The sequence below is a fragment of the Lissotriton vulgaris genome, chromosome 10 (assembly GCF_964263255.1).
Source record: "Lissotriton vulgaris chromosome 10, aLisVul1.2, whole genome shotgun sequence".
NCBI classification, from domain to species: domain Eukaryota; kingdom Metazoa; phylum Chordata; class Amphibia; order Caudata; family Salamandridae; genus Lissotriton; species Lissotriton vulgaris.
In genome coordinates, this window is record NC_141698.1 from 894850416 (window position 1) to 894994594 (window position 144179).

General features: G+C 42.5%; 1 protein-coding gene across 1 annotated transcript; it reads right to left on the reverse strand.

Moving 5' to 3' along the window:
* Nucleotides 1-63534: 63534 nt before the first annotated feature.
* On the reverse strand, nt 63535-119424 carry LOC147688971 (uncharacterized). Its single transcript, XM_086939991.1, has 12 exons — nt 119317-119424; nt 117929-117979; nt 117189-117250; nt 116408-116473; nt 92730-92789; nt 92407-92460; nt 88477-88542; nt 80935-80985; nt 68113-68145; nt 67792-67821; nt 64215-64289; nt 63535-63707 (listed from the first exon to the last, which is right to left on the reverse strand). The coding sequence occupies exons 1-11, from the start codon at nt 119363-119365 to the stop codon at nt 64221-64223; spliced, it is 591 nt and encodes a 196-aa protein (XP_086796117.1). The 5' UTR covers nt 119366-119424; the 3' UTR covers nt 63535-63707; nt 64215-64220.
* Between the last annotated feature and the right edge of the window lie 24755 nt (nt 119425-144179).

A 144179-nucleotide genomic window follows, 5' to 3' on the forward strand; every position in this document is an offset into this window, starting at 1 on the left:
CCTGTTGAGCCGTTTCTAATGCCTGTTTTTCGTTGTTCCCCCTCAAAAAAAACAAAGAAAAATTAAAATTGTTCAAAAAAAAATGTTCAGAAAATACAAAAAATACAAAAATACAAAAAAAAAATGTTCAGAAAAATAATTAAAAAAAATATAAAACAACAAAAACAATAAAAAAAAGTTCTTTTCAGAACTACCTCCCATTTATAAAAAATTGCTAAAATGTTTAGCACTCTGGCAATCTCTTTTTTTTTGATTCGCTTCCTGCTTCGCACGCCGGTACGCGAACCGGAAGCGAACCAAAAAAGAAATGAAAAAGAAAAAATAAAGAGTGAATATAAGGGAAGGAGACAGAGAGAATAATGTTAAAAGAAAGACAGCTAGAGGGAGTAACACAGAGATACTGTATAATAGATAATTATTCAAAGAAAAGATGTAAGAGGGTAAAATTGAGAAAAAGAAAATAGAAAAGGAAGTGAAAGAAAAAAAGAGTGTAGAAGAATAATAAACAAGAGTTACTTGGAGAATGTGAATGAATCTTCAAATTAAAAAGAAAGACAGTAAAGGATGTGGAGTAAGAGGTAGGGATAGAACCGGAGTAAAACAACAACCCTGAGGGAAGGTGTTAAAAAAACAGTGAGTGAAAGTAAATAGGATTGAAACAAAGTGTATGATAGTGAATAAGGTTAAAACATGTGGAATGACAGAAAGAAAAAACAGAAAGAAGAAAAGAAGAAGTGATAGAAAAAGAATAATTGAAGCAGCAACAAAATGTAAATAAGATAGTGTGCTTGAACTACAGAGAGAAAGCATAATGAACAACTAGTAAAAGAGTGAAGAGACAGAGACAGTGAGAGTAAGAGAGACGGACTGAGTGAAAAGGAGTGAGGAACTGTGAGAACAGAGGGACTGACAAAAGGAGTGGAAGGAGTGGAGTAAGTAAGTAATTGAAAAGGAATGAGGGAAAAAGCAAAGGAAGGAAACTAAGGGTTAAGGAAATAAAGCAGTGGAAGTAATAGAAGTTGAATGTGATAGAGATGTAAGGGAAAAAGTACTAAATACTTACTTTATAGTTGTTGTTAACTCCATCACTCATAATTTTTTTACGTTCAATCTGTGAAAGAAAGAACAAAAATTTGAAAAATATTAAAACATGTATTTAAAAAATAGAAAAGACAAGGCATAAGGTTGAAAATCATACAATTTTACAAAGAGGTAAAGTTAGAGATAAACTTTCAGAAAGGAAAATAAAGTAACGGTGAAAGACAGACAGAGTCAAAAAGAAATAGAAATAGAGTAAATTACTAAGTGAATAAAAAGGAGGATAGATTCAGTGACAGAAAAGAAGGATAGAAGAGAAAAATAAACTGAAGATGTGTAAGATACTAAAAGAATGTGAGTAAGGTAAACTAAATAAGGAAAGGGTGAATAAGGAAAAGAGAGTGATGGAGCGAGGGGACAGAGAAAGTGAAGGAAAGAGTGTCAGATACAGACTGAGTGAAGCAACAAAGAAAGATAAATGAGTGAAGGTGAGTTATACTAACTGATTGCAACAAAAAAGGAGAACCCAAAATTATTTAATTTCGAAAATAAAAAGGGAGAAAAGATGGAAAAGAGAAGTGAAGCAGAGGGTCTAAAAGCTAGAAAATGGTGCATGAGAGAAAAGAAAAAAGCAGAGTTGGAATAAGGTTGAAAGATAAGTGGAGTTAGAGAACAAGGGTGAAAGAGAATAAAACTAAAGGCAATGTGAGTATGTAAAGAGAATTGATATAAGGTAGTAAAAGACAAGTGAGCATGAGACAAGATGAGTACAAATTAAAAATCACAATACAAAATATAGAATTAATTATACATGTTAAATGGTTTATTTTTGCTGTTCTCAGAATATATCAAATTTCACTAAAAACAGTGAGTTGAAGGTATTCATCATATAACAGCGGGGAAAAAAACACAATCAAAATGATTGTGTTTAAAAAACCCATATAATATAACAAATCAGAAATCAGAACTCATCAAAAGTACACTTACTTTCCATGACGTCGAATGATATGCTATGAACAGCTTATACTCTGTTGTGCTCTAAAAAATCCGTGCCCGCCACTTTCTGAAAGAAAAGCTCTTTCTTTTTGAGTAATATGTTAGAAACAATAAATGACTTTTTGCTCTCTCCCACACTTCTCCTCAAGGCCAAATCGTGTAAGAGCCATTTTAAACTCTTCGAATTCCTCAAAGCAAATCCCGTCATTTTCTTTTTCCCCGACTTTCAGAAAGAAAACGTCCAAAATCACTTTCACAATCTTGTACTACTAATATCTCCCCTTCTAGTTTACTCATGTTTCACATTTCCTATAACATTGATACCACTTACTATGAGGCACACTTACACTACCTCTATGACTTTTCCAATTTTTTCATTCTCTTGATCTCAGTTACTAACAAAACAATTTAAAACAACAGAGTAAATCATATCAACTCTTTGAATCATTATAGGCCAGTTAAGTATCTCTATGACTACTTTACATTTTTATTTATTATGATCACTCTAATTCACAAAGCAATTTAAAACAGCGGACTAAAATTTATCAACTGCTCCAATCTTCGTAGGCCACTTTCCTTCCCTAAAATGTTGGTTGTAAAAACACTAGGTAAGAATTTTTTTAATAAAACAGTAAACGTTTTTTGAAAGTTAAAACAGAATAATTGCAGAATGACCAGCCGTTTCCAGATTTTAAATAAGCTGTGTAATGTCCTGAAGTTGTTGAAGGACCGTCATGATATATAATTGCTGCAGTTACAAAAGTCCTTCCTGATATTGACAACTGCGAAGCCACAACATTTTTCATTAAAGTTGTCAATTTAGTTCCATCAGACCTACATCGTTGGAACATTAAAATGACATACTGGCCATAACTTCGTATAAATAATGTGGACAGCATTGCAGACTTACATTGGCTACACTCCATGTTTTGATCGGCTGCTTTTACTAGCTTATTAAAGGATACTGATTTACTGTCAGGCAAAGTTAAATATATAAATCTTTCTGAGTCTACACTAGTAGTACTTGATAGCCTACAGTTCTCGCAGTCATGTTGCCATTGATTAGAAAGGCCAAACAGATAATCTACATCTACACCTTCATCTTGCAAAACATCAAGCATATACATTAAAAACTCCTGACAATCCTGCTGAATATTTTGAGAGAATTGCGTTTGACCTGAACATTTGTCTAAGAGATTTCGAATTTCAGATACACTTTCTATTTTTCTTCTATCAGTGCTACATTTCTCTAACACAGAATTTAACAAACAGCAAAATCTTTGATCCGAATTGACCACAATCTGTTCTTTTAATGTTTCTAGAGAAAAGACAACATTAACCACTACATTAGCATAGCAGTTGACACCAGAACTATTTTCAAATTGAAAACCAACAACATCTTGAACAGCACCCATTTTGTTTCTGCTTACAATTTCGGGTTCATCGACTTTTCGTGTTTTTGCTACAACCTCCCTACTATTGGTCACATTTCTTCGTTTCCGGCCTACCACACGTTTTTCAAACAAAGGATATTGAGGCAAATGTGGCGCATACTCTCTTCTTAACCTATTGTATTCCTTAACACAAACTAGATCTGCACAAATATTTGTCTCATCACACTCAATCAAGTACAATCCAGATAAAGTTCTGACTCGTGATAATGCCACATAAGCCATACCCTCCTTGAACACAGAACTGCCAATATTCACCAAAGCACTGTCTACACTTAAACCTTGCGATTTATGGATTGTCACCGCATATGCCAAGCAAACAGGAAACTGCTTACGGCGAACATATAAGTCTTTAACAAGCAAAAACCTAGCAGAGCAACGACCAATTTGCTGTACATCCTCAATGCCATCAAATTTAATTTTTATAAATTCAATTCCATCTCTATTTCTGTATTTCTCAAAATCAACAACATTACCCATTGATCCATTTACCAGACCTCTTTCAACATTTAAATTCCTTCTCAAAATGATACGGCAATTTAAGCACACATTCAGAGTCTTTTCAAAACCCGCAGTTTTAGATATAGTCTTCTCTAATGAATCCAATTTAGATTTCAAATTTTCAGAGAAAATAATTGTTGCTCCCATATGCTCAATTCTGTCAATAGCTTCCAGTTTCACTATGTCTTGGTTTTCTAAATTCAACATTTTGTTGTTGAAGATGGAACATTCTTGCAGAGTTGGCATCAAACATATCCCAGATTTCTTCTCAGTAATTTTCTGAAAAATATTCTCTGGCAGAACGTCTTCATCTGGATACAAATTTGACAATAATCGTGCATGTAAAGCTTCCTTCCCATGCTCGGTCACTTTTCCAATTCTAACATCTTGTAGAATATTCTTATAATCTTCATCCTTCGCCTGACGCATATTTTCACGCAGTTCAGCATAATTGAAGTTTTACCATATATTAACTTTGCCAAACCTCCCTAGGCACTTCCTGGTATCTTCATGCGTAAGTAGTTTAAACACTGGTTGTCCTTTCTCTGGTGTCAGCTGCAGAAGATCACCGAAAACAATGATGTGTTTGCCACCAAATAACACATCATACTCTGTTTTCAGAACTTCTTGCATTCTCAAATGCACAAAGGCAAGCATGACATTGGAAACCATGCTTACTTCGTCAATGATAAGAACTTTCATCTTCTTTAGGACTCTTGAAACTTCACAACAAGCATCTCCAGATAACTTGTGGTATTGTAATTTGTTATCATGCTCCACTGGCAGCATCAGTAGACGATGCAAAGTAATACCTTTAATGCTATGTGCTGCCAGACCAGTTGGAGCAGTGACAACACAAGACAGCGATGACTCAGTCCTTTTCTGCAAATAACATGAAATTGCTTTAATGAGGAAACTTTTTCCAGTTCCTGCTTCTCCACTCACGTACAGTCGGACAGGCTTCAACGACGTACATGAGCACTCTTTCTTCTCATGACTTAATCCATGATCAATTTGGTTGGTAACTTCGTCATATATTTTCCTCTGCTCAACGTTAAGTTGTCTTTCCAAATCTTCTAAGTTAACCGCATCTTCCTGAGCATGTGCCATGGCTCTTTCCACTTCAATAATGGCAGTGGCAGCTTCATTTTCGATAACTGGTCCTCCTAGTGGATCCTGACTCAATGAAGTGGAACTCTGACTGTCCTGAGAACTGTCTCTAGCAATCTCGGCTGCAATTGTTGCTTCCTGCTCGATTTCTGTATTCAACATTTCTAGATATTTTGGAAAAACAGGACATTCTATGGACTCCTTGGCTGCATTGAAAGAATCTTCATAACAGAGGAAATCTCGAAGCAGTTCCTCTTCTGCACGCCAAGGCTTAAAAAGTTACAAGAGCTAAATAGAAAAACTCTTTTCTTTCAGGAGATTCGCACCTCAATTTTCGATGATTTACCAATTGGCATTTTCTTTGCTTGACCAGACATCCCTCACTTCCAATTACAGCATACACTCCTTTATCAATATCTTCTTTGATGTTCCTCTTGAATATGTAATTTTGTGGAACCTCATACAGACAAACATTCTCGAGGTGACTGCTTCTATTTGGATAATATGTATCCAACATGTTGGTCTTCAAAATATCTGTACTGTTTTGCTCCTTCTCCGCCAAATACTCAATTTCTCATACAGGTTTCAGAACTCGATTACGTGTTGCAGCAAGACCAAGACTCACCCAAATTATACTCCTAGATTTGGCATAGAGATTTGCTGAAGATAACCGATCAGAACATTCGTATGCTCCAATTTCTCGATGCGACAACATCTTTGGACTGAAACTGTACAACTTCTTACTGAGGCTCTTTTCATGTGAAATGTCATCCCACATATCCTTCAGTTTCTTTTTTGTGATATAAGACGTCACATACCGAGCCACAGCCATACAGTTGTCAGCCACAAACTGTATATCCATGTTAGCATTCCACATGGACAAAATCACAGGGTTGTAGTCGTTGATGTACTTGGACTCTTCGTTTCTTTTTAAATTGTATGTATTTTTGGGTGATTTCCTCGTCACATTATGTTGCAGCGAAGACATCAAATTGTTCACTCTTCCTTCAGATATCACTGATCGTGGAAACCCAAAACGACATTTAGTATAGAACTTGTTCTTGTTTCTGAATTTACGACGACAGTACTTTCCACAACGATGGTTTTGAAAGCGTAAAACTTGTTCTCTTAAACTTTTGTCTTCCTTTGTCTTTGGAACAGCACATGTAGAATACTGTTCTATGAAACTCATCACTAAGTCATCCGGATCTGTTCCAAATTTGGGTGCATCTTTGATCCATAGCAGCATATGTATATGAGGAGCACCTCTTGCTAGATACTCCTTTCTCCAGAAGAAATCCAAAACCTCTCCAAGAGGTGGATTTTTCTTGTTCATAATGAAAGACATCATAGCTTCAAATCTATGATTGAAGTACCTGCATACATTGACTGGATCCAAAGAGCACAGTTCTCCGGGAGTCTTGAATTCGATATTTTCAATGTTTCCATTTGCTTCTCGTAGAAATTCAAGTAAGTCTTCCCAGCCATACTCGGCACAGCTGAGAGTGAGGAACCATGTGGGAGTTCCTAAGTTCCTCAGCATACATTTTAAGTCACCATGACGACGGTACCAATACTCATTAGTACCACGCTGACATGCCATGAGATTAATCAGGTGAGAATCCAAAATACTGTCTTGCACATTGACTTTATCCATAAACTCCCTTGCCGAGATATTTTGCAGCTGTACACCACTTTTCAGGATGTGGTTCACTGCATAAGACAGTCCAGACAGATCACTTTCATACAGTAGATGAAACAAATAGGGAATGCATTGACGAAACCTAGGATCTTCTGCATACAATCGTAAAGTCCGGTATTCAGAAGCAGGAATTTGATCAGGTCGCTCATCATATCTTCCTCCTCGATAACTGTGAGAAACACCGAGCTTCCAAACTTTCCTCCCAAATACTAATGGGACTCTCTGTGGCTTGTTTCATTTGAAACAACTCAATAGCATTTCCCATGACTTGTTTAGAATGCAAAGGATGAACACTATAATTTTCATATATTTCTTCATTTTTAGTGGCATCTACTTTCTCTATTTGTCCAGCACACAAATCGCTGTCCTCTTCTTCACTTAGTTCGTCTTCTGCAACACATACATTCTTGTAGTACTCATTGTTTTTCATCAAATACAACGTTGCCTTTTTGACTTTCCTAACATCCACTAAGTCTTGCCAGATTTTCTTACACTTTGTTGGAACCCCATTTACTGGGATAACCCGAGGTTCTTCTTCCACTTTGTCTACACCAATTGTATCAATATTTTTCTTCAAATCCAGAGGCAAATAAACAACTCTTCCCTTTAATCCTCTCTGTAAATCTGAAGGAGGCAAATTCCCTGTCTTAGGCTCCATTCGAACAATAGCCTGAAAAGGATGGACACTTTGAATCAAAATAGATTCACAAGTATTTAAATCCTTCAGTTCAGAAGGAATGTCAATCAATTCCAGATTATTATGAACCGCTCTAACAGGCATCCGGTTTTGATTTAATTTGTTAAAACAATAACTACACATACGTTGATCTGATCCCAAATCAAAACGATTTTCTACTATCAAGTATGTTGCAAAATCCTTCCATTCACTATTGTTTACCATTTCACTTTTTGTATATAAATCCACTAACTTAGTCTGATTCTCATAATAAGTCACACACAAGTGAAATTAGGCCTCTCACTTGATTTCACCATAAACGTGGAAATTTCCTTGTGAAACTTATCTGTACTGGAAATCTGTACACTCTCTTCCACATTACCTTCTTCTACTGGGTCAATTTCAACATTGTTCTCTTTACTAGCAAAGTAACAAAACTCAATTTCTTCACAAATATTCTTCAGATCTACTTCAGAACCATGCAAAAGAGCAGTGCTTAATTGTTTAAGCATAATTGCTGGACTCTTAGCATAATACAACATTCTAACTAATTTCCTCACTTTATTATGATGCACTGCTAGCATCCTGAAATGATGAAAAACCCTCTGGCATACTCTCCTGGAAAGACAAGCCAGTGAATGACCATGCAAACCTGTCACTTTTCTCACTCTGCAAGGATCTAATTCTTGCAACAACGTAATTTTCTGTTTTAAACTTTTCTTATTAAATGTCCGTACAAAATCACAAAGCAAATTGATGGAATCCTGTCGCACACTGCAAATACTACTACACTTCCAGGTGTGCACTGGTCCCTTGGGACGTCTTCCTAAAACTTCATTACCTAACACCTCTTCTGCCTCTGTTGACACAAGTTTTTCTTTTTCAACCGGACAATCGTCTTTCACCTCATATGCTCGACCACTGGTGTCAACTGCATGCACCAAATCATTGTCCTGGAAATAACTCTCCTCATTAAAAAATGCCTCACAACTTGAACTATGCATCCATTCTCCTGAAAAAACTTCACAAAAATTACTACGATTAACTGTTCTCTTCCATCTACTATTTGATTTGAAATCATAAATTGCCTTGTTTAGTTTCCTAATTCTATTGATTATCAAAATAAATAACTTTCGCTTAATTTCGAAAGCCTGATCAATAATTTTCTCTACATTTTTCTTTCTCTCATAAAAAGCCACTTTCTGTTGACCTTTCTTAATATTTTTTAACAAATTGCGAATTATCCTGTTGCGGAACATTCGTCTACGAATGTCTCTAAACAGATTTTTCCTTCTACTACCATGCACAGAGTTATCTCCTGCTCTAGCAGTAACATTTTTGAGGGGCCTTTCCTTCCCGTTTAAATTGGCTCTCTTCTTCTGGACTAAAACATGTTCTGTAGTGATACTTTTTCGTCTGCAAATGTTTCTTAAAAAAGATTTTGTTATCTTACCCAGAGTTTTTTTGGTGACTTGACAACTTTTTATTGTAGAGGACTGCTGCAAACGTTTACCATGGTGGAGTGTAAGTCGCTTTGCTTTTTTTTTCATTTTCTTTGCCTTGAGGGCATGTTTGAATTTTTCAAAAGATCTTGAGTAGAATCTGTGGTAAATTTAAAAAAAAAATTTTACTAACCACTATTACCAAACAGTAAACCAATAACAGTAAGCAAACCATTAACACACTAGTTGTCAATTCTACCTACGGTAATTTAGCAGCATAGACAGAATATGTACTGCTAGAGTTTCATAGCCAGTATGGGGCATATTTACAAAGCCTTTGAGCCATTTTAAGTAAAAAAACACATTTTTAAAACACATCAAGTAAGTAAATTATTCTCCCAGATTCATGGGGGAAGTGACTTGAAATGGCCTAACACATGGGGGCGTATTTACAAGGCCCTTGCACCACTTTTGCGTCACTATTAACATGGGAAAAATGACGTGAAAATGACTCAAAGGCCTTGTAAATATGCCCCATGCTGGCTATGAAACTCTAGCAGTACATATCAAGAAACCTAAATGACTTCAAGAAACGTTTTTAAACACATCAAGTAAGCAAATTATTCTCCCAAATTCATGGAGAAGTGACTTAAAATGCCCTAACACACATGAGGGCGTATTTAGAAGCCCCTTGCACCACTTTTGCGTCACTTTTAACATGGGGAAAATAACGTGAAAGTGACTCAAAGGCCTTGTAAATATGCCCCATGCTGGCTAAGAAACTCTAGCAGTACAAATCAAGAAACCTAAATGACTTCAAGAAACGTTTTTAAACACATCAAGAAAGCAAATTATTCTCCCAGATTCATGGGGAAGTGACTTAAAGTGCCCTAACACACATGAGGGCTTATTTACAAGGCCCTTGCACCACTTTTGCGTCACTTTTAACATGGGGAAAATGACGTGAAAGTGGCTCAAAGTCCTTGTAAATATGCCCCATGCTGGCTATGAAACTCTAGCAGTACATATCAAGAAACCTAAATGACTTTAAGAAACGTTTTTAAACACATCAAGTAAGCAAATTATTCTCCCTGATTCATGGGGCAAGTGACTTAAAATGCCCTAACACACATGGGGACGTATTTACAAGGCCCTTGCACCACTTTTGCGTCACTTTTAACATGGGGAAAATAACGTGAAAGTGGCTCAAAGTCCTTGTAAATATGCCCCATGCTGGCTATGAAACTCTAGCAATACATATCAAGAAACCTAAATGACTTCAAGAAACGTTTTTAAACACATCAAGTAAGCAAATTATTGTCCCTGATTCATGGGGCAAGTGACTTAAAATGGCCTAACACAAATGGCGGCGTATTTACAAGGCCCTTGCACCACTTTTGCGTCACTTTTAACATGGGGAAAATAACGTGAAAGTGACTCAAAGGCCTTGTAAATATACCCTATGCTGGCTATGAAACTCTAGCAGTACATATCAAGAAACCTAAATGACTTCAAGAAACGTTTTTAAACACATCAAGTAAGCAAATTATTCTCCCAGATTCATGGGGAAGTGACTTAAAATGCCCTAACACACATGAGGGCGTATTTACAAGGCCCTTGCACCACTTTTGCGTCACTTTTAACATGGGGAAAATAACGTGAAAGTGGCTCAAAGTCCTTGAAAATATGGAAAGGGAAGACCACTGTGGGCGGGGGGCCCGTTTCTGCTGGTATGCCCAAAGCGGCGTAGCCTCAGCACGCCGTTCCCGCCCAGAAGAGGTTGTCCTAGACACCCGCCCGGAAGTCTGCGCACGGATGGGCGTACCTGAGGCAGGCCCCCGCCCTCCCGCAGATGGATAAATAGAGCGGGAATCCAACGAAGCTTCCTCTTGTTCCAGTGCTCTGAAGGCTGCACCACTCGTCGCTCGTGAACTCTCGAAGGAACAAGCGGCAATTTTGAGAACTTGTAATCTTTGTTGTTTCTCTTTCAGTGTCAGGCGTGTGGAAGATCTAGTACCTTGTGGATCAAGTTGGACGGAGTAACCAAGATATGTCTGGCAAGAAAGCGGGAAAGAGCTCCGAGATGGAGAAGATGCTACGCACCTTGGTGAACCGAGTAGCGGTGATGGACCGAAAAATGGGTAAAGTGGATGCGATTGGTCGGGGCTTAGTGGATGTCAAGAAGCAGATGGCAGCACAGAACAACCTCTCGGGCGGCCTAAAAAGGTAATAGGGCCGGCCTTGCCGGATGTCGCCCCAGAGGGTAAGGGTAAGAAGAATAAGAGGAGGGCGGGTTCCAGGAAGGTCCCAGCCCCAGAGGTGCCCCCAGCGAGCCCAGGCGCAATCAACCCAGTCGCGCCGGTGGATAGCCCGGTTCCAGGTCCGGACGTGGGTTTACCAATCCCCGTAGTGATAACGCCAGTTGAGGATGACCAAATGCCCCCAGAACTGGCCCTTCAGTTAGCTGCAGTATTACCTTGGCTAAAGAAGAAAGCTGGGGGATCAGTGGCTGCGGGTGATCTGGCCGAGGAAGCCAGACTAATCATTGAGCAGTTGCGGCAGTCAAGGGAGGCCGGGACAGCGAATGTACCTTGTATTCCCCCACAGGTAGCGACGGGGGTCACAACGGATGGTCGAGCGAAGACAACGGACACGGCGGCTGAACCCGGTAAGAGACCATTGCCATTGGTGGGGGGAGAGTTCAGTGCCTTCAAGGCGGGAACGTTTGTCTCAGCACATTCCGGCGGCCACGAAGGAAATTATATGGGGGGGGACAAATACATTAATATGTTTTCAATGTTGACTGACCATCGTGAGGTAGAATATGCGAAGACCCAGAAAGATTTGTGGCACCCCAGCGTATGGCGGGCCAAGATGGCGGAATTTAGGGTCGATGAGACCATGGTGAACTGGGTCAAGGCCTTTTCTATCTTTACGGCAGTAATGGGGGAGCGTAAACCTGAAGTGTTGCCCGACTTATCATGTTACCAGAACAGGATCATGAATTTCTATGCAATGTACGGGGGAAATGAATGGAAGGGTTATGACGTTAACTTTAGAAAAGTAAAAGAGTTTAACGAGGCTTTAACATGGGATTGTTTGGACACGGTGTCGTGGCATAATCAGCTTTTGCCGGGACCGGCGGGTACGTCGGTGCCAAGCACGAGCGGGTCTGGGACATTCCAGCAGAGACCGGCACAACCCTTTCGGGCGAGCGCCGGGGGTAATCACATCCCAAGTCCAGCGGGAATGGAGGCAAGCGTGGGGTTTGTTGGGGTTTCAACAAGGGAACCTGTAACAGGCCTCAAGGAACATGTAGGTTCCGGCATGCTTGTTCGGGCTGTGGGAATTCCTCACACCCAGAAATTAGCTGTAGATCCAAGTCCAATGGTGCGGGAGGAAAGGGGGGATCCAAGCAGGATTAAAGTGGTGCCTTGGAAGCAAACATCTTCGCCCATCGATATCCTGGCTTTGACCCCCTGGCTGAACCGATACCCAGATCATGTATCCGCCGGGATTTTGAGGAATGGCTTTCTGTATGGCTTCGAAATCCCGGCGGGAAATTTTCGGGGGAGCCCCTTCTGTAAGAACCAACTATTCAACAGAACCCGGCGGTGGCTGCCAAGAAAATAGCGAAAGAGGTCGGCTTGGGACGGGTAGCGGGGCCGTTTGCATGCCCGCCAGTTGCGGAATTTGTGTGTTTACCTCTAGGAGTGGTTCCGAAGAAGGACCTGGGGGAGTATAGACTCATTCACAATCTGTCGGCCCCGAAGGGGGCCTCAGTGAGTGAGGCTATTGACCCTGAGGTATGTTCAGTTTGATACGCATCGTTCGACGATGCCGTCGATCTACTGAATCGGCTGGGCCCCGGTGCACTGTTGGCAAAATCAGACATCGAATCGGCATTCAGGTTGCTCCCGGTACACCCTCGGGACCAGCGCTTGTGGGGATTCACGTTCCAAGGGAAGTATTACATGGATAAATGTATGCCCATGGGTTGTTCAATTTCATGTGCCTATTTTGAAATGTTCAGCTCCTTTTTGGAATGGGCGTTCACCGAGGCCACTGGGCATAGACAGGTGATGCACTATTTAGATGACTTCCTTTTTCTGGGTCCGGCAGACACTACGGAATGTGCACAAACACTGCAGGACTTCTGCACACTCATGCGGGAGTTTGGGGTCCCATTGGCGCCAGGTAAGATGGTGGGGCCATCTACCTCACTGGAGTTTCTGGGAATTGAGCTCGACTCAGTGGAGGGGTGTTTCTGTCTGCCAAATAAGAAGGTGGCCAAGTTCAGGGCTTCCTTAATACAATGTCTCAGTAGGGACAAGGTGACCTACACCAGTTACAACAGACAGTGGGCCAGCTTAATTTTGCCTTAAGGGTGATACCGATGGCTCGCCCCTTCTCACGTTCCATCGCACAAGCTATGGTAGGCCTCAAGGAAGGACACCACAGCACGAGACTGTCGGCAGAGATTCGCCAGGACATGCGCATTTGATTGGCATTCCTGGCGGACTTCAACGGTCGAGTGGCGTGGAACAAACCCCCAGCATCGTCTGATGAACTGGGTTGTTGGACCGACTCAGTTGGAAGTGTGGGATTTAGCGCAATCTTTGGTAACCGATGGTTGGCGCAAACATGGCCAACGTGGTGGCACTCCAGTGGCCTAACAGGTAACATTGGGTTCTTGGAGCTATTTCCCATTTGGGTGGCTCTGTTGGCATGGCTGGAAGACTTTAGGGACCGCTTAGTGGTGTTTTGGTCAGACAACATGACGGTGGTCGAGTGCATTAATCACCAGGCAGCACGCTGCAAGTGGATCTTGAGACTGTTGAAAGAAATTGTATTGCGATGCATGAGATTGAATGTACAATTCAGGGCAAAACATGTGCCAGGTGTACTGAATAATGCAGCTGATGCACTCTCTCGTTCACACATGCAGGCTTTCAGGGGTTACCTACCCACAGCGGAACTAGTGGCGGCACCGTTCCCCGAAGCACTATGGCAGATCGGTGCCCCGGATTACAAGACCTCATGGCAGCCAGCTTAGCGCCCAGGACGAGGAAAGCTTATGCGGGAGTGTTTCGTTCATACTGCGCCTTTTTAGGGCCGGTAGGGAGACATAGCTGGGGGCGGGAAGAATCCTTCCTAGGGTTCTTGGTGGCACTTCATAAGGAAGGCCGATCGGCGGCAACTGCCAACAGACATAGGGCAGCCATATCATTCATGGCACAGCTCCATGGAATACAGGACCCGACGGGTTCCTTCTTAGTTAGGAAGGCGCTCCGCGGTTGGCAGCGCCTGGAAGGTCGCAGACAAGATACAAGGCACCCGATTGGTTTAGAAAGATTGTCCTTGCTATTAGCAAAACTGGATGAGACATGCACCTCCCCTTCCGAGGTAATTCTGTTCCGAGCGGCTTTCGCATTGGCATTCCATGGGGCCATGCGGGTAAGTGAACTCGTAGCAAGAAACAAGAAGGATGTGGAGGGAGGTTTATGCAGGGATCATGTTCAAATACGGGGTGATTCTATGTTGATCTCGATAGCCAGGTCCAAGACAGACCAGGAAGCTTTGGGGAGTAGTGTTGTTTTGCAGCGCGCCCGAGGGAGCCCCAGTTGTCCCATAAGGTATTTGGAGGACTACCTGGCACAGAGGTCGGCGACATGGGGGGGGAGCCTGCTTAGACACGAGGACGGCACCCCGTTGACGAAATTTCAGTTTCGGAGGGTGCTGGCAATTACGATTGCTGCGGCGGGCTTGAACCCGTGCGATTTTGGGACCCACTCATTAAGAATAGGGGCCGCTACTGAGGCTACGGCTCGGGGTCTTGGTATGGAAGAAGTGAAACAGTTAGGCCGTTGGTCCTCGAACTGTTTCAAGAGGTATGTGCGACTGCACATGTTGTAAAAGACTGATGAAATGCACTCACGCTTGTTGTTTTTTGTCTGGATTACAGTTTCGCAAGCCTGTGACGCGGGGCGGAATTTGGGATCGACCCAACACCAGAGGACCAGCGGTCAAGGATCACCGACTGGAGATCGAGTGGTATGGGTCGTGGGCCACTCATACGTGAGGCGCGCTGGGGACGTATTCATGGCAGGTGACGCGACTCACGCATCTGGGGAATACGGGTTCAGAGTGACCTTCCATGGGAAGGGAGGCCTCTGTTTTGACCAATTTCAAACCTTTGTGGAGGGGCTCTTAGGGCGGCAAAGGTCACCGCCATCTGTAATCATAGTGCACCTGGGAGCCAATGACTTGGTAAGACTGGGAAGACGGGTGTTAGTTGAACACATATTGTCGGCAGTCAGCTGGTTGGCTAGGAGGCTCCCGGGGTGTACGATTGCCTGGTCCCACATGATCCCCAGGAGAATCTGGCGGGGGGTATATCTGTAACGGCGTTGAACCACTCAGTAAAGAGGGTCAACAACAAAATTGAGAAGTTGTTTTGCTCCGCGCATTTGCAAAGCATTCCCCATGGGTGTATTCGGGGCGATCACTGTTACTTGAATGATGAGTTTCACCTGTCCAGGGCTGGGAATGATTTACTCATAGGAGACTTCATAGCATGGCTAGTGGGATTAAGAAGACATGACCTTTAGGAGGTGTGGGGGGGGGCCGGATAGTCGGTCAACTATCCGGCCTGTGGCGGTAAGGTCGTGATCGGTGAGCAGTGATTTCAAGGTCCCTAGGGGGGCGCCACCCAGTACGGATGGGAGCGCCCGGGGGGAGGCGGCCATTGGCCCCTCCCACGGGGAGGCAGCACCCACTACGGATGGGTTGCCTAGGGGGAGACGGCCATAGGCCCCTCCCAGGGGGAGACGGCTATATGCCCCTCCTACGAATTTCCCGGGGGCCGGATATCCGCTCCGGCGGAAGAGAGTGTGGGGAAGGGGGGGAGTCCACGCTGTCCTTCTTACGGATACCTCGCACGAGAACTCGGACGACCTTTAAGATGGCGTTGAGTGAAAGGGGGCCCCCACGGCAAGGGAAGTTACAGTTGGCAACGAGGGTAAAGTCCTCTGCGCATGCGCCACTCACACCGTGAGGGCGGGAATTTGGTAGTAGGGATCTGACACCGGTTAAGACCTTGCCGTTGGCCCTTAATGCTAGGTTGTACAATTTTATTTTAGAATGTTAGGCATTTTCAGGATGCTAGACTCGGTTAGGAAACCTTTGTATTAGAGATCTGTTAAGGTTAGCCAAAGAACTTGTCTTCATCAAAATGTAATGGAAGTAAAATTGTACATAATTCATGAAACGTTTTAATTTAAAGTTTTACATTTTGTTTCATATTTTAATAAATACGGCCGGGGGGGTAACTCCCTACGCCTTCCAAAAGTTCAAACTTGTGTCTGTCTCCTCCCATGGGGAATTGGTGTTGGGAGGGGGTGGCGGGCATCCCGGCCCATATGGAAAGGGAAGACCACTCGGTCCCCCCGAACGTATGGATGGGTGCCCCGATCCCCCCGGGAAACCGTTGTGGGCGGGGGGCGTGTTTCGGCTGGTATGCCCAAAGCGGCGTAGCCGGAGCACGCCCTTCCCGCCCAGAAGGGGTTGTCCTAGACACCCGCCCGGAAGTCCGCGCACGGATGGGCGTACCTGAGGCGGGCCCCCGCCCTCCCGCAGATGGATAAATAGAGCGGGAATCCAACGAAGCTTCCTCTTGTTCCAGTGCTCTGAAGGCTGCACCACTCATCGCTCGTGAGCCCTCGAAGGAACAAGCGGCAATTTTGACCCACCCACCAGCCCCCTTTTTGCAATGTTTGTGTTGAATAAAGTAATTGTTGGTGAAGTTCGAATGTATTAAAAAGATACAATCACTTTCGCATCATGGATGTATGCCTTTTGGATAAATTGTTTGTAGGACTTTTTTCCTTTGTAGAAAAGTAGAGGAATGTATCAAATAGTAAAAATTGTCTTGTTTTTAGGACTTTTTTCCCTATGTAGTAATGTCTAAATTGGTGAGTTATCAAGCTGTTACAGATTAGGCGTACTTTTTCTTTCCTTAGTAGGTAAAACAATTGTCGTATTTATTTTGGTCGGGCGGTAAGGTCATGATCGGTGAGCAGTGATTTCAGGGTCCCTAGGGGGGGCGCCACCCAATACGGATGGGAGTGCCCGGGGGGAGGCGGCCATTGGCTCCCACGGGGAGGCGGCACCCACTACGGATGGGTCGCCTAGGGGGAGACGGCCATAGGCCCTTCCCAGGGGGAGACGGCTATATGTCCCTCCTACGAATTTCCCGGGGGCCGGATATCCACTCCGGCGGAAGAGAGTGTGGGGAAGGGGGGAGTCCACGCTGTCCTTCTTACGGATACCTCGCACGAGAACTCGGACGACCTTTAAGATGGCGTCGAGTGAAAGGGGGCCCCCACGGCAAGGGAAGTTACAGTTGGCAATGAGGGTAAAGTCCTCTGCGCATGCGCTACTCACACCGTGAGGGCGGAAATTTGGTAGTAGGGATCTGACAACGGTTAAAACCTTGCCGTTGGCCCTTAATGCTAGGATGTCCAATTTTATTTTAGAATGTTATGCATTTTCAGGATGCTAGACTCGGCTAGGAAACCTTTGTATTAGAGATCTGTTAAGGTTAGCCAAAGAACTTGTCTTCATCAAAATGTAATGGAAGTAAAATTGTACATAATTCATGAAACGTTTTAATTTAAAGTTTTACATTTTGTTTCATATTTTAATAAATACGGCCGGGGGGGTAACTTCCCCCGCCTTCCAAAAGTTCAAACTTGTGTCTGTCTCCTCCCATGGGGAATTGGTGTTGGGAGGGCGTGGCGGGCATCCCGGCCCATATGCCCCATGCTGGCTATGAAACTCTAGCAGTACATATCAAGAAACCTAAATGACTTCAAGAAACGTTTTTAAACACATCAAGTAAACAAATTATTCTACCTGAATCATGGGGCAAGTGAAATATTTGTTTAAAGAAGCAGACACCATTTTTTCCTTCTCATAAATTTAAAAAGCATTCCTTTTCCTTAAAAACGATTTTCAAGTCATAATTTGAAAACACAGCACAGCTCCTATGTACAAGCACACCCTGTCAGTACTAATACTTCACATTATCTCCAATTACAATTTCTCAAAGAAACAAAATCTTTTTGTAAAACACTTGACACAAAGCAACATTATAAATACACAACTTTCTTCCTAATTTTCTCCCTAAAGCATACTAGTCTCCATCTAAATTAAATTAATCTTTTCTCACCTTAGCAAATGCTTTTTGAATTTCAAAACAGTCTCAGACACACACCAATTTTTCTTTAGCAGAGCAAAGGGTATGCACTCCAGAGGCTGCAACCAGATTATTCTCCCAGATTCATGGAGAAGTGACTTAAAATGCCCTAACACACATGAGGGCGTATTTACAAGGCCCTTGCACCACTTTTGCGTCACTTTTAACATGGGGAAAATAACGTGAAAGTGGCTCAAAGTCCTTATAAATATGCCCCATGCTGGCTATGAAACTCTAGCAGTACATATCAAGAAACCTAAATCACTTCAAGAAACGTTTTTAAACACATCAAGTAAACAAATTATCTTCCCTGAATCATGGGGCAAGTGAAATATTTGTTTAAAGAAGCAGACACCATTTTTTCCTTCTCATAAATTTAAAAAGCTTTCTTTTTCCTTAAAAACGGTTTTCAAGTCATAATTTGAAAACACAGCACAGCTCCTATGTACAAGCACACCCTGTCAATACGGATACTTCACATTATCTCCAATATCAATTTCTCAAAGAAACAAAATCTTTTTGTAAAACACTTGACACAAAGCAACATTTTAAATACACAGCTTTCTTCCTAATTTTCTCCCTAAAGCATACTAGTCTCTATCTAAATTAAATGAATCTTTTCTCACCTTAGCAAATGCTTTTTGAATTTCAAAACAGTCTCAGACACACAACAATTTTTCTTTAGCAGAGCAAAGGGTATGCATTCCAGAGGCTGCAACCAACAATGGCACAGAAATGCTGTAATTCATCACACATATCTCTCATGTCACCCAATCAAAACTCTTCCCTCACTTTTTTCAAATCAACACCCTTCCCCCCTCTGCCCTTTCTGCCTTTTTTCCATAGCAACTACCTCCTGAAAGACCTCTCATGTTTACAAGTTCACACAACAATGTTTCAAATGAACTCTGAACTCTCAGTACACCTGCTTATCCAGTGCAATGTTTCTTAAAATGATTTTTTCTTAACCATTCGAATTACATCTTTCAAAGAACACATCCATGCACCCTAACTTTCTGTTTTCAGCAATCAAAATCCACCAATCACTGCTACTGAATCATTAGCACTGAAACTCCACAGTTATTTTCATTACAAACTCCTACTGTTTCAACTGCCATTTCATTCCCACACTTCATCTGACTGCAGCAGAACCTCCTCTTACCATGTTTTCTGTCTGGATTCTTGGACATAGCTACATCCACTGGGCTCAAAGGTATGCTGATAACAGAAATGTACACAACCTCAATTTACAAAATGTGGAAATCAAATGGATTGGCCAGAGAGGATTGAGATGTCACCAATTGATACCATTGGTGAAAACCTTTTTGCATTTGCCAAACACTGACCTGATAATAGTGCACTGTGGAGGAAATGATTTGGGCACTTTGACTGGGGTAGGTCTGGAAATGCTTTTAAAGGACACCTTTGAGCAATTGATGGCACTTTTTCCTCAAACTGCCTTGGTATATTCCAATATATGGCAAAGACAAAAATGGAGGTGGTCCAATCAATTTTGTCCACAAATTGGGAAAGCGAGGAAGCATGTAAATAAGTCTGTTTCAGCTTACATGAGAGACCATGGAATGGGCTCCATCTACAACAATAACTTGCGTTACAACATGCAAGATATCTACAGAGGAGATGGTGTGCACTTCTCAGATGATGGGAACAGAGTTTTCATCCAGAATTTAAGACTGTGTATTGGTACCTACTTATAAGTACCTAAATCTTCCACAGACCCAAAATCTCTTTTCAGAGCTACCCTAACTATGATCACTCTAATTTTCACGATTTACGCTTTCCGGAGCGCTACCCGGTTCGCGCACCGGGCGCTAACCGCGTGAAAATTTGAATGGTTTTTTTCTTTATTGGGCATATATGGGCCTCCTCATCCACCCTCACAAAACCTATGGGGTCAGGATATGTCTCCCTTGCCCACTTTTACACAATCCCAGCATTGTTTATCATCCATCTTGTGTCCAAATTAGACCTTAACGCAAGATGGCGGACTCCCGTTACGCTACCGGTAAGCTACCCGGTTCGCGTACCGGGGAGCGCTTCCACCGCGAAAAATCGAAAACATTTTTTTTTAATTCTTTTGCCTGCGGGGCCCTTTAATAGCCCCCACATCAATTGTAGGGGGTCAAGAGGGGTCTACCTTGCCCCCTTTCATTCATTTCCCCCTTCGTTTATTTACACCTCTTGTCTCACGATCCTACCGAGAGACAAGATGGCGACCGCTCCGAACTGTTTAGAATGTTCACAGTCACCGGGGAGCCAATCCGCTTCTCCTCGCGAAGTTCCATTACGCGTCTGGTACGCGAACCGGGGCGCTAACCGGGACGCTGTCACAGATATATATATTTTTTTTAACCTAAATTACTCAAAATCCACTGGAGCACATATCTTGAGACCTAGCAAAGGCACATCGGGCTACCAGTCCCTACCATTTTGGCAAGTTTCATAAAAATCCATTCAGCCGTTCGAGCTAAAAGTGAGTCCAACCGCCCTATGGAAAACTCAATGTTAAAAACACGTTTTGGGGCCCCCTTTTTTCTCGGCCCCCCCAATTGGATCTAGCTCCGATTAAAAGGTGGTCCCAGGTGGCTATTTTTATCAAGGGTGTCTGTTTGGATCATGGCCTGCGCGCCCTTAACAGTAGAACAACCTCAGATAGGTCAGGCAAGGTCACCTTCAGTAATGGTAGGCATAGTAGTAGAATAGACTATGTTTTATTGGATGTTAAATTGTGGCACTTGTTGGAAGATATGGAGGTAACATCTCGCCCTGAAAGCGATCACGATCCTTGTGGTAGCATTTAGGGACACAAGTTTCTCAGGACTAGAAAATCATGCCCCCAATGTCATTCAGGACAACGTTACACTCACTAGCGACACTAGAAGAGTACATTGGACAAAAATTAGTGCGGACCCTGAAGCCTGTAAAATTATCAGAGCTTTAGTTTCCGATTCCCTGGATAACATCTCAAAATGCCAATCTCAGGAGGTAATTAATACTATGATCACTGAAACACACACTCATATGTTTGGGTCTTTAAAGAAACTATTCATCAAATCCCTGACTAAGAGGGGGGGAAGGAGGTGTACAAAAAGGTTAAATTGGTTCGATGATGAGTGTAGTCGATCCCATGCTGATCTGTTTAAGGCCCTAAAACTTAAGGATTTGAGCCGCATAAAGGATTGTAGGAAGGCTTTTAAAGTAGCAAAGTATAGAGCCAGGGTGAAGTGGGATGAGGAGAGGTGGTCCGCATTGGCGGATGCATGTAGCTCCAAGAATTTCCAGCAGTTTTGGCATTTACTTACATGGGGCTTGTCTTAGGATGATCGGCCGAGCCCTTCTTCGGTGGGTGAACAACAGTGGGTTAGTTATTTTGGGAACCAATTTAAGGGTCCGGATTGTTGCCTAGGTAACATCTGTTGGCCTTTACCAGCTGACCCCCTGATGTTTACTTCAACCGAAGTGAAATCTGTCTTGAACTCTATCCCAAGAGGGAAGGCTCCTGGACCAGATTGCATACCAGCCGATTTATTCCTCCAGGACCAAGATCTATGGGTACCATATTTGGTACAGTTAGCTAATGCTCTGGCATCTGGTGCCAGAGTCCCTGATTCTTGGGCCGGGGTGGAAATATTGCCCATATACAAGAAAGGTGATAGGTTGATTCCCTCTAACTATCGGCCTATCAGCCTAATAGATGCAGTACAAAAAATTATAGCCCGTCTTGTCTTAGTTAGGATTCAAGATTGGATAGAATCTGAAAATATTCTGACTCCATTACAGGCTGGATTTAGGTCCCACGTTAGTACTTTAGACCAGGCCTATCGTTTTATGTTACTATTCTGGAAGACGGTCTTTTTAGGCAAAGGCAACCTTTTTGCTGCATTTGTAGATCTTAGGTCTGCTTTTGACCTTGTACCTAGGGCTGGTTTATGGAAGAGTCTCTTAGATATGGGCATGTCGACTCCTATTGTCAACTTGTTAATTAGTTTACATAGGAATACCTACGCCCAGGTGCGTTGGGGCAAACCTGGGGAAGTGACAGACAGGTTTTCCGTGGCAAAAGGCGTTAGGCAAGGCTGTGTTTTAGCCCCTACCCTTTTTCCCCTATATATTAATAGGGTTGTCAACTATTTTGCTAATCATCCCACAGATGCCCCTTCATTAGCAGGGATAAAAATACCTCTACTCATGTTCGCTGACGATACCCTTCTAATATCTAAAACCAGACAGGGTCTTCAGCGGGCCCTCTCTAGGTTTGAGTTATTCTGTCACGAACATGAGTTAGAGGTAAATGTCTCCAAGACCAAATTTATGGTCTTAAGATGCCAAAATCAGAACTCTGCGAGAGTCACAATGGGGGGTCTGCCCCTTGAACAATTGAAGTTGTTCACTTACTTAGGAGTTACATTCAGCGACACCCTAAGCTGGACCCCCAGATTGAGCTTATGGCTTTGAAACATCTCCAGGTTGGAGGTGCGCTGATTAAAGAGCACAAAAGATCCTATACTCGCCCCATCTCGCCACTTATTAAAATCTACGGATCCAAGGTTCTTCCCTCTGTTCTTTATGGGGCGGAACTTTGGGAGTATAGCAACCTGGACCCTCTGAGATTAGCCCAAAATAAATTTCTCAGGGTAGCCACAGGGCTGCCGCAGTCAACCCCAAGGATCCCACTTATGTATGATCTAGGGTGTCTTCCGGTTGAAGAGCAGACTAGATTCCGCCCACTGGCGTTCTGGAGGCGCCTTTGGACAACGCCGGAGCTTAGCATGTATGCAAAGGCCTGCCTCGATGTTAGAAACATCCCTGGTTCATCAAACATAGGTTGGTTTAGAGATCTCAAACTGTCACTCTATGCTCTAGGGTTAAGTAAACTTTGGGTGGCCCCTGATTCGGCGGATTTTCCTACAAAGAAAACATTAAAAGCACTGTATTGGGACTGGGTGACCTCAAACCGTCATCAGCGATTGCCTTCTAACAACCTTACTAGTAAGTTCATTGAACACAAAGATGCCTCTAAGTTTGAAAAATATTGGGACCTAATTACTAAACCAATGGACCGTAAGTTGTTCCATCAACTTAGATGTGGCACGTTGCCTTTAAGGGTATTTACCAACAAATGGTGTTCAAGGGGGTCAGAATGTTGTCCTCACTGTCAAGTTTTGAGCGAAAGTGTTGATCATTTTTTGTTTGTCTGCCCACTTTATGCAGCTCCCAGGTCCAAATGGCTCGGCCCAGTTTGTAGAACTCTGGGTACTCGCTCAGCTATTGAGGCTAGTAGACTCTTAAGAACTAATCTAACCCCTCTCATTGTCATTGGCCTGGCAAAATTTCTCGGATGGGCGTGGGTGATTAGAACAAATTATATAAAGAATAACCAGTGCTAGGCTTGCCTTTATATACTCAAATTGTAACTTTTAACGCTGATCTTGATCTTTCTGGTTTTATATTGTATTTTAATCTATCGTACTGTACCCATTATAAGAATGTCTATACCAACGGATTTAATACTTTTTTAATGTAATAATTAATTATTGCTTTGTTCCCATTATATGTATGTCGGTTACTTCTGTTTTATATGAACATGCTATTTTATTGTGTATGTATGTCTTTTAAGATGAAATAATCGAATAAAGACTTCTTAAATGGCTATGGGGTCAGGATATGTCTCCCTTGCCCCCTTTTACACAATCCCAGCATTGTTTATCATCCATCTTGTGTCCGAATTAGACCTTAACGCAAGATGGTGGACTCCTGTTACGCTACCGGTAAGCTACCCGGTTCGCGTACCGGGTAGCGCTTCCACCGCGAAAAATCGAAAACATTTTTTTTTAATTTTTTTGCCCGCGGGGCCCTTTAATAGCCCCCACATCAATCGTAGGGGGGTCAAGAGGGGTCTACCTTGCCCCCTTTCATTCATTTCCCCCTTCGTTTATTTACACCTCTTGTCTCTCGATCCTACCGAGAGACAAGATGGCGGCCGCTCCGAACTGTTTAGAATGTTCACAGTCACCGGGGAGCCAATCCGCTTCTCCTCGTGAAGTTCCGTTACGCGTCTGGTACGCGAACCGGGGCGCTAACCGGGACGCTGTCACAGATACATATATTTTTTTGAACCTAAATTACTCAAAATCCACTGGAGCACATATCTTGAGACCTAGCAAAGGCACATCGGGCTACCAGTCCCTACCATTTTGGCAAGTTTCATAAAAATCCATTCAGCCGTTCGAGCTAAAAGTGAGTCCAACCGCCCTATGGAAAACTCAATGTTAAAAACACGTTTTGGGACCCCCTTTTTTCTCGGCCCCCACTTCACGAAACCCCCCCCCAAACTTTCAGGGGACGCTCAGAAACAAAATGTGCCATTTTCCTGAAAATTTCAGCCAATTCCGTCCTTCAACGCCAAAGTTATTCAACATAGAATTTTCAGAAATCCCTATTCAAAAAAATCCTAACTATATATACCTACTGGCGACCGCCAGTAGGTAATAATATATATATATATATATATATATATATATATATATATATATATATATATTCACTGAAAAAACCATAGGTTATAGACCATATATAGTTAGGAATTCGCATTTACAAAACCTTATTTTACTCACACAAAACCATTGAAATTCCATATATAGTTAGTTGCACTAACTATATATCGCGCACCCGCAATCCACTGCTGATGATGTCACATATTACATCATTCATGACATGGTCAGTGACATCACTGATGACATCACTGATGACATCTCAAATGACATCACTGATGACATCTCAAATGACATCACTGATGACATCACTGATGACATCTCATTTGACATTACTGATCACATCACTGATGATATCATTCATGTGATAATACGATGAACCTCTTCAGACTCTAATATAACCTTAGATACAATCAGTGTAAACAGACACTCACAGACTGTCACTCATCCATGGAGTTACTCACACACCTAGTTAGTCATGCAAAGAATCAATCACACCTCCATTTCCTCAACTATACAGTTATACAAACTTTACTTATTCAAACATATACTAACACATATTTACTCTCTTATACAATCCCTGATACAAGTTCACAATGATCCATACAGCCACTCACACATTCACTGGCTCTTATGCATAGTTATTTATATATGTCAACTCTCACATGTACTGTGTTTTACATATGTACTTACTTTGACATGTAGCACTGAGATATCCATTCACTCACCAATACACTCATGCACACAGTCAACCGCCCATACAGCTGTTTCCACATGCACTTTTGAAACCATACATCTAGTGAATCAACTGCTCACACATCTATGCACAGAGTCATACACCTCCCAGCCACCCACACACACACTCAGTCTCCCATACAAATACTTGGGCAACCAATCAATAACCCATATAGTTACTCATATAGCTACTTATCAACACATGCAACAGTTTACAGAACAACAGACATAATGATGCACAAATTAAGACAGTTTAGTCACTAACCCATGCACTCAGTGAGACACATTTAATCACTCACTCATACAGTCAGTCATGCACCTACTAAATCCTTCATCCAGACACTTATACATCCACTCATTCTTCAATATGTAAGACATATTTTAACTTTACAGAAACATACAGTCACTGGATGTTGTCATCAGTGATGTCATCAGTGATGTCATTTGAGATGTCATCAGTGATGTCATCAGTGATGTCACTGACCATGTCATGAATGATGTAATATGTGACATCATCAGCAGTGGATTGCGGGTGCGCGATATATAGTTAGTGCAACTAACTATATATGGAATTTCAATGGTTTTGTGTGAGTAAAATAAGGTTTTGTAAATGCGAATTCCTAACTATATATGGTCTATAACCTATGGTTTTTTCAGTGAATTTTCAAGGTTTTGTAAATGCTAATTCCTAACTATATATGGTCTATAACCTATGGTTTTTTCAGTGAATTTTCAAGGTTTTGTAAATGCTAATTCCTAACTATATATGGTCTATAGCCTATGTTTTTTTCAGTGAATATATATATATACATACATATATAAACATATATCATCTGTATATCTATATAAATACAAACATAAATGCATGCATACATATACTTATATGCATTTTAGGGTTGTTAGGGCGTTTTCGTGTGTATTATGTTGCTTTTTTAGGGCTTTTGGGTCAATTAAGTAGGGTTCCCGGAGCCTAGGGCTGAGGGGCCGGTTCAGTTTCGTGCGTATTGGTGTTGGCAAGGTTTTGAGGGATTTTGGCGGTTTTTGGTCGAGATTTGGCTGTTTTATGGCTTTTTTTGTGTTTGCGGGGGGCGCGTATTCGGGTTGAAATTCGTCCCCGTTCCAGTGGATGGATTGGGCTGATTTTTGGTGAGATGTTAGGGAATCGCTGGAACTAGTGTCCAGCCAAGTTTGAAGCGGATCGGAGCAGTGGAAGTGCTTTAAAGAGCAATTTTTGTGCGGAGTAGCGAATTGTCATGTTATTCAATGGGAGTTTTTGGTGCGCATGGAGAAGGTGAATTTGGGGTGTTCCAGTTGCGCTAGAGGGACGGGGCTTGGGTGAGCTGTAGGGAGAGTGGATCGGCAGGTGTGCCGAATTTTTGGGATTTGTTGGCCGAAGGGAAGGGTGTGCTTGGGCAAAGTCGATTTGGTGAAAACGGTGCGTTATTTACATGAAAGTTGAAAAAACACTAATAAAAGCAAAGCTAAAAAGCCACCTCATTACAAACAGAATGGCTTTAACTTAAACGAGGGCGAGATCTATTGCATTTTCAATGCTTGTTTACTTTGGTTCCATCAAGAAGGCATTCAGATGTGTCACACATTTGCCATAAATTCTGAATGTTAGCACTCTAGTTGCACATTAGATCACTGTAGTAAAGCTACTGCTCACCAGGGACGTCTGCTGCTGGTATTCAAAGTGCATGTTTCAGTCTGCATGTCAGAATTTTTTTAATGAAATAGAAGAGGATTTGAGAAGTCACTCAAAATGATCCCTAATTTTTCTTTCTGAAGCACTAATCATACTTTCTATGGCAAAATTAACCCCCTCATGTTGTTCCTTTTTAAATTGAGTGTTTTCAGACTTACCACTTCATTCCAATCAAGATGGCTTCTGGTGTGCCATACTTTTGTCATAAGTAAGACTGTTAGCGCTCTAGTTGTTCTTTAGAACACTCTGGGACATTCTGTCATTGGGCTATACTTGGGGTACATCTGGGTGATATTTGGGCTACATTTAGGCTCTTTTGTCTCTGGTGGCCATCTTGCGAGACTATGTCAGAATTTTTTAATGAAATTGAAGAGGGTTTGAGAAGTCACTCAAAATGTGCCCTAATTTTTCTTTCTGCAGCACTAATCATAATTCATATGGCAAAATATACCCCCTCATTTTGTTCCTTTTTAAATTAAATGTTTTAAGAGTTACCACTTTATTCCAATCAAGATGGCTTCAGGTGTGCCATACCTTTGTAATAAGTAGGACTGTTAGCGCTCTAGTTGTTCTTTAGAACACTCTGGGACATTCTGTCATTGGGCTATACTTGGGCTACATCTGGGTGATATTTGGGCTACATTTGGGCTCTTTTGTCTCTGGTGGCCATTTTGGGAGACTGCATGTCAGATTTTTTTTATGAAATAGAAGAGGATTTGAAAAGTCACTCAAAATGTGCCCTAATTTTTCTTTCTGCAGCACTAATAATACCTTCTATTGCATAATATACCCCCTCATTTTGTTCCTTTTTAAATTAAATGTCTTAAGAGTTACCACTTTATTCCCATCACGATGGCTCCAGGTGTGCTATACCTTTGTAATAAGTAGGACTGTTAGCGCTCTAGTTGTTCTTTAGAACACTCTGGGACATTCTGACATTGGGCTATACTTGGGCTACATCTGGGTGATATTTGGGCTACATTTGGGCTCTTTTGTCTCTGGTGGCCATTTTGGGAGACTGCATGTCAGAATGTTTTAATGAAATAGAAAAGGATTTGAGAAGTCACTCAAAATGTGCCCTAATTTTTCATTCTGCAGCACTAATCATACTTTCTATGGCAAAATATACCCCCTCATGTTGTTTCTTTTTAAATTAAATGTTTTAAGAGTTACCACTTTATTCCAATCAAGATGGCTTCAGGTGTGCCATACCTTTGTAATAAGTAGGACTGTTAGCGCTCTAGTTGTTCTTTAGAACACTCTGGGACATTCTGTCATTGGGCTATACTTGGGCTACATCTGGGTGATATTTGGGCTACATTTGGGCTCTTTTGTCTCTGGTGGCCATTTTGGGAGACTGCATGTCAGAATGTTTTAATGAAATAGAAAAGGATTTGAGAAGTCACTCAAAATGTGCCCTAATTTTTCATTCTGCAGCACTAATCATACTTTCTATGGCAAAATATACCCCCTCATGTTGTTTCTTTTTAAATTAAATGTTTTAAGAGTTACCACTTTATTCCAATCAAGATGGCTTCAGGTGTGCCATACCTTTGTAATAAGTAGGACTGTTAGCGCTCTAGTTGTTCTTTAGAACACTCTAGGAGGCTGCAGTAGAACACAAAGGAATCAACTGACAGTCTCTGTCCTTGTTGGATGTACATGTTTTACTGAGAATGTCAGACTTCATTTTCACATGACTGAGAAAGATAATGTGAATTTACAGAAAATATGCTTTCAGTTTAGCTTATAGATCCCCTTCCAAACCACTGTGGGAAAATCATGAGATATTAGTTTTCTTTCAAACAATATTCATGATATCACAGCAGAAGGTTTTTTCACATGGTAAAATCACCTTAGAACCCACCACAATTCCTAAAACGAGTATGGTACCATCAACAAATGATTTATAATGTAACTAAAGTCCTAAAACCCTCTATTAACTACAATGCTTTTTAATGAGGTGCTATCATGTATATTGGTCCCAAGATGGCTGCCAACACTTCTTGGATGAAGTGCTGACAGCCAATCAGATCAGATGTGTGGTTAGGCTCCGCCCAGATATATATATTTTTTTGAACCTAAATTACTCAAAATCCACTGGAGCACATATATTGAGACCTAGCAAAGGCACATCAGGCTAACAGTCCCTACAATTTTGCCAAGTTTCGTGCAAATCCATTCAGCCGTACGAGCTAAAAGTGAGGCCAACCGCCCTATGGAAATTAACATGGGAAAAATGCGTTTTGGGACCCCCCTTTTTTCTCGGCCCCCCCTTGATGAAACCCCCCCAAATTGTCAGGGGCTGCTCAGAAACAAAATGTTCCATTTTCCTGAAAATTTCAGCCAATTCCGTCCACAAACGCCAAAGTTATTAGACATAGAATTTTCAAAAATCCCATAGAGAAAAAATCCTAACTATATATACCTACTGGCGACCGCCAGTAGGTAATATATATATATATATATATATATCTCTCCACCAAGATGATCCAAAGGCACCGGGCGCTCAACTGCGGGTGCTCTGCAAAGGGGCCGGATCAGGGCCCATTACAATTTTCTCCCCAATGATGCGGCACTCAGCGTTTATACTTTGTCAACAACAATTCCTTTATTTCTCCAGCTCGGACCAACGCGTTTCAGCCATCACAGGCTTTGTTCACGGTAAGTGAGCTTTTTTCTATGTCCACTATATATCCCATTTCAAACAGTTATGGTGCATTATGGGATATGTGGTTCAGTTACAATTCAATATTTTTCAAATTGCAAATTGCAAATAGCAACGTTATTCAAAATCTTTCCCATATTTACAAGCAAACGTTCTGCTTTACGCCCTCAAAAGCAATTTACTGTTACATATTAATTGCATATGCAGACAATATTATTGCAGACAATAATAAGTATTGGGTGTAGTACCCACATTATCAAATCTCATTCAGCATATTTATCCAAATGTCTAAAGTTTCAGCATGTCATATTTTGAATATAGACGGATTATTCTGATTGTCCAGTTTTCATCATCATTATTGAACCGGATATAGTACCCAAATCATAGTCTGCAGTTGGAATGAAGTCAATATTTACACTAATTTACAATTATTCCAGATGTACATAAAGCTCCTCATCGAAGTTCATTCCTCTCGGCATCTTGGTCTTTAATCTGATTATGAATTTGGATTCAATTTGTCTTAGCTTTCTCAGTCTGTTTCCTCCTCGTTCTCCCAAGTTCACCATATGTATTCCAAAATAGGACATTGACTTCCAGTCTCCTTTTTGACATGATATCAGATGTTTTGCTGTGGCATATGCTAAATTTTTGTTTTTTACAGCTCGGATGTGTTCTAAGATCCGCTTTTTCAAGGCACAGGTTGTGCTTCCAATATAACGTGAACCACATTTGCACTGTATCACATATACTACATAGGTGGAGGAGCAGGTGATCTGACCTTCAATGAGTGTTTTTTTACCATCTGATTCTTCATATGTGGTCGTATTCAGGCCAATTTTGCAAGCTTTACACACGTTGCATTTACGAAATCCATTTCTTTGATCAGTTAACCAATTGTTTGTTCCCTCTGGTTTTCTCGTTTTGAAATGACTCTTAACCAGGTGATCCTTTAAGGACATGGGTTTTTTATAGCTCATTTTTGGTCCGTCACCTATGATTTTCTTCAAGTCCGGGTCTCCTGAGATTAGATGCCAGTATTTTTGGATTTTGTTCTTGATGATGCCACTCTCCTTACTGAACGTTGTCACGAATCTTGGTGCTTCATCAGATTTCTCTTTAGTTTTTTGTGACGACATAATCACAGATCTCGTTTTTAGTTCTGCTTTTTTCTTGCTCTTTTCAAGTATTCTTTTGTTGTATCCTCTCGATTTTAATCTTACTGTTGTTTCCATTATTTTCTTCTCAGCATCTTGTTCTACGGAGCAATTTCTTTTCATGCGAATAAATTCGCCGTATGGAATACTTGCCAGCAGGGGTTGTGGGTGGAAACTTGTACCATGTAAGATGCTGTTAGTAGCTGTTTGTTTCCGAAACAGTGTGGTTTGCAGCTGCTCATTTTCCACGTATATTTTTATGTCTAGGAAGTCAATTTCCTTTTCACTTATCGAGTGAGTGAATTGTAACCCAATGTCATTGTTACATAACTTTTCAAAGTATTCCTGGAAATCTTTTTTGGTACCATTCCAAATTATAAACAGATCGTCAATGAATCGGACCCACAGTATTATCTTTTCTAGATCTGTTTGGTTTGTCGGGTCCCATGCAATTGTTTTCTCCCACCATCCCATCGTCACATTAGCATAGTTGGGAGAAAACGAAATCCCCATAGCAGTTCCACACTCCTGTTTGTATAGTTGGGTGTCAAATAGGAAAACATTATTGGTCAAGCACAGCTCAATCATCGTCATGAGCATTTCTGTGTGTCTCCGTTCTCCAATGTTACGTTGCTTCAGAAAGTAGTTGCAGGCCTCTAGACCAATGTTATGTCTTATCGAGGTGTACAGTGAAACTGCATCAATTGTGATCAATAAGTAGTTCTCATTCCAAGCAATATTTTCCAGAATCTTTAAAAGGTCCCCAGTGTCTTTAATGTATGAACTCATACTTTTGGCGATGGGCGCTAGGAACAGATCCACATATTGAGAGATGTTCTCGTAGAGGCTTTCACAGGATGCCACAATAGGTCTGCCGGGTGGATTGATGAGTGTCTTATGTATTTTCGGCAGAAAATAAATTGTGGGGATTATTGGGTGCTCATTCATTAGAAATTTCTTTTCTTCATCATCCAATAGTCCTTCTTGTTGCCAATTATGGATTAATCCGTTTAGATGCAACGTCATCTGGTTGATCGGGTTCGTTGATAGCTTGGAGTAGTTGTCTCGGTTGTCTAGCTGTCTTCTAGCTTCTTGTACATAGTCAATTGTCTTCATTAGGACGATGTTTCCGCCTTTGTCAGCCGGCTTGATTGTGAGATTGATGTCATTATTTAAAGTTTTTATGGCTTGTCTTTCTCTTTTAGTTATTGAAAAATATTGAATTGTAACTGAACCACATATCCCATAATGCACCATAACTGTTTGAAATGGGATATATAGTGGACATAGAAAAAAGCTCACTTACCGTGAACAAAGCCTGTGATGGCTGAAACGCGTTGGTCCGAGCTGGAGAAATAAAGGAATTGTTGTTGACAAAGTATAAACGCTGAGTGCCGCATCATTGGGGAGAAAAATATATATATATATATATATATATATATATTCGTCACAAACACACCAGCGTGGAGCACTCGCCGACGGGTGCTTTCTAGATGCGGGGGTGCCCCCGCACAATCTATTACACTCCAGTCTCCTTTTTTTTGCTTTTTCCATTCCAGCACACATGGAAAAGGCAAGATGCCATGGATTGTTTATGTGTAGGAAGGTGTCCCTTCATACACATAAACAATCCTTTAAAAAAAAATGCCATTTTGTGACTTTCACGTGTGCTGCACGAAGCAGCACACATGACAGTGACAGAATGGCATTTTAGGATTGTTTCTATGCAGGAAGGGACACCTTCCTACACCTAACCAATGCTCCCCTGCATGCAGATACCCTGCAAGGGTGCCTGCATTGGCACTAAGTTGCTAAACTTAGCACCATCGCAGGGGCAAACGCAGGGCTGCACCACATTTTTGTACATATGGTGCAGCCTTCCGTTTCAGAAGTGGCAGAGAAAGACGTTAAGCCAGGAAGGTTAACGCCTCTCTCCACCACTTTCTTGTACATATCTCCGAGGATTTTTTAAGCTCATCAAGGACACTATGCACTCACCAGTTGAGATGGATACTTTTTTTCAAATAATATGATTTTGTAATAACCTTGCAGCTAGGAAAAAAGAATACTAAGTTGGAAGCTTAGGTAAGATTATGGGTAGGTGAAGTAAGTGGTGGGTTACTCCTCCAACCACCTTACCAGAAGATTCAGTAATTTGACTGATAAGCATGAAGGATTTTCTCTAAGCAGTGGCCAAATGGTCCAAAGGTTGTTTTGAAGATACTAATTATAATAAGAATAACAATAAAAAAACTCATATGTTAACATACTGATTCATAGCGTTTAAAGGCATGATTGACTCCCCAGGATCTGGAACATTCCATTCAACCTCATTTTGTATGTATAACAGTCCAACCTTTTGAACTCAAACAGACATGTGTGATATTTTTGTATTCTTTTATTTATCTATAGTACAGATTTGCTAATTACATACAGGGGATTAAAAAATGTTCTTATCAAAGGCGGGGTTTACCTTATTTGTATTTCATTTCATCATTACATTAATGGCACACAATTGTCAGCAGTGCGTGTTTGACTCATCCTTCAAAGAGGTGGGTAAGTGATGAGTTGGTGACAGGTAATCTTACTTTTCAGTGATGTCATGAGTAATGTCACTGACCATGTCATGAGTGATGCAATATGTGAGGTCATAAGCAGTGCATTGCACGGAGCATAAGATATGATTAGCTCAGGCAACTATAACTTCTGAAATGCACTGGTTTTGCTCAAGTGAATTCTAATCCTAACTTTAACATCCCTGTAACCTTTGGTTTTTTCAGTGAATTTCTAAGATTTTTTAATTCTATTTCCTAACTATAACATACCTGTAACCTTTCATTTTATCAGTGAATTTCAGTTTTTTTTTTGTTAATTCCTAACTATAACAACCCTGTAACCTTTGGTTCTCTTAGTGAATTTTTAAGGTTTTTTAAATATTATTTTCTACCTGTAACCTTAAGAGTGGGTATGTGAGTGACTGTATAGGTGGGTGAGTGGGTGTGTAAGTTGCTGTATGGGTCTGTGGGTGTGGGTGTATGAGCGGCGTTATGGGTCTGTGAATGGATGGGCCAGTAGTTTTCTGGGTGAGTGGATGTATGGATCTGTGAGCGTGTGAGTGGTTCCGTGGGCTGTGGATGTGTGAGTAGCTGTATGGATTGATGACTAGATATGTGAGTGGCAGAATGTGTCTGTGAGTGGGTGTGTTAGTAGCTGTCTAGATATGTAACCCATTTGTGAGTGGCTATATGAGTGTGTGAGTAGGTATGTGGGTAGTTTTCTGGGTGTGCGAGCGGATATGTGAGTGGATGTGGGTATGTCAATACATGTGTGAATGGCTGTATGGGTCTGTGAGTGGGTGTGTTAGTGGTTTTATAGGTGTGTGAGTGGCTGCATGGGTGGATGTGTGATTGGCTATGTGGATCTGTTTGTGTATGTGAGAATGGCTGAATGGGTGTGTGTGAAGGTATATGAGTGTCTGTGTGGGTGTATCATTAGCTTTGTGAGTGACTGGGCCAGAACAAAACCTGACCTGCCCCTTTGTCCAACAAGAGACCACAGTTTTACACAAAATGTCTACTCAACTGGAAACATTTCTGCTGCTTAATTAGTAAGTGCTACCTCATTGGGTACTAACTACTACATATTCTACACCACAGCTACGTAATGGGCCACAAGGAAATAAATCCAGGGACCTTGCGTTCATGTAATTTTGGCAAAATGTGCATCTTGATAAACAGATGAGACTACATAGAGGGGAAACTCCACCAAAGAAGGGAACTTCCTCCTAATGATATGAAGTAAGTGCTTCTTTGTTTGGTGGGGATGTCCTCAAAGTTCCTCTGCTTTAAGAAGGCATCAATATAAATCATCAGGAAATGCGCTTGGGCCTTTTGGTAAACTGTCCATCAATGTAGGAAAAGGTGGGAAAATCTTTGCATACTACTTAAGGAAAATGGGGTGGAGCCAAACAATCAGAGCTTGCAGTGGATTATAGGCATTTGCATACTCAAGGTAAGTAGAAAAGGAAGCACCATGGACTCTGCTTTTATAAGTGTCAAAGGGGAGGGGTGCTGTTTTCGGCCCGGGACCCTATCTATGGGGCCTGGTCTTTCATGTTGGGTGCCCTGGAGCCCTTGTAGTGTAGTTCCTATTTTCCCAATAGGCTCTGCGCATTGGAATAACATAAACAGCGGTGTAGACGTAGGACTGAGGTCATCTAGGTCTCTACTGACTATGTTAAACTTAATTTAGGTTTGCGCCAGCTAGTTCAGAGGTCACTGGAAACTTTCTTGAATGAATAGGGAGGGATGAACTTCCCTGGGTCAGACAAGAAGGGATTCAGTTTCCGACAACCGCATAAACATGACTACTTTGCTCCCTCAGAATAAGAGTGTATCTCTAGAGTCGTGTGAAAACAATAGGCAGCTATTTCAATCAGTCAGCAGTGCATACTTAGTTTCACCAGAATGCAGAAAAATAGAGAGACAGGCGTTTTCAAGAAAAGGTGTTATTTATTGAGCAGTCTTCTTCCTCATGCAAGAGAAATGAATTGCCACAATTGCAATACTTAACGTAAAGTAAAGTGCGTACAGTAAAAGTAGTATTATGAAATAATACTGTAAAAGCATTGATATGGTTTCTTAGCCATATGATACTTTAAAATGGATAAAATATATACATACACAAATACATTGACTAACGTACTCAACTGGTGCTTCTAACTAAGCCTACCCCGATGTACCTGACCTCAGCCTAACACATGGGAAGGGATGAATAAGTAGCAGTTTAAGTTAAGTTGGTTAAGATAGTTTTTCCAAGAATCTGCATCAAGAATTCTCTCAAGGGTTTAGTCAGCTCCGTACCTTGGTAATAGAATGTGGGAGGTCTGGTATCTCTTTCCTCAGGACTCGATATCCCAGCCACCCGCAAGAGTAGGCTGGAAACACCGGAGCTGGATTTTCTCGGCTGGAGAAAAAGACAGTGTCTCTCTCAGTGCGTCAAACAGGAGGGGCGGCTTCCGTGGGCTCTCGCATCAGCTGGGCTCTCGGGCAAGTAGATGGCCGCTCTGCTCCAAACCACCGTGTGTTTGCTTAAGGCAACTGTTGGTATTTTATACCTGGAAGGTGCCGGGTTTGACGTAAGCTTGGCCATAAGACGTCACTAAGAACTAACAGTTCTTTCTGGACTTCAGGAGTTCTTGTTCAAATCAAAACAAAAGTAGGGGGGATTTTCCCGGGCTGCTGGAGGCTTGGTTTGTTTAAAGAACGCAGTGTGCTTTCTAGGAGTCGATAGTAGTAGCCGTGCTGTGCTTTGGACTGCATGGGCTATTACTGAATATGGATCTGATTCTTATGCCTTTATCGGGGATATTATTGATTATAACCTCACAAGGGCATAAATCGGGAATATTGAATTAGGGTCCTAGATATAAACACGACACCCACTCCACGGATTGATGTCCATCATTACTAAAAAACGAAGAAATAGTAAACATTCAACGATGTATGTGTTTTTTCCGACCAACCCCAAAATACATATTTCGCATTTGAAATGGTATAAGGTAAAAACACGAAAATTAGTGTTTGTACTGTACGCTTTTCAAGCAGTATCATCATTCAGATAAATGCATATATATATCAGCTGAATGAATTGCGAAAATTACACATGAAATGGCTCTAAATACAGAAAAGAAGGTCGAGACCATTTCATCACTTATTTATACAAATTGCTGTATATGTGCTAGAGGCTGAGGTAAAATATTGTCTCTAGTATCCTAAAATAGAAGCTCTGTTCTCTACGAATAGTTATACTTTAAGCGGAGTACCATGTGCCAAAAAAAGTAAATATTTTGGAAACTGAAAAAAAATAATTTCGCTTTCAGGGGAAAAAATAGTTCCAAATATTTTCTGTAGTTTTGTTTTTCATAACTGAAGGCCGAATTCAGAGTTCAGGGAACGCTGTGTGCTCATTGTTTTTATTAAGAGTTATTCTTGTTGACTGGAGAGAACATTATTTCAGACAGACCCGCAAAAATTTGATCTACAACGTCAGGTGAAAGTTCGACCAAGTTCGAAAATGTTGCAACTGTGCAGTTCTCTGCGTGATTGCTATCATCGATGTTTGGATCAGCAATGCTCACAGAAGGCTGTACCTGTTTGGTGCTGCTTTCCTCTCGTACCTCACCGCCACCTATTCGTAGTGGTGAAGTCTCAACTAATGCCGTCATCAGAATCGGTAGCCGCTGGGGGCAACACAATGCATTAGTCGTTGCAGGACCAAGCAAAGTATTGATATCCATTGGTACTGCTGATTGTAGTGTAAGACAGATGTCCAACACGCATTCTTTTCCGCATAGCAGACATCGAAGAACAGGTATGATGCAATTTGCCAGATTGGTCTGAATGAAAGAAACCAGGTTGTACTCAGATCTCTTAGCCGGGCCATTCCGAGGACCTTAGTGATACGGTCTCGGTATCGTATTGCTAGGATCCTTTCTTCCATCGTTGCTAGAGTCTTGTCTGTGGATCGGCTTGCCATATCGTTGCAGAAGGAGCAAAAATAAAATTCCTTCCACGAGTCCCAATATTAAGGGTAGGCCGCCGAAAACAGAATGGACAAAATTCGGGAAGATGCCCAGAACTGTTTCAAAGGGTGCTAACAGTCCCGAAAAAATTGTCTTAAATACATGTGCGATGCCACTGGTATCAGACATGTTTAAGATTTGGCTTAATATTTCTATGAAATGCACGGGGCAATTTGCCGATAAAAGGGAATGTATCTCTGCTGATGTCCTTGCCACTTGCAGATCATACATTTCTTTTGATGACGTTAAAGGCACATTTGTCTGTAAAATAATAGACTTCATTCTGCTTAAAGTGTCAATTCGAATAGAAGAGATATTCAACCGAGGCCATAACGCAGCCCCCATATCTGGATTGCTGTGTGGATACAATACTTGCATACGGCAAACGGCCCTTGAAGTTACAGTTGTCAGATAGGCTTTTCCTGGCAGCATGCCACAACAGCTGTGGTCACTTATTAAAACATAACTGCTGTTAGAAAGTGGTCTAAAAAATGGCTCTATCCATTTTGCAGGCGTGCCATGCAGGTGACATGAAAGGTTATTTGAAGACCCCTTTGCAGGATCCATGCAAATTAATACCTTGACACAGAAGTGTACCGCTTAGTGATTTTTTACAATTTTTACCACTAAGAAATACCTCCTTCTTCCCTTCACTATAACATCTGTGTGTATAAGGTAAATCCCAGGTTGATTTTATGTATTCTTTACCCAACCTTTCATACTGGCCTACAGGTATATACTCTTGACAGTATTTAAACTGGAAAGTTGTTATCGGAATTGTAATCATTCCATGTATTATCCATTCAATGACAGGTCTCTCTGACATTGTCAATGGTAATCTCTCGAGTTTTTCAATGCTCAGAATCGTATAGTCTGCTCCTTTTTGTGCCAAACTGATTTGTTTATCAGTAAGGTTAAAGTTACCGAATAAAGACGTAGTGTTGATTAAAAGCAATGGTACATAGCCTGAACGCAGATTTTGCAACGTCCAACCAAGCTGTACAATAGAATGTAATTGAGACTGACCATGTTGTAACATTAGTAAGTCCTGCTCTATTACATCAAAAGCAGGTGATACAATGCTGTCCAGTGAATATATTCTGGAGGACAGAGTCATTAACCCATTGTCCACAACAGAAACTGATTTTTCCAAATTTATACGATCAATTTCTCGTATTTTTTCCGCAGTTTCAATTTGCTATACTTTCCATGCTTCGTTGTACGCAGCGTATATACCGACCGCTATGAAACGTTTTTGACGCTGTTTGCGTGGTCCCATTATGAAATCACGCAAGTCTGCACCGTCTTCAAGTAAAGTCAAGTGTTGATTAATTTCAGCCAGTGTGGATTTCTCTAGCCACTCAAGGCAAAGTTTCCCTACACTGTATGTTGTAGAAATCCCTGGATGTTGTCTCTGGGAGTATCTAGGGTCTGGTCTGGTCATTTTGAACCCCTGTGTTTTGTTCAGGAATCTATCTTGACAGATATTCGTGTCTGTTGGCCAGATCAACCACTTCTTCCAATCTAGATGTGTTCTGTTTTGGTGTAAAATATGGGATACGTCTATCTCCACATCTGCAGTGCTGTCACTATCAGTCATGGGTTTCGGAATAGACGGTGTATTTAAGTCTTTTATCTTAGCTAGGCCAAGACAAGTAGTATGCTGAATTGTGTCATTCAAGAATATAATTTGCTCTGGGATCATGCAGGCCCTAAATAATGCTTCTAGGCCTTGTACTTGCCAATCTTTGGAACCCAAGATCGTTTTTGTTTCAATGGTGTTTTTTCAAATTTCGAAACCAAATGTAGACATTTTGTCATAACATTTTTCAGAATAAATCAGTTTAGTATTTGTCAACATTGTTTTCATTCCTGTTCTACTTAACATTTTAAAATAAAACGTTTCTGGATCACAGTTATTAAACCCTGAGAAGTACTGGAATTTCTCATAAAATGTTTTCGAACTGCCTTTTGGTGGAGTTGGACAGTATTTCCACTGGTTATAAGATAAAACATTTCTAGGCTGAGCCGTTTTATGCATAAGGTGATCACCACAATGGTTATAACAGTATAACTCTTCATAATTTGATGAACCCTGTAAGTAATCATGTTCTGTAAATTTTGCTGACATTACTAAATCTGAAATCTTATTATTAATGTTTTCAAAGTACCAATCATCAGAGAATGTACTTGGAGTCACTTAATGAAACCTTGAACTGATGTGGATATTTCAAGAGTTCAACCGGGCCAAAAATGTAATAATCAGTTCTGTCCCATGCTACCCCACCGGGAATTGGATCGGCTGAGATGTTTACTGAAGTCAGTTCTCTTTTCTCGATGTGGGATGATGTGTGAGGCTTTAGGAACAAGTTGATGTTCTGAATTGCTGTGTCCATTGTACTTTATTTTCCATCAATGAATTTTCCCAAACATAGAACCATGATGAGCCAAAGCAGGAGAGTAAGTACACCTAACACAATTCAAAATTCAATCCATGGTGAAATTAGATATGTTTCTTTTAGTTGGTGAGAAAGTTCAATTACTTTGTCTTTGAAAGTTTTTGTTGGAGGCGTTTCTTCATGCTCGCTAGGATCTTCAGAGAAGTCCTCGAAATTGATGAAGTAGCCAGATGCAGTTCTGTCAATTGTTGGAATTTTTTCCGGATTTTCATTTGCTTTTGCATTTTTCTTTGTTTCATTAGCATAGTCAGGGGCTACATCATTGTAGAATGGTGTTTCGTGACAAACTGTTGTAATTTGGGTTTCAAGAGGCACTAGTTCCATGGCATTATTGCATAGTCCTTTGTTACTCACTGCAGTTTTATCAAATGTGATTAGTCTCTCAGTATGAGCCTCTTGGATTGTAGCGAATTTCGGTATTCTGTTTTTTCTTGGGAGTCCACTTGGCCTACTACTTATTATTGGCCACATGATTGTGGTTTTACCAGGTCGATGGAAACAACTCTGTTCTCCCTTTTACCAGAAAGGGGTGGTAGTACAACTGATCTTGTTCCGCTGATAGCTAAGACAGGTACTGCATTTCTGTAAGAAGGCCCAAATTCCTTCTTTACCACAATCTTTTCTCTGACCAGATCCCCAATTTTTGGAATCCAGACAGGTCTTGCTGGGACAGGTGGTTTTTCTTCAGTGGCTGTCGGCTGTTGTTTCAACTTTATGTTACTCAGGTTTTTTCTTGTTTCATTTAAATCCTGTAAAACAGCCAAACGATCTTTGATATCAAAGGATTTTTCTTCTACCACTGAAGTATGACTATCAAGATCCTGAATAAGCATTCTAGTTCCGAACAATAGTTCGTATGGAGTGAGACCTTTCAGAGAATTTCTTGGCAGATTATTAAGACTACGTTGGACACTTCTTAAATGTTTGACCCACCCATCACCCGAACCTAAAACCCTCGCCGTTATAGATTGCTTTATGTCCCGTTTTTTTCTTTCCACAACCGCATTTCCCTCAGGATGGAAGGGAGAAGAGTACCAAATGTGATGCCCATTCTGTTCATGGTCTCTTTGTAAGCTTGAGAGCTAAACGCAGGACCCTGATCAGTTTATAAGGAACTGGTACCCTGGTTCTATGGTTTATATTCTTAGTTGTAGCAATAGGAAATAAGGACAAAGTATCCCCTATTTAGTATTCATATTACTATGACCACAATTTATATATTTTTCATACAATCTCATGTCTCGTCATGAACCGCACCACGCCTTTAGAATTTCACTAAATGATTTTTTATTTTATCAAATGAAAAGATTTTTTACTTTATATATTTCATTTTCAATTTCAAACACATTTGTATATACATATATTCTTTATATATACACAAGAAAAGCCCTTCGTTTCAAAATTAGGATGTCTCACTAAAAAAATAAACAAGACATTCCTATAGAGATCTAACAGACTTATGTGAGGAAACAACAGGTATATATTATTCAAACCCAGTATCTTTTTAAATCCCCCAACAAATTATTTAAATTAATCAAGTTTTTTTCAATCTGGTGTCTCTTTAAAGTCGACGCGTTTCAGCCAATCGATTCTGGCCTCTTCAGGACTAGGGCTATTCGTAATCCATCTCTACAAGTAAGAATTAAAAAGGGGACAGACATCACTTATAGATCCCACAAATTAATAACACAGGTACCTATCTACATATCTACATATCAACATTTTGTATGTACACACTTTTTTTTGTACATTGCTCCTGTGAGCAGACTGACCATTGTGCCCAATAATTGTTAAACAAGGACATGAGGAAATCATCTTCTAACAAGGATAACCAGTTTCTACCTTCCTAATACTCTACACTCTAGTTGTTACCACCAAGTCTTTCCATTATTTCTATATCTTTTTTATATCCAGTTTAAGTTATCACATAAGCATCATAATTACCGGGTTCACGATCATCTGGGGCCGGGAGTCATCTTCGTGTTAATTCAGGTTTCCTCTCTTTCACTAATCTTTGTTTTTATCTATGCAAAGAGTGTATGTTTTAATTTTTATTATTTCAGGGAACTCGTTCCATGTTTAATACTTGCAAACAATCACAGTCTTAGCTGATCTTGTCCTTACCAAGTTCGTGAATTTTGCTAATGCGCTGCCGGTGCTTAGATGATATAAATCTCTCCCCGACAGCGTCTGAAAAAGAGGGCATAAATAACGCCTCAGTCAGCCTGCTATGTGAATTACCGAACGGATATCTAAATAGTCCGGAGTTCATACCTCGCGCTCTAAGCGTTGAGGGGACAAACTTACTTTGCTTTTAGCTGACCGTCTCTTCGTTTTTTAACTCAACTCTTGTATTGAACCGTGCACTCGACCCAGCTGGTGTGGTCTTGCTCTATCCCCGGAATCTGTAAAAATACAACAACACACCCCGCTCTCGTCAGCTACACAGCTTGGAGGCAAATGCTGCCGAATAAAGAAACGGTGGCTTAAAGGACACTTACGTTTTTTTGCTTTACATGCGTGTCTCTTCCTTCACAAGCGATGTAATCGTCGTTCTGGCTGCTGTGTTTATACGCTCCCCGCCTCTATATTATAGAGACATTAACAAAGGACTACCCTTTCCGGGATGCTTAAGCTAACATTGAAAAAGGACTCTATGTTCCATGTACTTCCTAGCTGAAGGTATCGACACAAAGGAGGGACTATGTCTTGTCAAATATTGTCCTCCTTAAAATGATGCTTATTATTAGAGGTGTTTTACCCTTGGTGTAAACAGTTCTAAACCCTTGTAATTACATATTTGCAGTCTTCAATAGTCAGTTGCTCCTCACATTCTAAATAATACATTCATTTTTCTATCTTAGTAGTATCATTGCATGTTACATCAAGGAACAGAACTACAGTGCATTACATTTCCAATTCATCAGATCATTATAATAAAGACCAAATTCCATCTTTTTCATTTAACCCTGTAACCGCTGTTTTGTATTTTTCAATCAATCTTGCTTCTAATCTATTTAATTTGGATTCAATCTCTTCTGGTCTTGTTTTGTCAAGTACACAAAGTACTGACCAGATTATGTCATCCTCTGAATGTTGATGGGTTTCAAAATGCTGGACTAAAGGAGCCCCTGAAGTTTTACATTTGACTCGTGACTTGTGTTGCAGGATGCGTTTCTTGACCAACTGGGTGGTTTGCCCAATATATGTCTTTTTGCAGGGACAAGTAATACAATAAATTGTGTTTCTTGTATTACAATTGGAATAGCTTCTCTGATAATGAATAGACTCATTAATCTCAATTTCTTTCCGATGTCAGAGTACATGCCACGCAATTTAAACACCTATAGTGGCCAATTATAGGGGGTAGTTTCAACATTCCTCTCAAATCAGTAACTTTTTTGTCCTCTTTTCTCTCGGCTCTCACAAGCATTTGTCTTATATTTTTGCCTTTTTTAAAAGCAAATAGTGGTTTTTGGATTCCTAGATGTTCTATGATTTTCCAGTGTTTCTGGATAATCTTTTTTATTTTGTGAGCTTTGGGATCAAATGTCAAAACCCATGTTAAGGGTGATTCTTTTTCAGTTATCTTTGGTGTTAATAGATTTTCTCTCGGGGTAAACCACGCTCTTTTTAGAGCATTTTTTACTAACCTCCGTGGATAACCTCTGTTAACCAATTTTTCTTTCAGGAGTTCTGCACTCGCGAAATAATCTTCTTTCCTACTGGAGTTTCTTTTTATCCTCAGGAATTGCCCGTACGGCAAATTTTCTTTTAAGGTTCTGGGATGACAGCTGGAGAAATGTAGCAACGTATTGCGGTCTGTCGGTTTTGTGTACAGACTAACTTCTAGTTCTCCATCGTTAGCCTGTACATAAACATCTAGAAAGTTCAATTTCTTTTGGTGGTATGCCATAGTGAAGTTAAATTCCAATGTTCGGGAATTGAGCCAATTGTGAAAGTCCTGTAATCTGGCGACATTTCCCTCCCAAATTAAGAAAATATCGTCTATGAAGCGACACCATATTTTTATACAGCTTTTGAAAGGGTTGGTGTCACTATAGATTAATTTATTTTCAAATTCGGCCATCACCAGGTTTCCTATTTCCGGTGAAAAGCTGCATCCCATCGCCACTCCTGATGTTTGTAAATAGAGTTGACCTTTGATATTAAAAAAAATATTTTTTAGACAGATAGTGGCCAAAGCTACAATAAATTCTGAAGGGACTTGATGTGGTCTCTCTCTTGCATTTAGTACACTTGCCATCACCGCTATTGCTTCATCTTGCGGTATATTTGTATACAGCGATTCTATGTCAAATGACACTAACAATTGGATCTCTTCATTGAACGGTAGTTTTTCAATTTTAGATATGAAGTCCATAGTGTCTCTTATGTATGATTTTGTTTGTTTGACAATTGGAATCAAAAAAAAATCTGTATATTTGGCCAAGGGTTCTAATAAAGACCCACAGGCCGATTGGGAATGTAGCATGCCAATTGCGTATGTGCCGATAAAGACTAGCAAATCTTTTATAACAGTTCTGGCGTCAGCCAAGTGCTGGGGCCACATTTTTAAGGGTTTTAAGTCTTTTATTAATTATGGGACGAATTTCTCCAACTGGATTTCTGCGCTATAGATAGCCTCATGCTATCTAATAGTGGTATCTGGGCTACAGGCTGGTCAGGTTCACAACTGCGATCTCTGTTGCAGTCCTTGCAATTTTTTGCAAAATAATAGATTTCTACGCTTATTCCCGGCCACCAGTACTCCGATTGTAGTTCCATCAGAGATTTCAGGATCTCTTGGTGCCTCCAACCCAACCCCATATGTGTTTGTTGTAGTAAGAAGATTCTCTGTTTCGTGTTTGGAATTACTCTATCCCCCACTCCAGGGATTCAAGCAAACGGAACGGAGTTTGCATCATTTATGTATGTATTACTGAGTGGATGGTTGAGAGGTAATGCTGCATAATCGCCTTTTAATGTGGCTTTTACTGCCAATATGGTTTCTCCATCTATTTTTTTTTCTGAACGCTTTTCTATGGCTTCGGGAGCCGGTTGAACCGCTTCCACTGTGGCTGTGTTAGCCAATGAATTCCCTTCAACGTGAACGCCATCACATCGACGACTCAGTGCGTGTATCACGTGAGTCTTTTGTAGTTCTTTCTTTAAAAGAACTACTTGTTCCCAAAGCTTTTTATACTTTATTGTGGCACCTGTGTCATCTTTGTAACCGTTTTTGATCCATGTCTGCATTTCACTGTTGTATGATTTGACGCAGAAATACGAATCACACACTATTTGTGTGGGGAATTCGCGATCAGCATTTTCGAGCGCCATCTTTAAAGTTCTTATTTCAGCTCGCTGAGCTGAACATTTCCTGAGTGATTCAGTTTTGGTAATCATTGGTTTGAATTTACCAGAGCGCCAGCGACCTTTAACAATCGCGTACGCTGCATCATAGGATTTCTTTTCTACTTCGTAGTGTTGTGCGAATCTATCCATATAGATTACGCAGGTATATTGTTCTAGAGGCAGGAATTCAGCTGGCAGAGGATATTCTCGTTCATATACTAGATCATCTATTTTTTCCAGTTTTGGTTCAAAATAGTATTTCACGTCTTCTGTAGCAAAGGAATTTTCCATTCTATCCATTTTGTATCTAAGACCATTTTAATCAGATTACGTGGACTTGTTAACGCCTCAAGGGCTGGTTCTTTTGCTACAGCAGTTTGAACCGCAGTCAGAATTTTTTCTGTAGAGCTGAATTTCATTTCAGCTTCAGTGTACAAATGTGATTTGTAAGCTATAGGTACCGTTTCTCCCTCATTAGAGGTCGGGTATGTGAATCCGTATCTTCCTGGGATGACTCGAATTACAAGATTGCGTATGTTTTCGCGAGTTTGTAATTTTGTTTTAGTTAACATGTCTGTTTGCAATGATCTCAAAATCTCTGTGTGTTTCTGAGTCAAATTGGTTTGTTTGAAATCTGGTCTTATTAATTCATAGAGAGGTTTAACCCTCTCTGCATAATTTAGAATGTATGTTCTTCCGAAAATCAGGAAACCTAGTATTGATTGTAAATTCTTCAGCGTTTTTGGTGCTTGGAGGACAGCACATTTCTCTAAGAAATTGTCTGCTAGGCTTTTGCCTTCACTTGATAATTCATATCCTAAAAATAGGACAGTTAGATGGGCAATTCGTGACTTTTTAAAGTTGAATTTGTAACCCTCTGACGCAAACCAAGTATTATGGTGTTCACCCTTTTTTAGTGAGACTCCAGGTCATCATCTGTGAGATAGATGTCATTGACATAGGATAATGCCTCATCATCATATATTTGTAGTAACTCTGTTACCCTTGCTGAGAATAATCCTGGGCTATTCTTGAATCCCTGTGGGAGTCGGCAAAATTGTTTTTGCGATCCAATTATTGAGAAAGCGGTCAAATACCTGCTTTCAGGTGCAATGTTTTGACAGAAGAATCCATTAGAGATATCTAATGTCGTTTTATATTTTTTGCGCACAATGTTATTCATTAGTGCTGCACTATGTGAGTTTTGTACAGCAAATGTTTTACAACAGGAGTTAAGGTGTCTGTAGTCCAAAACTAGACGATATGACTCGTCTGGCTTGGAGACAGGAAACAAAGGATTGTTCATTTGTGAGGTGCACGTTTCGATCACCCCTTGATGTTCAAGTTGATCTAAGATCTCCCTGACTTGCTTTTTAGGTTCTTGTTTAACTGGGTACTGTCTTTGTGCAGCGGGCTGATTTTTTAATTGGATTTTGTGGTTAGGAGAATCCTCATCCCATCCTACATGATTTTTATATAAGGCAGGAGCTTGAGCCACTGCCCATTTTCTTGCCAATGTGTATATTTTATGAATCGGGATTTGATTCGAGAAGGCAGGCATAATCATTTCTTTGCCATGAGGGTTATAAGTGTACATGTAATTTGTAAGTGACCCGTTGCCTTCCAACATAGAATACTCTGTGTGCTTGTGCTGCACATTACAAAGATGAGAAAAACAGTTCAACATACCAAGGCAATCAAAAACAAATCTGCAAACTCCCCCCTCCCTCCCTCACTGCTAAGTGAGTTATATACCTCCCACTTCCCCGACCTGCAGAGTGCCTGTCACCAAAATGTGTGTATGAAACACTGGGAAGGCGTTCCCTTCACTGGTGTGAACTGAGTGGATAGTCATAACTTGTTATTAGAGTCCCCCCAATAAAAATAGGGAGTAGCAAGGCCTCATAATCTTATTGAGCCTGGACAGTGTCTCTGGCCAGTTGAGTGAAAAGAGACAGCCAATGCAGACCTTGTAAGGCTAGAACTATACAACACCGCCTATCCCATCCCCCACCTTATTTTACTCAAAGCCGAGGCAAAGAGTTCCAGATGTCTGCTGTGGCACTAGATGTCCAAGTCAATCTCGTGGTCGAGGATGTAGGGCTGTGTGACTCAGGATGCTTTTCCCACACAGCTGCCACCTTTCCATGTTTCTTTCTTAGCCCGGCCACTTTCCAGCATTCCAACCAGTCCCAGGCCTCCTCAGGCATCATAAAATCAAATAACACTCTGAGCTTGGCAGGGTAGAGCAACATGTACTTGACATTTTTTTCCCTAAGGGCTTTCTTAATTGCATCGGAAGTCCGCTGTTGGTGCAGCACTTGTGAGGGTAAAATCAGGGGAAAAAAATGAATCATTGAATTTTAATACTGCAGGCCGCCATATGAGCTGGCTAATTGAGGGATCGCATCCCGGTCTCTATAGTTAAATATGCAGGCTATCAGCAAGCAGGGCGTGGTGGTCTCAATGCCTGATGTGCTCATTTGAGAAGTAGTTTGACAGTCTCTTGGGCTGGAGGGTGTTAAGAATGAGCTCCTTGAGAAAAAGATCTGCAGATTGTCCCTCTGCTCCCTCGGGGACCCCGCCATGTGGATATTGCTGTGCCTTGCCCAGCTCGCCTGGTCAAGTCAGGCCAATGCCTCAGTGAGTTGTTTTGTGACTTGGGCAGCTTGTTCCTCCAGGCACTTAGTTTTTGATTGTAAGCTTTCTATATGTATTTCAGCAGTAGACACCCTATCTGCCATTTTGCAGAAGTCCTCTTGCAACAGGTTTACTTCCTCAGTCACTATATCCAGTTTAGGCTGAAGGGTGCCTCTGAGTTCCCTCATTTCCTTCATGATATCCTTCTAAGAGGGCTCATGTGTGAGGCCTTTCCCACCTCGCGCTGCAGGGTCCGCTGTTGTTCCTCCTGTCCTCCCGCCGGTCCCATTGTGATTGTTTATTTTTCAATCTGATTAGACTGGGTGAGAGCCCTTAGTCTGAACCATCACTCTCATGCACTGTGTCCAGTAGCAGAGAATCCAGTGCCTGGATCTTGAATACCCGGTAGGGTCTAACAGCATCCCATTCTTGTGGTCAGCCACTCAGTCACTGGTTGGAAGAGACTCAATTAACTGCCATGCCTGTCTCACTGTCAGAAGGCTACTGTGCCCCCCGCAGTTCCCGGTCATCTCTCTCTAAAGGCATCCCACCTCTGGTTTGCCTGTGCAGGCCAGGACCCCAGACACTGACTCGTATGGCACTCACAACACCCGTGTTGCGCAATGACAAATGCAGGGGCCACATCTTGCAGAGGAATGGCCCAACAATCCTGTTGCTACCCTGCACCTCCACAAGTCCACAGCTTGGTCCTGGGCAGTGCAGCACAAGCAGGACCCCCACATGCAGCAAAGCGGGGGATCCTCCCTCACTCTCAGGGCTCAAAAGGGGAGGCACTGTGCCAAAGGTTCAATCTTTCCAGCTCTTGCCACTCTACTTGCGGCAGCCAGATGACTGCCCCCTCTGCCAGACCTCAGTGGGCCCTATGATACTCTCTCCACAATCAGGGCTGCCCGTTGAGCTGCATATGTGGGTGCAATTGCAAAAATAACAGTTGAGGGACAGAATGCAGAACACTGTCATACATTCACCCCAGGACAGATATCTGGGCCTAAATACATTGTGTTTTTGCTCACCTTGCCAGTCCAGTTTGAACCCAGCCATATGCAAATCAGTCTTGACCCTGTGCCCCATGGGAACAGTCCAGCCCGAATTGCCAAGCCAGGTCCTCCCTGGACTGGAAACAAGCATCCTAGGACCGGTTTTGGGCTTTCAACCCTCTTCAGCCAGGATAGCTTGATTCTAGTGGAATGGAGAGCACGGGACTCACGTCTGAGCATACCCGTCCCACTCGGGGTGACAAATGCAAAAATAACAGTTGATGGACAGAATGCAGAACAATGTCATACATTCACCCCAGTACAGAGATCTGGGTCTAAATTCATTGTGTTTTTTGCTCACCAAGCCATTCTAATTTGAACCCAGCAATATGCAATTCTGTCTTGACCCTTTGTCCCATGGGAACAGTCCAACCCGGACTGCCAAGCCTGGTCCTCCCTGGACTGGAAACAAGCATTCTAGGACCGGTTTTGGGCTTTCAGCCCTCTTCAGCCAGGTTAGCTTGATTCCAGTGCAACCTCAACTCCAACAGCCTCAGTGACTGCAGGACTCCCACAGCAGGAACCAGCCTCACTCTCTCTTGGAGCTGCCAGCCCTGCGTCACCAGGTCCCAGTCTTCTCGCCAGTTCCACCTTGCTTCTCTCAGCTCATCAGGGAGGCAGGCCGGCTCTGTGTGTAGCCATCTTTGTTGGCTTCAGGCCACACCTTCTCACAAGATCTTTCTAATTGAACAAATGCTAGAAGAAAAGACTTCCTTGCCCTACGACCTCAAGTGAGACATTTGAATATTCTTTGTGGCATTCTACACCCAGTGTCTGCAAAATTGCACACGAAGGCACTTTGTGTTCCTTTAATAATCCTTCTAAACTAAAAATATTTCTTAAAATGTTTTTGTCTTTATGGATACTGTTGACTATGCTCCAAATGAAATTTGTCATGCGCATGTTTTTCTTTTTAGTCTCTTTTGTCATTTTAGGTATGTATGTCTTTTTTAAGTATACTTTACTCTTTATCTTACTGTGGCGCTGACATGTCCTATGCTCTTCTCTTCAGGTCTGGACTCTTATTATCCTTGATCTGTTTCTTCATCCTTGTGTCTTTATCTGTTTTCCTCATTCTGTATTCGTCTTCTTTTTCCTTGAATGTGTGAGTGCTCGTAGGTCTTCAAAAATGATTATTATCATTTTGTATCCGTAATGTTCTTATCAATAAATGGTGTCTTTTTGTTCTCTTTCCATTTTTGGAGCTTGTCATCCATGTTCCTGTCTCTCCACTTCTATTCCGCAATATCTATAACACTGTCTTTTGGAATGTTCGTGGTCTGGGGAATAAAGTCAAAAGACAAGAGGTACTTTCTCATCTGTCGAAACTTAATTCACATATTACATTTTTACAGGAAACTCATTGTAATGATGTTGAATCGCTAAATCTAAAACGTCAATGGGTAGATCACGTTGTCATTTTATGAGTCATTAATCGAAATGGTGGTGTTGGTATCTTTTTTCATGAATTGTTAAATGCACAGATTGTCTCAACTCAAGGTGATGCTCATGGACAATGGGTATTTGTCAATGCCACAATTTACAGTAACATATTTCTAGATTCAACATTTATGCTCCTGTCACACCATACCCTGACTTTTGGCATTTTATAAAACTTGCCTACATTGATATCCCAACATTATTGTTGAAGGGGATTTCAATCAATGGTTAATGCAGTTTACAGACAGAAAATCTAAATGTAAAAATTTAAACCTGATAATTCTCATAAGGCATTTCAATCAAGCATTACCACTCATCCATATTTTGATATTTGGAAAACTTGTAATCCTGATACTTATATATATATTTTTATTGAGTTTCATATAATATGTCATCACAGACAATCATCACAGACAATCATAGACATATACTTTTGGATCCATTTGTGTAACATGGTGATCTTTAAAATCTGTACAACCTCAGCACTATGAGTATTGTCACAATATTACCAGTACAACCTGGCAGCTAGGCTCTGTGCATAATATGACAGTTATCTGTAAAGGCTGGATGTTCAGTCCAGTTCTATGTTATCTATCTAATGAACAAACGTAATCTAACTTAACCGTCCCAGCCACACATCACCCTCTCAGTAGGCTCGCCGGAATACATATCATCATTCAACTATTTGCATAGAGCCCTATCAATGCAGTATCTTAACACCACTACTCATAGCAAAAACCAATTCCGATTGACCTGGAGTGTGGACATATTACCCGGAAAAAATATTCCTAACTATGTTTATGTTTTGGTTATACTTTACTCTAACTGAGGACCAGCCGGCTCCGACACATCTACTGCTTTAAGTGATTCAATCATGCTGTCCCAGTCCACAGAGATGGGATTTTTGTGTTGCCCTCTCTGTTCTTCACGCCGTAGCGCGGCACTCTCAGCTGCTCCCCATCGGACTATCTCCGTATGCCACATGTGTAGTCGAGGAGGGAACGCAGACTTCCATCTCATGGTGATGGTTCTTATCACCAGCAGCATGGCCAGGTCCGCAAACCTATATTGTGTTTTCGGTTGTTTGGGGCAGGGTGTCATCCCACAAGGCAGCTTGCAGCTGCGTTTCATACCGAAGTGCCTGTGTTGTCTGCTAGTATATCTCGTATTTGTGCCCAAAATCGACCTAGTTTTGGACAGTTCCAGAGCATGTGCACCAAGTCCACACCTGCCACCCTGCACCTAGGGCAAGTGAACTGGGCATCTGTGTATATGCAGTTCAAGCAATGAGGTGTAAGATATGCTCTGTGCAGTACCATGTATTAGATGTATTTGAATCCAGTGTTCCCATTTCACGCATAGACGAGCAAGTGAGATTACTGCATGTGCCCGGATGCCTCTGTAGAGCCAAAAGACCAAGTGGCGTCCTCTTCCCATATAATCCTGATACTTACAAGTTCACATTTTTTCTAATGTACACCATTCCATGTCCAGCATTGATTATATATTAGTTACTAATTCATTACTTCCCTCCAGTCTTCTAAAATTTCTTACATTTTTACTTCAAATCATGCATTGATTGTATTTTAGTTACTAATTTATTACTTCCCTCTAGTCTTCTAAAATTTGTTCCATTTTTACTTCAGATCATTCCCCTGTTTTATCTTCATTTGATGAAGCTTTAAATATTTCTAAAACCGGACATTGGAGATTCAACAACTCCCTGCTATCTGATCAAGTTTTATTACAGAATCTCATGCTTTTATAAAAAAGTTCTTTCAAATTAACCAAGCTATTGACACTTCCAGTTCTAACAATTGGTGTGCTTTAAAATTTTTGTTCTGGCCATTCACTATAGCTTATTCAGCTATTTAGAAAGAGATATTAGATTGTCCAAACCTTACACTGTTTAAGCAAATAAGTCACTTGAGCATACTTACTTCATCTCTAAATCTCCCTCTGTTGTACATGAATTGTTTGAGCCTAATCTGCCCTCAAAAAACTATCCACTACTGATGAATGTCATATCCTACTTAAGGTTCAATTTAAGTTTCACGGAGGATAAAATAAAGTGGATAAAATGCTGGCTACTTACTTGAAAAAATAAAAGTGAAACTATTGGTCCCATTCGTAATGAAGTCACAAATAACCTTGCAACCTCCAATACTAATATTTCCAATGTCTTTCAAGCTTACTACAAATCCTTAAACTGAAGATACTGTTCCTTCAGAACTTGATATGCCAACTTTTTTCAGGGTCTTGCCAATCCTATTTCTATTCCTGATACTTTCAAAACTTTAGAAGCCAACATAACACTTCAAGAAATTACTAAAGCTATACAATCCCTAAAAAAAGCTAATGCTCCTGGCCTGGACGGATGTTCTATTGAACTAATATCTTCTTTTTCATCTTTGTTTGCCCCCAAATTACTTGAGCTTTTTAATTCTTTTCTTTTAGATTCAAAGGCTACTGGTTCTTCTTTAGAAGCTCTGACTGTTATTATCCCTAAGCCAGATAAAGATCATACCCTTTGTAAAAACTACCAGACTCGTTCATTAGTTAAATATGATTGCAAAATATTTGCTAAAATCCTATAAATTCTCCTTAAAAATTGTTGTTCCCCTCCTTGTTTAACCAGAACAATCAGGTTTCATTGACGGCAGACAGGCTGAGGTTAATGCCAGACTGTTTTTTAATATTCTTGTATTGGGCACAAAATATCAGCTTCTCCTTGCAACCCTATCTCTTGAATATGAAAACAGATATGACCGCATTAATTGCCAATTTATATTTACTACTCTCAGTTGGTTTGGCTTTGGTGCTAAATGTATTTCATTTATAAATTTACTATACTCTGACACCCGAGTTAGATTGAGGTGCCAGGCAAGGCTGTCCACTTTCCGCTATGCTTTTTATTCATTGTATTGTACCCTTTGTTGAACATATTCAGTATAATACACCTCTCCCCAGTTTCAACTATATTAAAGTCAAATATAATTTCCTTGAAACTAAGCTATTGGCTTATGCTGATGAAGTTTTAATTTACATGTCCAATTCCATATCCACCATAAACCCCTTTTTAAAAGGGGTCAACTTATATTCTGATCTCTAGTTATGAACTCAACTTTTCCAAAATTAAAGTTTTACCTTTGAACTCCTTATGTTATCAATATATGTTTGCAAACACTAACTTTATGTTGTGCACTTCTAGATTTATATACTGGATTTTCTGCTACCATTTCCAGCATAATTAGCCATACTGTTTATGTTTTAAAACTCAATATACAGAAATTACTTACATTCTGGTCTCCCCTTCATTTATCATGGTAGGGTAGATTACATACCCTTAAGATGATTATTGTGCCACATGTCCTCTATGCACGTTCTATGTTACCCTTCAAAATACCCAATTACTACGTTTCTCAGATGAATTTGGATCAAGTTTCTATGGGACAACAAACACTCACAGATAGCCTTATATAAACTTAAATGCCCAAAGAATGAAGGGGGCCCATTTCCCTGATTTTAAGTGAAGTCACTCTGCTTTTCAAATTTGCCAATTTTATGCTTTAATTAATAATTTTCAAAATGCTCTCATTCCACGCTGGATTGTATTTGAACGATCCTTACTAACCTTTTCCACGTCACGGTGAGCGTGTGCGGAGGACGGCCGGGGGCCGTCCGAACTGCACACGCGTCATTTTCTTCCGCAGCTCGGCGGAATGTCAGCCGCGGCAAAGCGGTTAAAGGAGTTCTCATTCAAGAATATGGTTTATATATCTAATTGTGCTTTTATCTCCCAAAATCAAACTTTAAAATACTCCCACCATTTGTTACATACAATATTCTCAGTTGATTTTGATTTTCATCAATGTTTTCTATCTTCTTCCATTTGGTATACTGTAAGGTTATTAAATTTAACTGTAAATCATTCAATTTTAAACATTGGAAAGAGAATGGAATTATGTTTGTACATCAATTGGTAAGCTATCATTATAATATACCTTCTTTTCAGTTGCAAACACTATTTACTTGAACCAAACTCTTTTTTTACAAGATGGTGAGTTTATATATTCTGCTTTCAAATCCTTTTTGATAATTCACACTTTTACTCCTGACCCTGCTCCAGTCACACCCAGGACACCATTACACACTATTGATCAAGATTGTATTCCCAAAGCTACCTGCATACACAAGCTTTAGCATCTCCTGCTTCTGTGCTATTTAAGAATTCTATTGAAGTATTATGGCAAAATTATCTTTCCATATTGTTCTCTGTTCATCAATGGGATTAAACATGGCTTAAAGTGTTTACCAGCTAAAAAGATGCATGTATCACAAAATTACAATGTTTTGTTTATAATAGAGCTCCTATTAATCCTAAATGTATCTCTACAATTTATATCACTACTTCTCCACTAAGTTGGTCATGGGCAACTTCTAATGGCACTCTAACACATTTATTCTACTATTGCTCTCATGTGTTTAAGTTTTGGAAAGTTGCTTGGTCCAAATGTTTAAAATCTTCCTGTGTAATATTCAGTTATAAATACAAAAGGTTTTCTTTGGATCTATGTCACCTGATTTTATTATGACTACACCCAAACATATGTTATTTGACATTTTGACTGAAACGCACTCTTCCCCCTCCTGAGGCGGAAGCCGGGAGGTCTCTTGCCTTTCCACTTTATTTTTGCTGTTTTTAATACCGTTTTGTGTATTTGTCATTTTTGCATTTTCTGAGCAGTATTTGGCGTGTTGTATACCCCTGCGCTCAGTAGCGCCTCAGATCCCTTTCACCCCCTCCCCTCTTGCTCCGGTCCTGCTCTCGGCCGAGTGTTGACGCCGAGAGCAGAGCACCGGTTTTGGCGGCCATCTTGGGTCGGGTAGCGGTTCCTGACGCGATTGACAGCGTCATAAAAGGGACGTAAGGGCGAGTGCTCGTAATTGACTGAAACGCACTTTTCCCCCTCCTGAGGCGGAAGCCGGGAGGTCTCTTGCCTTTCCACTTTATTTTAGCTGTTTTTAATACCGTTTTGTGTATTTGTCATTTTTGCATTTTCTGAGCAGTATTTGGCGTGTTGTATACCCCTGTGCTCAGTAGCGCCTCAGATCCCTTTCACCCCCTCCCCTCTTGCTCCGGTCCTGCTCTCGGCTGAGTGTTGACGCCGAGAGCAGAGCACCGGTTTTGGTGGCCATCTTGGGTCGGGTAGCGGTTCCTGACGCGATTGACAGCGTCATAAAAACGGGCAGGGATGTCTCCGCGCAGCGGACGCGAGCAGCGGACGCGCCGGATCTGCGCCGGAGTCGTGCCAGAGTCCTGCCCATCTGCGCCCGTCCGGGACACGGCAGCGGACGGCGCGGCGGCAGACTCTGGCCATAGGCTTACTTACTCTGCAACGGATTTATTATCCTATAACTTGAATACTACGTCCTGTCGGACTGTCTTTCCAGGCCGTTATAAAGGTAAATGTCGCTGTCCTGGTTGTGGATGGTACCCTAACATTTACCGGGTTTCTGAGGGACCCCACTTACTCCCCGTTAACAATTTTAAGTGTTTACTGTTAAATACCCGCTCTGTGCATAGACACGCTCTGGACATTTTTGAGCTATTGACCGCCGAGAAACCACTTTGTCTTATGCTTACAGAAACCTGGCTCAATGAGTCATCCAACCCTGACATTGTGGCAGCCATTCCTCCCGACTATATAGTCTACAGACAGGATAGGGCACTAGGTAAAGGTGGGGGTGTGGCTCTAGTAGTTCTAAGATCCTTTGCCTGCGCAATCATTCCTTCCTCATCGATCTCTGGTTGCGAATCCCTCGCCTTCTCTATTACACTTTCCTCGCACCAATCATTCTCAGGGCTCCTAGTTTATAGACCTCCTGGTCTGCGTGGTTCCTTCTTCGATGAGCTTCAATCAGCTATTTCCACTCTATGCCTGAAGGTGGAACACTGCATAATGCTAGGGGATTTTAACATTCACATGGATGTTGAGTCTGACAGTGAAGCTACTAAAATCACGGATATCACTGCTCCCCTTGGTCTAATTCCTTACATCTCTAGTGCAACTCATGATAAGGGTCACACTCTTGACCAAGTGTTCTCCACCATTCCCCTTATTATGTCCCGTCCTACTCCTGTTTTGTGTTCTGACCACTCCTTGATCAGTTTTCTTATTCAAGGTAGAAGCAAAATCTCTTGTACTAACTCCGACCAACTGAGGCACCCCAGTAGACCCTTTCATAAAATTACTCAGGAGAGCCTTATTCAAGCGTATCAAGAACATCCCTGTATCCTATCCGGCCATCTGGAGAGGGACCTTGAAACTTTTCAGAAATGGCTTACGGAAAGGCTTGATGATCTTGCTCCTCTCGCAACGCCTCGCTCATCCATCAAGCGTAGCTCGGCTCCTTGGTTCTCTAAATCACTGACTCTTGCTAGGCGCAACTGTAAGTTAGCCGAAAGACTCTGGCGGAAACAGTATGATCAGGAAGCTAAGTCCGCTTACAAATTATCTGTCAAATCTTATCATGCGGCTATCTTAGAGGCCAAAAAGAATTATTTCGCCAACAGAATTGAAGCTGCGTCAAACTCGTGCAAAGAAATTTTTTCCATTGTCAAAGAGTTTGTTTCTCCCAAATCGAGTTCAGTCCAGTATAAGTTTTCTGAACCTTGGGTAAAGGAGCTGGCCATCTTTTTTAATACAAAAATCAAACTCATTCAAGAATCCTTTCCTCCAGCTTTCCCCAATGCACCCATTATCGATTCACTTCTGTTGTCTTTTCCATCTGATACCAGCCCTATTCTATCGGAGTTTCCACCTTTATCGGAATCCACTTCTCTGGACCTCCTACTCAGAATTAAATCTGGTTCTCCGCTTGACCCCTGTCCGGCAAGTTTTCTAGCTAGGAATGCTAAGATTCTAAATTCCCTGATCCACCCGGTCTTGAATTCATCTCTGTCTAGCGGCATGGTTCCGCCAGCCTGGAAGAAGGCAATGGTTCTTCCCCTTCTAAAAAAACCAGGCCTTGACCCAGCTATACACGCGAACTATAGGCCCATATCTCTCCTGCCCAGTATGGCTAAGATCGCCGAGAAGCACGTCCACTCTGTGCTCTCTTCCTTCTTGGAAGATCAGGGGTTACTACACTCTACCCAATCTGGCTTCCGCTCCAATTTGAGCACCAAGACCACTCTTTTGGAAGTAAATGAAGCCATTAAGGAAGTTCTCGACGCAGGGGGAAGAGCTATGCTGGTGATGTTGGACCTGTCGGCGGCCTTCGACACCGTCCCGCATGAGGCCCTCTTGAGAAGACTTCACGAGATTGGTCTACGAGGGACGGTGTTGAGCTGGTTGAGATCTTACCTAGCGGGTCGTCGACAAGTGATCTGGGCCCCGCCGTACTCCGCAGAGGTGCCGCCTATGGATGTTGGAGTCCCTCAAGGGTCGGTGCTGAGCCCGACCCTTTTTAACATCTTCATGACTCCATTGGTGGTACTTGCGGAGTCCATGGGTGCCCAGATCATATCATACGCTGGCGACACCCAGCTCCTCTTCACCTGCAAGAAGGGCATGGAGTTTGACGGGGAGAGCATCCGTGGTTGCCTGGGGGCTGTCTTCGACTGGTTTCAGCGAAGCAGCCTCAAGTGCAACCCTGATAAATCTGAGGTGCTCTTCTTCGGATGTCAAGCAGATCCACCGTGGCAGGAATGGTGGCCGGTGTGCATGTCACCCCCTTCCTCTTCCTCTGTGGTTGCAAAAAATTTGGGGATTAAAATTGACAATACCCTTTCGCTGAAAACACAGATCACAGGTCTCACCAGCACTTGTTTTGGTCTGTTAAAAATGCTGCGAAAATTTCTTCCCCTGCTTCCTTTAGTCCACAGGAAGCTGACGGTATAGGCCTTGATATGTTCCAGGATTGACTACTCTAATGTCCTCTACCTGGGTTTACCGGACTACCTCCTGCATCAACTTCAGGTAGTTCAAAACTCCGCGGCAAGGGCTATTTTTGGCCTACCTCGACAAGCTCGGGCTTCAGAGCTGCTCTCTTCCCTTCATTGGCTCCCAGTGAAGAAGCGGATTACTTTCAAGGCTCTCACTTTAGCCCACAAGGCACTCCATTTGGTTGGGGCCTCGTACATTCAGAAACGGCTTCTTTTTTATAAACCTACTAGATCTCTCCGTTCTGAATGTCTTGGCCTGGCAACGGTTCCTCCTATTAGGAGGGCTAGGATAGGTGGACGTTCCTTTACACATCTTGCCCCCAAATTATGGAACTCCCTGCCTGTTGATCTGCGTCGTACCTCTAATCTGCTTGCCTTTAGAAAGGCCTTGAAAACTTGGCTGTACAAGCAGTAACTTGTTATGTTTCTGTTTCTTCCTTTTTCTTTCCTTAGTGTGGGGTCAGAACGCGCCGGGACACTCCCTGGAGTAGCCGTGCGCTATATAAGCAACCCCAATAACAATAACAATAACAATAACAATTTTCATTGCATTTGTTTTAAGACTATACTCTCTAGTTGAAAAGATAATACAACATTATTAGTGTCAGCATGGTGGAATTTTATTTGTGATGAACAGAGAATAACTAATGTTTCTTCGCTGTTACTTCAGAAGATCAAACCAGATCTATATTGGTTACCCTTTACTACCTATTTATTCTCTCATTCAGCAATGTCTTAGTCTTCTTATTCTATCTTTCTATTTGCTTCTTTGTATCCTTTCTCCTCCTCTATCTCTCTATTATCATCCTTAGCTTCCTTTTCCATAGATCTCTCTTTCTCTGTTTCCTTTTTAGGTCTCGGCTAAGCGCGGCGAAGCGCGTTCTCGCCTGAGACCTTTTGTCGGCGTGTCTGCTTTCCAGGAGACATTCCTGGCCGCGCGCATCTCCTTGGAGGCGATTTGAAACTGGCACGCGCACAAGTACAAGCGCTCAATTGACTTTGTTGCAAGTTTCTTGCAATGCTCGTTTAGAGTGCGGCAATGCACGTTTAGAGTGTGGTTAAACCTGACACTTTCAGTTTCTTTTAAGCAGCGTGTTTCATGGCATGTTCGAAAATGCTCCATATCGTAAGGTGTTCACACGCATGCGCATACACAGAGACACACACACACGAGCGCCCGTGCACGCACGCACCCACACATACAGAGAACCCACCCCCGCCGTCGCATACACACACACACACACACAAGTGCACCAAGCGCCCCCCCGGCCCACTTACCGCCACTCCGGACTTCAGCCGCCACCGCGGGGCTCTCCCTCGGGCATGGGAGCCCGTGTCACCAGCACTGCTTCTCTCCATGGGCACGTGCACAGGCTTCCAAAGCCGGAAGTCCCGCCCCACGGAAGGTTTCGGTTTCGCTCACGTCTGAATCGCTGGGGGCGTGTGGTGAGTACCCTTCATTTAGAACCTGCCCTTCGCCAAGGATATCGTTGCTCTTATCAAAGCTTGTTTTTATTCTAGTTCTAGCACCGCCAGGCCCATGTAGACTGCCTTGACAGGTCCCACACAAAAGCCTTCCTCATTCACACACTCATCAGCCAGGCTCCAGTGCAGACAGGGCTCTGTGAGCGTCTCGAAAGCAACGCGCGTTTAGGAGTTGGAGATTCCTGTATAATTAAAGGCCTTCCTCCTCTCAGTGTCCCCAGGAGGCCCATATCTGTGCATATTTTAATAGAAAGCCTGGGCTGGAGCGGCGTGGGCTCCGTTTGCAACAAGCTCAGAAAGTTCTTGATTGTGCTAATTAATACTCTGGGGCACACTGCCTGGCATCTTCAAGGCTCTTCAGATGGGAATTTCCATGTACATTGTGAGACATTATTGTTCCTGACATGTCAGCCGCTTTTATAGAGTTTGTTAGTTTTACGGTCCCAATGCTTAATTTGAGATAAAACAGGTGCCGGGACTTCAGTTTCCCAATGCTTTAATTTCAGATAAAACAAGTGCTGGGATGGTCTCTTTCTCTGTATCCTTCTGGGTCCTATTTCTTCTTCCTTGTTTTTAGTTTCATATAGCGCATACATGAGCAACAGTTCCGTTACAGACGGGACACATGCATTTTGTTAGGCACAGGAGGGGGCGGGGGTATTAAATGATTTGCCCAGAATCACAGGAGACTCGAGACCCAGTTCCCAAGCTCCGAGGTCAACCAGTCTATCCGTTAGGCCACATGAAAGAGCTAAGCATAATAAAACGTAAAATATGGAGAAATACCATAAACAATTAATGTTGGTCAGAGTAGAGATCAGGCGGCGGCAAGATATGAAGAGGCGGCTTTGGAATGCATTTTTCACGCGACCTCTATGAGTCGGTTCCTTCCCCCACGGCTGCCTTCCCCCAGGATTTGCGTGAGATTGCGGCATCATCCGGCTGTCTCGAGCTGTTAGTGGGGGCGCCGTGGCATGACCAGCCCTTAAACAGTACGGCCTGCTCTGCAGCGCTCGGCACAACATGCGGGACTGGGACGTCCTCCTACAACCAGGGCAACTTACTTTAAAAAACAAAAACTCAGCCCCAGACTGCAGCACGGCGCTGCTCTGCATGAGGATCTTTTCTGAATGCCGCCCTCCCTTCACCACCAAAACGAACCTACAAGGAGAGCAGTGACAGAGACATAGCCCCCACCCCTCCGGAATAGCTTTTTTTTCTTGCCTCTGCCCCCCTGATTGTGCTCGCTTTCTTGCCTTCCGCCCCCTGATTGCGCTCGTTTTTCTTGCCTTCTGCCCCCTGATTGCACGCGTTTTTCTTGCCTCTGCTCCCCTGATTGTGCCATTTTTCTTGCCTCTGCCCCCGTTATTGTGCTATTGGCAATGTAAATGACAATGCCATTTATTTTTTTTGTAGGTGGCTCTATGTGTGGGTGGCTCTGTCTGTGTGAGGGTGGCTCTGTGTAGGGTGTAGCTATTGGGATTGTAAATGACAATGCCATTCATTTAACAATTAAGCTATTGGCAATGTAAATGACAATGCCATTTATTGATGATTTAAGAAAAAAAAAAGGAATGTCATGAGCAATACCAATAGCTCTACCTTTAATGATGCCGAGACCATTGCATTGTAAATGCTTGTTATATTAAATGTTACAGATATGTTGTATTTCATAAATGTTTCTTTTTTGTTCAATTTCCTTCAACAAATATAATATCTGCTACTGTTGTGTATTATTATACTGTATTTGCTATACATATCGTTATTGTTTTATAAATCTCCAGTAAAACAAACTTAACTAAAAGGAACAAAAAATAAAAACCTTAAACTGTTTATGATTGATAAGCTTTGTCTCTCTCCTTTTTGATATTCAAAACCTGTATACAACATTTCCTTTTTCTAGAAATGTGATAAAGCTGCTCAGTGGCCAGGCCTGTGTGCTATGGAAATGTTATCTGTTGATTTAGTACAATTGCAGCAGCTTTGAAAACCTCTCAGTCCATTTAACTTGCTTTAAGCTGGGTCAGCCCAAGTATTTCTGAATGACTTGATTCACATTGATCTTAATATTCCTTCTTGTTTCACTGTCAAAATAGATAACCAACTAGGCATGCCTCTTTGGACAGCATGCCAAAGTTGCATGCCAACTACCGGTGGGCATGCCGGCAGAGAGGCGGGCAGTGGGGCAAATGGCGTGATGAGGCACGAGGAAAACATTCAAATAAAAACTTTAAAAAAGAACTTATCTGCTGCATCACCGCCCGACAAAATGCAGCTCTTCTGCTTTTTCTTCGCTACAGCCGTGGCTCCCAGCCTTCCATGCAGAAAATCCTGATGCTGCTCTCATGTATAAAAGCAGCATCAGGATTGGTCTGAGCGCCCTCAATTTGCATTCCCAGGGAGACTGGGAGCCTGTGCCTGCTGTCTGCAACCCAGCAGAGCAACTGGGTTGGGGACAGTTTCAGAGCACATACCTGTATAGCCGTCCTAATATTGCAAGCCAAACCCACATGCGCACTGCTCCACATGACTTGCCCTACACTGGAGCGCCTCAAAAACTCATTCAATGGAAGAAAAATAAAACGATAATAAACACGTTTATTATCATTTTATTTTTCAAATGTTGAGGCTGCCGGGGTGGGGGGGGGGGTAGAGGGTGATGCTCTTCTGTCATAGCAGAGGACCCGCCGCTGTCCAGCTGGTTTGTGAACTGCAAACCAATTTGACACATGACTAAGGAACAAAGAAGTCACATCACAAACTGCATAATAACTAGGCAGATAACAATTTACAGAGTTGTATGAAGAACTGTGAATGTAGGAATGGTGGTCTGCAAGAGACAGCATACCTATGTCCCTGAATTTGCTTCCCATAACATTTGGAAACTTTTTCAAGCAGACTTTGTCTACTAAAATGACGTGTTGATTTAAAAAACGTTTCCTATAAGGGAAGACTTTAGTGAGAGAAAGCTGTAGTGATTTGACCCACTGACTATTTCACTGAATATTGCCTATTCTACTGATGCAGTTAAGAAAAACTAATACATTTCACTGTGATTCCAAAGGAGGATTGGCGTTCCCCTTTCGCACCCCCTCCTCTTTGCAATTCAGAATGAGTAGCAAAATCAAAATTTTGAGTTTTAAATTTCCTTTGGCGAATTTGTTTTTCACTCACAGAGCCTATGATTTTGTGGGTTGAATGCTTTGTGCCAGCAAAAGAGTATCAGACATCAGGCCTAATGTTTCATGTGCTTGCAAAAATAGACGCACAAATGGCAGATCTTTACACTTTCCAACCTAAATTGAAAGTGTCATTAATGCCAAGAATTATCTCCTATCCTATGACAAATATGTCATCCATATGACCAAAAATTTCTCATTAAGCGAACGTTCGCAGCAAGTCAGAATATAACAACCAAAAATATAAGCAATAATGATAATATAATATTTGTTCTTCCCATTGCTCTTCATACCAGACGAGCAAGTGTTGTAAATAACAAGTGTTACCAATGCATTCCAAAACTCTTTTTTAATTAACGCAGTTTAATTTCGACTTGGTGAACATTGTAGCATTTGTAGAGAAGTTACAGTAATTCAGATGAGACAGTATTTATTATGCTTTTGCTACTTTATTGAAGGATTGGCACATAAGCCAGCAGGAAACATTGTATTTCACATTGAAGGTTAGAAGGTAATCTCTTGCATCGAAATGTAAAAGAGGTGAGGGTCAGGCATTCATCATCGGAATCCTTCCACTGGTGCAGAGGTCAGAGACTGTGCTCCTAGAAAGAGAAAACAACCACAAATGCTGAGCAGCTCTCTGAGGAAAGTGAAGAGACACACAAGGACAGTGCAAGTCCTTAGTAAGTCTGGGCTTAAGGGCTTAGGGGCTACACTAGAGGTTGTAGCAGGTGGACCTGGCACCATTCATTGTGTTTATAAGGGGTTTGTCAGGGCAAGGTTTGTATTTGTAGATGGAAGAATTACATGGGTTGCTCTTGTATTAAGTTGACATTTCTAGTCCCTGAGCCTCATTATTTGGAGTTGATGAAATTAAAATATTATTGTGATTGTCTTGACATATTTAAAGATATATACAGAATTTCCATGTGTGATCACTAGGATCAGATTCGTTTTTCGGCTTAAGATGATGCCTTCTGTTGGTACCACCTATTTGTCGCACAGATGGGTTGAATGGTGACAGAACCTGTGACAATAGGTACAGTGCTGGGATGAAATCATCATGAATGATGCACATGTTTAGAATTTTAACCAGACGTTGACGTTACCTGAATTTATTTGCCAAGGAGGCCACTAACACCACCAAGAAGGCCACCGCCCTGGAGAAGGCCACCAGCGATGCCCTTTTATCAAAGACAAAAAACATAATTATTCCAGAGTAGTACATTTCAGGTCAATTTTATATGGGAAGAAAACATAATCAGTCAGCTGAGGATGAAAACATTATGGTTCTTCTTGATATTATTCCACAATGTGAAAGCACAGACCCAGGAGTGTGCTTGACCTGGATACTATGGTGTACTGTTTGTTACTGGCTACTCATGTAAAGGTTAATGTCAGTATGATATTGATAATAAAGGCTTTTACTTATATCAACCCAACTGTAAATTATCTTTATGTGCTTGAATATTTGATTTTCTAATTACCCACTTCCCTAGTAATGAGCTTGAAGGAATGAAAGGATGATGCAGTGCCACTGGGATTCAAACCTCTGATCATTATGAGCCTGTGGATGCACTTCACCTGTGGTTCTCTTGGTTAGTTTAACTAGTCCAGCTTTTGTGAGTAATTATGGGCAGAGCGGATACCCTACTAAGGAGATAGTATAATCAAAGTTGGACAATGCTACACCTTTTATTAAACACAGCTATTGTCCAGTGCCTTCAAACAACACTTACAGTCTGTGGAGAAGAGGTTCATGTCCGCCATTAGAGACATCGGTCTGTAGTCATTTTTTGGTTTTAACTGTGCTTATTAAATCTTTTGTATTTAATATATCTTAAAAGGGAGTTCTTAACAGTTCCAAACACCAAATGACTATGTTAATTCGCTTTTGTGTGTAACTTTCTTTTTTTTAACTTCCCCTGGCTGCACGCATTGACAATACTTCTACTAAAGCTGTTCACACTGTTTAAGCCCCATTCACTGTTAGGATAAGATCTCTTCCCACAGAAAATGTAGACAGCTTCTAACAGTATGCTGGAATGCTTGCTTTTTATTACTTAGTTGTGTAAAGCAGATGTTTTACCATTAGAACACTTGTGGCATGTCCTATTCATGCCTTAGTAACTTTTTTTGCACTTCGTAGGCTTTATCAGTTTGATTTTTTTCAACTTCATTTATTTTGGTATTAGGATCATATTCTAAATGTTGTAATACATGTTGTTTGTTAAAAATATAAATAATATACAAGAGCTATGCTACATTTTAGTACTAAATAGTCAGCTACAAGTGCAGTTACCTTGCATGCAACAGGGTCATGAATTGAATTGTGCAGCAGGTGCAATACCACAAGTCAAAAAGTTGGCAAAACTCCTCTAAACACATAATATTGCTATATTTGACTGCTAAATAGGAAGTCAAAATTGTTGTTACCTTGCAGTTAAAAGGGGCTTGATTTGAATGATGCAGCAGATGCAGTGGCACTGGGGCGAAAAGCTCTAGGGACACTACTAAACCTAGATTATTGCTAAAATGCAACACTTAACAGGCAGTCGCAAGAGCATGTTATCTTTCAGACAACAGGGTTATGATTTCAATGGTTCAGCAGGTGCGGTGACACCAAGACCAAAAGCTCTAGGCACCCCACATAGTATTTCTGTATTTTACTACTAAACAGGCAGTCACAAGTGCAGTTACCTTGCAGCCAACAGGGTCATGATCTGAATAGTGCAGCAAATGCAGTGGCACCGGGACCAAATGTAGTTAGAACTCCTCTAAACACCTACTATTGCTATATTTTATTACAATACAGGTTGTCACAATTGCATTTACCTTGCAGCTAAAAGGGCCTTGATTTAATTGGGGCAGCAGGTGCAGTGGCACTGGGACCAAAAGTTGTCATAACTCGACTAAACACCAAATATTACTATATTTTACTACTAAACAGGCAGTCACAAACGCAGTCTTGCAGGCAACAGGGTCATTGTTTGAATGGTGCAGTAGGTGCGGTAGCACTGGGCCCAAATGTTATCAGAACTCCTCTAAACACCTGATACTGCTATATTTTACAACTAAACAGACAGCTGGCAGCCACAAGTGCAGTTATCTAGCAAGTGCTAGGGACATGATTTCAATAGTGCAGCAGGTGCAGTGGTACTGTGACCAAAAGCTCCAGGCAACACACTAACACCGATTATAGCTATATTTTACAACTAAACAGTCAGAAGTCACAACTGCAGTTATCTTTCAAGTACTAGGTTCATGATTTGAATGGTGCAGCAGGTGCAGTGGCACCGGTCCAAGGAGTTGTCAAAACTCCTTTAAACACCTAATGTTGCTATATGTTACTACTAAACAGTCACAATTTTAGTAACCTGCAATTGGAAGGGGCTTGGTTTAAATGGTGCACCAGCTGCAGTGGCACTGGGGCTAAAAGTTGTTATAACTCTATTAAACAGCAATTATTGCTATATTTTACTACTAAATAGGTCACAAGTGCAGTTATCTAGCAGGCACTAGGGTTGTGATTTCAATGGCGCTGCAGTTGCAGTGAAACCGAGGCTCAGAGATCTAGATACCCCTCTAAACACCAAATATTGCAAGATTTAGTACTAAAGAGGCAGTGACAAGTGCAGTTACCTGTCAGGCAATAGGGTCATGATTTGAATGGTGAAGCAGGTGCCATGGCACCAGGGCCAAAATTTGTCATAACTCCTCTAAACACCAAATATTGCTATATTTTCTTACTAAACAGGCAGTCACAAATGCAGTGGCATCGTATCCAAAAGTTGTGAGAACTCCTTTAAACACACAATATTGCTATTACTTACCTGCACCATACCATTAGTAGCAGCACGATCTATAGCCTTTTTGCACGTAAGCATGTCATAACACTTTACCAGTCTTTCTGTAACTTATATTTTAAAACTAGCCAGCAAGCTACACCTTACAGCAAAAAACAACGTATTATTAATCACAAAGGCTAAACCTAATGCATTTAACAATGCTTGTTTGTGTTTGTATGTAAACTCATTATTAGGGTGAATGTTCTATGTCTAAGGCATTTGGCTTGTCATCTTAAGTGTAGCCTGAGCGCCACAGTCAGATTCAATTTCCAGGAATTTCTCTTTAGAAGATCACCTTTTAGAAGAAGTGAAAAGGGCTGATATATAAAAAAATTTATTTAAGCTTAAGACAACCACAGGACTTTCCTTAGCAAGGAAAGATGTCCCACTTAAGACATCTTCACAACAATCCCTAATATACTGGGTCCATAGTGTTGACGAGGAGCAACCCACTCATGACATTAAAAAGAAGGAGATGTAAATAATGATAATATCATCCTCATCATCATCCTCATTACAATAATCAATATCAAACATATGCCCAAATAATATATATTTTAGATTAACATCAAATAATTGACCTTTTATTGAGATTAATAACACAACAGGCACACGCAGCTAATGTAATTCTACATTTGAGGCGTGTCAACCCATAATAATGAGGACACTGGGAGAGGGATCATGAGAGGGCTTTAGCACTCTCTCAAATCAGAGTCCAGATTGTTGTAAACATGAAAAACTCATTATTAGTGAATGGGGCTGATGCTTTAATTACAATTATAGCCTGTGTTTTATTTCAGGTGACCATGCAACATGAGAGACAAGTTGAATGACTTACCCCAAGATTCAGAGAGCCTGTCAGGTCGTCCTAAAAACACAATGACATTGTGATTGTATTGAAAAGAAAACACATGACCACATGTTCTGTAGCATCTTTTTAGACTATCATATTTAGTGTTGCTGTAATGTAAACTGTATTGATACAAGTCTGTCTTACAGAGTCATATGACATCATGATTTGGAAAAATAAGTGCTTTGATATTCTTAGTTGTACATTGTATTCAGGAGCTAACATTTTGCACTTGTACCAAATGCATATGATAGAACATATTTGCATGAAATTGTGCATGTACCAACATGAAAATATACTTTGGCTTACCAGAAGATCTCCAACTTTTAACAAAGTGTCACCCTGGAGAGAAAAAACAGTTGCATACAGTTAAAAATGCAAATTTTCAGGATGAACACGTCCAATATGAATAATTGTCAAAACCTTCCTATATAAGGCTGAACTATTCATCACTAAAGTGAAGAAACCCATAGTATACATAGAGTATGTGAACTTTCCACATGCAAAGCTATGTCTAAGAATTGGGGTTTGAGCATCTGTGGTAGAATTGTTAAAACCAATGTAAGATAACATCATTACTGAAAAGAAACTTCTATTAGAACATTGAAATGTTGGGAGCTCCATTGAAAACAATGGAGTGCTCCGGTCCTATAATGGCTGGTATATGCCCGGAGCTCCAACATTCCAATGTCTCTTTGTTCACAGCTCTGCCTGTGAACAAAGGCTTCAAGGACCCAGAGGGGATTTCAATCCCCTCATGCTCCCATAAGGCTTTGTTCTTTTTTGTTAGAATTATCTGTCTTCTAGTGGCAGAATGTTCTAATAGCCTTATGGCCCTTTGTAGCTGGGCTATACAGGCTATTAAAGTCCCTATCCCTTGTTAAAGGCCCTGGCCTTCGGCTCGGGGCCTTTAATGCTGGAGAGGGCCTTTAATAGATAGTATAGCCCTCTACAGCTGGCTATAAGGCTATAATATAATTGTGCCAAAGAAAGTCCTGGAGACCAATAACCTAAATGGAAAGGGATTGATTTAAACTGCTCAACTTGATTGTTACATAGTGGATGGACTTGCTACAGTATACTGCAGAGTATATTTGAAAAGCCTGGAATATATCAGATTAACACCGATTTCACATTTTTGTTGTCGAGCATTTTAGAGAAGCTCCCATTGAAGTACTTGTTTCATTTCATTACGTTAGCATTCCAAGATGTCAGATGCTTTTGAAAGCACTGGGTTGGCCATTGTGGATTGGTATGTAATAATAAAGTATGACATCAACATTGTAAGATGGCAGTAACTATGTTTCTTGCATCTGCTCCCAAAGGAACACTTCTTGCAGTGGTTTTTATTATACTTTATTGCAAAAAACAGTCAAAGATTTCTGACTGTATTTTAAACGACTTTACTGTTAAGAAATAGTGGAAAGTCCTGTTGTATGATACCCACCTCCAGACGTAGTACATGGGATTCCGTGCTGTGCAAGAGACAATGAGGGCCTGTTAGCAATATTTGGAACCTGCCAGGTCCTCAAAAAGTAATTAAAAGAAGCAAATATTTAAAAAGAAAAAAGATTTTGAAAAGGAAAGTAAATATTTTTCCATTGGCCCTGGAACTGAAGGGGACAATTTGAATGGTAGATATGCACATTGTTGAGAAGCCAATTGTCATCACTGGCATAAAGAGAATCTGATTACTCAATTGGGCCGACCCCTTGCTCCATGTTGTAGTTTGTGGTAGACAGAAGCAATGTTTGAACGACAATTTACCAGACCAAAAACAAAATCCACTGACTGAAAGATCTGACAACATGTATATTTTTGGGGGAAATACAGTAGTCTGGTTAAACAGCTAAAGCTATCTCAAAGGCTGGAGCTAACAGTAGGTATAATTGGTTCTTTTAAGGTCCAGAGAAGAAAGATCATCTCTTCTTCAATACAATCCACTCAATTCTATTTGAGAATTACCATTTGAGAACAATCTAACGGGCCCCAACTTGTTTAATAGAGGCCTAGGTTTCAAAACTTTTTAGTGGAATAGTTCAAAGAATGGCGAAATAACCTACTACATGAGCTAAGATCTGGGTGTGTTTGAATAGATTTACAAAATGATGTAAAAAACCTTTTTTATTTTTTGCATGTAGTCTGATCTGAATCCTGTGTTATTTGGGCTACTCCCAAAATTCCCAAGAGTTGTTGGTGGCTTAAAAAGTCTGAGTGTGAGTAGACATTTCTCTGTTGAGTGAATGTACGCCTAGATATCACTTGGGATCCAGGATTTCTTTTTTTTTTTACGAGATCTTGTAGAGTGCATGGCTACCCAAGCATGGGCATTCCAGTGCTAATATGAGACCTGAGGGATGACATACTGCTTCAAGAAAACAGGTAAATTTTTTATTGCTTCCTAAAGCTGAGCAATTATTGTTGACTCTTAGGCCAGTCGGGGGGAATTCTAAAGCCTGGGCGCCAGATAAGCAAAGGATCGTCCTCCGCTTCTGGCCCTTTTTATTTTTGCATTGCCAGGAGAAGTTGACTTTTTGACCTTAAGTCACGTGCTTTCGTGTGAGGTACAATAAATTGCCTCAGAAAATGTGGTGTCTGGGCATGCTTTACTTTGTGTACAATACAAAGAGTCTTAAACTCAATTCTCTTCCACACTGGCAACCAATGAAGGCTGGCCAGCACTGGTTTCGCTGATTGTAATTTGGGAATATTCAGCAAAGTTCTGTCTGTGGCATTATGTATAGCCTGCAGCTTTCCGGTGACATACACAGGGCTACCAAGAGAAAGTAAGTTGCCATAATCTAAGCGTGACAAAATGAGATCTTGTATCACTGTTCTGCGAGTTTCAATTGGAAGCCATTTGAACGTCTTCCTGGGAGCTCTCAAAAGATCAACACATGTCCCACCAATTTCCTGGCCTGTGATGCCATGGTAAGGTCCTTATCAAGAGATACTCCCAGGCTCTTAACTTTCTCTTTTGTAGAGGGATGATCACCCAGGCATGGGGGCCAGGAAATATTATTACAGAAGGAAGAACTGTTACAGACCAACATGCCCTCTGGCTTGTAGCCATTCAGTTTGAGGTGACTATTGTGCATCCAAGCATTTACCTGGTCCATACAGTCTAGTAAATAGGCCTGGGTTTGACAGATGTTAGAAGCAAGAGAGATTGCAATCTGGGTGTCGTCAGTGTATGAGACCATCATGACACCTGCTGAGCAAATGATGTCAGCCAAGAGGCGCATAAATACATTATAAAGAGTAGGGCCTAAGGATGAGCTCCGGGGTACTCCGCATTTAATCTGATGGACCTTCGACAGGCAGAGTCCCACACTAGCCTGGAAACTTCTATTTTCCAGAAAGGAGGTCAGCAAATTTAGTATTTTGTCTTTAATTCCTAGCGCCTCCAGCCTACTTTGCAGAATAGGGCGGGAAACAGTATCAAAAGCTGCACTCATATCCAAAAGGATGAGCGCAGCTGAGCCACCATGAGCCAGTATTCTCCTAAGGTCTTCCATAGCTACTAGGAGGGCCGTCTTGACGCCATACCCTGGTCTAAATCCAGTTTGAGTTGGATGTAAAAGATTATGCAATTCCAGGAAACTGGTCAGATGGCTATTGACCACCCTCTCTAAAATGTTGCTTGCACCAGGGAGTGGAGATATAGGCCTGTAATTCTCTGTCTTGTCGGGGTCCAAGGAGGATTTCTACAGCAATGGACTAATAGCTGCGTGTTTCCTGTGGTTGGGAACTTGTCCTTTTTGCAAATAGAGATTATATAGGTTGGTCAAAAATGATAAAATAGTATCACCTCCTTTCAGCAAAATGTCTGCTGGGCAGGGTCTAAAAGGGATACAGATTTAACTGTCTTTGCTACTTTACCAATGGCATTACTCTTTAGTTGAGGAAGGATAGAAAAGGCAGAAATTAGCAAGGCATTTGCATGTCTGATTACAGGGGTAGATCTCATCAGCTGGAACAAAGCAGCAACCTGTGCCCAACAAGAAATATGTTGAAAGAATAGAGTAGATTTTTGACCAACCACCGTTAACACAGAAATGCCAACTAGGTGCCTTAGTTATCTACAGCTCCTTGGGAGGGAAACAAGCGTCTCACTCATGCAGACACAGTTATTTTCCAGGAGAGGCACCATTCTTATAAAAACCACAATACAATGTACGGCCTGTTTTTGAAGCAGTTTCTTTAATAACTTAGGGTCCAATTCACAACAAAAGTTTGAATTTAGATTCTGTGAGGCTACTACTATATTGTGAAGAAATGTACACATGTATTTGAATTCACAAAGCATGTCAGGAGTACTTAACTATTACATCTTCCAAAGGGGACTCATAACAATAAACAAATACGCAATTGGAAATGTAAGAAATAAGTATTTCTAATATGTTGCTGCAACACATCAGTGTATTTGCACCAAATACCTATAGCTTCCAAAGGAGAACAAAATTTCTCCCTTCAGAGAAAACCCTATTTTATACCACATCAATTTTTGGGTTGCTCCCTGGCTGGTCTCCCCCTGAAAACCTTTTATTTGTGTTCTTCATAAAAAATACTGGTGCCTATTTTCAGGGAAACTACTAGGGATTTGCTCTTGTAAATTTCTTCTATTGCTCTGGATGCAGATGATCTGGGATGTCAGATGTCGTAACTCAAAACCTCTTTTGGTCTTATTCACTTCGACTTTTAAGACAATTCAAAACTGTCTTGCAAACCTAAAGGGGTCTATTGCTGCTTATAAGTAAAACAGAGGTAGTTATCTCATTTAATGTACCCTGCGCCTAAAAAAAAAAAACACACAAAAAAAAACGATGGATTTAGGCCCAGATCTCTGTAATGGGGTGAATGTATGACATTGTTCTGTATTCTGTCTATCAACTGTGGTTTTTGCATTTGTCACCAAAAACAATGGCATTCGAATGCACCTCTTTGGCGGTTTTCATACTCTCTTGTAACATGTAGATTATTACTTCACATTATTATTTCTTGATATTATATGCCAATTTGTAAACACCTGTAGGCACCACATTAATGTGAATGTACTTTAAAATAATGTAATTACATACAAAAATTATGTACACTGTATTGTAGATAAAATCGATTTTAAATGTAATATTGGAGAATCTGTATCCTTTGTAGTGCGCACTAGAGTCCTGGTGACCTTGGGTCCCAGGCCATAACTTCTTGATTACCAGTGAGCAGGCACTAATCTAGCGCAGCACACGTATCGCACAAACATTCAAAACAAGAGTGAATTGAGTGCAGAACCCGTACCCATACACTGTATTGTAGGTACAACATTCGCCCCAAAAACTAAATTCCACCATGTGTTCAAAACCCAGGAAAGTTCTCTATATGCCTAAAGGATTTGAGGTTGATTGATGCAAGATTGCAGTAGAAAATGTTCTAAAGGAGAGGAGTGCATGCCTTCCAACAAGTTCTCCGAAGTCTTAGATTAAAAAAGCAACCTGATGGCTACCACTTCCAAGTTGGATGTTCTGTCATTACAGCCATTGTCTAAAAATAGGATCATACCTAGAGAGCTGTTCAGGGTCTTGGAGCATGGGCACAACTGCTCCCCCAATACTTCTACAGTCAGCTTCAAGAAACCATCTTTTTGGAGTTCAAAACTCGGCTCGGAACCCACTAAAGACAACTACTCACCAACTACAACAGGCCCAAAAAACGAATAAAATGTAAGAAAACCAAGCAAACCAACCAAAGGTTTAAAAAGAGTCAGAACTGGAGACCTTATAACTATAACTAGAACCAGCTAGCAAAACTCCACATACCTCCCAACCAAAAATTTACACGAAATTTGCATTCTTAAAACACCCCGGAGCAGCAATCTTTACAAAAAACGGGAATATAGAACATCTATCCACTCCTCTGGAACCTGGGAAGATAGAATATCCCCCACTAGAAGTACAACAACCATCAGAAGCCAGAAAGACCCTCAAAACTTGTAGTGGTGGACATCCACATCGGCAATTCGCAGAAGGTATCAACTGAAAGCGGGCCAACAATCAACAAGGAAAAAGGCGTCACAGCCTGCGCAACAACAGATCGGTCAGAGGAGTCTAGCAGCCTACTAAATATGACATTGAGGAGTCCCCAAAACACACAGACTCTCCTCGGAAGGATAAAAACAGAAATCTCTCCACTCAAGGACACCACTCCAAGCGGGCCAAGAGTAAACAGAGCACTAGATGCTTCCATCATTTTTGAACTTCAAGATCTACATGACTGGGGCGATCTATCAGTCCGATCGCCGCAGCAAAAAGCCCAGAGTGAACAGGACGGAATGGAAGTAACACCTCAACCAAGTAGCACCCCCCCATCTACGCCCAAGAGCGCGCAAAACTCTCTCCAAATGGCACCTAAAGAGCAGAGGGACACAGGCCGTTTTAACATACCTAACACACCTAAAAGTCAGAAAAAAGAGAACCCCTACGCCACAGCTAACGACATGACCTTCCTTGCATCACAGGAGTGGCAAGACTTAGTGGCGGCTTACAACCTAAAACCCACCAAAATCTCTAGCACCAGCAGACTGGAGAACGAGAGCAAAAGCTTGTTCACCGAGTTATGGGCAAATCTACTAAATACAATACAATTATCTGCAACAGCTTTACAATATCAATCAGAAAAATTAGACATGCCGTTAACAGTACTACAAATGCTAGCCGAGTTTTCCTCAGGTATTGAGAGGAAACTAGGCGACCTAAACGGTCTTATAAAAAGGGGACAGGAAGCAGCAGAACTTTCAGTGCTAGCAAAAAGAGAATGCGACTGCCTCCCAATAATAAACAAGCTAGCTACGCTACCAACAATGCTAGAGAGCCTTCTGGACGACCTGAAACAAATCATGGCACCGGTCCCAACAGACCCAGCTACTGAGGGAAATGAGATCAGGGACCTACAACCAAATGGAAGACCGCCAAAAACAGAGAATAAGTTACACCAAAATGAGAAGACTTGCTCTCCCAAAGCCACCCAATTGCCAAAAAATGTACTCTCAACCCTCCCGTCTCCCGAAGTAAGGAGCACAGCAGTGCCAACTAACTCACGAACCCGCCGGAAACAAAAAAGGAAAGGCAGGAACAGGAAAACGATAGTTATCATCCAAGAGCAGGAAAGGCAACAAAAGGAGCCCATTTGCCAGGAGGAACAAGATGAGACCGCATCTTCCTACAATGAGGCCGAGCGGACTCCGCTCGCTGGCAAAAAATGACTCCAGGGGAAAAACTGATTCCTGCATGAACCTAAGACAAACTAAAAAAAAAAACACAATAGAAGTATTTACAACAACAATCGATCACCCTGGGCATGAGGAGAAGATAAAGACACAAACCACACAACAGCGGGACGACTCCTGGTGGCCGGAAGCCCTCGGTAATGCACCCATCCCGACAGACCACGCACGGAACCTTGGCGTCATCCTGGATTCTTCACTCTCAATGAACAGACAAGTCAGCGCCGTATCCTCTTCCTGCTTTAACATCCTTCGCATGCTCAGAAAAACATTTCGCTGGATCCCCTCCGAAACAAGGAAAACAGTCACCCACGCTCTAGTCACGAGCCGACTGGACTACGGAAACACCCTCTACGCAGGTACCACCGCTAAACTCCAGAAGAAACTACAACGAATCCAAAACGCCTCAGCCAGGCTCATATTAGACATCCCACGCAACGAACACATCTCTGGTCACCTTAAAGACCTCCACTGGCTACCCGTCAATAAGAGGATTACTTTCCGACTGCTTACCCACGCACACAAATCACTCTACGACACCGGACCAGATTGCCTCAACTCTCGACTGTCCTTCTACACCCCCTCCCGCCAACTTCGCTCTTCCAGCCAAGCATTCGCCACTGTCCCTCGCATCAACAAAACCACCATGGGAGGCAGATCCTTCTCATACCTGGCTGCCAAAACATGGAACTCACTCCCCGCTTACCTTCGCCTCACCCAGAATCACCTAGCGTTCAGAAAGCAACTTAAAACGTGGATATTTGACAAATAATCCTCCTCCCCTCCCTAAGCGCCTTGAAACCCTCTGGGTATGTAGTGCGCTATATAAATTTTATGACTTGACCTGAGCGAGCGACCAGCGAATGCAACACAATTAGTAGTCACACCTCCGCACCACAAAACGAGAGCCTGCCGGCTCTGGAGCAGGATCACGAATACCCAGAGCCAAGGGAAACCACAGTCACAACAGATTTCAACCGTAGCCAACCTTTCAACAGGGCTAACGACCCTGTCCAAACTGCAGTCCAACCAACACGCGCTACTTTGTCCAACAAGACAGACATATTAATATTTGTTCCAGAGTACAAATCCAGAGGCAAAGTGGACGTCTTGAATAGAGGGAACATTATAAAACTGATTAACTCAATTGAGGGCCTGGAGGGAATTTCTTCAACCGATCTACTTCAAATCGAATTTCAACCTGCATCTGTACAGAATAACTCAGAAACAACTAAGACGACATGGTCTATAAATGAATTGGTCGATCGTATCCTAGAAAAGTATAGCGAATTCGCACAGTGGGGAATAAAACTTGAACCAGGCAGAAGGCCATTCTACCCAACCCCATTCTTAAAAGAAAGCGAAAGAGAACATCGCCCCAAAGCCACATCAATATTAAAAGAAGCACTCAGCCAGTCATCAGGCTACCAAGGCAGGCCATCACGTATTCAAGCGGTAACAACATAACCTCCAACAACGAACCCTGACAGAATTCTGCGAACAATAACCAACAGAGGTGGGCATTGACAGAAGCACCCAGCTGAGCCCCCGGCACCTGCAAATTCATCTGCCCTCAGAATATCTATCTGGAACATCAACGGTCTGACTGACAAACTGGACGACCAGGAAACATTAAAATACCTAAGGTCATTTGACTTAATACTACTACAAGAAACCTGGGAAGTAGAAGAGATAGCCCTGGAGGGATATATGATGCAAACCTTCCCTGCAACCAGGACCTCATCCTTTGGCCACAGCTCAGGAGGATTAATGATCCTTGCCTCAATACTCACAATAGGATCAATGAGGGAAATAAAAACTAAAACCATAGCTCCTAACGTGATACAGGCGGCAGTCATTACACTCAACACAAGGAAGCCAGATCACCCTCTTGTAATAATCAACTCCTACATACACCCGAAGCACAAGCAGAAGGGTGCAAGAGAATTGGCCAAGGAAACAGCAAGAATCTTGACTGAGGGGGAAGTTGAGGACATAATCCTGGCAGGAGACTTTAATCTCTTTCTCTTTGGCACTGCAGCGGACGACGAACTAGCACAAGAACTCAACAGAGCATGGGGAATACCTGTGCAAGCACAAGTGCCGGCAATAAAACCAACAAAATATTCAACACAATTGCTAAAAGACCTAGAGCAACTAAACTTAAGAGCACTGAATGGCTGGTTTGAAGAAGACACTCCCCCAGCAGCAACTTACCACTCTGCCACATCCTTCTCTTACCTAGACTACACATTTGTAACCCTCTCCCTATTTGACGCCATCAGATCATTTCAATTGGGCAACAGCGATCAAAGCGACCATCTGCCTCAAAAAATTGTCCTTAGTGGAAACTCAGGGCTACCAATGGCTCTGAATACACAACAGACTTCAAACGCATCAGATTTAAACAAGACAACATTGAAGCACTCTCCACCGATGCAAAGGAGCTAATACAGCAAGGCAACTCGGCTGCAAATCAAATAGAGGTCTGGGAAGGGTTCACAAAGGCCCTCGGGACCAAACACGCAACCAAACAAAGAACATCTAAAGGCAAATCCTCGAAGAGTACAATAAGAAAGACAAGTACACCGGAGATAAAAAGCCCCAAAAGGGATAGCAAGCAAACTTTGAAACAACTACGCATACAGCCCACAAAAGAACACTTACAACACACCCTACGCGGTCTAAAAGTACGCCTAAAAAAGGAAACTTGGGAAAACAAGAGGCAGGCGAACGACGAACCCTGGGCAAAAATAAAAAACAGCTCCAACTTTTGGAAAACGGTTCACTGTTTGCAGCGACCAGGGCATCACGGGATAAGCTCACATATATCAGAGCCAGCCTGGTCAGACTATTTGCACAACCACTTCAACCAACCCATAGAAAACAACCATTCAGGCCCGATAACACAAGAAAAAGAGCCTAATAAGGAGAACAGCGAAACAAGAACGTTTGAAAAAGGGCTTAGAACTGCAGTAGAAAGTACAAGAGCACAATACAATCAAGAGGAGGCAGGGGGGGGCAAAGAATAACAGTACATCAACACTCAGCATTGAAAATGACATTAAAATAACCGCAAACCGGATTAAAACCCAAATCAAGAAGGGTAAAATGGAAGGAGCCCTGGGCCCAAATGGGATTCCACCGGCAATATTCAAGCATGACTCAGAATTCTGGAGAAACACATTAGTGCCACTCTTTACGAGCACTCTGGAACTAGAAACATGTCCGGAATCCTGGAAAGGATCTATCATAAGCCCAATCTACAAGCAAGGAGACAGGAGTAATCCTGGTAACTATTGGCTGATTGCCCTATTAGATATAGAGGCAAAGTATTACGTGGGCATACTACTAGAAAAACTGACATTGTGGGCAGAGACAAACCACATAATTCCACCAACTCAAACAGGATTCTGTAGAGGACAGGCAACTTCCACCAACATTATGGCTCTGTCGTTACTAACAGATGCGTCAAAATTGGGAAAGAACCCACTGTTCTTGAGCTTCATAGAATACAGCTCAGCTTTTGACCATGTGGACCAGGGTAAACTATGGCAAAAGCTCGATAAATGGGGTATACCATACCCCCTCTTGCACCAACTCATTCTACTCCACACCAACACTTGGGTCAGGATCAAGCTGGGTGACGGGACGCACCTATTGAGGCGAATTAACACCTCCAACAGCCTGAAAAAAGGGTGCGTCCTAGCCCTGAGCTTGTTCAACCTTTAACTGGCAGACCTACTAGAGGAATTGGACAACACCAAATCGCACGCCCCACGGTTGGGGGACATTACGCTGACCAATCTCCTCTATGCGGACGATCTCGTTTTAATAAGTCGCACCCCAATAGGCCTCCAACATCTTCTAAACACCACTAGCTCATTCTCACACCGCAACTGCCTAACCATCAACCTGAAAAAAACAAGAATCGTGGCAGTGAACTACAAAAAGATCAGGAAGAACAATTGGTTTTTGGACGGACACAAACTGGACCAAGTAACGTGCTACAAGTACCTGGGTGTTCTGGTGGACAACAGAGGGTCGTTTAAACCCAAATTAGAGTCGCTACACCGAAAAGAAATCATGAGCCACCTTGCGATGAAACCCTTGAAGAAGATTCTGCTAGACCACACGCTTGATCCTTTTCTACAGGTACTAAGAGCCCGTCTCCAACCGACACTAACATATGGGAGCGAATCCACTTTCGGAAAAGATGCATTGACACTCGACAAGGTGATCGCCAAAACCTATAGGTCAATCTTTCAGCTACCCAGCTACGCATCTCCTGCACAAATTCGTCTGGAGTTCGGGGTACAAAAACAAACAGTGGAAAGAAGGGGTAGCTTTATAAAATGCTGGCACAAGATCAGAAATGCAGAGCCAGGCCCCCTAAATACCCACCTTTGGACCGAACTGCAAAGACGAGAACGATCGCACGCTAGAGAGTATCTGACAGAATCTCTAGAAAGTCTTGAACTGACTGGCCTCTGGAACAGCACAGTAGACCACAAGAGCTTTAAAAAGCTAGTAACAAAAGCAACGAAAGTAACATCGCTACTGGAAGACAAAGAAACTCTGGCAAAAAGGGCCCATGGATGGTTAGTCTTAAATGACTACAAAACTTTAAAGCCCCAAGTGTACCTAGACCATGGGTTCAAACAGAAGACCAAGGAGAAATTCTTAAAGCTGCGCCTAGGCATATTACCAATTCTCCCTCACTTGGCCCCATGGGAAAGGAACAAGGAAGACCAAACTTGCCGTCTCTGCGGAGCAGGCTCTGAAAATCTAACCCACATAATATGTATTTGCCGTGGTTTAACTGACACAAGGAGAACACTACTACATGTAATTTGGAATCAAAAGGGGATTAGATCCTGTCGACAGGCAGTTAAACTGTGTTTCAACCCGCAAGAGACTCAACTAAACTGCAGAATTACAAAATTCCTTGACGCAGTGACAATGAGGATCAAGGAAGCACGAAAAGATGTAACACTGCAATAGCCAGACAGTGACACTGAGCATTCTTGGGTTGGCGACCATAACGAGGCACATCGACTGACCAACCAATTATATGAACTACAATATTTTAACTTTTGATAACCAACTTTTTATCCTTGATATAATTTCTTTTATAAACAATGTATTTTAATTGTGAGTTTTAATTAACTTGACAATAACAAATCTTTTTGGAGTATAACAGTAGCTTGACAACAAAACTAATCTGCTATGATGTGGACAATGCATTTATTTGTCTAATGCTTCAGATCTCTCTAATGGACCTTAACACCTGACATTTTTTGGCTTGAAGGTGTTAGTGTTGTGCGCATGATAGCATAATATGATTATTTCCCGCAGAGGCTGAAATTTACTGTGATAGAGTAATACACATAGGGTGGAATTACTCTGTTTTGACTTTGGAAAGGATGCAGATAGAGCTTCTTGCGGAAAAGGGCATGTATTATAAGCCCATTCGTTTTTCTATTGTCATGATGAGTGCAATGAGACTTGATGCTGTTAATTACTAAAGTTAAATCATAGTTAAATACTGGTGCCTTTAGTGTATGGCAGAGTACATTCCATCCTTCACTAGTTGTGAAATGAAAAACAAATAAGTTAGTGTTTTAACTGTAATTATTTTTAAGATGGCTTCCTAGCAGAGATACAGAAGTTGTAGCTTCATGATCTCTTGCTGCAGGACATTTTGAACCAGTAGGACCTAATCAACAGGTCAGGGGAGTTCAGGACCCTCATCACTGCTGAAAGAGGTACCCCTGGTGTCTGATACAAGGTAAGTGACAGGGCAATGTTCTCTCTGTTTAGGGGAATCCCAAGATAAACCAAAGAGGAGAGAGACTTACCAGCAGTTTACACAGCAGATCAAAAACAGGTTCCTCAAGTTTAAGTTGTATCTAGAAAGTAGTAAAGGCAATCATAGTGAGATGTCCTTTTGACAGAATAGCACAATGCATTGCTTCCCAACCAGAACATTTTATTTATTACTTTTTGTACTGTTGTATTGCTTTTTACAACTTAAAGTAAAACCTCACCACCATGACCTGTACAATCGGCACACATGAAATGCAAATACAGAGGCAATCCTGGCTGAATTAACATATATAACACTGAAAGACAGCAACAGGGGGGTGTGAACCACCCAACAGTGAGCTCTCCTCGCCCTCTCCATCCTCAGAAATCTTCGTGCTGTGCTTTCAGTGGCACAGAGGGATCTTCTTCCCCAAGGGGGACATCTCTCCCTATCAGGGTTTTAGGGTATGTTTCAGATTCCCAGTCTAGATCATAAAAGGCCATCCAGGGTCCACACCAAATTTTCTTTAGCCAGCCTCACACACTATAAATCACCTTCTCTGCCTCTATATAATGAATATATAATGTGGGCATTCCCATACTAAATGAAAAAAGACCCCTCCCCATCCTCACAATGTAAATCATTAGAAGTCTGTGCTCTACCCATCTCAAACAGCCATTGCCTGTGAAATAGGCTGTGCAGTACCTTCAGCTGTCTAAGCCTCAGGCTTGTTTTTATCGCCACTTCACGAAAATGCATTAGGGCTGCTTCCCAGTCAATACCTTTTATTGGTCTCAGTTCAACCTCCTATTTGAACCTGAGGAGGTTGAGATTGTCAGGTCTGTTATTCATGAGTAAGTAAGTATACAAAATAGTCTTGGAGGCCATACCCTCTGAGAGTACCCTGCTTTCTATAGGGCTACAATCTTCAAGTTCTTCCCTCTAATTTCTTTTCATAAAAATGATAACATAATATTTCATTTTGTAAATGGGAAAAAATCATTATTAACAATAAACATATGAAAAAATAGGACAAGTTTTCATTTAATTTAAAGTTTCCAAGAAATAATTTCAAAATAGTGCATTTTGCTCTTTACCAGTATACTAAAGCTGTTCAATTTCAAGTTTAAGCTATTAGAAAAGGACAAGATGATAGTGTATATCAAGACGGAGGCAGAATCATATAACAGACGGCAAAATGCATAAAGCAAAATCAATATGAGCTATATATTTCTGGGCTGTGTATCATGATGTGGCACTGGTGGCATAGTCACAATACCACACCAAATGTCACCAGATCTATGCAGGTGGAGGTGGAAGGGAGAGAGAAGGCCATGAGTAGATAATTTGGTACCTAACGATGCATTGAGAAGGATACAATCCAAAGTTTCAATAGTAGTAGGTTTTCTCCCATAGTTTATCCACCTCGTGTGTGTGGTAGAACTGAGTTTGCCTGACAATGGACAGGTTTCTAAGATATCCGACATGAGCAATGAGAAACATCTCAACTCTCAAGCTGGAACACATGAAGATATCTACATAATTTTAGATGTTGAATCAGAGTTAGTGGGTAGAGGGGTATTAGGACTGGCTAAAAAAAAACAGAATAGACTCCCAATAGCAATGTATGCAGACAAAGGGTGGTGCACAATAATTGCACTGGCTGCAGGAGATATCAACAACAAATCAAAAGTGAAAAAGGTGAAATTCTATGATGGTCAGAGGGGCGCATGTACAAATATTCAGTAGTTAAACAACAGGTAAGGCAAAAAAAAATCTTCGAATGTTTCATTTAGCAGTTTAGTCTTCTAATTTCTTTGAGTGGTCTGGTGGCCTTGTGTCTCTATGTTTCCTGGTGCAGGCTTCATTGTTATTATCCAGGTTACAAAATAAGCAAGCATTGGGAAAGCCAATAGGTCTGGTGCTGTATGCTAAACATTTGGCTGTGCTAATGCTCATTATTGTATTTATTCAATACTGCCAAAGTGGACTACCTTTATATGTGTACATTTTGCAAGAACAGAATCTTGTCACTTACAGAGAGGTAAGCCAATTGCTGATGTCAGCTGACCATGTGCCCCATGCTGTATGCTTTGGTGGGTGGCCTAAGAATATGAATGACACAGTGACAGACGAATGGATGATGAGATACCGGAAACATCCTATAAATATCTGTAAGAAATTATCATATTTTGCATGCTTTACTCTCAGATTGTTGCCTTATCTGTTTTTGTTGGCTCTAGAACTCTGTGCACTTTACCCCTGCTAATGAGTTGCATAGTGCCCATCCTCCCTCTATTAACATGATGAAATTGATATGCCCCTAAGTGGCATATTAGGTTACCTATAAGTCCCTAGTATTTGGTACCAAGTTTACCTAGGTCTTGTAATTAAATATCACTAGTTGTCTACAGCACTTATTGCCCCACCCACTACAGTGACAGTACAAACAAGGCTTCAGGCCTAACATTGTACTGGTTTTGTTGCAGTTTTTAAACTGCAAATTCCACTTGCCAGCTAAAAATAGAGTTGAAGGACTCTATTTAATAGCTATTAAAAAAAAATTTTTTAATACTAAATAAGGAAAAGGTACTTTTAGAAAGTTACTTTTTCCCTGCCTAAAATCTCTGGGAGTCCATGTCCATGACCTCCAACTGTCATACAACAGCTGAACAGCACCCCTTGTCTCTGCTCCCAGAGCAGAGACAAAGGCATTTGGTTTGGGAGGTGTTGTTTTATTTTCCTTAACATCACAAGCATCAGGCTGTGGCCAGGAACTTAATTAATTTCATGGAAGGCCTACCCTGCCACAATCAAATGTTAGATGACACTTGGGCAGGGTGATTTTTTGTTATCTCTGCCAAGCAGTTTCCAATCACAGTGGGTGGGGAGCTGGCCTCAGAACTGGTATAGAGAGACCACTGAGGAGGTGCTGTTCCTTTCCATTACCACTCCAATGTGGTGGACACACAGGCTCTGCACAATGGGAGAAGGGTTCCATAATCTTTAGGCAGAGAGGGGTAGAGTGGGATCGTTTGCAGGAAAGAACACAGGAAATGTTGCTTACCCCTGGTAATATTTGCCCTATTGGATAGGGTGTCACCTCACCAAAAGGCTGTTGCCAGGTACTACTGAAACAGGGTGGTGCCAGGCACTACTGGACCTGTGGGAACAGAAAACGGCTGAACCTGCTGTCTCTTAACTAATAAGGGCTGCGGAGGACTGGATCTGCTGTTTCCTGCTCCTAGGACAAAGACGTGGGCTCCTAGGGTGATAAGGCTGACCTCCAATTGTATTCAGCAGGACCTTGATGGGAAGGAGTTCGGCCCTGTGGACCCTTTTTAAGCTATAGCCTACAGCCTTGCCCTGCTGGAAGAATCCAAGGTCGCAAAAACGTAACTAAGTTTGAAAATAGACATCTTCACTGGGTAAAGGCACCAAAAGTATCTCTCAGATGAGGGACCATGTCTTGGGGAAAATTTCAAATTTTACATGCTTGCAACTTTTCTGCCAAAAGTCAGCACTTCACTGAGACCTCATCCAACAGATATCCAATGTTGATGAGCCCCCTTTGGCCGTTGCATGCTGCCTTGCTCCTCTGAAGGTTTTAGATTTTCATTCCAGAAACTGAGTCAGGAGGAAAACGTCTGAATGGGTAGAACCTGGTTTCTGTATCCTACCCACACTCCATTGTGGTCACCCATAACTTCTGCCTTGGTGCTTGTCAGGCCAAGTAGATTGAGGTTGATGCTTAGCGCTTTTTGATGCTATTCGATTTTAAACTTTCAAATTCATTTGTTTGGTTTCCTTTATTGAACTTTAATTGCTTTGGTGCTATTTTAATCAATAAAATGTAAAATGTAAACTATTCTTCCAGATTAGGTTGGGATTTTCCTTTTGTTGTGTTTTGAATCTATTACTGTGTTGGTGCTATATACATAACTTACACATTTCTTGTCTGGTCAATGATATAGCTACCAAGGGGTTGGGCTCAGAATAATGTAGTGACTTTATTACTTCACCCTGACAAGGATTGTGATTTTTATTTGAGGTGGGTAGTCAGTCACTATTCTCAACTAATACCCCAATTTCATACAATTTCATACAATAACGGTATATATATATATATATTTATATATATATATCTCCACAAACACCATTTGCCACGCAGGGAGCCTAAACCTTTTCAGGGCGGTCAGTGCTTCTCGTGCGAGGCTTCCAGAAAACAATGCCAATAATCCTCCTTTACCATGGAAAGAAGTGCACTGACTCCGGAAATGCTGCTTTGAAATTTCTTTAATGAGTGGAACGACACGAAGGCAAAGAGGCTCACTGTTCCCAACGTTTCTGCTCACCAGAGCCTTGTTCACGGGAGGCAGTCTCTCTGACATTTGAATTGCCCACGTGGTTTGTCTTCTAAACACGCAGGCCATATTCTCTTGCAGAAAGTGCAAAGGAAAACTTTCACGACTTTCCTTGGATGCAGAGTCTTGCTTTTTAATAAAGTCTGTAATAAAGTATTCTGCATGATTTTCAGTCTTTTCCTTTGCGCCAAAATAAAGTGTCCCTCCCCCTGAGAAGACTCTCGGAGTGTGGAAAGTTGGGGAGCAGAAGGAATGCTTTCCTAAGACTGCAGGTTTTGCTGCTTTGAAAAAGTAAGTGGAAAATGTTAAAAACGAACTGTGCATAGAGGGACACGTTGCAGCAATTCTGGGATGCCCAATGGCTGTCCTTTAGATTCTCTGGCTTGCGTGAAGATTCTGAAGCCTGTAATAATTATTTCAATCAATGCGGGTGCTTGTTTGCATTTCCCGGAAAAGGGTTCATTTCTTTCCTGTCTTTTAGCAGCAAGACCGCCAGCGTCAGTCTTCCCGAGGTGTCATTGCACCTCGGGAAGACTGACGCTGGTGCACAACGTATACTCTAGTCAATTCGAAATCAGATGTGCCCCACACCATAGGTCCTGAAGAGACCCTACATCCATACTAGGGTCGAAACGCCGTCGACAATTGAGAAAAAGCAAACCATTGCAACTGGCATTCTATCATCATATAGATGTTATGTACTTGAAAAATTAAAAAAAGATATTGTTTGCTTTTTGTAAACCACAAAGTGTATCTGAAACCTCGCACATATTGTTATATAAATTTTTTTGGTTCATAATTTCACTTGGGACACAATACACAACTGTAAATATTTCTTGTAAATCGTTAAATATTGTTTTTCACTGGAAAATATATTTTCAATACAAACATTGAAGAACAGAATCATTGTGTTCATGTGTCTTTCTCTATCTGACAACTCACACCAATCCCAGCATATATACGCGCACCTTCGCCAATTCTTGAATCAGCATTTAAGTATCTTCCCACTGGAGCTACTGTTGTTTCTTATAATACTTAATCACTCAGGCTCACTTGTGAGTAGGGTTCCCTTGTTTTTACTTTATGGGGGTTCAATTCAAGAGCTGTTCCAGTAATTTGTGTTACATCTACAACTACATAGTATCATGACATAGCTGATTGGATGCTGGTGCTGGTACCTACAATGGGTGGTGTGTATCATTGTTGGAATATATTGCTGCCTCATTAGGACTATCAAAAAGGGACTGGAAAAATGAATAACATGGCATTGCCATACTTATAACATATGAAAAAATACCAATTCATAGCTAGCAATGACTTTGCATCCCTGTTCCTCTCCTTCATAATCAAAAAGTGCAGCGATATAACTGAACTGCAGTCAGGCAAAACACCAGAGTTAAATATAAGAAACCATAATGTAAAAAGATAAACTATTGCAAGAGAGCAATTAGAAGGCATGGTTGTAGTCTTCCATTAGGGTTACAGGGGCATGAGGAGGACAATAAACATGTTGGGACAAGACAGATGTCATTGCTAGTATTGACCTAATACAGCAAGTATAATGTAGTGGCTTCAGGCTTTACAGTCTCCTAACCTTGACCCTAAGCATCAAATGAAGCATGTTATATTGTCCAGCTTCTAGTTAAATGGTCATTATTGGGTACTCAATACAGCTATTCAGGCTGTTCCATTAACCAAGGGGGTAAGAGAGGTTTTGAACTCAGACTCCCTTATAGTATCGATTCATCTTGATCAAATTTTGTCAAGAACTGTCAAGAGGTGCTCAGGCTTCAGGTTCAGTGCTTCACCAAGGAATCTGGTGAATCAAAACTGTAACTGAGAAGTGAAATCTAAGGGCAGTTGGCAAAGATTGACATCATCTTGGTGGCCACCTCCATATAAACCATTCCAGGCAGACTGCATTTTACATTCAATTAGTGGTTCTCCATTGCATTCCCTAATTACATTGGAATTAACATTTTCTGACTATGAGGAATGCAAAAGGTGTCTGCACCCACAAGGTGTGTACTGTTTCGTCTCGTAAATCATTTTAGTTTATGTATACCAATTTTAAGCAGAAAACATGAGCACTCTTTAAAAATGTATTATGGTCTGACTTATAAACTGGAAAAATAAATGATGATGAGTGTTATGTTCGAATTCATCCCAGCAGCTTGCAATCAGGTTGGGCCTCTTCCAGTCCATCACATTATTGCTCAGTATGTAATTTTAGATACTTTATGCAGATCTGCAGTGATCCAGGATTTTGGTCCTTTAAAGTCAGAGTACCAAGCATGTCATCAGTTGCAGAAAAAATCTTGTTGGAAGAGGACACATTTGCATGGATCAGGCCCTTCTGGGAAAATTACTCAGGCTTACTGAAATAAATTTAGCCAAGGCCTTTTTTGGTGGCTCAGAAATTCATTCCTCCCCAGCTGTGTGACTTATGAAAAGCAATGAGGTATTCTATTTATTTTTAGGGATTTGAGAGGCGTAACATATCTCTAGAACCTAAAGACAAACTCATGCATGTGCTCGATGTGTCTATCAGAGTGAAAAAGACAGTTCTAGATGGCTGCCCCAAAGACAATAAACCTGTAGCCTTCAATGAAAAAAACCTGAAAGGATAATGTTTATTAAATGGATTGATGGATGAGTGAAATAGACTTGAGTGGGGCCAAGTTTTAGGATGCTGTGAGGTAAGGAGGAACAATTTTGTGGAAATGCTACTGGACAAGGACATGGAGTTTGAACTGACAGCATTCCTCAACATGGAGCTATAGATTTCTTGCATTTTTCACTTGTCAATGGTATTATTTTTCGATGTCTACTCTTGAGACTTCAAAACCCCATATGCTTTTTTATTTGGGTACACACCAACAGTTTGATGAAGCTACCATGTTTGCAGTGGCAATTAATGGAGGCATACCTTTAGTTCTAAGTTAAATGGTTAGTGGTAGCCTATATTGAGAGGGGAGTCCCGTAGACAGCCTACACATTTTCATTTTGGAGAATATGTGGATAGTTTCTGTACATATTTACATTATGATATAAATCACTAATCCTGCATTTATAGAGGGTGTCCAGGGAAGACGCTGTAGATAAGTTGTTTGTCTAAGTTAGCTCTTATATTTCAAAGTGCCCTGAAATGGGGTGCCTTGGTGAGTCAGTCACAAGATAAATTGGGAAACATATATCACACAATTATAACCCAAATAAGTTAGTGTTACCAAAAGGTCTCTGACAGGGCCACGGATTTGTTCCAGAGCCTTCCCAACTTCAACCGCAATTTTTTCCTAGAAGAGAACAGAGAAACTGGTAATTATTTTAGCCTGGATTGTCTTTCAATCTAAAAAGAATAAAATTAAGGTCACAGATAGAACACTTAGGGCGCATCACAAAGCATTTTTAGCCTGAGCTATTACATGTCCTCGAAAATTATTCTGGAAGTTCTTGGTGCAAACACCTTTTAACCCTGTATTATAAAACAGACTTCTGGAGCTCCTAATGTAAGAGAAGAATATTTGTACATATATGTTGTGTCACATGTTGTTATTGTGGTGATATCTTATTTTGTTGTTTGTGTTGTGTTTTGCTCCTCTATTATGACGTTGTATTTTGAATGTGCTTTAGTGTGGTTGTGTTGTATTCACCTTTGCATGAAGAACAATTGATGGACAGAATGCAGAACAATGGCAAACATTCACCCCAGTACAGAGATCAGGGCCTAAATCCATTGTTGTTTGCTCACATGCCATTTCAGTTTGGACCCAGCCATATGCAAATCAGTCTTGACCCTGTGCCCAATAGGAACAGTCCAGCCCAAACTGCTGATCCAAGGCCTCCCTGGACTGGAAACAAGCATCCTAGGACCGGTTTTGGGGTTTCACCCCTCGTCAGCCAGGATAGCTTGACTCCAGTGGCATGGAGAGCATGGGACCCACGCCTGGGCATACCCGTCCCACACGGGGTGACAAATGCAAAAAGAACAATTGATGGAAAGAATGCAGAATAATGTCATACATTCACCCCAGTACAGAGATCTGGGGCTAAATCCATAGTTTTGTTGCTCACCATGCCATTCCAGTTTGAACCCAGCCATATGCAAATCAGTCTTGACCCTGTGCCCACTGGGAACAGTCCAGCCCGAACTGCCAAGCCAGGTCCTCCCTGGACTGAAAAAAAGCATCCTAGGACCGGTTTCGGGGTTTCACCCCTCACCAGCCAGGATAGTTTGACTCCAGTGGCATGGAGAGCACGGGACCCATGTCTGGGCATATCCGTCCCACTCGGATGACAAATTCAAAAAGGACAATTGAAGGACAGAATACAGAACAATGTCATACGTTCACCACAGTACGAGTATCTGGGCCTAAATTCATTGTTTTTTTGTTCACCATGCCATTCCAGTTTGAACCTGGTCCTATGCATATCAGTCTTGACCCTGTGCCCAGTGGGAACTGTCCAACTTGAACTGTCAGGGCAGGCTCTCCCTGGACTGGAAAAAAGCATCCTAGGACCGGTTTCAGGTTTTCACCCCTCATCAGCGAGGATAGCTTTACTCTAGTGGCATGGAGAGCATGGGACCCACGTCTGGGCATACCCGTCCCACTCGGGGTGACAAATGGAAAGAGAACAATTGATGGACAGAATGCAGAACAATGTCATACATTCACCCCAGTACAGAGATCTGGGCCTAAATCTATTGATTTTTTTCTCACCATGCTATTCCAGTTTGAACCCAGCCATATGCAAACCAGTCTTGACCCTGTGCCCAATGGGAACAGTCCAGTCCGAACTGGCAGGCCAGGTCATCCCTGGACTGGAAACAAGCTTTCTAGGACCGGTTTCGGGGTTTCACCCCTCATCAGCCAGGAGAGCTAAGACTCCAGTGGCATGGAGAGCACAGGACCAACGTCTGGGCATTCCCGTCCCACTCAAAGTGACAAATGCAAAAAGAACAATTGATGGACAGAATGCAGAACAATGTCATACATTCACCCCAGTACAGAGATCTGGGCTTAAATACATCATTTTTTTGCTCTCCAAGCCATTCAGTTTGAACCCAGTCATATGCAAATCAGTCGTGACCCTGTACCCAATGGGAACTGTCCAGCCCAAACTGCCAGGCTAGGTACTTTCTTTTGAATTTGAATTCACTTTTGACTGTTGTACTGTGTTGCTCCCTTTATGTGTCAGTGGTTCTGTTATGTGGCCTTGTGTTATGACATTCTGCAATGTTTTATGGTTTACTTTAGAGACATAAACACATTCTGGTACATTTCTAGCCAAACGTAGAGCATTCCTTTACATTTCAGTGACAAATTAATTAGCCATGTATTACGGTCTAAAGTGGTAAAACAGAGCAGTGCTTTAACTTAAGAGAGGAGTTAGCTCAAAACTGCGGCAGAGACCTATCTTCGGTTAGCCTTGCCAGAGCTTGCTTCATGTTATATAGGGACTTCTTATGTATACATACCTAAGCTTTAAATTACTTTTCTTTTTAGTATTGACTACATTCCTTGAAACCCATGAAAATCCTAAATTGATATTTAATCTGGAAGCACAAGACCACTTATTTCAATATGTATGATTTCTGAAAATATAGCTTCTATAACAAATACCACTTCCACACCTTGGGCCATATTAGCAAGAAGCTCGTTAAAAGGATCGCCGTTTTAGCGGCAGGGAACTGCAGCTAAAGCGGCAATAATGGGTTGATAATATGCGCAATAGAATTCCAAAAAAAGCCCAGGTTAGATGTGCTTCTATTGGAATTCTATAGCGCATATTATCAAGCCCATTACCTCCGCTTTCGTGGCAGTTTCCTGCACCTAAAAGTGAGATAATTTTAACGAGCTTCTTGCTAATATGCCCCCATATTCCTATATAGACATTAGCCCTACATCCAAGGGAGACTGCTGCCAACTTATCTGCTGACAGTTTCCAACCCCCAACAAACCCTGTGCAGTCTACAAACCCCGCAGACGAAGTGTCAGCAGGAGAGGCACATACTGTATTTGGAGAGTGGATTTCCAGTCTCCTTTATGCAATCTGAATGTCTTATTTACTGGCATAGGATTTGCCTATAAGAAATCTTTTTTAAACTTAAAAGGAACTCTTTCGGTACTTATTTATTATAATCCCTCCAAAATATAACGATTCTCAAAGATCTGCACTACACAATGCTGTAAAGGTAGTATTGGGCATTAAAATAAAGATTAGTACCAGGAAGACACACTTTAGGACACTGCTCAACCAAGGAAAAGAAGAATAGGCAAAATGTGGGCTTTTGGTAACACAAAATATAAGAGAGGTATCAGCCTGTCTGCTTTAATGGAACCCTTCACTCAAAAATCAATATGATCCTAAACACTGACCACAGCAATGAACCTACTAAAGCTGCGGAACTATGTGAAAAAGTTGAGAAGATTCAAGGGTGTCTAATGGCATGTATTGTCCAAGGATTTATCAATACTTTCATTGGAAACCATCATATAAGCAGGTAAAAAACTTTCAGGGACACCAGGCACATGTTCAATTTTCTTACTCTCTTTACCCAGTACTAGGATCAAAAGAAATATATAAGTAAATCAGACAATATTTGCACAAGCTGCTGGATTAGTGTGCTATTTTCATCAGCATGTGTGAATAAATATTTTCTAAATGAATTGCGCCATAGCCACTCCAATATATCAGGGCAATGCCCAGAAGTAAGGCTGGAGTAGTGTTGTAGGTGATCCATCCTGGGGTTAAACCAAGAGTTGGGCTATCATCTGCATTGAGCTGGTGCTGCCTCATTAGAGTTATCAATGTTTCTACACTGGAGTGATGATAAAACCTTTAAGAGTAAACAGTCCCACCTCAAAGATGCCTACTAAGTCATGTACTGAGGTATTTGTGGTAAACAGCACCAGAGACAGACATCAAGCGCAGTTCTCAGATTCTCAGGGGTGACATAACCATAGACAGTCAAGAAGAACTCTACTGATGTGAGACATCCCAGAGATAGCCACCAAGTATTGTCCTGAGGTGCTCAGGGGAGATATCACTACATCACTAAAGACAGACAATTTCAATTAGGATCATATTTATGAATTAGGGATAAGATGTGAAAGATGAAATCGGAAAACAGAACAATCTAACAATTAAGAACTTACCACCGTTGGATTTCCGCCTAACAGAAGGTGATCCACCACACACCCAGTGTCTTTCTGAAATAATGAAACAATATGAAAGTATTATAATACCAATAAGCATTGAAAATAACCTAGTACAAGAAAATTGCATATGTAATTGGCTGTGAGCTAGTAAAACAATAAGTACAAATCTGTCATTGCTGAGTAGTCTTTAAATGATCATATATTGCAATACTTTCACTGAGGAAATATTCAAAAATTGCACTATACTGAATTGATTCTCACCCTAAAACACCTCCAAAAATAACGATAGTTAATAAGATAATATTTCATCAATACTGTACCAGGGTTTCTTTGACTTCAGCAAAAAGTTTCGCCCATTCTTCCAGGCTGCAGTCATTGGTCTGGAGGAGAAGATCAGAAACTGGTCACAAATGACATACAGAGTTCATGTCTGAGTGAGAAGGGAAGGCTGCATGATTTCAACAGGTAGGAATGTTTACTAATGGTGTTCCACAATACTGCCTGGCTGCTTGCATCTCTATAGATAAAGGAAATGTGTTCCAGATCTCCAAGAGGATAATCATTCCCTGCTTCCAGCAGTGGCACACTCAAGGGTTTCTATAATTTTTAAAACGCATATATAAATTCATCAATATACCATTTGTACACACAGATCAATATTATCATAACTGCAATACTTTGGATCTTATTTGCCAAGTTGATTGTAGAAATTTTGAGATGGTAGAAAAAACACACAGACTTAATCAAACATGTTTTTATAGCAGGTTAGTGGATCCTAAATCCCAGCACCGGGCAAAGTGGCTTAACCCATCTAGATCTTGTCCTTGTATAACGCATGCAAAAAAGTAAAACATGACCCTCTGTTTTCTCAACTTAGTGGCAAATTGAACACAGCATACACTCAAGTTCAGATGACATCCACGTACTCATAAAGAATGCTATGAGAGGGATACCCAATCTTAGCCTTATGAACACAGTTCTTGATGAGGAAGATTTCATCTAATCCAAAAATTCTTTGACTATATAGTCTGATTTCTGAGATAGGAAGCATGTGGACAATCTGGCTGGGGTGGTGAGGTCTGTTGTTTCTCTGAGACCAAGTACCAGAACCTCTCATTCACGATGTAGGCTCAAGAAAAAATAGATAAAGTAGTAGACTCACTTAATACGAGATTTTCTAAACTATTTGAATGTATATCAGTCAAGGAATCTTAAGTGCCTATGGTCTTGCAATGGCATCACACAGCCTCTCCTAATATGTTTCTAGTTCATCTCTGAGAAGATTTGAATACAATATAGAATGGGCTGTAATAGCATACCCCTCTATTGGTTTAAAGGTCCAGTCTAATCTCAACAACAATAGCAGAGAGCTCTATTGAAGCTTCAACAAGCATCTCACAAAATCATTTTCAGCTTTTCCAATGGACTTTGCAACACTATTCCCACATAATTCTGAACCTTCCAAGGCAGAAATAACTGCCTGTGCTCAAAAATCTTGGTAGTCGGAGACACAGGAAAAGTTGTGTGTGCTTTGCAAACCTGACTATTGCAGAGTCCCTACATTTCAGTATCAATGTGCTTTTCTAAATTTTTGAAGGCTATATTTGAGAGTCAGAAAGTGTGATGTCAAGATAAACAAACTATTTCATTTTCTCCAAAGAGATTGTACTCAGCCTCATTTTGCCACTGACATTTCTATGGGGATTAGATGTAATAAATCTAGTCTTGGATGCATTAATTTTCAAGCCATAGATGCTACTGACAGTGGCAAACCTCTGTAACAACATCTGAAGCCATCTCTGGGTTTTAGATATTAATAAAGAGAGTAAAGCAGGTACTCTCTGGCCAAAGAATACAGGGGAGTTAGTTAGGGATACTACATAACCATTGAGGAAGAGGATGAGGCCAAACGCAGCCCTGCCAACCTCCTGTGCTCACATCCATGCTTTCGGACAGTTTGCTGGCCCATAACTCAATTATGTGTGTAAAACCTTCTTATTAAATTGAACAAGTCTGAAGGATCTCCTATCTCTGCATGCACCTCCACAGTTTCACTCTTGGGACCATGACAATGTCAGTTGCTGGCCGTAAATCAACAAGGCAACATAAAGGGTGCACCGGACGATGTCCATAGGCCCCCACTTATTCAAGAGGAAGCAAAAGACTAGGCCAATCATACTTGTTCTTGTTCTAAATCCGGCCTGGTATAGAATAAAAATCAAATTTTCGATCATCCAAGGCATGCGCCTATTAAGGACTTGCTTGAAGAATATCTACTGCATATTATCGATTAAACTGATTGTTTGGTAATTGGCATGTATATTATGACATCCTTGTTTAAAGATTGTCACTATTTCAGCACTCTTCCATGAATCTGGGACCAGAGCACCTTCTGCATGGTATTTGAGAGGGTATTTATATAAGGTGCCCATACATCATGCTCAGTGCAAAAAAACAGCCAGAAGTTTATCCAAGCCTGCTACCTTACCGTTGTTCTCTTCACAAACAGCTGATATAGTTTCAGAATGGGTCAGAGTAATAATAGAGGTAAAAGTGGGCTTTTGTTTGTCATAAAGTAATCTACTTGAGCATTAACAGTGTCAGTTTCCAAATAATCACTATAAAAAGCCTTAAAAAGTGCATCTAATGTATGTGACCGGACAGGAACTTCTGGTCTCATTGAACAGTTTTGCCACCGTTTATCAGTTATCAGTTACTACGAACAAACATGCTTGTGAGTCACATTCTCGGCTGCAGTATCATGGACATCTGTTAGAAATGGAGTCTCTGGTTGATAGTGATTTGCACCCTGTCCAAATAGGGACCCTCACTCTAGTCAGGGTAAGAGAGTCAGAACAGCGGAGATAACCTCTGTTCAACACCACTGCAGTTTGGCACGAGCAGTCAGGCCTATCTCAGAGGCAATATATAAAGTATTTGTACAAGCACACAGTAACGCAGTGATAATACTACAAAAGGTGTTCGCACCAGTTTAGAAAAATAGGTCATATTTATCTAAATAAATCAAGATCAAAACAACAAAAATCCAACATGCACAAGTGAAAATATAACTTTTAAAATGTTAATCAAGTTTAGCCCTTAGAAATCAATGGATGCAGTGGTTTTAGCTCAAAGCACCTTAGAAAGGTCAAAAATCAAAGATGGTGCGAGGCGCAGGGACAGCGACACTCTGGAAAAGCAAAGTGTTGCATCAGTTCTTTACTACGTAGGGGAGGTGATGCGTTTATTCCTTACTGGAAGAGGTGATGATACGTTGGTTCCTTAATGTTAGGCAGGTTATTAATTGGCAGGGAAGGTGTTGCGCCTGTTCCTTATTGGCAAGGCATGTGATATGTCGGTGTCTGGACACGCGGACTCAGTTCCTTAATGCGGAGTGGATGAAGAACTGGCGCCCAGGGACGATGTGTCAAAAATTCTGAAGTTCTGTGTCAACATTCTGTGTCAATGCAACGCAGTGAAGCAGGTGCTGTATCAATTCCAGAGCAGTGAAGCAGGTGCTGCATTGTATTTAGAGTGGGTGCCTTGGCGGACATCTGTGACACGGTGCTCGTAATTCACGCTACAGCGATTTTTCTTACGCACTGCGAATGGCAAGCTGGGGTCTGCAGTGAAAGCTGTGGTTGATGCAATGAGTGGGACCACTCTTCGGGGCAGGCACTGGCGATGTATACATTTTTGATAAAAAACAGGCAGTGAGAGTTGGTGCATGGATTTTCTCCTTAAGGTCATCAGGTTGCACTTGAAAGGGCCCAGGAACTGGATTTGGCACTGCTTGGCAAGTCGGGACTCTCATCAGAAGAGCCCAGGTACTGGCAGGTGAAGTCTTCGACGGCCCTGAGACTTCTTATCAGGAGGCAAGTTCAACTCAAATCCTTGGAAATCTTGGAAGCAGGATACAGAAAACAAAGTCCATTCACTCCCAGGACTGAAGTTTCACAGCAGTAGGCAAACACAGCAAAGTAAACAGCAAAGTGGCAGTCCCTCCAGACAGCTTCTCCAGCTCTTCTTCCTGCCAGATTGTCCTCAGTCCAGACGTTTTCTGATTTTGGGTGTCAGAGGTCCAATACTTATACCGCTTCTGCCTTTAAAGTAGGCAAACTTCAAAGGAAAGACATTGTAGTGTGCAAGACCCTGCCTTTCCCTGCCGTGGCTCCAGACACACTACAGGTGGTCAGAGACTGTTTTGTGTGCGGACAGGCACAGCCCAATTCAGGTTTCAGGGACAACTCCTACCACCACTCTAGCTCAGAAAGGCCCATCACCTGATGATGGACCATAATGAAATCCAGGGCATACCTCAGCTCCCTTTGTGCGACTGTCTAGAGTGAATGAACAAGAGCCCAACTGTCAGCCAACCTGGATGTGTATTTTACAGGCACAGAAATGTTAAGCAAGAAAATGCCCACTTTCTGAAAGTGGCACTTTCAAACTTACAATTCAAAAAACAACTTCACAAAAAAGATGTATTTTTACATTTGTGAGTTCAGAGACCCCACAATCCAAATCTTTCTTAGTTCCCAGTGGGAAATTAAACGTAAAAGATTTTCACTATTAGGACATGTAATACACACCAGTGCATGTCCTACATTTTAAACTCATTGCACCCTGCCCATAGGCTGCCTTGGTCCCACCTTAGGGATGACTTAAAACTGCACCAACAGACACTGCAGCGGCAGGCCTGAGACATGTTTGCAAGGCTACTCATGTGGGTGGCACAATTAGTGCTTCAGGCCTACTAGTATCCTTTGGTTTACAGGGCCTGGGTACCTCTGGTGCACCTTACTAGGGATTAACTAGTAAATAAAATATGCATATCATGGATAATCCAATCAGTGATACCATTTAAATAGGGAGCGCTTGTATTTTAGCAGTGGTAAATTGCCCAGAGTCCTAAAATCAGCACAAGCAAAATGCATCACACAATCAAACAGGACGTCAGAAGCAAAAGCACCATGGAAATCATGGCAAAAGATGCCAGGTCTAACGACAAAAAAATAGGATGCAGCTATCAAAGTCAATTGACTCTCTCTTTAATCTCCCACAGCCTCGGGGGTGGGGGGGTGGACTGCTGCCACGTCAACTCAAGACATATAAGTCACGACACACTTCTATTGCAACAAATGGAGCGGGAGTGCAGGTTATTTCAAACTGCGTGGCTCTACAGCGGAAAAGAACATAGGTTTTGGTGAAAGCTCCCCTCAACCCCAATATCAACTCCCCATTACATTTGTCATGAGGAGTTCTGCTTACATTATCTAGGGAACTGCATCAGATGGACGGCTTCCAACAATACTACGGCTGGCAATCTGGCATAATGAGGAGGCGGCCATAACTAGAGATATAATATTGGTCTCCCTCTCTTTTGATAAAGGGGAGGCGCTGCGCTGTTGTTTTCTCTGCCTGTGAGGACCGGACCGCATTTGCATATAGCGATGTCTGAACTGGGGTGGCAGAGTGGGCTAAAGAACGGTGATGGATTAAACCCAGATCTTTTGACTGGGTGTGAGTGTTTGATTGATTCAGATGGTCCATCCATCACCACCCCCTTTTGTATCGGTTTTGGCCACCATAAGTGCGGCAGGGTATGCTCAGACGTGAGTCCCTTGCTCACTTTGCCACTGGATTCAAGCAAGCCGGGCTGAAGACGGCTGGAATGCCAGAAACCGGTCCTCAGAAGTTTGTTTCCGGTCCAGGGAAGACATGGCTTGGCAGTTCGGGCTGGACTGTTCCCATGAGGCACAGGGTCAGACTGATTTGCATTTAGCCATGTCTGAACTGGGGTGGCAGAGTGGGCTAACGAATGGTGATGGATTAAACCCAGATCTTTTGACTGGGTGTGAGTGTTTGATTGATTCAGATGCTCCGTCCATCACCACACCCTTTTGTACAGCTTCTGGCCGCCATAAGTGTGGCAGGGTATGCTCAGACATGAGTCCCTTGCTCACTTTGCCACTGGATTCAAGCAAGCCGGGCTGAAGACGGCTGGAATGCCAGAAACCGGTCCTCGGAAGCTTTTTTTCCGGTCCAGGGAAGACATGGCTTGGCAGTTCGTGCTGGACTGTTCCCATGAGGCACAGGGTTAGACTGATTTGCATATAGCCATCTCTGAACTGGGGTGGCAGACTGGGCTAAAGAACGGTGATGGATTAAACCCAGATCTTTTGACTGGGTGTGACTGTTTGATTGATTCAGATGCTCCGTCCATCACTACCCCCTTTTGTACCGAATTGCCCACAACCGCATTTTAACATCTTGCCGCTCCCGCTTTGCGGAAGCCGCTGCGCTGTTGTTTTCTCTGCCTGTGAGGATTGAACCACGAACTGCGGAGGGACTCCAGGTCCCAGGGGGCCACAGGACACGCTACACCTGCGTTGCATTGTCCGTTGGCTATTTAAGTGTAACATCATCCCCGCGGCGCGGAACGGGCACCGGGCCAAGGGTGGGCCCGTCTGAGACTGAAGGAGGCTGGGCTGGCCCACCCCTCAAACAACGTTACCATCGTAAGGACATTATTAGCTTTGATTTGAAATCTGTTGTATTTCGTGGCATAGGAAAGTTCGGTTACGTTATATAGCCAAGCAAGCAGGAATAATGGCAGATCGTGCAGGGAAAGGGAAGAAAGCAGTGACGGGCGGGAGTGTTGCTGGGTCATTGAACCAGTTTCTAACTAGGGCCACATCAGTATTAGTTCATGAGATAGCCTTGACTGAACGTCGCCTCTTATTGGACCCTATGTACAAACGATCATCACTAGGCGGTTTAATGTCAGTAATCTCGCCAGAACATCCAGATCAACTAATGCATACTAACTTTAACCACACTATTGCGGGAGAAGGCAATGACCATCAGCTACAGGGGTTGCCAACCCGACTTGAGATAAGAGACCGGAGCCCTTCTGCTTTAATTAATGATTCTGTTTTGGATGATACATTTAATAAAACAGCTTTAGGCTTACCTACAAGGTCTACATCGAAACCTAACTCTAACTCCCAACCATTAAAACAAGCATCAGGACCCACTGCTAAGAGAAAGCATGGAGGGGGTACTCATAAGGGTAGATGTCCAAAGATAACGAAAATGTCTAGAGTAACTAAGAATGGTGAAGCTGAGATCTCTGCTCCATCAGTTATTGCACTCTCACCAACATCTAATCCCCCATCAAGGGCTTTGCCGATGGAGTCGATTGATCTTTCCCTGCCTTCGGCCCAAATTGTTGAGGGACTTATGGAGGAAATAGAACAACTGATAAAGGGCTAGATGTAGGTAAATAGGATTTGCCGATTCTAAAATACCTAATTTAACCGATTCGTATTTTAGAATCTGTAAATGCTGTGTAGGTAATAATTCGGTAAAGATTACCGAATCATTACGATTCAGTAATTGCCATTCATTCCTATGGGCCTGAAGGCCCATTGGAATGAATGTCAATTACCGAATCGGTAATTGCCGATTCGGTAAAATAGGGAAAGAGTCAAGGGTGGCAGTGTGGCACTTTGACACCCTGTTGCACCCCTATATAGTGCTTGTGTGCACATGTGTCACACATACATGCCCTAAGGGCATCGATGTCTGTCACATGGCACAGGTGTCAATGCACAGATTTGCATTTACAGAGGGATTCGTTATTTACCACCAACTAATAGTTGGTGGTAAATAATTAATCCTTAAAGCACAGAAGCACTCTTTAAAGTGCTTCCTACATGTCATTGACCGATTAGGTAAATACGGAATGGGTAAATGTTGATTCAGTAAATACCTAATCGGTAAACACCGATTCATTATTTACCAAATCGGTAAATTTGCCACCTACATCAGAAAAGGCTATTACCGGTCGGTAACAGCCGATTTCGGCAGTTTTCGACGGGTAATAGCCTTCCTACATCTGGCCCTAAGTCTTTAATGTTACCCTTATTAGAGTGGCTGAAAATGATTAGCAAAAGTTTGGGTAAATTTGAATAGCTAACCACGGTAAATTTTGATACCCTGAAAAAATCTGTAAAGAGTATACCCAAGTCAAGTGTTGTGGAAAGTAACATAACACGAGAACCTACAACCATAATTCCCTCATTGCACATTCCAACTGCATCTAATACACCTTCCTTATTGTCACGTGGAACTAGCCATGTTGGCATAAGTGCCCAAAGTGGGACATTGACACAAGGAAGAGAGGGATGTCAAGGGCAAGGGGGAGGGGGGCTGGAAATGGGATCCCGGGTTCTGGGACAGGACCAAAAATCAACATGTGTAGTTAAGGAAACAACAAATCCTGTAAAAACAAAGCACACTCATTTGCGCATTAATTTACCACCAGACTCCTTTCCTTATGTTTTTGTTCTGACTGGGGTTCCTGAGTTGGACAATGATAAAATAGAAACTTATTCTGAATTAAAACATAAGGTAAACTTTTGGCTAAACAACAATGGACCCCTCCCTTCTCACATACATAGTGAGATATTGTATGCATGAAGAGTAAGTTGGGTGGGCCATGGATCAAAGGGCCTAGCTGGTTATTATATCATTGTTAATTTTAGGGATAGACGGTTGGTTCATCACATTCATGACTAGCACCACCGAAGAGGGGTAAGTGGAATACAAACTTTTGATTTAAGTTATTTTCAGCCTCCCTCCTTTAGTGTGCCATCAAACTTGTATCCATCTGGGGTACAATGAGGAGGTTCCATGATCATGCATAAAAACCAATTTAACATCCTGACATTTAATAATCTTTTGACATTCTTTATGGGCTTGAAGGAGTAGATTGACTGAGTCCCAGGAACCCTAATGTTAATGTGACGCTAAATTTACCAAATGTAAAACATCTAAATGGTGATCCCCTAGATGGAGTAAATTTTTCTCAATTAGATCCTTGTGTGAGATCTGGGGTACCTAATATTGAAGAGTTTGGAGTAATGGACGAACAAGGCACAGTAGCCAATCTTACAACTGAAAATAACATCAGTATTAGTGAAAATTTTGGTTGCATTGGCCCGGTAGATGGTACAACGAAAAAGTTGGAATAGTCAATCATGTTTTGGAATGTGGCAGGCCAAAAATCAAAGGTGTCTAATCAAATTTGGATTGATCTTGTAAATGAGTATGACATATTGAGTGTACAAGAAATCTGGGCTAAAGAGGCCCATCATCTGTGTGGTTTTAAAACATTATTTACACCAGCGATAGGCTCAACATATGGTAGGGCTAAAGGGGGGCTCTGTACTTACATATCAAATCTTCTTAGATGTGAGAAAATAGAGATGCCCCCTAACTATAGATATTATCATACCATCAAGATACATATTGATAAAGTGTTCTGTTTGATCATTGTAAATTTTTACAATAATGCTCCCTCGGAGGTAATGGAATACATACTGAAAGCATTGAGGATAGATGTTAACCCCTTCGAAGCTAATGACGAGCTGGGCTCGTCATGGCGCTTACCTGCCGTGCGCGGATGACAAGGCCAGCTCGTCATGATTAATGGTCATTTTTTTTTTTCAGCGCAGGACGGGAAAACGCCTAGCAGCCATGTGGTTAAAAGTTTGCTAGGTTGGAAAACTAAGGAGGTTCTTGCTATTTGGGGAGGGGATTTTAAATGTTCATTATGTAAAAGAGGGGAGCTAGGGACATGCGGTATAATTCTGGACAAAGAGACCAGTCTAAAGCACTTTGAACACACTGTATGCAAGGATCTTGTGAATGAAATAATTTTTACCTGTGACTTGGGCTTTGCTAATAGAATTTGTCAACCAGAGGTTCCTTTATGTCCCACATTCAATGGCAGAGGTGTTTTTTTAATAATTGATTATATATTGATATCTGCTAGATATAGTGGACAAGTCAAGAATTTTAATACCCTGGATAATGCTCTAAGCGATCATTTTCCTCTAAGTGTCAAAATTATAACATCTCATCAAGAACCCAATAAAATAGTTCACCAAGGAAGCTTATGGATAATATTGTCTTGAATAGACAAAATGGGTATTCCCTAAAATGGACAAAGGTCATCCCAGAAGATTTTCTCTATAATCTAGTAAAGAAATGCAAATTCAGTATCGGTGTTTGTCTGGATGAAAATTCAGACAGTTCTGTAATTATTAAAAACTTTGCAGTAATTTCCTCACATATTAAAACAAGTCTGTGGGTAGAAACGAATAACCTTAGAGAAAATACAGTAGGTTGGTTCGACAGCTTGCACTAAGGCTTATTCTAATCTTAAGCGTGCCCTAAATGCCCATGATAAAGATCAGCCTTTAATAAGGGATTTGAGAAAGATCTATAAGATGATCCTGAAAAAAAGAAAGGATGCACTGAAAAAGGAAGCATGGGATTCTTTGTGTGAGGCTTCTTTGAAAAAAGATACTGTAGCTTTCTGGGAAGTAGTTATTGCTCCTTTTTTAAATGATAAAGTAAAAGCAAGTGTAGAGATAGCTATATTAGAGAGTGAATGGGTATCACATTACGCAGACTTATATAGTGCCTCAATGACATCAGAGCAGGTACAAACTGAGAGTGTAGTGGACGAGGAGCCCTCACGTACGTTTAAGAGAGTGGATCTGGGTATTACCTAGTACTAAAGCTAGTATGGGAGGAAAGGCTCCGGGCCCGGACGGTGTGCCGGTTGGCTTGTTCAAAAACAACGTGGCTCTATGGGGCCCACTCGTTACACAATTGTTTAATGCATGCTGTTCGACCGGATTGTTACCGTCATGGTATGAGTCTATTATTGTACCCATATTTAAAAAGGGAGATAGAACAAGTTGCTCGTGCTATTGCCCTATATCATTACTAGATTTAACAATTAAGATTATCGGTCGCATGATTTTAAATCGATTTCAATCATGGGCTGGAGAACATTCGTTAATTAGTGATCTTCAATATGGATTTAGGAAGGCCCTTGGCACCATTGACCAGGGTCTTAACTTGCATATTCTTTTAGAAAAATATAATACAGCCAAGGGAGGTCGCACATTTTTAACCTTTGTTGACTTAACGTCAACCTTTGATTGCGTCACCCACAGCAAGCTATGGTTGATTTTAGGAAAATTAGGGGTAGATGAAAACATAATTATTTTCCTCAGGGATCTTTATTCGGGGGCATGAGCCAAAGTTACATCTGGTAAGAATGGAGAGCGCACTAGGCCTTTTAGTATTTCAAGAGGAGTGCGGCAAGGATGCGTTCTTGCCCCCTTCTTGTTTACTATCTATATTACCAACCTAGAAAGAACATTGTTGCAGGAGTGCTGGGACATGCCCATGATAGCTAATAGATCTGTCCTGGCACTCCTATATGTGGATGACACGGTCTTGATGGCCCGAACGCCCGTGGCCATGCAAAGGATGGTTACATCTTTCTCCCAATTCATGACAAATTTGGATTTGAGAAATAATTGTATGAAAACGTTCTTTATGAATTGCGGGTCTGGTGCAGATAAAAAGAAAAAAGTGATGTACAATATTTCGAAACCACTGGATTTTACCCCCACTTTTCCCCATTTGGGAATACTGTTCGATCAGTCCGGCTCATGGAATAACGCGATAAAATCAAGAAGGTTGTTGTTTTGTAAATCATAATGGCCCTGACCAATTTTAGTAGAAAAATGGGCAGACGACCGATTGGGGAACTTTTATGCATTTATAGAGCAACTTGTGTAGCAATTGCAATTTATGGTGCAGGAATATGGGGCTATGCAAACGTGAGATCACTACAGGTGGCAGAAAATGGTTTTATGAAATACCTTTTAGCAGTCCCGGATAGTGTTTCCACGTTTATCTGCCATGCTGAACTAGGACAACCATACCTAGAAGATGTTATCAAGGTACAACCGGTTCTTCTGTGGCACAGGGTATGGACTACTGAGGATGAGTGTTTTTTTACCGTTTTATATTGAACGGTGTGATGAGCCTTGGTAATGTTAGCAAGATAGGATGGTTAAATTATGTAAAGACGTTCCTCGCACAAATAGGCCACCAAGAATACAATAGTGATCCCTCATCGATGTGTCATGTCTCCAGGAAAGAACTTAAAAATCTTTGTATACCCATTTGGGAGATTATAGAACTAATATCGAAATGACTTACTGTGGTGGCTCACCACCTAACAATGACTACTTTTAATATTCAACCGTATGTTAAGCTACACATGAGTGATTTTGAAAGGTTTCTTTTCACACGGTTTCGGTTAAATATTTTAGTTAAATTCTTAAGTTTTCCCAAGATGAATGACTGGACACGACAACTTTGCAAATGTCCATGTGACGACTTGTCCAGCCAATCGGATATGCATATCATGTTATTCTGTAAATGTTATATTATTCCTAGGACAAGATGGATTGTACCAATATTGAAGAGTATGGAACTTAGGCAAGGTCGTCCTGCATTTTTAGCCATTCAGAAATTAGATAACATATTAACTGTAGCATCTGTCTCTGCGTTGTTAAAAAATGTTTTTAGATCACGGAAATCAATTCATGTATGACATTTAATCTGTTTATTTTTAATGTACCATGATTGTTTTTATATTTCTACAAATTTTTAAATTGTGATATACTAATTGTACTTTTATGGTTATTTTTTTTTAAAATAATAACCGAATAAAGTTATATTGAATTGAATTGATAACGGCCTTCGAATACCACGGTTGGCGTTTGTCAAATCGAAATACTCTAAAATTGGTATGCAGAGTGCCTTGGAAAAGCTGAGTATCTGTAATGCCCTTAACAAAAAACATGTCTTACAAGCAATTTATAACTCTGAGACTACAAGGCGCTTCAACAGCATGGCGAGGAAGGCACATTTTGTGGCCTGAATGTGTTTAACTGCCCTACTGATTTCTTGTGGCAAGCACATGGGCACTGGAAATGTTAATTACTTTTTCACCTATGAGTTGATACTGCTAAGTATGCGTTGTGTTCCCCCTAAGCTTTAAGCAAAATCTAGATATCAGTCCATGCCTATGGGATGGGAATTCAAGACAAGCAATAATGCACCTTATAGTTTTTTTGCAAGTTTTATGAAAGATATAGAATATTGTTCTTAATTCCACTTAAAAAAATTTTTTTATAACATTAATGATTCAGAAAAGGGGGTGGTGATGAACAGAGTGTCTGAATTAAGCAGACCACTCTTACCCAGTCCAAAGATCAGGGCTTGATCCATCACCGTTTTTTAGCTTAATGCACCATCCCAGCTCAGAACTTGGCTATATGCAAATTAGTCTGACCCTGGCCCAGTGCATCATGGGAACAGGGCAGACATGAGTCTCTTTCTCACTGCACCATCAGGATTCAAGCAAGCCGGGCCGAAGACGGCTGAAATGCCAGAAACCGGTCCCCGGTAGCTTGTCTCCTTTCTGGTGAAGAATTGCTTGGTAGTTTAGTCTGCCCTGTTCCCATGATGCACTGGGCCAGGGACAGACTGATTTGCATATAGCCAGGTTCTGAGCTGGGATGGTGCAGTGAGATAAATAACGGTGATGGATCAAACCCTGATCTTTGGACTGGGTAAGAGTGGTCTGCTTAATTCAGACACTCTGTTCATCACCACCCCCTTTTCTGAATCGTTTTTGGCCACTATAGGTGTGGCAGGGTATACTCAGACATGAGTCCCTTTCTCACTGCACCATCAGGATTCCAGCAAGCCGGGCCGAAGACAGCTGAAATGCCAGAAACCGGTCCCTGGTAGCTTGTCTCTTTTCTGGTGAAGAATTGGCTTGGTAGTTTAGTCTGCCCTGTTCCTATGATGCACTGGGCCAGGGACAGACTGATTTGCATATAGCCAGGTTCTGAGCTGGGATAATGCAGTGAGATAAATAACGGTGATGGATCAAGCCCTGATCTTTGGACTGGGTAAGAGTGGTATGCTTAATTCAGACACTCTGTTCATCCCCACCCCCTTTTCTGAATCGTTTTTGGCCACTATAGGTGTGGCAGGGTATACTCAGACATGAGTCCCTTTCTCACTGTACCATCAGGATTCAAGCAAGCCGGGCCGAAGACGGCTGAAATGCCAGAAACCGGTCCCCGGTAGCTTGTCTCCTTTCTGGTGAAGAATTGGCTTGGTAGTTTAGTCTGCCCTGTTCCCATGATGCACTGGGCCAGGGACAGACTGATTTGCATATAGCCAGGTTCTGAGCTGGGATGGTGCAGTGAGATAAATAACGGTGATGGATCAAGCCCTGATCTTTGGACTGGGTAAGAGTGGTCTGCTTAATTCAGACACTCTGTTCATCACCACCCCCTTTTCTGAATCGTTTTTGGCCACTATAGGTGTGGCAGGGTATACTCAGACATGAGTCCCTTTCTCACTGCAACATCAGGATTCAAGCAAGCCGGGCCGAAGACGGCTGAAATGCCAGAAACCGGTCCCCGGTAGCTTGTCTCCTTTCTGGTGAAGAATTGGCTTGGTAGTTTAGTCTGCCCTGTTCCCATGATGCACTGGGCCAGGGACAGACTGATTTGCATATAGCCAGGTTCTGAGCTGGGATGGTGCAGTGAGATAAATAACGGTGATGGATCAAGCCCTGATCTTTGGACTGGGTAAGAGTGGTCTGCTTAATTCAGACACTCTGTTCATCACCACCCCCTTTTCTGAATCGTTTTTGGCCACTATAGGTGTGGCAGGGTATACTCAGACATGAGTCCCTTTCTCACTGCAACATCAGGATTCAAGCAAGCCGGGCCGAAGACGGCTGAAATGCCAGAAACCGGTCCCCGGTAGCTTGTCTCCTTTCTGGTGAAGAATTGGCTTGGTAGTTTAGTCTGCCCTGTTCCCATGATGCACTGGGCCAGGGACAGACTAATTTGCATATAGCCAGGTTCTGAGCTGGGATGGTGCAGTGAGATAAATAACGGTGATGGATCAAGCCCTGATCTTTGGACTGGGTAAGAGTGGTCTGCTTAATTCAGACACTCTGTTCATCACCACCCCCTTTTCTGAATCGTTTTTGGCCACTATAGGTGTGGCAGGGTATACTCAGACATGAGTCCCTTTCTCACTGCACCATCAGGATTCAAGCAAGCCGGGCTGAAGACGGCTGAAATGCCAGAAACCAGTCCCCGGTAGCTTATCTCCTTTCTGGTGAAGAATTGGCATGGTAGTTTAGTCTGCCCTGTTCCCATGATGCACTGGGCCAGGAACAGACTGATTTGCATATAGCCAGGTTCTGAGCTGGGATGGTGCAGTGAGATAAATAACGGTGATGGATCAAGCCTTGATCTTTGGACTGGGTAAGAGTGGTCTGCTTAATTCAGACACTCTGTTCATCACCACCCCCTATTCTGAATCGTTTTTGGCCACTATAGGTGTGGCAGGGTATACTCAGACATGAGTCCCTTTCTCACTACACCATCAGGATTCAAGCAAGCCGGGCCGAAGACGGCTGAAATGCCAGAAACCGGTCCCCGGTAGCTTGTCTCCTTTCTGGTGAAGAATTGGCTTGGTAGTTTAGTCTGCCCTGTTCCCATGATGCACTGGGCCAGGGACAGACTGATTTGCATATAGCCAGGTTCTGAGCTGGGATGGTGCAGTGAGATAAATAACGGTGATGGATCAAGCCCTGATCTTTGGACTGGGTAAGAGTGGTCTGCTTAATTCAGACACTCTGTTCATCACCACCCCCTTTTCTGAATCGTTTTTATAACATTAGGCACTGTAGGGCAGCGTATATTTTTGTTTACTGCAATTATTCGATGAAGAAGCCACCCTGTATATTGGCTCCTTTCTGAAATATGCTGTAAACGCCCATGGCACTATGCTCTCCTAATCTACTGCTAATTTGGACTTACTTTCTGCATTTGCTTTTATGTGCAGATATACTATTTTATTTTTATATTTTATGTTTTAATTGTCATATTTTTTATGCTTTTACTGGTAAAAATTGCGCCCAAATTAAGTTAATTCTGATTCTGGTTCTGGAAATACTTTAAAATATTTAGGTTTTGCTGCTTTTAGTACATTTATGTGTTTCACAGGTAAACACTGGTCTTCGTGAGTTTTTTGTAAGCTTTTCTTGTTAGTTCGTATTTTATCTCTGTCCCCTGCCTCATAGCAGCAATCAGCAGACTCTTTCCTGTCTGATAGTCACGATTAAATCACTTCTGTTCTCTAGGCAGACTTGTACTCGCTTTGATGTCTTTCAAAAAGTTCTTTAATGTTAGTAAATAATGTATTGTGTGCCTACACTAGTACGAGGGGCAATCTAAATGATCATTACAAAATCCAATACAGGAATAATGGTTTCATTTAATGATTTAATGGGCGTTGGGGTTCCAACAATCTTCCCCGCTTTCATTGCCTCTCTTATTGGTGATAACTAGTTTGTTGCCTCCAGCTTTCCCAGTGGCTGATAAATCTTCAATCAAGGATCCAGTTAAATGGAGGACTCAGGAATGGAACAACTATCATAATGATCATTTCTTGTAATAATCAAGAACTAAATAATCAATAAAGCTACTATATGTTTCTTTCTTAAAAGTTGGTGCTGCAACAATCTCCGAGGGGCAATGACCATTGTAAGCCTGTAGACAGTATAATTACACGATGACACCTAGTTGCTGGGCTAATTTGGTGAATTGTATCTTCAGGGGTGCAGGTAATTCCAGGATGCTGCAATAGGCATCTTCATCCTATGCTAAATCTGTTACCAGCCCAGAGGGTTCAAATGCTGTATTAAAGTGTCCCCCAATGATTATAAGAGAATCTTTGCTGTAAGAGGTTAGAAAGCTATCAAACCAGCATAAAGGCTTGATACATCTACAGTAGATATTGATTACTAAAACAGGTTTCACATTATTTAAAGTAATTAAGTTTAATCCTAGTGTGTCTAAAGAGCCAGTGGGAATTTGCTCAGTACCACAAGGCAATGAAGTTCTCAGACAAATGCTCAAATCACCAGAAGCCTGGCCTGCACTTGAATTTTTGTCCACAACTTGGAAACTTCTACAGCTCAATCTTCTATAACTGCAGGGAAAATCGGGAAGGTCCCAGGCTTGGATAAAATTCTAGCTGATCTTTTTTGCACTGAGCATGATGTATGGGTGCCTTATATAAATTCCTACTCAAATACTAAGCAGCAGTAGCCCCTGGTTCCTGGAATAAACAGAAATCAAAGCTATCTATAAAATTACCTCAATCCCTATATTACTGTTTTGATTTTGAGCTTATTATAGTGATCTTTCTAGGTTTTACACATTTAATGGGCGTTGGCGTTCCTACAATCTATGGATTTTAATCTGCTCACCTTATTTTCAAGTGTAGTATTGACAATAACATTGTAGCTAACACTAGACTGGACAAAGGGAGTACTGCTGATACTTGGGCGGTCATAAGCTTGGAGATACCCATTTATGAGCTATCGCTTTTGCGTTTTTGAGTCTCAGGATTGGTTTACCTAAAATAAATCATTAATAGTGCATACAAATGCATTTGAGATAGACATTATTAAGTGTGGTAATACCCCTCCTGTTGAGTTAATATGATCCTCCTGAACCCTTTTATAGGGTGTCAGCAGTTGCACATGAGGGTTTCAAAGGATTCTTTGAGCTGGGAGTTTGTCGCTTTTGGGTGTTTATAAGACATATAGTGTCTAGAATCGACTACGGCAATGAGTTATACCTTGGCCTCCCAAAAAATTCATCCAACCGTCTTCAGGTCATTCTGAATGACGCAGCGCGCTTGATATTTGGAGTGCCGAGGCGTACTCATGCCTCCCCTTTGCTCTATAGGCTACATTGGTTGCCTATAGTAAAAGAGTCGAATTCAAGAGTATGTGCATCTGCCACAAAGCAATCCACGGACAGGCGCCAGCCTATATAAAAGATAGGCTTGAAATATATGAACCTAAGCGCGCCCTGCGATCGTCCGGCTCTTTTTTGCTATCCTGCCCACGCTTTAAGCTGGCAACAAAAGGAGGCAGATCCTTTTCAGTTCAGGCTCCGATCATCTGGAATAAGCTACCGGAGGCGCTTCGCAGAGAATCCAACCTTCTCCACTTCAGGAAGTCCCTGAAGACTTTACTCTTCAAAGACGCATTTACATCTCAGTAGTCGGTTACTAGCTTCAGACACTTCTATACTCTCATCTTGTTTCTTGTTGCTGTACTTGGTCAGTAGCGCTTTGAGACCTGTCGGTGAGTTGGCGTGATACAAAACCCAGTTACAAATTACAAATTACAAATTACATAGGGGCATATTATCAAGAACCTCGTAAAAATTATCGCCGTTTTAGAGGCAGGAAACCGACGCTAAAATGGCGATAATGGGCTTGCTAATATGCATATTAGAATTCCAATGGCAGCCCAGATTAGATGTCCTGCATATCTAACCTGGGCTTGTATTGGAATTATATAAAGCATATAGGCAAGCCCTTTTAAGGAGGTTCTTGCTAATATGCCCCATAGTGTGGCCATTTTAAATTGGAGAATTGGTCCTTGTGCCACACTTGACTATTCCCTTAGCTAAACTAGGATTTACAAAACTCCACTAGTGTGTGGATAGCATTTCACACCAATTATGTCTGAATAAGAGACCGAATTGTAATGGTGAACATTTTGTATGCAGTGAACAACCTTGTTCTCCAATGCAACTTGCTTAAGGACCCTAATCATATAGATCTCACTCTCAGATGGGATACCATAAGTAGGTGATTCTGTGTTGACAACCAAGTAATTGCTAGCTCTACTTGCTGGGATCCTAATGAGGAGAGTTAAATCACAAGTAAAATTGATAACATCCCTCAAGCTCCTTTTATTATCAATGCATACAAATTTGAGTCTGAAGGGTTGATGGGCCATTTCTTGAGGTTTATAAGTGTATAATGTAGTTATTGGTTTACGTACACTTTTTGAGGGATTATAATTATGTGATGTAGTTCTACCATTACCATACCATCACCAGAAACTTATCTTGGTGTGCCTCTAATTCAAGTATAGGGTGTGTGATCAATGGTGTCCACTTCTCACTCATTTGTATAAAACAAATATTCTTTTGTGCTAGCTTTGTCAGTCTTCATTTTCCTCTAGCTATTTAAAACTCTACCTGTACCAGGCACAGAAGTATTAAGGTGTTCACTACTACTACTGGTATCAACTGTGGATGGGGTAATCAGTGGTAAGCCTGGGATCTGACTATGAAATACATCAATCAACATCACCGTTTTTTTTTTCAAGTAGTCTTGGCTCTTCATTGTTAAAGGCATGCCAAGTTCTCCAAACTCCATGGGGGTCAAGAGTATGAAGTTTTGAGATGGAGCTAAATCCTAAAATGCCACAGAACACACATCCTCTCCCATTTCCCCTGCGATTTCAGGGTTTTGCACTGCTCATTCTCTAAGGGCGAAAACATGTTATAACAAACAATGTGTGGAGTTAGAGATGTAGAGCCTCCAGATCTGACTAAATTGTCTTTTGGGTCCTCAGGAGCCTGGTTGGAATCATTTGTCAGTGGGATTTTTGGTTGTGGTGATAGAAGTGCTATGAGGACTCTCTTCTCCTCAAATATTTTTGTCAACATTCTTGGTTTCACTTCCATTATCCATATCTTATTTAACATACATTCTGGCTCCTCGATTAAAATATGCATATCCTACACTGTACAATTGTATGCAGTGTATTTCATTGTATTTTTCCTGCTCTCAAGATCTTGAGGGCTGGAGGCCGCTTTGCTTTTTACCATAGCAGCAGAACCAGTTACTGTCACAATCGCAGAAACTGGGCCAAGAAAATCAGATTCAGGGGAAAGGAACCAATACTAGTTTGAATAAAATATATTCAATTATATAGTCTTACGGGATGTTATTTGAAAGGTGGGTAAATCAAACAGTACCTTATCAAGCGAATATAATCCATTGTTAAGTAGTTGTAATAGCACATCCAAGGGAGGTGGTCTTGCCCTGCCTTATCCTGTCTTTGACAGGAGCGGATAGGCATGCACTTGGCCCTGGCTTTGCATGGGTGCAACCAGGGCATGGCCCGCACTGCGGGGATGTCTCTGGAACTATTTAACACTGGAGGGCCCACCTCCTCCTCAGGGGATTCACAAGGGATGATGGGGCTTGCAGTCCCCTCATACAGCTTCTTATGTCACATGCCACAGAGATGTCAATTGTACTATACAGTGCTGAAGGGTTTACATCCTCCTCAGGTGACTGGCAAAGGATGATGATACTTGGGGTCCCCTAGTTCAGCTTCTCGCTTTAAAGAATGATCCTTCAATTACAAATCGCAGCACCTGTGGTTCTTTTGAGTCTTTTCAAAATATAGTTTGAGCAGAAATTCTTGAAAAAGATCATAATTGTGAATATGGTTGTATTATTAAATTATATGCAAGTCCCTCAGAATGTTTTACTGTTATGAATTAATAGGGACAATCTTGCCAACAGCCCACAGAAATTCTTGATGAGTTTATTCATCTGTTCTGCTTTCTGAGGACGGTTTCCAGTAGCTTAACATTAATTATCTAAAAATAATAAAATTTGCTATTGGATTCATAAATTGATTTTTAGATGGTGATGTTGGGGACACCCATCAGATGGCTTGGATATGCAGGGTACACTAACTAATTCACACTGACGTGAGGGTTTTATAGATTTGTGAATACTGATATATATGCTAAACAGTGTAGTATATATTGTGGTGCAAAGTACACAGAGTGGTTGATCTGTATGCTTAGTTGCAGGAAACACAGACTCGTAGAGGGGATATAGAGTTACAGACACTGAGTTGTAGGGGCCCAGACAGTGATGTTTTTGACTGCTAGGGCACATAGCATCTAAGGCACTGGAGTCTAGATTACATAAAGTGGGTGTTAGACCTGTCTGACTTTTTGCGTAGTCCCTCCAATTTATTATTTATTTTGTCCCCTTTTTGCCCCTCATACCTTTATTAATTTTTGTGTCCACTAGCTTTTTCAAGGTGTTGGTCAAGGGGATAGGTGTTCTTTCACCCTCATAGTTTTTCACCTCAGGCCTAGAGGCCTTTTCTGACAGGAATATAGTTGGAGACACAAAATGGTGGCTACCAACTGTCCCAACTGACAAACCTGGAATCTGTCCCATAGGATAGAGTAGGGCATTCCAGAACCTTCTGGTCCCTTCTGGACCTCTGAGGGTCAGCCTATAAAAGGCGGAATGCTGGTCAGCCATTTTGTCTTACCAGAGAGAGGCAGCTGGAGGACAGGCTGTAGCTGAAGGTGGGGGTAGGATAGTCAAAGGGTTGACCTATTGATTCACCACCCTTCCTCCCTTGGGTTACTTGACTTGTCCCTGCTGTGTTGGATTGCGGGAGACCCTGGGCGCCTGACCAACCCATAGTTTGAAAGTAAGGGGTGTAAGGAGGAGAAGGAGACTGCAGCGCTGTGGAGCGCAGTCCTCTGCCCAGTTGAGAAAGACTCTGTAAAGACTTTGCTGTGTGTGGCTAAGAAGAAGGGGAGTACCCCCTAGCCTTTCCAAACGAACCACCTCACCTTCCCTCTCACGATTACTTCCCCCTCCCCTCCTCGGGTATATCTCCACCAGTAGGTTCAAGCTGTTTGAGGACCTTAGCGGGGGAAATCCTGCTTCAGGACGTCTTCGGGGATAGTGCCACCAAGCAGCCCGTCTCCCAACTCTCTCTCCTTACCCTCACCCAAGCAGGAAGCCAGCGTGTGCTGAGAGAGACTTTCGCGCCCCTGCCGGGTGCCCCCTCTGCCTTCGTCTCTGTTGATCCTGGGTTGGCAGCGGAGACGCTCAGGGAAGCCGCCGTGCGTAGTGGATCAGTTCCGCTTTTGCGCGGAAGTGTGGGAGAGTAGCGTTCCACCCTGGCGCCAGCGCATTGAAGGCGGACCCGAGGGGAGTGTCCGGAGCCCCGAGGAGATGCGGCGACTGCGGGAGAACTCCACGCAGGACAGGAAGAGAAGTGCTTCCCTCGACCGATGCTGTGGTGAGGTGAGGGGAAGCGTCCCAGAAGACGGTGGGGCAAGCGCCTCGAGGAAGTTAGGCGGGAGGAGCGACTGACCGGGGACGGGGGCGGAGTACCCCCTATTGCCGGTTACACTGACTGCGTGGTCCCGGGCTCCTGTGGCAGAGTCCTCTTAGGAAGCGGAAGCCCTCCCACCAGCTGAAGCCGGTTGACTAACACAGTAAGCGAGGAGGAGGAGGGAAAGTACAAAAGTAGATCGACATTCTGGTTGGGCCCAGGTGAGAGTGGTGTTTCACTTCCCAGGCTTGGAGTGGGGAAGACTTGTGTCCAAAGGTTAAACTGCCCTTACTTAGACAGACTGGTGAGGAATTGGGAGCTTGACAACAGTCGATGTCTGGGGGAGATTGAGGGCATTTCACCTGTTTAACTTTGGGGAACAGCTGTGGTTGGTATATCACTTTTGAAAATTACTGCAAGAAGTAACTGGAGTTGCCATATAGCCCTGTTTACAGGTGGAAGGTGGGAAGTTGGAGTTGAGGGACTGTAAACGTTCGCCTGTATTTACGTAGGGGCCAACTCTAGAAAGTAATCCTTTGTATGTGCTTAGCTTTACCACTGAAGTTAAGTCCAACTAAATACAGCCATTGCTAATTAAGAACAAGGAAATGTGATGTGGTGCGAGAAAGCCAAAAAGTGAAGTAACTTGACAACTGCGAAGAGATTCATAATTCTACTGTAAGATGTAATGCAATGAAATGTCTTAACCAAGCTAAATAATTGACAAGAAGAGCAAAGAATATTTTTATAAACAAGCTCATATTTTTCCAAACATTGCTGTAGCATCCTTTTTGGGTGTTATTGCGTTAATTTACTGCTGGGTGGTTTGCAACCTTCACACATGTGCCTCTAGTGAATGTGACTTACCTTAGGCCAGGCTACCCTAGGTGACCTGACATCCCAGGTTCCAACAGTGGGAGACACCCCACTGTAGGGAAACTGGAATCATGCACAGCAGGGTTTACAGCACAAAGAATTGCCAGCGTTACGGGGCAAAGCTCAAAATGTGGATAACAATAAAGTGTGTGGCACACACAAATACGAAGTAAGTTGCAGGACACACCAAAGGTACAGTGGTTGCACAGAGGTGAATGGAACTCAAAGTGATAAAACGTAATATCTGTGGGACACAGCATGGTACATATTTTGGTTGAGTTTACACAAAGTGACAGAGATTGCTGTTTAGGTCAGACTTGTGGGCGCCCACCATTAAAAAGAAAAACAATGGTAACACTTGGACCTTTAAGAGGGACTTCACCAGGGGTGGAAGGTAGGAGTTATATGAGGACAATGATGTACCACTGAGTAGAAGGGGTTTGTGTGGATTCTAGTTTGAATGGTAGTCTTGTGGAAAGTGCTATGGCACAGATACCACAATTACCCCTCTGGAAGCAGGGAGGTGATTTTGAGATTTTGACTAGAGGAGTGCCAGACATAGTAATACTAATCAGTGTTGTTACAAAGTGATAATACTTCCACTGTAGCATTTCATAGGGCAGCAAATAAGAAGTATTACCAGAACCCAGTATAAGGGTGCTCCATTGCTTTATCTTGGGTTGCCTAACTTTGAATGAACATGATGTATATTTAGCCTGTGATCTTAAATGCACATACAGATTTTTGTGAACGACAACTAACTCAGTGGCCTAATTCATCACTAATTAATGAGCTTGTGATAATGACAATTATGGGCAGAGGAATTGCTTAGGCAGCAAGAAATCCTTTCCTATTCAACATTGATGGGAGACTATATGTGGGAGGGCGCACTCAGGAAGTGAGCACTGATGTGGCTCTTTCATTGCCATTCAAGTATTCCAGACTGGGCTATCATAAATGACTGACAACCATGAAAGAGAAAGGTTATGGGATGTAATAAGGGTCCCTCTGTAAGAAGAGTTCATTCAGGGAGACAGTGATATATAGAAATGTTATCGGAAATGCTGAAACTTCTGAGTGGAGTCCCAGAGGAGCTATTGATTGGACTGGTCAACATGCTCTGTAAATAAGCATATGAGAAGAAAATATCTTTACCTTGCAGTTCTGGTATGAGCAGAAAAGTTCTTGTAATGCAGCCAGAAGGTTTTTCACATCAATTTTCTAAAAGAGGATTAAAGTACAGTTATGTAGTAGTAGTTTATTTATAATGGTTTAGCCACTTAGTCCCATCTGGATTTCTCAAAGAGATGTATAGTGCCATATTATATTCTCCAATGTTTATGTTGAATCCAAGGATCATAACTAATGCATCATTATGATGCCAAAATGATAAATGACTGAATAACATTCATGAGGATGGAGTTAATCTGCCAAAGTCTTTTAATATGATGCTTTAGAGTCTCTGTGTATATCCTTGTGGCATATCTCTACTACACCTTTGTTAGTATTTTAATATAAAATTAACACAACCCAAAATAAAACTGACATTTCCTATAAGAAGCCAGCATATGTGAGACAACAGTATTGCAAATTCGCCCTGCCTACAACTTTGAAAGGGTTTACACTTAATACTAATATGCACATCAAAATCTCACTCTTGCGAGGGTTGCATTAGGACACTTGCCATCTCAGTTTTAGTGAAAGTTATTTATTGTGCTTACTCTTAGCAAATGTCATAGTACTTTGTAGGCTTCACTAACACTCTCCTCTTAGCGGGGAGGTGCTTACTCGCTGAATCTTTTTCGACAGGTCAGAACTTAAATGCTCACAGCAATGGATCCTGATAGAAGCTACAAATTAGTTAACACACAATACACTAATTTAAAATGTACATTTTGCTCGAAGTAATGCTACCAGCAACAAGTGTTAAACTTACCAGCACTTTATCAAGACAGTTTGTGTAGGGGACCGTCCCTCCACTAGGTGGGCGCACATAACCTACAAAAGTAATTTAATCGTGTAAGACTTCACTTTGAAATATGCCACAATGTTGGATAGTCAATTAAATGTGTTGTATGCACTTTATATATTTTCCTTTCACCTACACTCTCATTTACTGCATTAGTATACACTTTACAACATTTAGGACAATACATCATTCAGTATCCAGAACAGAATGAAGCATTTACACACCTCTAACCACTTGTTACATGTAATTACCACACATTACTTAGCATGGCAAGTAGCTAATTACCATATAATCCATAACATTGCTATGTTCAAATGGAATGAGCCTAAAGTATACAACAGAGCATGCCAATTGGTCAGACATACAAATCTATAAACTTTCCCATGCTCCATTAAAAAAATATTGTTTTCTGACATTATTCATAAATCTCTCTATTTCCAATTGATGGGTTTAAGAATGACTTTACAACAAATCACTATATTGAAGACTTCACATTCAGCTGACAACATTGTACTAAGTGCACAAAGCATGAGCGGCGAGATCGCAGAGGTGTTTCTATCATTTCTTACAGTGACAATGCTGTTGATAATTCTAGAGATTTGCTTCTGATTTGATTTTGATTTGCTTTTGATCTTTAAAGCATACATTTATTTGGAGGATGTTGCTATTAACCACTAATACAGGACAGTTTGTTTTACGGACTTTACCATCACTGGTTGGGTGAACTGGAACATTACCACCATGTGGGCGAACAAAACCTAGAATACAAACAAAAACATAAGACTTTAGTCTGCAATATGCTGCTATTGGTATTGTGCAAATTCCCTGAAGGCAAATACATTTGTTTAGTGAACTGTAATATATTTTCCTTTTTCTACAATCACTCAGTCACTCACTTTACTTTTAGACTTGATACATTACGCACTGCATACACACATGGATAATTGGCGGGGAATGCAACTCTGAACATGCAACTCATTTGTTTTAATTCCATAACATACAATGATGTGTTCAGAATTATTCCTGTTTATTGTCAATAACATAGTATTGACTTTGTTTGGAAATGGGAACTAGAACCTCAGTTGGAAGCCCCACCTTCACCACATCCTGTGTAACAAGGGCCGTGTTGATTGCTGCTCCAGCAGGAGTTAATAGCAAGCCTGGGAGTAAAAATGAAGGCCAGTGATGTTCACCATGGATATACCACCTATTAGCCCTTTCAGTGCTACAGACCAGCGCTATATCATTTCTTCATTAACACATGCAACCTTTTCGTGAACATTGACTCACAAAAATATTAGACGTAAAATAAGTGATATCACACACCTTTTAACCCCAGATATCAAGGTTTTGGCTCCACAGCTTACCTTGTGCCCTTTATCGCCCACTTATTTCCAGTTGATGGCGTAAAAGCAAGGAGCTAGGTTTAAAATCTCTATACGGGCTTAGAATTGTATAAAAAACCTGCCTGCCGTCCTATGCCTTGTTGCACCATAAAACTGTTCACTTGGGATAACTCTCCCTCTAGCCTGTGATTTATAAAGTTTCAGGTGGCATGGAGTCACATCTAAACAGAAAGCTCTTTACTACGGACGAACAGAGTCTCCCTTCTGGATGCTTCTTTGATAATTATCCTGTGCCATTTTCCCACAGGTTTCAAGAAACTCAACTGTTTGTTTGAAACTCAGAAAGTAATTCCTGGACCAGGACACAAACTGTAAACCTTCTCTTCCCCCAAATCCCTGCTGCATGTGGGACTCGTTCTCTCGGGTGCCAGCCTCGACAGTCCATCCCCAAAGGTCTAGACACTGGCAGCAAGCCTGAACCACACATTAATTGATGCTGAGGGTTTTTGGGGTGCTCTATGCTGGTGAAAGTTTAATGGAATCTCGGGAGTCCCTTAGCATTCTGTGCTTGAAATTCCCATCATTCAATTTACATCATGCCACTTCCTTGGATTTCTAATTAATCAACTCTGAAAGTAGTTGTGTGAGCCAGAGGTGAATGGAGGTGCTAGTTAACAAATGGACAGACAACAAAACACAGAACCTTCAATTAGCAGTACACACAACTCTGTAATATAAAAGTTAGTTACCATAGCAAGTGCTAACGGCCACCAGCAGGAACACCACAGCAATCTTCATGACTGAGAGATGAGACAGTAGTGAGTATTAAGCTACAATACTCTGTTCAAGCTCTTGGTGAATATATCAATGCAGGACGCCTACATTTATACTGGAAGCATCGCCTCGATCTCCTCCCAGAGCATCACACCACAGATCAAATGACCACTTTATCAGATTGAATCTGTGCGCTCAAGCGTCGATAACCTAAAAGGTGCCTGTTTCCCACACTTGTTTTCCCTTTTCAAACAGGAAACATCAGGGTGTGACTGTCATGTCTGTATTTGTTGTTCCCTGTGGAAAGAGCACTTAGGCATAAGGAAGAACAGATTATTTGTCGAAGGGGGCATTACATCTAAAAACAAAGAGATAAGGCTTTTTTTATTTTTATCCCCGTTTACTTATGGAATTGATTTTATTAGCAGCTAATGTGTGTGGGACGGTGTATGTGTTTTTCCACTTTCAGTGTCTGTTATTTGTTAAGGATTAAGGATACATTTTCTGCAGCAAGGTCTTTGCAAAGCGTTTGATTGCTGGCACAAATCCACTACACTAAACCTGCCTTAATGTCTAAAACTCTCTTGTGCCTGTGATTTCTTTGTAGATAGCCTCTTTCAATCATGTTACCTTGATTTTGCCAGATGGAGTAGCATGTCTTTTGTAGGAGTTACTTTAGCAGCTGCCCCTTCCTTAGCGACAGATTGGAAGCCCTAATAGCTGTGAGGCGCTACTCACTAAATAGTTAAATACATCATAATCTGTCATAAGACCTGAGAGTGTTCTTTTCCTGCAGCAGCAAAGCGTGTGCCCCTCAAAGGTCAACTATATTAAGACGAAACAAGAAATCTTCTGGCCATTTGCTTAATCGCATACTTTGAAATCATTGATTCCATGGGCGGTTTTATGGCAAGAACTGAAGTGTTATTACATTTCAGCTCAACATTGCCAGATTAAGTAGCATAGCAGAAGAGAAATACATACTCACTTAACAACAAAAAAAGTGCATTTTTCGGTAAAGTAATGTGTGTGTCTGCATGCTACATCTCCCCTCCTGCCTCTTTCTTAGGACAGATGAAGCTCTTTGCTTTTCTGCTACCGTGGCTTGTATCACCAATGCTACATATCCTTAGAACAAGCAGTTCATGACTTCCTTGCTTTACTTTAACTGAGGTTACAACAGGACAGCTCCTGTTTCTTCAACTTTTTGAGTTAATATCATATTTGGGTTTTTTACGTTTTTAAGTTGCACCCCGCCTACATGCACAGCCTCTTAATGCACGTCTGGACATCTCTGCTTTATTCTCACACTAGACAACCATCCCTACCCGTCAATGTAAGACACCCCCGGCCTTTCACCATTCATAGCTTCTTTTGAGGCATTTCATTGGTTCTTCCCAACAGTCTCCAATACAGCATGGCAGCACAAACTCAATCGTTGGCCAGCCTCAAATTGAGAGACCTGCTGTGAGCACTTGGACTCTTCTTCTATGGACCTCATAGTCCACATTTGACTGCCAGGATCACATAGCAATTGCCACATGGTCCCCATTAAGTGACCATTTTGATTCTCTCCTCAAGGTCAGTCTTAAGTTTCCTAACATTGACTACTTAGCTCTCCCTTTAATATAAGCTGCATCATTTCCTCCAGTGAGCTTACGAACCTCACAACAATTATTTAAACCAGTAACCATGCTCTTTTCATAGATTACTCACACAATCGGTTTCATCTTGATACTGCTTTGAAACCCTACATTGCAAACGAAGCTGCCAAGACAGTTCCCACCCAGAAAGGTACGACACCTTCTAGTTTCGGGCATAAGTCTTCTTCCATGCCATCATCTGACTTGTCTACCGCCAGAATGAACCTCACCTATGGCACAAAGAAAGAATCATGCCCTGTTGATTGATGATGGGACAAAGATTCCTTCAATTCAAGGTCTTAAAGGAGCTTGCTTAACTTTTCTTTTTTCTTGCATAAAGGTGGTGTGAACTTCCTATTTTAATTTTACGTTTAGTGCTTATAAACACACTCTAAACTCGTGCCACTAACAACTCAATAGAAATTAGCACCTCCCCATCCTACTTCAGGCAGCCATATTCATAATTTTTATTAAGGGCTGTGGGTGGAGCTCGAGAGCTCCCATTGCCCATACCAGCTCCCTGCATCCTTGGCTCAGCTCTTGTGTGCTGCTTGGTAGCTGGCTTTCCCCTCATGCTCCTTGAGGAAGCAAAACATACCTTCTTCCCACCCAGAGTCATTGCGGGCAGTAGACTTGAGGCCAGGTGCCCCTGTCCTTCCCAGACCCAGGAACGAGGGTAGAAAGACACCTGGTCCAATCTCCTCCTTCTGGGTCCCCTGAGTGATTTGAGACCCTAGAGCAGAGACTCAAAGATCACGTTGGTGCTTATTTCGTCCTCCATTGCATCGGCTACCAAGGAGATGAGGGCCTTTGAGGATGAATGGACTTGTGAGATTAGAGTCCCGTGCATATCCCCTCTCTGCCTCGTTGTTTTTGTTTCCCTTCTTGGGGGGGACCCCAGGGGCTTGGCCCTCCCTGGCGGTTCTGGAAGGTTCTCGGAGTGGAGCACTGTGCATGACTATTCCTAGCCAGTTCCAGGGGAAAACTATATTCATTCAGCATTTTCTGTACCACAGTGGGCTGTTTTAGCCAATTTTGGTGCCCTTTCATCTCTGCTGGGTCACCAGGAGATACCTCTTCTGGCCTCCGAAACCCTCACCATTTTATTTATTTTATTTTATTTTTGAAGTTTTCTATAGCGCTGTCAAGTCCCAGAGGTAACAGAGCACTTTACAGTAAGAGAATAGCATATCATCAACAAAAGCATGACATATGAAGGGTTTTTGACAATCAACGAGTGTCACAATGAGAGCTGCATATGTGTACTGCAGAGCTTCTTTGGTTTCAGGGTTCAATGCACTTTACAGTAATAGAATAGCATATAATCAACAAAGGCATAACATATGAAAGGAATTGACAATCCACGAGTAAGAGTAAGAGCTGCATAAATGTACTGCAGAGCTTCTTTGGTATCAGGGTTCAATGCGGGCACAAAGTTCTGGTGTTGCAGTCTGTTACATGTTATCCACGGCCAAGGGAATGGTTGAGGAACAAGGATTTGAGTTGGCTTTTGAATTCCACAAAGGACGGTATGGTTCTGATGTGCGTGGGGATGGAGTTCCAAATTTTAGGGGCGTTTCTCGTGAAAGAGCAGTCTGCTGTTCTTTTCTTTCTGGTTTTAGGTAGGATGAGCAGGAGGGAAATAGAGCTTCTCAGATTCCTGGCTTGACCATCTTTTTTGAGTTTTTTTGCCAGGTATTCGGGTTTGCCGGTATGGAGGGCTTTGTGGGTTAGGCAGGCCTTCCTGAAGTTACTTCGCATTTCTACTGGTAGCAATTTGACTTCTTTGAGTGCCGGGGAGATGTGATCAGATTTTTTGATGCCGGTGATCATTCTGGCTGCCGCATGTAATGTTCTTTTGATCGGTGCCAGATGCGATTTAGGAACACCTGTTAGGATTGCGTTCCCATAGTCCAGTCTTGACAGTACCAGGGATTGAGTGGCCAGTTTGAGATTCTTGTTAAGAATGTAGGGTTTGATTTTGTTCAGAAGTTTGAAGTTAAAGAATGCACTTTTGGCAGAGCTCTTAATGTGTTTCATCATGTTTAGTTTTGGGTCCAGGGTGACGCCAAGATATTTAACAGAGTCTGCTAGAGTAAGATTCCCTTTGAGCGCATCGATTGCCTTTAGCCATTCAGTGATTTGAGGGTTGTCATCCTTGTTTAAGATGAGGAGTGTCTCGGTCTTGTCTGGATTTAGATTCAGATGGTTGTTTGTTAGCCATTATTGAACATCTTTCAGGACATCATTTAATCTTTGGATGTCAGTGAAAGAGGAGGTTTCCAGATAGATCTGCATATCATCCGCGTAGAGGTGGAAGCGGATGTTGGCTTTATTGAGTAATTTGTCGAGCGGTTCCATATAGATGTTAAAAAGCTGTGGAGAGAGCACCGAACCTTGGGGGACGCCCTTGTTAACTTGCTGGGTTTCGGAGGTGAAGTTCTTGATTTTTATTAATTGGGTGCGGTTGTGTATAAAGGAGAAGAACCACTTGAGAACTACCTCGCCGAGGCCAGCTCTTTCTTGGAGAGCCTTGATGAGGTGTTTGTGGTCCACTGTGTCAAATGCTACCGAGAGGTCAAGGAGAATGAGGAGGCAGCATTTGTCTGAGTCTAGAGAACCATGGATGTCATCTATGATGTTCAGCATCTCGGTTTCTGTGCTGCAGCCTTTTCTAAAGCCAGACTGGTGGGGGTCTAGGAGGTTGATGATGACCAGGTGTTGTGTCAGTTGATGAAGAACGCAGCGTTCAAGTATTTTTGAGAGCAAGGGGAGGTTAGATATAGGTCTGAAATTGTTCAGCTCTGTCGAGTCTAGACCGGGTTTTTTCAGCAGGGGGGTGACTTGTCCCATTTTTAGACAATCAGGGACCACTCCATTTTTTAAGGAGCTGTTTATGATTTTGCCCCATATAGGTGCAAAAGCGTGCTTCAGTTTCTTGATTAGTAGGGGAGGAATGGGATCTGAGATGTGAGCTGATGGTTTGGAGGACAAGATCAGCAAGATTATCTCTGTTTCTAGAACGGGACGAAAGCTAAGCCAGGGGATGAGAGAAGAGCCAGGAGAGAGGGCAGGGGGTACAGCCGAGCTGCTCTTCTTGGGGTGTGATTCATTGATGTCTAATGATAGTTCGATTCTTGCTATCTTATCGTTGAAGAAGTGGGCAAAGTTATAACAGAGTTCTATGGATGCCTGTACAGATGAGGACACTGGCTTGGAGGTTTGTTGTCTGATGATGCTGAAGAGTTCCTTCGGTCTGTTTTGGCCTTGGCCTGTGCCTCGCGGAAGAAGTTAGATTTCTTATTTTTAATGTGGTTGTTGTACTTCCTACGGGCTGATTTCAGTTGGTCACAAAGGATGGCAGTCGGGTTATTTCTCAATTTTCTTTCTTTGGCTCTTAGGATTCTCCTTTCTGTGTTGAGGTCATCGTTGAACCAAGTTCTAGATGGAGTGGTTCTGCTTCTTTTGAGCTTTAGTGGAGCTAGCTTGTCGAGAATGGACACTAGCTCGGAATTGTACCAATCAGTGAAATCTTTGGTGGAGAGGTGTGCTTTGTTGTCTGCGAGAAGTGAGATTAACTGCACTTCCAGGGTATTCAGGGGTAGTTGGGAGATGTTTCTCATCCATTTTGGGGGGTCATGTGGAGGTTGGTAGGAGATAGTGGGGTGATTGATATGAAATAGGATCATGTGGTGGTCTGACCAGTCGACGGGAAGTATGTGGTTGATCGTGATAGAGTTCTTTTGCGAAATGATGGCATCCAATGTGGCTCCTTTGTAATGAGTTTCCTCAGTGCAGTGTTGTTTAAGGTTGTTATCCTCGAGGAGGCTAGATAGAGATTGGATTAGAGGATTGTGTGTCTCGTTCCATCGTAGATTCAGGGCCTCAAGAATTAGGTTATTGGAGTCGCCAAGTGCACCTTGTGCTATCAGGTCGGATAGTTGTTCTCCAAAAGCGTTGTTTCTGCCTGGGGGGTGGTAGAGCAGGTGACATAGTAAAGAATCATTGTCTTTGGTCTTGATGATGGCGGATAGACATTCAAAGGAATTATACTCGAAAGAGGTGGTTTCCGAGATGGCCAAACTATCCTTGTGGATGATAGCTACCCCTCCTCCTCGCTGCTCTATCCTGTCTTTAGTGATGAGGGAGAAGCCAGGCGGTATGAGCATGTCTAGACAGGGAGGAGATAACTTATTCAACCAGGTCTCCGTGAGGAACGCAATGTCAATATCATGAGTGAGGATAGCCTCAGCTAGTTCTGTTGCGTGTAATGAGGCCGATCTGAAGTTGATTAGTAGGCAGTTAGTGAAAGGCATCTGATTTCTGGTAGTTCTATCTTTAGTCGCCCTCGGCATGGCGGTCAGGACAGGATGTCTCAGTGGTTTGGTGCAGGGAAGGTCTTTCCGGTGCCCTGTGATCACTTGAATTTTGGATTTAGGAGAGTCTAAGGCGGGAGTGTGGTCTGCAGCGGCTAGAAGGGCTGCTTCACAGTCTGACATTGGTGCTTCTGTTCTGGAGGGCCTTGAGGTTGGGTGTTTTGTATCAGATAGAGTATGGATCTTGATCTTAGGGAAGGGGGCTCCGTTTTTTGGGGCCTTAAGTGCATATGATTCCGGGACCCGGCAGGGGGGGACCGTGCAGATGGGTACTAGTGGATTCTGAGAGCCTAGGGGGGCGGTTGGTGCTGACGGAGTGGGGAGACCCGGAAGGGGGTTTCAGGTGTTTAAGGGCTATACCTAGGTTAGAGAGGATTTCCGTTAGGCCCCGAGAGATTACGTCTATCTGGCTTTCAAGAGCCGCGAGACGCTGTGACACGGAATCGAGGGAGGAGTTGGGGGCATCTAGGGTGTTGTCGTTCAGGTTGAGGAATTGAGGTCTCTTAATGGTGGAGCAAGTCAGGTTATCCTTTTTCAGGAACGAGGGAGAGGTCGGAGATAGAGGAGGGGAAGGGACAATGAGAGGTTTTGAGTGTCTGAGAGTTGGGATGGGGCTCGTGGGGAGGGTGGTCCCTGTCGGCATATCCCATCTGTGGGTTTGCTGGGGAGGGATCCCATAAGGGGGCGGGGTACCGTTATCCGTACAGAGCTGAGGGATACGGTAGGTGTGGGAGGTAGGATGGCTGGCATGGGGAATTGGGGGTGTGGTTAGAGTTTTCTGTTGTGGTCGGTTGGCTATGAGCGTGCATTGGAATGTGGCGGGGAGAAGAGGAGCATAAAGGGCTGTGTCGGTATCGCGACAGGGAGGAACAAAGGCTTCTCTGTTGGTTGTGGATGTGGGCGAGGTGTGGATAGGGGCGGGTGCGGTAGGGTTGGGAGGGCTGATCTTAATGTGGGAAATAGGGAGTCAAAAGCTTCAAGGTTCTTATTATTAGCCTGAATGAGGTCCGTGCCGTTCGTGTAGATGGTCACAGATGTGTACCCTCTTCCAACAGAGCCCATAGGGAGTATAGAGGTTAGTTTGCAACTGTGGGAAGTGGATGTGGTTTGGGCGATATACAGTTGCGTTCTGATCATGGAGATCCAGTCTTCCGGTCTCTCAGTGTGGAATATCAGGTCCATCTTAGTCGGACCATTGGAGGCCGAGTGGTAGATGTCTGTGATTAGGGTTCCTTTGTGTTGGCGGATAAGTTTCTGTTTGAAGAGGCGTCTAGTTTTTGTAGAGAGGTGAGGAAGGAAGATGATGGTGAAAGAGTTCAGACTGTGGGGTATTAGGTGGGGAGTTGGGACTTGGGAGGGAAGGGAAGGCGAGTCACGAGCCATCGTGACGGTACAGTGACCGGCGGGGTGCAAGTGTGGGGGGAGGTGATGGGATGAGAACGATGGGTGACAGGATGAGACGGGGAGGGGGGCTGCTAGGGGTGGAGGGAGAGAGTAAAGGTCCGGTCGCCAGGGATAAACTCCGGCATGGCTCACCTGTATCTGTACTATGGAGTCCTATGGATCAATATAGCTGGAATCCTAGGGCCGGACAGTCCTTGTAGTCCGCCATTATAGGTCGGATGCGGGAGTGTGGAGGTGTAGTTCTTAGGAAGGGGCTGCAGGGTGGCTGGAGAAGGCAGGAGTCAGGTCACCAGGGATTAGCGTCGGCGCAGCTCACCTGTGCCTGTGTCACGGTGTCCCGTGGGTCCTGTGGGTAATAACTGGTGTTCTCAAGCCGGAGGGATCTTGGAGTCGGCCAATACAAGGACAGGCGCGGGTGTTTGTGGCTTTAATATGAAGACAGGGCTGCTCGGTGGAGGGAGAAGGCAGGAGTTGGGTCTCCTGTGCTTAGCGCCGACTAATCATTTTGTGTGGTGGTGATGGCAGATCTCTTTTTCTCTGTGCGTCGGACAACAGCTGAGGCCGTTCCAGGGCACTCCAGTGAGGCTCCGGACACATAAGGGGCGGTCCAGGCGGCTCCAGTGAGGCTTCGAACAGGCGGAATCCTCACGATCCGCCATTATGGGTCCAGGGAAGGAGGTGCCGGGCTGTGAGACGAGGGCAGCTTAGGGGAAGTGCGGTGTGTGTGGCGGACAACAGCGGAGGTAGATCTAGGGAGCTCCAGTGAGGCTCCGGTCGAGTGGAGGATGGTCCAGGCGGCTCCAGTGAGGCTCCGATCAGGAGGAGTCCACACGATCCGCCATTTTGAGGCCAGGCGTGGAGGTGTTGAGCTGCAAGACTTGGGCAGCTTAGGGGAAGTGCAGTGTGTGTGGCGGACAACAGCGGAGGTGGCTCCAGGGTGGCTCCGGTGAGGCTCCGGTAGGCTCCGGTCAAGTAAGGGATGAACCAGGCGGCTCCAGTGAGGCTCCGGTCAGGAGTAGTCCTCACAATCCGCCATTTTGAGGCCAGGCAAGGAGGAGTCGAGCTGGGAGACGCCGTTATCTTAGGGGAAGTTTGGTGGGTTTGGTGGTCAGGGTGTGCCCATCCAGCTTAGTGAATCAGGATCCAGCTATCAACTTTGAATGCTCCAATCAGAGCATATCTGGCACCATCATAGGTAAAGGTCAAGGTATATCTTTTTTCAAATTAGGTATCATTCTATTCAGCCATTTTTTTCTGTGTGTGAGAGCAAATTTTCTTATGGGAAATTGCACTTGTGGGAATTCCCTTATCCTTGGCTCAGACTTCACAAGCTTTCCAAGAAGGAGCCAATGTGAATTAACTTTTTCGTGCAGATATTTGACCTAACTATAACTACAAATGGCAACCGCCACTGTGCTATATAAATTCATCTTACTAGGTGTGATGCACAATGCATCACACATTGAAGGAGGCAGTAATGATGTTAAAAAAAACATTTTTCTCCTCCTTACACCTCTCTTTGGTAGTGTAAGGAATGCCTCATATTGCACGATCACACCAAAAAGTTTGGACTGATGCTGCTGGGTTTTCAACTCTGACGGTGCACTGAGTCCTGCCAAGCAAGCCTCAGCGCCAATGCTCTGACCCTCGAAAAATGTATGCCTGATTGGTTCACCGACAATTGCTATAAGCTTTCTGACTTACAAGTCCTTCGAACCTGGTACAAGGGGTACCCTGGGCCTGTAACTTAAAGTTTACCTCTTGGTCTCAATCTCCTATTGTGCACCACAAGTGTGGCAAAGTGAAGCATGACTCCTAGTCTGCTTTTGCTGGCTGGCAAAACAGTATTTGAACTGCTATCTTGACATTGGTATATAAAATTGAAACAAAGTCCAGACCTTCCTTTTAACTATACATAAGTCACTCCTAAGGCAGGCCTAACGAGCCCTAAGGCAGGGTGCTGTATATTAATACGTTGTGTTCAGGGAACAGGGGCCACCCTTATCACAAGGAAGCAGGTTATGTAATATATTACAAGGGAACAATGGTTCCTGGGGACAATGTGCAGGATACTTAATAATAACTATGCACAATGGCGATTATCATAGATATAAGGATGCTGAAAGAGAAAAAACAATTAAACAGAACACAATTTAGAGGCCAAATACTGTTTGTGTAAGTATTGCAACTGTATTACATTGCTGACGAAGAAATTGCTCGGTGTCCCAAGTGAACTTAGAACCTAAATGTCAAAAAGTGATGAATTGTGACACATAGCAAGGTTTCATTGTATATAACAACAACAATTATGTAATACATAGCAATTATCCACAGCCTTCTGACATCTTCCTAACTAGGGTCTTAAAATGGTTTAGTTTTAGATGCATGTCAACTGCGTTCCGACCCCACATTCAATAGGGGGTCTCATCAGGGCCTAACAATGAGGGACACCTGGAATAAAGTAATGAAGAGGATGACAAAGCAGGCCAGAGAGAGAAAAAGGAGAGAAGCATAGTCTGCATGATAGGAGGATTACCTGAAACAATACAGCAATAAATTGCCTGAGTGTTGATGTGCACACCAATCATGTGAGTGACAAAAAACAGGGGGTTAGGAAGGTTAGTTACTCACATGGGGTCCAGCTGGGCACTAACGAAAAGAAACATACGTAAAGAAAAAGGTGGAATTTACCAACATGGGCTATAGTTTCATGAATTAATCATTCAACACACTGTCATATTATGCAAATATGTGCTACTTACCCCTGTGAAGGGAAGAACAACTGACAATTCTAGTTCCGTGTTGCGGATGAATATGTCCAATATTAAAATAAGAAGTAAATACATCAATCCATATCACAATTTATCTCTACAATACACAAAAAACTGTATGAAAGAGTAGGCTGTTATCTAGCTTCAAAACAGCCCATTAGCGTTTCGTGTTTCAGCTACTAGCAGCATTTGCCCAAGTTATCGAGTCATTTCTAATATTTTTCAAAAAGAGTGGACTGCCGCAGTCAACCACCCAGCGCGGTAAATGCTCAATGAATTGCTTGCATTTTGATCTCAGGAGGACCACAGAAGTGAGCCGCCTTCTGCAAAATGTCAGATATGCATCACGCGCCTCCCCATGCTAAATGTAAAGAGGAGCAGCGTGCCCCGGGCTTCTTGTCACTGTAACCTGGCCAGACGTCGCTAGATGAGTAGGAAAAAGAAATGCACAAAGATTGTGCAGCTCTGGGCTCTTCACAGCCTCAAGGAATTCCATAAAAGGGGGGAGAAGGGTGTTGTTTCTTTCTATGGGTGATTCTTCTGAAAATAAAAATATCAAAATATATACATATAAAATTATTACATTTGAACAACACAGTAGATCATAGTATTAACAGTTTTTGAGCCAGTTTCAAAAATGCCTTCAATAGAGTTACAACAAAGTCTCACCACTTCCCTGAGATATTGAGTCCGAGGTTAATGGAGTTAGCCCATTCCATCCTCTGTAGTATCTGTGAGATGTCTCCATCTCTTTCTGGGAAGGCAGCTGTGTCACTTATCTTTTTTCAATTAAATGAGTGACCAAAGGTCCATTCAGTACTGTACATCTTATCCTGCTTTGGTGTTGGCATGTTTGTGTCTTGGGGGGTTGAGATGTTTGCCCAAAGTAGGGTAGTTTGCATGGACACCAAATACTGTATACCATGTTGCGTGAATTATAATTGGAAAAGAAATTTAGTTCTTGCTTAATGTTACCATGTTTAAAGACTTTTGTTTCAAAAGAGAAAGTACATGCAATATAATTCCCACAGCGGAAATTACCTTTTTCCCTATGATGTTTCTAATGTTCTAGGTTTAGGAATAGTCGAACATTGTGTGGAAGAGTGTACCCGGTGGTCTTTAATATTTTTCCCACATTTGAACGCAAACATATAGGCTTCTAGAGTGGGATCAATGCTTTCAACCAGTGAAATTGTTCGTAATCAAATTGTGAATCTTGTTGGTATGAGTGCAAAAAGGTGGTTATATGAATCACTTTTTCGAGAGGGGTTTTGTTTTTTGGCAATAAGTAGTTACTCTTTTGGAGAGTACTATGCACATTTGAGAGAGTTATTTACTATTTTCTTGGAATAACCTCTATTCATCAATTTGTCTCTTAGAATTAAGGCTTCTCTCATGTAATCTTCTTTATGGGAGCAGGTTCTGCAACGCGTAGAAATTAGCTGAAGGGTAGGCCAACTCTAGGAGCCATTGGATGAATCCTGTTATAGGCTAGGAGAGGATTTGTCAATATTACTGCAGAAAGGCTGGTAGCCCCATTGATGAGTACCAGTTTACATTCTGATCACTCAACTGTGCTAACTTCTGAATGGGTCTGTTAAAGCTGGTACTTCTAGGTATCAAAATAACTGCTGCATTAAACCTGACTTGGTGCTCAAGTTGAATTTAATGTAACATTTGCACAAGTGGCATCTTTAACAGACATCCTCTTTGTTGCCCAAAGCTTTCCGGTGACGTTTACGATTGCTGGCCATTAAACAGCCATCTGCCCTCCTTGGGGGAAGTGTGAAGGACTCTTAGGAAGGAAAACAAAGGGTCTGCTATTTGGAGAAGAATGACTTATCCCTGGACAGAAGGTCAAACAGGGTGTGAGCCCTAAAGGCAAGCTTCAATGTAGAAGCCACATTTGAAGGACAAATGGTGGGCACACACAAGAGGGGATGCTCTTTTGTTCTGGTAGACAGGCTGGCATTGGATCACTGACAGAATATTGGAAACACACATATCATGTCAGAAATATAGAGAACCAAAATAATGAGAAGGTAAATGCAAATAGGTACTTAGGGCCACATGTATCAAGCCTTTTTTGATTCGCGGAGGGTGGAATTCGGTGAATTCCGTCCTTTGCGAATCACAAAAGGCTGTTTTGCATTTTTTGATATGTATTAAACAATTGCATCATTAGGAATCGCATGAATTTGCGATTCCTTATTTTGCTATAGCATTTAAGGAATCGCAATTTTGCGATTCCTTAAATGCTATGTATGAAGCATTTTTCTATAGCGAATTAAGCTGAAGAAATCACAATTTACCACCAACTTTCAATTGGTGGTAATTTGCTATTTCTTGTAAAAATGCACAAATTGGAATTTTTGAATGTGGCATGTGACGCACATACATGCCCATAGGGCATGTATGTGCGCCATATGCACACACATGCTGATTTCAGGGGTGCAGCAGGGTGTCCTTGAGACACCCCTGCACCCTTGAAATCAATCTCATTTTGCGATTAGCAAATTGCGAATCGCAAAATGTAATGCATTTCACAATCATTCCTATGGGCCTCCTGGCCCATAGGAATGAATGGGAAATTATTCCTTATTTGCGAATTTGCGACCTGCGAATTCGCAAATAAAGAAGATTAAGGAATCGCAAAAAAAATCGATTTTTTACATACATACGGTTTTGCGATTTCTAAATAGCGATTCCTTAAAAATCGCTTTTTAGAAATCGCAAAACGGAACTATGATACATATGGCCCTTATAGATTTAATATTCTTAATCTATGTACCTTGATGATATATGTATTGTCAAGGTACATATATGTGGAGTTATATACATAGTAAAACTTATAGAAACTTACTGTCACAATATTTGTGTCCTCAATATTCTTGACACAATATTTTATCTACACAATACTTTTTCTACAATATTTTGTCTGCTCACCAATTACACAGGGGACAGAGTGTGGGGAACACACACACTGAGACAGGGGTCCTACCATCTTTGGGAGTGGGCAGAATATTACATCCTATATGCCACACTAGAAACCAGAAACCAGAGAGCCGTGACTGTGGTGCCCTGCTTGAGAAAAAGTTGTCCCCAGAGCCACAGACAGAATAAGGGATTACGAGGGTCAGTTGCTTTAATTCATGTTACAGCTACAGGGCCATAAAAGGCAAATAAGCCTGCTTTTGCAGGTTGGTAGCCAAGAGTGCCTGACTGCTGCTGACCACTGAAGTGCAGTCTGGGAAACTGAGTTCCGAACCTCAAAACTTGCCTGAGAATCTGCTGAGCCCGGTAGAGTCATCAGAGTGCAGTTTGGTCACTCAAGTCGAGAGTCACCACTAATTGAAAGGGAACATTGAGTTGAACACCTCAATGGAAGTTCTTGAAATTTCCAATTGAGTTGCCAAGTTCTGGAGTATCCTAGGTATTGTTTCTAAAAGTTTGCAAACTTTTACAAAGTTTTGAAAAAAATTGTGAAAGTTTGCCAAAGGATTTGCAAAGTTTGTACAAGTAGGGAAAAGAGCTAGGAAAAATGGAGATTGTCTTGACCACCCTGTCTACTCTCGGTGATCAGTTATTTGAGAATCCTGTGCGAGGATAGTAAGATCAACCTGCAGGCCTCAGCAAAGAAAGAGGATCTTTCGAGAACCAACACAGCCTTGGAGGAGGTTGGCAGAGCCCAAGCACTGTTGGAGAATGAGATTACTCCAGAGAGTGGGGAAGAAAAGGAGGACAGGAGCGTCATCTATGACGTGGATGGAAGGATCATCACACCTTGACCCTCAACATCCGCCACAGGCTCACCTCAACATTCGACAGTGAGAGGACCACCACTTCAGAAAGGGGGTGCTGAGAAACCTTGAGGCCCAAATAAGCCTCCTGGACCTGAAGGCAAGGAGACTGGCCTTGGAGGAGAGGAAATGTACCCTTGGGTGAGAAGGGTCAAACTGGTCCTGACATCTTAAGAGAATGTTGACAGCAACAAAGACTTGAGCTGACTGCAGTAGGTGCCTATGATCGTAGACCAAAGGAATCGTTCCTAAAAATTCCAAGGGGAGTGGCATCTTATGAGGGAGCCCTTAGGAGCAGAAGGGTGTGTGCTCAACACTGGGGGTCCTTATTGTGGGAACTGACTCCAGTGGTGGGGAGAGATAGGCTCCTGATACTAGAGGATGAGGTGGCAGAGTCTTACACTCACATAAAGGCCGCACGTATACAGCTATTTGGTCTTACCCCAGAAGAGTGTCAATAGAAGTTTAGGAATACACATAAGAGGCAACACAGACATGAGTGAGCTTTGTGGATGTTTAGATAAAGTTACTGGATGGCTGGATTAAGGGTAACAAGGTGGATATCTATGAAGGGCTCTATATTACGATGAGCAAAGAGAATAATCTTTCGATTTGTTCATCGGAGAGTAAGTTACACCAGCAACTTGTAGATTCCAAGCTGTCTAGTCCTAGAGACCTGGACAAGATGGCAGACCAATGGGTATGCACCAGGGTGCCCAAGAAGTCCCTTGGAGGTGATCCAAAGAAAAAAGAGCAGCCTGATCCTAGGAAAAAGGGGCAGCCCACCACACTTCAGGGAAAAAAATGGGCAAATGTAAAAAGAAAAGGAACCCAAAGGAATGACCAAGGGAGGGAGTCATAAGGCCCAGCTCAGTCCAAGGGGATGGAGTACCTGGGAAAGAATTATGATCCTTCAAAGGCTGGTGTGTTTTATGACTGTCAACAGCCAGGACACAGAGGGTAGATTCTGTGTGTACCAAGAAGTCACCCACTAGTGAGCATGCCAAGGGCATTGCCAGTGTTGGGCTTGGGGTGGAAGATATATTGTGGAACCCTGGTTTCAGTGGGTGGGAAGGATATTGAACCCATTGGGTCACTGGCCTGCAAGCATGGAAAAGTACAGGCAGTGACCAAGAATTAATGTGGTTGATGTGAAGACTCTAAAGCAGGGCTCTCCAATGTCAGTTCTGGAGGGCCGCATCAAGGCCAGAACTTTTGCATATCCACATATAGATAAATAAAGTGATCTTAAAAATCTGGCATGGATCTGGCCATCTGGGACTGACATTGGAGTACCCTGCTCTATGGGATACAGTTGCCATCATAACTAATGTGATGGCCAAGCTGGTTTCCAGAGAGACCAAATAATTCCCAACGAGTTGCACTAGATAGTCAGCTCTGACAATGACTGAAAGTCCCATCCCATGTCTGTGGTGGACTTTGAGTGGGGAGGGGTGTTGGAAGGTGGGTGGCCGCGTCACTCTTCAACATCAATGGCTTGACTCTTGACAACGGGTGAACCAATTTATGGAGCTTTTTAACAAAAATACTTCAAATGATCTCAGACTTCTAGATCTTCTCCCAGAAGGTCCTTATGGGGTTCCTAGGTGTCCACAACACCAATTCAAGGTTCCATCTTAGGGATATTGGGACCACCTGCCCAACAATGAACTTGGTCAAATCCTTAAAAGTCCAGTTGAACGTGGTTCTCTAGGTTCTTCTTGGCGAAGATGATGCTTGTGGAGCTCTATAAACCTGTTGCTTTCAGGGAGTCTACTTCTTCAGCTTTCACTGCATGGCAAAGTCTATTTTGGGCTGAAGGTGCAGTCCTTCTAAGTGCAGTCCTCTGTTGTGCAGTCCGAAGGTCCATCAGGGAAGTCCTTCTTTTTCTTCTAGTTTCAAGGAAGGGATCTGAGTTGCTGGGCAGCTCTACCATATTTATCCATGCTTCTGGGGAGACAAGCAGGGTGGCACCCATGACCAATGAGGTGCAGGGTGCCACCCTCAGGTATAACAGGTGTGGCATTTTGTTTTGTCCCAGAAATCGCTATTCTTTAAAATCCCAAACAGAGAAAATCTCTCCTGAAGCTTGAGGTATGGCTACTCTAGCACTCCCCTTCCAGCCCACTACTAATTCAATTACTGGGGCTCCCATATGGTTGAGGGGGCTAGAAATATGGGTGGGCCTGTTCCTACCCTAAACTGTCATTCCCTCTTTGAAGACCAATTTGGCTACCCACCCCCTTCTTGTCCTGTGCATGGCAGCAGTCAAGTCAAGTCGTCATAAAATTTGTATAGCGCACTACATACCCAGAGGGTTTCAAGGCGCTTAGGAAGGGGAGGGGGATTATTTGTCAAATATCCACGTTTTAAGCTGCTTTCTGAACGCTAGGTGATTCTGGGTGAGGCGAAGGTAAGCGGGGAGTGAGTTCCATGTTTTGGCAGCCAGGTATGAAAAGGATCTGCCTCCCATGGTGGTCTTGTTGATGCGAGGTACAGTGGCGAATTCTTGACTGGAGGAGCGAAGTTGGCGGGAGGGGGTGTAGAAGGACAATCGAGAGTTGAGGCAATCTGGTCCGATGTCGTAGAGTGATTTGTGTGCGTGGGTAAGCAGTCGGAAAGTGATCCTCTTATTGACGGGTAGCCAGTGGAGGTCTTTAAGGTGACCAGAAATGTGTTCGTTGCGTGGGATGTCCAGTATGAGCCTGGCTGAGGCGTTTTGGATTCGTTGTAGTTTCTTCTGGAGTTTAGCGGTGGTGCCTGCGTATAGGGTGTTTCCGTAGTCCAATCGGCTCGTGACTAGAGCGTGGGTGACTGTTTTTCTTGTTTCAGAGGGGATCCAGCGAAATGTTTTTCTGAGCATGCGAAGAATGTTAAAGCAGGAGGAGGATACGGCGTTGACTTGTCTGTTCATGGAGAGTGAGGAGTCTAGGATGACGCCAAGGTTCCGTGCGTGGTCTGTCGGGATGGGTGCTTTTCCGAGGGCTTCCGGCCACCGGGAGTCGTCCCATGCAGAGGGGGATGTACCTAAGATGAGGACTTCTGTTTTGTCTGAATTCAGTTTCAGACGGCTTTGTTTCATCCATTCGGCGACTTCTTTCATTCCTTCGTGTAGGTTAGTTTTGGCGGTGCTGGGGTCATTGGTGAGAGAGAGGATCAGTTGAGTGTCGTCCGCGTAGGAGATGATGTTCAGGTTGTGTTGGCGGGCGATGGTCGCGAGGGGGCTCATGTATACGTTGAAGAGGGTGGGACTGAGTGAGGATCCTTGAGGTACGCCACAAATGATTTCAGAGGCCTCGGACTTGAATGGTGGGAGGCGGACTCTCTGGGTTCTTCCGGTGAGGAACGAGGTGATCCATTCCAGTGCTTTTCCTTGGATTCCGATGTTTCTGAGGCGTTGTAAAAGGGTGCTGTGGCAGACAGTGTCGAAGGCTGCAGAGAGGTCGAGGAGGATGAGGGCGACTGTGTCTCCATTGTCCAGTAGAGTTCGAATGTCGTCTGTTGCTGCGATGAGGGCGGTCTCAGTGCTGTGTTTGGCTCGGAAGCCAGATTGTGAGGGGTCGAGGGATTTGTTGGCTTCGAGGAAGGCGGCGAGCTGGTTGTTGACGGCTTTCTCGATGACTTTGGCCGGGAATGGAAGAAGCGAGATGGGGCGGTAGTTTTTGAGTTCGGTGGGGTCTGCTGTTGGTTTTTTCAGAAGGGCGGTGAGTTCAGCGTGTTTCCAGTCTTCTGGGAAGGTAGCGGAGTTGAAGGAGCAGTTGATGACGTCTCGGAGGTGCGGGGCTATGACGGAGTCTGCTTTGTTGAAGATGTGGTGAGGGCATGGGTCTGTGGGGGATCCGGAGTGGATGGAATTCATCAGGCGGATGGTGTCCTCAGTGGAGATTAGGTTCCAGGCGTTAAGGGTGTTTACGGGGGGAAGATGGTCAGCAGATGGTAGGGTGGGTTGGCTCCCGGGTTGGTTGTCAAAGCTGTTGTGGATGTCAGCAATCTTGTTGTGGAAAAAAGAGGCTAGGGAGTCGCAGAGGGTTTGAGATGGGGTGATGTCGTTGGAGTTGGCCGCGGGGTTGGAAAATTCCTTGACGATGTTGAATAGTTCCTTGCTGTTGTGGGCGTTGTTGTCAAGTCGATCCTTGAATGATGTTTTCTTGGCTTTTCGGATCAGTTGGTGGTGAGTGCGGGTGGCACTTTTGAAGGCGTCCTTGGTGCTGGTGGATGGGTCTTTTTTCCAGGCCTTTTCAAGGGAGCGGCACAGTTTCTTGGACTTCTTGAGATCATCGTTGAACCATGAGGCCTTCTTGTTGCCAAGTTTGTGTTGACGTTTTTTCAGTGGTGCTAAGGTGTCGGCGGTGTTGGATAACCAAAGGGTGAGGTTGGAGGCGGCTTCGTTGGCGTTAGAAGAGAGGGCTGGGGAGGTTTGAAGGAGTGATGTGGAGATCTGCTCTGTGGTGATTTTGTTCCAGTTTCTTTGTAGAGTTGGTTGGGGGTGGTTGATGGGTTTCGGCTTGTTGTAGGTGAAGTGAACGCAGCTGTGGTCAGTCCAAGGGAGATCCGTAGTGTGGCTGAAGGAGACATGGTTGCTGGAGGTGAAGATGGGGTCGAGAGTGTGACCTGCGATGTGGGTGGGGGAAGTGACCAGTTGTTTAAGTCCGAGGTTGGAGAGGTTGTCCAAGAGGGTGGCGGTGTTGCGGTCGTTGATCTTTTCAAGGTGGAAGTTGAGGTCTCCCAGCAGGATGTAGTCTTTGGAGGGTAGCGCGTGTGGGGTGATGAAGTCTGTGATGTCTTCACTGAATTTTGCGCGTGGTCCTGGTGGTCTGTAGAGGAGGGTGCCTCTGAGTGTGGTCTTGGGGTCGATGTGGATCTGGAAGTGAAGGTGTTCGGAGTTGGCGAGGTTGGCATCAGAGCTGGTTGAGATGCGGATTGTTTTCTTATGGACGATAGCGATTCCACCTCCTGTATGGTCGGTGCGGTCCTTGCGTGTGATCTTATAGTCATCAGGGATAGCGATGGCGATGTCAGGGGCGGAGGAAGCGTTCATCCAAGTTTCCGTTAGGAAGGCGACGTCAGGAGAGATGGTGTCTAGTAGGTTCCAAAGGTCAATGGCGTGCCTGTGGACTGAGCGGGTGTTGAGAAGGATGCATTCTAGGTGGTTGGGGTCGGGAATCTGTGGTGTGGTCGTAGCGGAGATGTTGTCGGTGCCGCTGAATTTGCAGGAGTAGCAGGAGAAAGGTCCATGAGTGCGTCCAGGAGCGGCTTGGACGCAGTTGGGGGCGCGACCAGGGTTAAGGGCTAGGAGGGTGGCGGCATCGTAGGTAAAGCGGGGGGGCTGGGCAGCGCGAGGGGCAGGGGGTCTGGCGCTGGGCGCGGTCCAGGCGCGGACGGGCGTAGACGGGCTTACCTTTGGCGCACATTGGGCGCGGATTGCGCGCGGGAACTACTGTCATATATGGATAGTGGAGGGGGAGGGGCGAGGGCTGCTCAGCTGGGAGGCGGGGCGGGCTCTAGGGATCACAACAACAACAAAATGGAGGCGGGGGGGAGCACAGCGTCGCGCTAGTCAGAGCGCTTAAATAAAGTGAAAAGCGGCACTAAGAATTAATTAAATAGCGAGAGAGCAACTCGGCAGGCAGGCACACAGCAGGCAAATGTGATAGGCACAAAAACAATGGCAGAGGCTGCACAACGATACCGAGTGCGGTGAAAGCGGCACGCTTAATTAATTAAATACTTTATATAGCAGCTCGGCAGGCAGGCACACAGCAGGCAAATGCAATAAGGCACAAAAACAATGGCAGAAGCTGCACAACGATACCGAGTGTCACGAGGGGACACTGGGGAGCGACCACTCAGCCTGAGGGACAGGAGCGAGTCACGGCGCTCTAAGGTTCTGCGGCGCTGATGAGGTCTGTGGGAGGGCTGCTCAGCTGGGAGGCGGGGCGGGCTCTAGGGATCACAACAACAACAAAATGGAGGCGGGGGGGGAGCACAGCGTCGCGCTAGTCAGAGCGCTTAAATAAAGTGAAAAGCGGCACTAAGAATTAATTAAATAGCGAGAGAGCAACTCGGCAGGCAGGCACACAGCAGGCAAATGTGATAGGCACAAAAACAATGGCAGAGGCTGCACAACGATACCGAGTGCGGTGAAAGCGGCACGCTTAATTAATTAAATACTTTATATAGCAGCTCGGCAGGCAGGCACACAGCAGGCAAATGCAATAAGGCACAAAAACAATGGCAGAAGCTGCACAACGATACCGAGTGTCACGAGGGGACACTGGGGAGCGACCACTCAGCCTGAGGGACAGGAGCGAGTCACCAGCAGTTCTCCTCCCACCAGATGTCTCTTTTGTCTCAATGCAGGCAACTTCACACCTCATCAGAGTAATTTCACTCAGCCTGTCAAAGGATGGCCAATCAGGAGAGGTTGCTAGTAGGATGGATTTTGGCACAAAATATTTTCTGTCATAGCCATAATAAATCTTACTTAGGCAAGTTGGATTCATTCTAACTAATAGTTAGACACTTTGAAGTAACTATTAGCTCACTCCTGTCAACAGTTAGAGTTTATTCAAGTTTATTAAAGCCTTCCCATGTTAGACTATGGGGCTAATTCACTACGATGGGGAAAAACAAAATTAGCAGTTTTTCCCAAACCAGGACTTATCATTTTTTTTATAATGCTCCTGCTTATAGTTACAAGGCACCCTACCCCTGCAGCACCTAGAGGCGACCTTAGGGGTGACTTATATGTAAAGATAAGGTTGATTAGACTTTGGAAGTACCTTTAATTCCAAAGTTGAATTTGGATATCATTTTATTTTAAAAGCAGCCTGAAAAACAGAGCTGCCTGTACAATGACAGCAGGCAACATAATGGGGCACACTTAAGTGCATTAAATCTACTGAGCCTTTAAACCTACATGCCCTATCATATACTAGTGACTTACAGGTAGGTTGTCTGTACCAATTATAATTATACCTAATTTACATGTACTTTTAAACAAATATGTCTCTTTACAATGCCTGCAAATACATCGCATTCCATTACAATGCAGTGGTTACAATGACCGCGTTGTTACAATGTGAACCAGTACATTGCAAGTCATTACAACGACTTGCTGTAGGGCGCGCGCTGGAATTAGGAATAGTATTATTTATTATTCCTACTTCATTTTGTGCAACAGCAGGGAAGGTGTTGGATTGTTAATCCAACACTAGCGCGCTTCCTACAGCAAATCGTTGAAACAACTTGCGATGTAATGGTACATGTGGTAACAACGTGGTCGTTGCAACAACCGCATTGTAAAAGTACTGCGTGGTGGAGACAGCGTTGTAAACGCTGTTTCCCCTTCTAAACAGAGCACAGGCCCTGTGTCTAGTTAGGAGAGCCCAGTGCACAATCAGATTTAGAAAACCGGTCTCTAATAGTCACAAAGGAGGGTAGAAAGAGGGGGACACTGCAAAAAGTCCTTGCTTTTCACAAGGGGTGACTGGCATAATGAAGGTGACTGTGTCCCCTGTCATCCTAGTGGAGTGTTTGCTGGGAAACGACTCGGACACTTTTGCCTGTGCAGGTGTGGAAAGAAGGGCTCGTGCATCAATACTAGGCCTCACTGAGGGGATGTTTGCTACTACTAGAGTGCAAGCAGCCTTGCAGGCAAGTCGAGGTACTTTGGATTCTGTGACAAAGCCCCAAGTACCTAGTAACAAGAGAAAGGACAGGAAGTCCAGTCAGCCAGCTTCCCCTGGTCCACAAGCCCAAAAGGAGTCCAACCATGAGGGGAAGGGCCTGATGCCTGAAGAGGATGGGTTTCCCCTTAAGAGACGTGCCAGAGCTAGAAGTCCTTTGGGGGGCAGGAGTTCCCTCCAAGAAAACTTACCCTTGTCTGGAAGGCCAGAGGCAACTTGCTGAAAGGCAAGAAAATGGTGATGATTGTGGTACCCATAAGCTAAACTGGGATAGGGGAGTCCTGTACAGTGAGGTAAGGGACCCCAACTCAGGGGCAACCAGGACAGTGGTGGTCTCCTGACAGTACAAAGAATTCCTCCTCATTGTAGTCCATGACATCCCCTTTGATGGCGTTCTGGGGTAGACCAAAACCTGGGAAAGGTTGGTCAATAACTTTTATTGGCCCCAGATGGCAGAGAAGTGAAGGGGTTCTGTCATTCCTAGGTCATCTGCAAGACAGTGGCAAGACGAGACAAGTGAAAGGCTCCCCTGATATAAATCCTCTTTGAGAGGGTAGGGATAGACACTGTTGGACCCCATGAACCTATGACTGCATATGAAAATAGGTTTTCCCAGTGGTAGTGGGCTAAGCCACCAGGCACCCAGAAGCAATTCCACTGAGGACCTTAACTGTTCCTGCATTGGTAGGGACCCTAACTGGCATGTTCATCAGCTTATGTTTCCCTAAGAATGGCATTGCAGATAGAGGCACTAACTTTATATTTGCCTATCTGAAAACAATGTGAAATGAGTGTGGTGTTACCTATAAGTTCACCACACCCTACCATTCCCACAGTCTAGTTGAAAAATTTACCAAGACCATGAAATGCATGATAATGGGTTTGCCAAGAAAACTGAGGAGGTGATGGGATGTTCTCCTCCCAAGCCTTTTGTTTGCCTACGGGAGGTGCCTCAAAAAAACAGTGCTACGTAAACAAATGATGGATGGAATGCTGAATAAATCATACATTCACCCCCAGTCAAGAGATCTGAGTTAAATCCATCGTTCATTTGCTCACCATGCCACCCCAGTTTAGACCCAGCCATGTGCAAATTATTCTTGGCCCTGTGTCTCATGGGAACAGTCCAGCCCGAACTGCCAAGCCAGGTCCTCCCGGGACCAGAAACAAGCATCCTGGTACCGGTTTCAGGGTATTACCTCACATCAGCCAGGCTAGCTTGAATCCAGTGGCACACTGAGCAAGGGACCCATGTCTGGGCATACCTATCCCACTTATGGCGAAAAGTGCAGCGCAAACAAATGATGGACGGAATGCTGAATACATCATACATTCAACTTGTTGTTTTGCTCACCATGCCACCCCAGTTTAGACCCAGCCATATGTAAATCAGTCTTGGCCCTGTACCTCATGGAAACAGTCTAGCCAGAACTGCCCCTCATACCAGGAATTACCATGGACACACTCATCCCCCATGCATTCCTATGGGAGGGCAGGCCAATCTCACCACACGCACTCAGAGAGCGCAAGCACTTTACACTGGGCCACAGTGCTAAAGTGCCCAGTGGCCTAAAATCACTACCGCCATGTCAGAGCTTTAGGCAAAAGTTTTAGGGGTGAACCTGCCAAAAAGGGCCAAGTCCAACAACCTATATTACGTTGGGACATACCTAAATCTGCCCCTGTTCTATAGAGTACTAAATGGAATGTTACTTTGACAGTGTCAGTCTGGAGATGGCAGCCCATGCTATAATTGTGTTACTTTAGTGAGCATAAGCATGAAACTTAATAAAAATGTGTTTATAAAAAAAACAACAGAAACAAAAGTGACAATGCCATTTGGATTAACAACAAAAACATAGTACAAGAAACATTTCCCTTATTATCCACCTGTGAAGAATCAAAAAAGGTTTTTTGAAACCTGACAGTCATTGTGTTGTAATCTTCTCCCAAGTCTCACTTTAAGATTGTAATGCTCCTTTGTAGTAAAGTTCTTATCTATTTGTGTTTGGCAGTGGTTCACTGACTGGTGGAGGGAACTCCATGCTTGAGATTTTGCACTTGAATATGTACAGGAATTCATTTTAAATATCATCTACTTGCTTCATTACAACATACTTTCGGCAAAGAGTTGCCAGCTCAGTAACAGGGTCTACTGGCGATAATATGTGGGCGGTTATGGTGAACCTACGAATTCAGCATCATAGACATCAGTGAAGAGGATGGGGATTCAGTTTGTTTATACATTACGTAGTGATCAGGTTTCCAGGAGTGGAATTTTATAATTTCAACTTATTTCAAGAGTGAAATTGTCTGTGTTTTCCGTGTGCTTGCATGCGCAGTGCTATGACCAGAAGCTCACATTAGAATTCACCCTCCACAAGCGATACTTTGTGTAGGCTTTGGAATTCAGTGAGGCCTGCTTGTTCTGAGGTACGGGCTGTGTCTGCATTGGAAAACCTTATTGTAAGTGCACATACCTTGCGGCAGTGCAGACATAGTCTGGTTAAACTTGCTTCAGTTTGCATTCATACTAAGAGGTCACGTAATTAACGTGTCAGGGAATAGCATTCCATGTTATTCGACTGTATGATGACATTGTATGCAATCTTTTCAGCCCATCATGAGGGTTATGGGAAAAGCCTTTAATCTGGCATATCCAATGGGTTCAAGGAAAAGCATTCAACGTGATTGGACTATATGGTGACATTGGACACACCCCGTTTGTGTCATCATGAGAGTTGGAGAAAAGACCCTTACGCTGGCATATTTAATGCTGCTTTTCAAGAGTATTTCTGTGTATTGGTGAAAAAACGAGGAAGGCGGTTTATAAAAATAAATCCTCTAGCAAAGTGTGTTACAGATGTGGGAGCAGTAATCATATTACAAAAGCTAAGAATTGTTTCGCTATTTGAAAGTGAGGGCAAAATGGGCACTTTGCTCTGATGTGCAGGGACACTAGGAAAGGGAAGGTGGCAGTGTTAAGGAGGAAGTACCTTTTGTGGCAGGTGGTGCAAGCTGAGATACAGCTTGGTACATAGGCAGTGGTGAAAGGAAGTGTGGGGAGAAAGGAAAGATCGAAAGCAGAGTTTATGTTCAGGAATAAGAAGGTGGAGTTATTGGTTGATTCTGGTTTGTTTTATTTCCTTAAGAGTA

Coding starts and splice junctions, on each gene's coding strand:
- LOC147688971 (XM_086939991.1), bottom strand. CDS start 119,365: ATGAAGATTGCTGTGGTGTTCCTGCTGGTGGCCGTTAGCACTTGCTAT. Junction 117,980..119,316: donor GGCCGTTAGCACTTGCTATG/GTAACTAACTTT, acceptor TTTGTATTCTAG/GTTTTGTTCGCCCACATGGT. Junction 88,543..92,406: donor TAGGCGGAAATCCAACGGTG/GTAAGTTCTTAA, acceptor GTTCTCTTCTAG/GAAAAAATTGCGGTTGAAGT.